Genomic DNA, 144,179 nt, shown 5'->3' on the forward strand with positions numbered 1-144,179 from the left:
GCGCACCTCGCGGTTTTGTCATAAAAGGACAAGAGGACAAAGTGTGCAGATGTAAGAAGGCTTTGTATGGGTTGAAGCAATCTCCTCGTGCTTGGTATGAGAAATCTGACACTCATTTGGTTGAACGAGGCTTTCGTAACAGTCCAACAGAAAGCACATTGTATGTAAAGCGTGAGGATGATGTAATTCTCATTGTGGTTCTTTATGTCGATGATTTGCTGATCACTGGACCAAATGAGAGACATATTGCTGAATTTAAGGCTGATTTGAATGCTACTTTCAAGATGAAAGATTTGAGGCTGTTGCATCATTACTTGGGGATACAGTTAAAGCAGTGTGATGGTGGTATTGCCTTTGTGAGAAAAGTTACATAGAGACATTGCTATGTAAGTTTGGACTTGAGGATTGCAAACTTATTGCCACTCCCATGGAAACAGGTTTGAAGTTGAGTCTACATGATGCTGGCAATCCTGCTGATGTCGCTCTTTACCAAATTGTTGTTGGTTGCCTCATTTATGTATGCAACACGGGCCAGATATTCAGTTTGTAGTCTCACAGGTCAGCAGATTTATGCATAGCCCAGGGTCTAAGCATTGACAGGCTGTCAAAAGGATTTTCCGCTACCTTAGTGGCACTTTACATCTTGGCTTGTTTTATCCCAAGGGGGGATCATTGCCGCCAGACTTACATGCTTTTTCGGACTAAGATTGGGCTGGTTGTTTTGACACGTGAGTGTCCACAAGTGGTTTTTGTTTCATGCTTGGAAATTCATGTATATCATGGTTGAGCAAGAAGCAACCTACTGTGGCCACTTCGAGTTGTGAGGCTGAGTACAGGGCAGTCTTCACAGCTATGGTTGAGTGTGTATGGCTCAGACGCCTTATGGATGATTTGGGTGTTGGACAGGACACTGCCAACACTATCTACACTGACAGTCAGAGCGCATTGGCAGTTGCGAGGAACCCAGTTTTTCATGCTCGTACAAAGCACATTGAGGTGCATTACCACTATGTCAGGGAGAGGCTCTCAGCAGGAGAGATCAGCTTGGCTTATGTGCCAACACAGGACAACCTTGCAGATCTTTTCACAAAGGCATTGTCTCGTGAGAATCTTGAAGCTTTCCGCAAAGCTTTGGGCTTACTCCCCTTTGTGGACCGATCATGTCCTCAGGGCATGGCTTTTCTCTTTACTCATGTGCCAGCTCTTGTTCACCGCATCACTCCAGGGGGGGATTTGTTACCATATACATGTGGTAGTGATGTGTGTGAACACAATGGGACCGCCGGGGCATTTTTTCCCTCTTTAGGAGGTTTTTCCCCCCGAGCATTGTATATACGCCCATCACTCTAGGGCTATTGATCTTTCCATTTCACACTAAGTACACACTCTCTGTTATGTGCCTTGAGCTTTCTTCATCTTCTCCAAGCTGTGTGCGTTTCTCTGCAACCCTAATTCCAACATCCTTAATGACCATAGCACATGTAGATTCCCAAATACCAATCCCTATTACACCATGATTGATTGAGAAATCATCCCTATATCAATTGCTAGCTGGAAGGGTGTCTTACAAAAACAAGGATGGAATCCTGCTCTTGTGCATTAATCCAAAGGAACAAGAAGCCTACTTGAATCAAGGTCATATCACAGTAGTAGGTCTACATTTTGCACGAGATCAAACCTTACGATTGTTAACTTGGTTGGGAGTTTACTAGCCTAACATGAAGAGAGATTCTCATCATTATGTGATTGATTTCTCTCAATGTAAAGATAGAGCCTCCATACCCCATGCCACGTTATTTTCAGATTTTAGTGACACCGCAATGGTCACTTCTCCCATGAAACCACAACCAAAGCTATATTGATGGCAGTCTTTCGGTTGCCAATTTTGTTTGCAGATGTGAAAGAATCTGTTTGACAATGGGATGCATGTCAACGAGCAAAAATGCCAACAAGAATTAATAGTATGCCATTGCAACCTAAAATGGCAGCACACACATTTTCTAAATGGGGTATAGACTTTGTGGGTCCAATACAACCACCGGAATACATAACTCAGATGCAATATATTATTGTGGACATAGATTACTTATCCAAATGGGACAAAGCACAAGGCACCAGGAAGAATATGCTAGAACTACTGCCGCGTTCGTGCACAAATGCATGTTTACTCAGTATGAACTTCCTATTGAGCTTGTAAGTGATCGTGGATCTTTAGTAGATACAGGAGCATGTGTCAATGCAGTCATCTATTCTACATATCACAAAGCAACTACTCAACAACTTGAGTATTGTCGATTCATTGTCAAGGGTTGCAACAAAAGAGACACTCGGAAAATCAACTTGAATGTTATGGTTCATGAATTCTCTTGCCCGCATACTTTCATATGGGATGAATATATGAACAAAGACCTAATATTGGGCATTCCTTGGATCAGAACCTACAAAGCAATCCAAGGTTGGGATGCCAAAATTTTGGAACTTACACTTAAAAGAGGACAGCTAAAGATACCATTTGCATACAACAAAGAAGAATGGAAAGAAGCTCTTGGTGATTTCCTATCAAAGAAGAATGAGTGTTCAACCACAATTACAACTACTGCTTCACTAAGGACTTCTTCTCACCAACCTATCATGCAGGGAACCAAGAAAATTTGGATACCCAAAAGTGTAATATAAATGGCCTTTGAACTTTGAGAGTAGAGGAATTAGGAAATTAAATAAAGCACTTTTGTGAAGTTACTTTGTGAGCATAGTGGGTGAAATTAATTGATGGTAGCAACATAAACATGGTACTTAGTTAACTTGGCATGAACAATACTTTTGCAAGAGAGAGAGTTTAGAGAACATGACAACAGTTGAGGACCGGATTCATACGGAGCCGGTCCCCCCCTCCAATAGGCATTTGTATTATAGTTTCTCCCATCAAGAGAGACTTGGTACAATAAAATCTTTGTGTTCCTTGTGACTTGGGTGATGCAATGAAGATGGAAAACTTCATGCAGCACAAGCATAACATAAAATTTGTAGAAAGCATTAACTATCCCAAGCCTCAGTCCCAAGGCCTCAAACACCTTCGAAGGTGGAGAGAGTTAGCAGGGAATGAGGGTAGGGAAGAGGAAGAAGAAACATTTCATAGGAGAAAGAAATAGTCCCTCACTTATCATCACTCTTCTTGCTAGCATACATAAGAGCATAGTAATGAAGATGGAGAAAATGGCAAGTTTAAGCATTGAAGCATGGCTCTTCGTTGGATTTGCATTCCATAGCCAAGAGTGTTGGTGTAGGCTCTCACTTCTCACAAGCTTGGAGAAGGAGGTGGAGTTTCTCTTCTTTCAGCAAGTGAGAATGAATCCACAAAATGAGTGTGTGTGTGTGTGTGTGTGTGTGTGTGTGTGTGTGTGTGTGTGTGTGGTCTATATCCCCCCAACACACCCCTTGCTTGCTTGGGGTGAGTTCTACCTTTTTTTCATATCTCAACCTCATTAGACCCCTCTCCCCCTAGCCAATCACATGCAGCATGAATTTCAAGTACATGGGCAGTCCTTGGACAAGTGTCCTCCTTACCCCTTAGAGAGAGAGAGAGAGAGAGAGCTTGAAAACATCTAGATATTTGTTGGATGGAACTCGAAGCTCATTGGACCCCTCTTTAGCCCAACCAATAGCATTCAAGCACACCATGTGGCTAAGCATAGTGAGAGTCTGACATGTGTCCCATGTGCCCCTTGAGAAAAGGGGTGCCCTTTGGGTGAGTGGGAGGTTAAGTCAAAGATTCCCCTAACTTTGGGACTTTTCCCCTCCTTTGTAGGGTCTCTTTTTTACTCAAGCACCTTACCCCTCATGCATAAGAAGCTTCTCAAGCACCTTCCTCATCAAGCACGACAAGCACCTCAATCACCTTAGTCATGAAGCATGACAAGCACCTCAAGCATAGGTCGGGTTCCCACCTCAAGCTCAGCCCTAGCTTGCCTAAGGTCAAAGGACTTTTAACACTAACCATTGGAGGTCTTTAATGAAGCTAACGCTAAGGTCTTTTAAGCTCCATTAGTTAGCTTTTCTCTTTGAAATACCATCTCTCATTTGGACCCATTTACCATTGGCCCCATGTTGAGATAGATCCGTAAGCACATGTCTATATTCTTACCCTTGTTCCCATTTATTATCCTACATTAAATGATCAGTTTAATATGAGAAAATCATTTGGGTTGGTTAGATATTAGATTTTATGACATTACGGGTATAGGATCCCTTTTTACCTACGACATCATTCCAAGATGGATGACTATCCATTTGGTGCTTGGGAGACATAGCTACCGCAAGCATGTCTGCTCTTTAGTCCATTTCATCCTCCCAAGTAGAGTGACAAATTCTACATGGTGTTTTAGAGATGTCGTCATCACAAACATGATTCTTAGTATGGATACTACTTAAATTTGCGCACAATAAATAGAGAATTAGTCTTATAAGACAAAAAAACTGATCATTCAAAAGAAACATGTACATTTGCTTACTCTAATGTAGCATTGTATGCGTTGACAAGGTTCATACTAGCCTTAAGCTGGATTCCTTGCATCCATTTAGCATCTTCAAAAGGATAATTTTTGAACTTAATAAGATACCGTCGGATAATCTTACCATGTTGTAGTACCTTGTCTTCATGCCAAAGGATAGCATCGGGTTGTAGAACCTCTTCTTGGTCTTCAATTTTGGGAGGGTCTTCAATAATTGGTTCATTTGGAGTCTCTCCTTTGTAGGGCTTAAGTAGGCTCACATAAAAAGCATTGTGTATGAGCCTATGTTTAGGAAACTTGAGTTGATAAGCCACCTCATTGATTGGCTTCAAAATTTGAAAAGGACCATAGTATCTTTTTGCTAGTTTAGCATAATACTTTTGATGGCCCGGAGGATTTTTGCCCGTCGTTTGCCTCAATCGAGCCTTAGGAAACTTAAGTTAGACCCAATCATTTTCTTTGAATGTTAAGGCCCTTCTGTGCTTGCCAGCAGCGGCTTTTTGCCTTACACTACAAGAGGTACTTCATATTAGCGACGCTCGCAGTGTGACGCTCAAAAGTTAAAATCCACGGCATCGCTATGAGCTCGCTATTTTCTTTGTTGCATAGCGACGCTCATAGCGACACTGACAGGGATAAAAAGTAAACCGAGAGCGCCAAAAACTCAGATCTCAGATCTGAGTTTCGGTGCTCTAGTGAGACATGTAAACCCGTGCCTCTCCCTCACTCTCTCTCTCTCTCTTCCCTCTCCCCCCCCCCGCCCCCCACACACACACACACAAACACACAGACAAGGAGAAAAAGGAGAGCTAGGTATGCTCCTTCCCTCTCCTCCCTCTCATGTTCCATTTCCCTCTTTCTCTCTCTCCCTCTCAATCACACACACACACACACATTGTGTCTTTGAGTGTGTGTGTGTGTGTGTGTGTATAAGAGAGAGAGAGAGAGAGAGAGAGAGAGAGAGAGTAAAGAGAGAGAATTTATGAGAGAGAGAGAGAGAGAGAGAGAGAGAGAGAGAGAGAAGACAGATAAGAGGAGAAAACAAAGAGAAAGAGGGGGAGAGAGAGAGAGAGAGAGAGAGAGAGAGAGAGAGAGAGAGAGAGAGAGAGAACAAAGAGAGAGATAAGGGAGAAAACAAACAAGGAGAGAGATAAATAAAACAGGTAGGGAAAATATGAATTGATGAAATGCTATATTAAGATTTAGGACTAGGTTAAATTTAAAATTACATTTAAGATTAGGTTAGATTAAGATCAAAGGTTAGAGTTGGATTTTATTTAACTTATATTCAAAATTTATGCTAAATTTAAAATTAGGTTAGATTACATTTAAGTTAGATTACATTTAAGTTAGATTACATTTAGGTTTAGGTTAGATTTAAGATTAGATTAGATTTAGGTTTATGTTGAGTTTAAGATTATATTAGATTATAACTCGAGTTGTTGCCAATTATAACTCGTCGGGACTCTGACGCTGGTCAACAGACAGCAATCTTGCAACCCAATATACGTATTTGCACACGCCATGTTTGTTGGTGATGCAGCGGTTGAGATCGAGGGAGGTTGAGACACGAGAGGGTGATTTGGGGGCTGTGCAGGAGGCAGAGAGGACGGGGCCGTCCCGTTGGCTGATGCTGGAGCAGGAGTGAGAGAACTCACAACGTTTCATGAGCGCATTGAAGGGCCCACCCTTGCAGTTGTGGTAGACGAGCTGGCCTCTGTTGTTGAACACCTTGTCGTTGAGGTAGATGGTACTCTCCTGCATTGCCCCATTGGCGTTTTTATAGTCAGCTCTCCCACACTCCCCACCCACAGACAGCCTTGCCTTCTTACACAACCGGCTGAAGTTGCCACCTTCCAATCGCACTGTGCATTTGCAACTCAATCATGTTAGCACTACTCCAAAACAAAGGCATCTCTCTCTCTCTCTCTCTCTCTCTCTCTCTCTCTCTCAGCACGACTGCACTAGCATAACTCACCTCTGCTGCAGGTTAGAGCTGCACAAAACGCAAGCGACAAACTACATTACCTTCAGGTTTATGTTAGATTTAAGATTAGATTAGATTTAGGTTTATGTTGAGTTTAAGATTGAATTAGATTTAAGATTAGATTAGATTTAGATTTATGTTGAGTTTAAAATTAAATTAGATTTAGATTTATGTTAGATTTAAAATTAGGACAAGATTTAATGTTAGCTAGGTTAGATTTAAGATTAGATTAGATTTAGATTTATGCTAGATTTTAGGGCATGTCAATGAAGGGGGAGTTCCAATTAAGCTCAAGGCTTTGCCCAAAGACCAAATACTAGGTAAACAACAATATGTATATTCCCATCAAAATCTGACACCTATTAAATCACCCACTAACCATGTTCAATTAGCTCAAAATCATCATATGTTCAATTAAGTTAGATTTAAGATTAGATTTTGGATTTAGTTTTTATATTAAAGTCTACCTTTGGGATTACGAAAAAAAATAGAGTTAGGCGAACGGTGATCCCTCGCTTCCTGTCTATGGATGCGACCTTAAGTTGGAAAGCTTTCAACGGCATGATACTCAGATTGGAGGCCAACATGTAATGTGCTAAGTAATCCCTCGAACAAGGATCTGCTATGAAAAGATGTTAAGATGCTGTGAATTGCTATAGCCACAGAAGAGGCAAAGGGGTTTTGTCCACTACATGCACTGCCATGTAGAGGTAGGTGTGTAGATTTCTCGTACCCACAAATATAGGCATTGACCAATAAAGACGAGCTTACAACCCGGTGGTTCTGATCTCCGTGCACCTCTAGGCTGAGGTGTGCGAGGATCGGACATGACAAGAGAATGTGAGGTAGTTTACAGTGTGAACACACACACACACACACACACACACACACACACACACACACACACACACACACACACACACACACAGAGATAAAGATGGAGGATGCCAATAGAAGATTAAATTTATGTGCAGGTTATAAGTTTTTTACATTCATTATGAGTAGTGACGACCATGTGGGGCCGTCCAACCAAAACACCTATCTCTTAACAAACATCTTATGTCCTTGTAATCAATGCAAACATGCTGTGCGACGGACAAGACGCATTTCTTTGCAGCACGTTCGTTAATTTAGTGAGTTTGATCCATCTAATATAGAATGAGTTGTTGCCAATTATAACTCGTCGAACCTTGACACTCGCCAATAGGCAGCAATCTTGCAACCCAATAGACGTGTTCGCAGGCACTTTGGTCAAGCAACATACGCGAGGCCACAAGATGTAGCCTCTGATAGCTTGGAGGATGATCATGCAGACCACATTCCCAACAAGGCTATGTTTGAGCCCGAGATCGATGAAATTATCGAGGCTTATCTATGATGATATACAAAGTGAAGACGATACGCCATTGTATGATGGAGCACGTGTGTTTAAATTGAAAGCGCTCCTGGTTCTTCTCAACATGCAGGCAAAGTTTGAATGGAGTGACACTAGCATCACAGTGATTTTCAGGTGATCTATTACAATGTTTTTATGTCAATAAAAAACTCTAGATGTATAATGATATGATAGATTACTTACACAAGTGTACCGCATTTTTTTCGTTGTGTAGATTGCTCAAAGAGCACATACTACCAGCTGATAATGTGATGCTAGATTCCAGAGAGGAAGCATGAAAGATCTTGCAAAACTTGGGGATGGATTACAATTCGATTAATGCTTGTCCTAACGACTGCATTCTTTTCAGAGGAGAATACATAGCCATGGAGAAGTGTCCGAAATGTGATTCCGAGAGATATCGAGTAGATCTCCATGGACAAAAAATTACACAAAAGGTTTTGCAACATTTTTCTCTGCTTCATCGCATCAAGCATTTCTTTGAATGTAAGTCCATGGCCACCCTAGCATCATGGCACGAGGAGAGTAGATCTTCGGATGGTGTGCTACGGATTCCTGCAGATTGCGCAGCCTGGAAACATATAGATGATACATGGCCCGATTTGTGAGGGAAGCTCAAAATTTGCGCATAGGCTTGGCTTTGGATGGCGTAAATTCATTTGGTCAAAGGTCAACATCTTACACTGTATGGCCCGTTGTCATCAAAACTACAACATTCCCCCGTGGTTGACTACCAAGAAGGGGCACCTGTTTCTAAGCTTGATTGTGTAGGGGCGGTATAAAGTGAAGAATATGGATGTGTATCTTTGTCCACTATTGGAAGAGCTACAACAATTGTGGATTGGCATAGAAGTGGTGGATATGAGCCGACACACAGGTCGATGGAATGCTTTGATCAGAGACATTCTAATGTGGACCATGCATGACTATCCCGAACTAACAAAATACTTGGTTTTTATCAAGCTTATCTATTATCATGTGTATACATGCAGGGCTTCAAACAAGCGGATACAGAGCATGTGTCACATGTGGACCTATTCTTAATGCACGTCGGGCGTCTTCAGTGAAGAAGCAAATCTACGAAGGTCATCAAGTGTATCTTCCAGAGAATCATGAGTTACGCGATGTTTTTTTGGAAAGAGAGCCACCGAGGATGTCTGCACAAGCATGGTTAGAGCAGAAGGAGATGTGTGATGACGGTTTGCCCCCAGGGATGAAGAGACTCTCTCTATGGTACAAGTTACCATATTGGCACAGACTCATGTTCAAGCACTTGCTCGATTCAATGCAGATATTCAAGAATGTGGGTAATTTGCTGTGGACCATCTGACCGGCAAGAAAGATACATTGAGAGCCAGAGTTTACCTTAGAAATGTGGATTGTACGGAGCAATATTGGCCGCAGACAGCACCCGATGGATCGATAAAACTCCCTAAAGTGCCATGGATTTTGACAGGAGCCCAAGAACATAAAGTAAAAGAGACCATTCAATCAGTGCGGACCCCCACTAGCATAATGCACTCACTCCGAACGTGTTTCACTAAAGAAGGGAAGCTTAATCGTTTGAAGTCACACAACTGGCATAAAATGTGTCAAGTATGTTTGAAGTGGAATATATCATAGTGAGAATTGTGTAACAAATTCGTGTGTGGACTTTAATATCATTGCTAGACGTGTTTTGTAGTTTATTTACCGGTGGTCATTGAGGGATGTTTGTCTTTTGGCATCCATAACACAATCTACAAAATTGCAAAGTTGGTGCAATGGATCTACAAAAGGAGATCAATGTAGACTCCATACCATTTGCCAAACTAAACGCTGTGGAGGTTGTGTGCATGTTTGAGAAACACTTTCCTACTACCATGCTAACCATTCAGATGCATCTTCTTGTTCACATAGTCGATGAGGTGGAAATAGCTGGCATAGTACATTCCATATGGATGTTCTTTTTAGAACGTTTCATGAAAACGCTCAAGGGATATGTGCGTCAGAAGGCAAGTCCGGAGGGTAGCATGGCAGAAGGTTGGCTGGTATCAAAGTCCCTAGTTTACATTGGATAGTGGCTAGACGGATCTGATAAAGCCCAAGACACGCTATGGCAAACCATAGATGATGAGCGCATATCTGGGATTGTCATGTGAAATCTTGCTGTTGAGAAGAAGATAACGGAAGATCTAGAGGCTAAAATCAACTGATTTTTCATGCTTCACAATCCAGTGATGCAAAAGTGAATTTCTCAATACGAGGATACAAAGCAAGAGCGGCAAAGGGCACGAATCGAGTAGAGACGGGAAAGACGACCATCGATGCATTATCCGAAAGGTCTAGAGAGCCTATCAACATTCATGAGCTTAAGATAGTTGCACAACCAATTGAAAAGCGCACAACAGTGCGGTAAAGAAGTGACTGAGGAGGAATGGGAGTACTCTCGGGGTTGCGTGACCAAGGTAAGTTTGCAATGTACGACTCACGACTTTCTAGATGTTTGAACGGCCACTCATAATCTTTGGTGTTTATAGTATAGGTCATACATAGCAGCATTGTGTCGACATTTTAAGGTGGAATGGATCGACAAAAAGCGTTTTACACAAGATTGTGGAATTATGGCAACACTCTAGTCGACGATGGTCCTCTGATGTAGATCCTCTGGTGGCGGAACTCACTTACTTCGACACGCTACAAGAGATTTTGAGGATCGATTATAGAGGATTTTTTGAGGACTTGCTCCATGTGCAATGGTTCAAGATAAGCATGGAGGGTCGCAACGCTACTGTGCACAGAGAAGAGTCTGGTTTCCTTGAGGTGGATTTAACTAGAAAATGGACCAACCTAAGAGACACTTTTGTACTACTCGAGTATTGTGAACAAGTAAGTCTGTAAATATTTAACATCCAATTTTAGAAGGTATGTGCCTGGAAGCACTCATGTAAGTTATGTGGCTCTGGCAGGTGATATTTCATCCTACAAAGTCTGCATCAAACTGGTGGTACATCATAGAAGTAGCCCCTCGTAATGCACGGATGTATGAGGGCTACCATGTGCCAATCACAGTGGCATCAATGGAGGAGATCGGAGAGAATGCTCAGTCAGAAGCCGTTGAGGTGGTGCTAGACGGGCATCAAGCTGCTACTCTCTATGGGGTGCATACAGAGGATCTACAAATGAAACATAGGACGTCTGCCTAAACGGAGAGCTCTATATAGACATAGGGAGTTATGCTCAGCCATGCGAGGATGAGAGAGAGACATCTTAAAGCCATAAACATTGTATTTGAACAAATTTGCTCCATTTTATAATATATATTGTATTGACGTGGCCTTTTGTCCATTCTTGTCTATATGCTATACTTCAGAAATTTAAATTGTGTTTAATCATCATTGCTTCCTCTCTCTCGCTCTTGTCCTTAAAACTTGTCCATATGATTGTTTAATCTGTTTAATAGTATAGATTATAACTTGTCCATATTTTCTTCTCCATTCAATATTAAGATTAAATGTTCGTGTGTTTAATGTTGGTATGGATGATGATGAGTTTCTTTTTCTTTGTCACCCCAGTAGAGGTGGTACGAGGAGCGTCATTGCTCTTGAGCACCATCACGTCGTTCCGCTCCTTCACTGTCTCCCTCAGTTTTGGAGCATTTAGCATGCTCCGAAGCTTCGGTGTCGACGAGACTATCTTCACACTCGTCTATGCATCGACGCTCTAGTGGTGGCGACGGTGGTTGCTGTGGGGATGCCGCCGCTGATGCCTAGACACCGCCTCGTGTTTGACGAGGCTTCTTACCTTCCGCTTCTTTGCCCGCCCCCACACCAGCCACGATATCACCATCTACGCCAGGTTTTGTGCGGCTATCGGCCGTTGCTGGCTACATACCACTAGCTACTCCTTCGCGAGTCACCCCAGTCGATACTCCTTGATTTGGGGCCCAGACTCTAGTGGAGACACCTGACGTCCGTACCCCCATCGAGATGCCACTAGAGACACCACTAGACCCCTACCGAGACAACCAGGTTCATGCATCACAGGCGAGAGGGCTTGCCGTACTCGGTCAACATTAGCAATGGCATCATCTTGGATGACGAAGGCAAGAAGGTGATCTCGCGCATGCGTGGTCTTTGCTCTCAAGTGGTTTGACACTACATACTAAACACCTGGAGTGAAGTGCCAAATGAATTAAAAGACAGATTCATCAGCATGCTGCATGACGAGTTTTCCGTGTCAAGTCGGGATGAGCGCTTCAATGAAGACATGATGAAGGTTTGAATTCGCGAATAGTGCAAGCACAAGCGTTTTGAAGTACAAAAAGAAAAAAATCATGGGTGGAATAGACCAGATTGGCTGGCCAAAGAAGATTGGAAGAATGCGAAGTGAGCAGTGTGCGAGAATCCTGACAAGTGGAAGCAACAAAAGGAGGCAGCCAAAGTGCGAGTAGAGGCAGGGAGCTCGCACCACTTGGGGAGCGGCAGGTGGGCATCATTTGAGGCCGATTTTGAAAGTGTTTTTGCATTGCTCTTTAGGTTTGGTATTTACGTCTATTTGTACTTTTAAATTCTAACATAATGTATTCTTTGTATGTTTTGAATAGTGGTCGATGAGACGACATGACCCCACACCGTACGAGCGCGAGTAGGCAGGCAAAAAGGGTTTAAACGCCCTGACGGACATTATCAGTTCTCTCGGCGGCATGGTTAGTATTTTACTTTACTCTTTTACATTTGTTGTATTTTAATGATAAGCTAAGAAAATAGATTGTTTTTTAATTATATGTTTATACTTAAAGAAAGTCTTATTGTTTTTTTTCAAAATACGACAGATACGCCGCTTGGATGCGATGAGATGCCTGATTAAACGATGTCATTCTAGCCGTAGCCAGATAGCATTAGTTTTCTTTTTGTCATAGCATGTATAATGAGTTGACGTGTATACATCTTTTTGTAACTATTGGAAAACCATGTATTTTCTCAATAATGACAATTGTGTTGTAACTATTACATTTGCAAAGCTTAACAATCAAGTGATTTTGCCTATGATGTGTATAATTGTCATTGATTTACTTTCCTCAATTCACTTTCGTCCAATTACTTTTGTCAGTTTTGTATCTTTATTTTGCAAATAATACTATGCATGATGGAGTTAGTCGTTATATTGTCTTGTGGGTGACTACTTTGGGTCGATACCTTGCACTTTCTTTCAAAGGTAAATCTGTGCTTATCTTGGATTCATTTAGGTATACTTTATTCTGGAAACATTCAATATGATTGATGAATACCCTGCCACCCAAAAATTTTACTCTCGGGTGTCGCTATAAGCGTCTCTATATAAGGCTCTCCAACATCGCTATAAGTGTCGCTACAGAAGTGTCGCTACAGAAGGACTATAATTGTTGCTATATGCATCACTATATGCGTCGCTATATAGCGATGCATATAGCGACGGTCTTAGCGACGCCGGGGAGTAAAAAAACCCAATGTATTTTCGTCACTAAAAGCTTCACAAGTGCACATAACCTCTTGTAGTGTTAAGTGAGAGATGGATATATCCTCCTTAATCTTTTGAAAAGATTCTTGTAGGTCACGGCTATACTCATCGGTAGCGAAGATCTTCCCATGTACTTTAAGTAGCAAGGGACTTTTAGGTCTTCCCTCTATGATTTCAAAAGGTGCTTTTCCCGTAGAAGTATGGATAGTATTATTATACGCATACTCTACAAGAGGAAGGAATTTTCACATTGTGAGTGTTGATCTACTTCTGTAACATAGGTCTTTAGTAGATCAAGAATCGTAAGATTGGCTATTTCACTTTGGCCATCTGTTTGTGGGTGATAGACCGAAGATAAATTCAATGTTGTACCCAGATTTTTGAAGAGACCTTTTCAAAAATTACTGGTTGTTCTAAGATCTCTATCTGACACGATGGATGTTGGCAATCCATGGGGTTTGAAAATCTGGGATATGAAGAGAGTTGCCATTTGGTGTGCCTTAATAGTCTTCTTGACAGGGTTAAAGTGTGCTTGCTTGCTAAACCTATCGACTATTGTCCATATTCCCATATTCCCATGGATAGACTTGGGTAATCCAAAGATAAAATCCATGGATATACTCTCCCATGGTGAATTAGGGATTGGCAATGTCTGGAGTAATCCAAGTTGCTTCCCTCTATCATACTTGGTCTTTTGGCATACCACACATTTTGAGACATACTCTTGTATGTCCACTTTGATGGTAGGCCAATAAAAGTACATTTCTACTCCTCGAAGAGTAGGTTAAATGCCTCTATGCCCCGCGTAGGGAGGAGCATGGGATTCATACATGACTTTCTCACGAAGGGAGTGGGTAACACATAGCCTATTGCCATGGAGAAGATAACAATCCGGCAAGGTGAATGGTTCCTCTTTATTTCCCAAATCAGGGGCCGACATTATGTCTTTAAAGTTAGGGTCAGTAGCATACTCATCTATCATAGAAGATAGATCATTGTTAGTTGCTATAGACACAACATTAACTTTTGGTCGTCGTGAAAGTGCATCAGCCACTTGATTGTGCTTACCAGCAATGTGAGCAATGCGGAAATTAAATTTCAAAAGAAAATTTTCCCACCTCATTTGTTTTTCAAAAAGCTTTATTTGTGTCTTGAAGTACTTGAGACTTTGATGGTCTGTTCATAAAATGAACGGAGTCCCCAATAGATAGTGCTTCCATGTGTCTAGGGCATGTAGAACAGCTAACAGCTCTTTCTCATAAATGCATAAGACCCATTCATCCATATTGAGCCTTCGGCTCTCATATGCTATGGCACGCCCTTCTTGAAGCAAGACTTCTCCAAGGCAATCACCACAAGCATCACATTGGACCTCAAATGGCTTTGAGAGATCCGGAAGCATAAGGACTGGTTGAGAGGTAAGATTCTCTTTGAGCTTGTCAAAAGCATTTTTCTCCTTAGCAGTCCATGAATACTTAATGTTTTTCTTTGTTAAGTCATGTAATGGTCCTACTATTTGAGAGAATTTTGCTATGAAGCGTCTATATTATGCACACATACCAATAAATCTTCTTAGCTCATGTAGATTCCTTGGATTAGGCCATGCTTTTATTACCTCCAATTTTGATGGATCCATATGGATACCATCTTGAGAGATAATATGACCTAAGCATTGAATCTCTTGAAGGAAAAATTCGCTTTTCTTTTGATTGAGAAAAAGCTTAATCTCCCTTAATGTTTGAAAAAGCACTTGGAGATGTTGCTTATGTTTCTCCAAGGAATTGGAGTAGATGATGATATCATCAAAGAACACTCCAGTGAATTTGTGGTAGAGTCTAAAAATTTTCTCCATTAGTCGATTGAATGTAGCTGGTGCATTAGTCAAGCCAAAAGGCATGACTAGATATTCATAAAGACCAAACATTGTACGAAACGCGATCTTTAGGATATCTTCATTCACTATCCTTATTTGATGGTAGCCACTTTTAAGGTCAATCCTATTAAAGTAAGTAGATCCTTGTAGCTTATCAAACAGATCTTCTACCTGAGGTACGGAAAATCTGTTTTTGATAGTGATATGGTTTAGTGCGTGATAGTCCACACACATGCGGTATGTACCATCTTTCTTTTGCACTAAAAGGACTAGAGAACAAAAGGGAGAGGAGCTAGGCCTTACCATCCCTTTGTCTACCAATTATTGTACTTGCCTCATGATCTCCTCTTGTTGAGCTTGGGAAACTCGATAAGGAGGTTTGTCAAGCGGTGAGCTTCGTGATAGGAGCTCAATTCGATGGTCATCATCCCCTCGTTTTGGAGGTAAGTCCATAGGAATATCATTGATGAACACATATTGGAATCCGTTAGAAAGTTAGACAAGTCTAACTCTTCTTGATTCCTACCATTCACCTTTGATGAAACATTAGGACCTTTTAGGGTCTCTGACAAAAATCATGTATGTAGAAACCGAGCTCTTCATTGATGTATCAAGGGCAAGAGGATTTACAAGTGGTATAGTACGACCAGACTCATTAGCATCTATATACATATTCTTTCCCCTGTAGGTGAAGTAGACTCTCCTTTCAGGGAACTTCATGTTGGCAGCCATGTGGTTGAACCATGGTGCCCCTAGGATAGCATCCTCATGTTGGAGAGAGAGATAAAGAAGTCTTCTTTATCGATGTAGCTTTGAACATGAAGCCTCAACTTCCCAATCAAGGGAGTAACGGAGTCTTGTTGTCCCTTGAAAGCGGCATCGGCAGTTACAACATCTCCCATCTCAAAAGCTTGAATGCCCAACTTGGTGCCCAACTCCTTTGATATGAAGTTGTGAGTAGAGCCAGGTTCAAACAAGATGAAGGCATCATGCTCCCTTACCTTTCCTCAAGCATAGAACAGAGGTGATCCTTTGCAATGAGCATCCTCTTTTGGAGCTTTGATAGTGGAAGTTCTAGGAGTCTCATTGCAAGCATTTCTTTTGGGGCAAGAACGATAACCATGTCCTTGCTCCCCACACTTAAAACATTTGTGAACCTTGCGAAAAGTTTCAAGCTCTTCAGGAGAGAGTTTATTTTTACCTTTGTAAACTCCTTTCTCCTTGGACCGATTGTTGTTGTTGTTGTTGTTGTTGTTGTTGTTGTTGTTGTTGGAATGGCCTTGGGAAGAAATTTGGGCATTAATTTTTTCTTTTTATCACTTTTATCTTTATTTTCCATGGGCTTGACATTTTGTCTAGCCCCTTGTTGGAAATTGATTCGCGAAGTGACCATGGTCTGGTGGATTACTTCACTGACAGAACCAATCCATTGAGAGTTGACATACTCGGCCATCTCTTCAGGCAATCCCACATAGAATTTTTGCTTTTGCTTGGTGAAGTCTATCTTTTGAAAGACAGTAGCCTTGAGATGTAAATCCCAAAACTTGTCCACATATTTGTGGATAGACTCATGAGAGAGGAGCCTCAAACTCCGCCATCCGGTGAGCACTTTGTCCTTTGCATCACTTGCAAGGAATTGCTTCATGATGGAAACTCGTAGAGTTTTCCATGTCTTTGGGGCTTCGCCCTTGCCACGAAGGCTAGCCCACCATTGACGAGCAGATTTTTGGAAGTGCATAGCTACATGGCGTTGCTTTGGAGGACTCCGTGAAGCCCTCATCTCCAAAGGCCGCATCAAATTGTTGGATGAAGGCCAATACTTTATTGGTAGTACCAAAGGTGCCATCATAGATGAGAAAAGAGATACTCTTTCCTCCCTCTTTGAACTTCTTTAGCTTTTGTGACCTTCGCCATGCGGGGTAAGAATTGCGATGTCCTCCCCTCTTGTATTCTCTAGGAGAATAGCCATAGCTTTCATCGGTAGAGGAGGAGGGTGAAGAAGAAGGAGAAGATGGTGACCTATTTCTTGCCCTTTTCTTCCTTTGTTTCGTCTCTTCCCTTTTGGAGTGACGAGGAGAAGGACTATGGGTTAACCATTTCCACTTGGGAAGAGTTGGCGATCGTTTAGTCTGCCTTCTGTATGGAGCCACATCTTCGGAGGAACTTAGGGATTCATTACTTTCTTGATCTTTGGATTCCTTCTCTTGTATGGGAGAGAGTCTTCTTTTGGGGGTCTCATTAAGAGGCCTCTTAAGCTCTCTCTCTCCTCTTGGAGAGGAAAGGAAATCCCATAAGCACGAATTTCAAAGCGGGGTTGCCCATAGCTTGTTGCAACCTAGTAACAAGATAATTAACAAACATGGGGGCATCATCATTAGCACCTTCATGTGCAAAATCAAAGTTATCAAGGTTTATTCTACTCTCTTTGTTATTGTTCAACCATGTTAATTAAACTTATGTGTTTACTTAGTGTATGCTTTGGCAATTCAAAACATTAGTTTCTACTCCTCTTAGCCTTTGAAAATAAGCACTTAAGTATCTACACCCACAGCTCGAATTGGTTAATTATAGAGAGTACTGGAGTGGGTTTAACATAGCAAAACTGCCGAGGGATAGCTCCTTCCGGACTTCTTATGGCTCAATAATGGTAAAGCCATAGGAAGTCTAAATCAGACTCTATTATTAAGACCAAAGCTCTCAAGGTGTGCACCATATCCCACATAGTGGGCTCAACAAAATCAACCATTAATAGGATACTTAAGGATCTCTCTTCTTAAGCAAGAAAAAAGAAACCAAATGCTCTGATACCAATGTAATGTAAATGGTCTATGAACTTTGAGAGTAGTGGAACTAGGAAATTAGATAAAGCACTTTTGTGAGGTTACTTTGTGAGCATAGCGGGTGAACTTAATTGATGGTAGCAACATAAACATGGTACTTAGTCAACTTGGCATGAACAATACTTTTGCAAGAGAGAGAGTTTAGAGAACATGACAACAGTTGAGGACCGGATTCATATGGAGCCAGTCCCCCCTCCAATAGGCATTTGTATTATAGTTTCTCCCATCAAGAGAGACTTGGTATAATACGGTGATGCATAAAAGATGGAAAGCTTCATGCATCACAAGCATAACATAATCTTTGTAGAAAACATTAACTATCCCAAGCCACAATCCCAAGGTCTCAAACACCTTCAAAGGTGGAGAGAGCTAGCGGGGAATGAGGGTAGGGAAGAGGAAGAAGAAACATTCCATAGGAGAAAGAAATAGTTCCTCACTTATCATCACTCTTCTTGCTAGCATACATAGTAGCATAGTAATGAAGATGGAGAAGATGGCAAGCTTAAGCATTGAAGCATGGATCTTGAAAAAGAACTAAATGTAGGTTCTACAATTTGAGGTTGCTTGGCTTTGCCTTTTGCCTAAATACAAGATGAGTGGACCGATAGTCATACGTGACTTCTAAACTTATGGTGGGTTTACCTTATTTCATGACATCTTCGAAAACTGGGAGCTCAGAGAAGTTTTTGATCTCTTCTTGAATTGAACTGTGGGTGGGATGAACTATAGCAATAAATGTTACCAAGAATTGAAAAAATGTTACTCAAGCTTAGTGCAAGGTAGTCCCCAACAGCGGCGCCAAAAATGTGTGCTTTGCCGCACGTGTCGGAGGTTGAGAACTTGCCAAAACACAGTGTGTGAGCCACGAAGGGCTGCAAGCACACAACTAGACAATCCTAGCAAGCTCAAAGGGGCAATGGTGTGTCACTCACCGCTCAATGCTTTCGTCGTGAAAGAATCCTATGTCGTAAAGAAAAAGGAGCCGTCGTCGATGCCACTGCAATACTCTCTCTCTCTCTCTCTCTCTCAAGCGCGCGCGCACACACACGTGAGCACACGAAGGAGAAGAAGATAGAGAAGGAGCAAGAGCACTTCTTAGCATGCACCTCAAAGAATGAGGATTTTAGGTCAAAATAGACCTTTTATAGGAGTCTGACCTATTCACACATGGGCGCCCACAGTGGTCGGTCATTGCAAAAATACTATAAAAATAAGATAAATGGTGCGTCTCTCATCGGCGATCACCTACACACCTATTGGACCGACAAGCCCGATCCATGACTCAAATAAGTAATAAGGCGTCCGTCGAAGGTGATAGGGTGTCTGTAAGGGTTAACAGACTGAAAATGTCTCTAGATGTATTATGGGCACCCTCCGTTCAAATCGAGGGGGCAAGTATATGTCTCATGAGTTTAATGCATTTTTGGCTAATCGTGGGATAAAACACGAATGTACATTGCATGTACACCTCAGCAAAACGGTGTTACTGAAAGGAAAAACAAATCGTTTATGGAGATGGCATAATGTATGGCCAAGAGTCAAGCTTTGCCACATTTGTTTTGGCTCAAGGCTATCATGTGTTCCACTTATGTACTAACAGGTGTCCTACGAAAGCTTTGCAGACTATGACTCTATATGAAGCATGGCATGATAGAAAGCCATCTATTGATAACATGCGCGTTTTTGGCCGTTTGGCTGGCTTATGCTTTGGTGCCACAAACGCATCTCAAAAAATTGAATGATAAGGAGTGTCAAATGCATTTTTGTTGGTTAAGTGCGGAAGGAAAGGTTACAAATTGTGCCATCCGTAAACAAAGCGTATCTTGGTTTCACGGATGTATTTGTAGAAGATTATGTTTAGCTCTTGTTGTCATGTACTAGAGACAATAATGTAAGCTCACAAGACATTTATAACGGTTTATTGCCTCTTTTTAGTGCTCAAAATTTGAATGTAGATTTGAATGATGCAAATGTACAGATTAGCCTATTACTGATGCAAATGTACATGATGTACTTGATGAGGAAAAGGCTGAGAATGAGCAAGCTAGAGGTACGCCAAAATGGTTGGTGCATACTTTGCGCGATAGTAAATTAGATGCATCTTTGTCTAGTTGTACTCATTCACCACTAGAGGTAAAACCTCAAATCTCCACATCAATTTTTCAACATTAGTTAGTTTTTTTAAAGATTGAGATGACTGAAATTGCAAGGTTCTTGGTTAAATGTTGAATAAAGAATTGCTTCTTTTAAAAGAAAGGCCTCTAAATTTGTTGATGAAAATTTGTCTTTTTAGTGCTAACGGGGAGAGGGACACCCAGTACCTACAACAAGTGAACAACTAGATGCATTCAAAGAGCAAAATTCCACACTTCTAACTAGAAGCCAAGCAGTGGATGTATGAGTAGAAGGCAAAGTTGAAGTATCCAATGAGTCAATTTGAGGCATATCTGTGACATTTTGTTTTTGGTAGCTTTTTTTTCCTTATTTGAGGGGACAACATCTAAAACCTTCAAATTTGATAGATAATCTTGAAGTATTTGATAGCTTTGAAAGCTTGCGTCACGAAAATTCTTGTACTAAACCAATGTGGGAAATTGGGCATTATCCTCAACAAAGGATGTGAGCCACCAAAGAAAAAAGTTACTTGCATTTGCTATTATGTGCATATATTTTGTGAAAAGTCTTCATATGAAAAAAAATTCACGTGACGACCTCCATCTACAACCTTTACTCTATTGGTATGGTTCAATCTTCTTCAAATCCAAGAATCATCATTCCATTCTTTTCCATAAGTCATCTAGATTCCATCTACATGGACGGTTTCATGTCATTCAACTTTGAGAATTATGTCTAATGAGTGTATTTCACGGAAGTTTGCTTGGTGCTAAGATTAGACAAGACCAATCTCATAGCTATAACCATTGCGACACAAGATACAGTAAAATACTTGTTCTCAGGTAGATCATATATAGTAATTAGTGAACACATACACACTAGTAGCAACCGAAAATTCTTTGTATTGATCTATGTACCGAATCAGCTTCTAAAGTGGATGAAGGTGAAACCAGATTGGAAGTCCTCAATTTCTCCTCTTATAAATAGAGGCCCAGTTTTTGCTCAACTTTGCAAGCAGAAAATTGAGGCTCAGTATTGTGCAAAATGGGTTCCTCACGGGTGAACCAACGTCCTCTCATGGACTATCTCAATTTTGCTTCGCATTTGATTCATCGCATATTGCATTAACATTCAAAAGAAGTTTTGTTAATAAGTTTGAAACTAGTGGAATTTTTTTGCTTGCTTAATAATTCGCGAACAGTTTGGAAATGCCAAATTACTTCATAAAAGATGAATTAACAAGAGATCAGATTGCACTCTAGCATAGAACAAGCGTTGATGATGTGTGGTTCGATTGTGTTCTCAAAGAGTATGAAAAATTAGGCCCATTTGCAGGTAGGAAAAATCATAGATGATTTTTGGAGGTCAAACTTTTTTAGATCGCAAACAGACTAGGATCCAATAAGCTAGTTCACTGTTAATTTTAGTCTTATCTACAACGACTCTTTTATGTGATGGACAGACTAGGATCCAATGAACCATCTCACTGTGGAGATTCCCAACTCTTTTACATGATCGATAGACAAGGATCCAATAACTAGTTCACTGTGTGGAGACTACAGCTCTTTTATACGAGAGATGGCTAGAATCTAAAGAGCTAGTTCACATTGTTATTTTTTGCTCTTCTCATGATTGGATATTGGTGACATTTTATGGTAGTCTTGAGCCAGCTCAAAGATGATTAGCTTATTCAAAGAAGGGAGTAATGTCATTAGATGCTAATCTGGTTGTGTTGACATGGTGCTGATATGATACTGTGGCATCATGAGACGAACTGATTGGCATTGATGTGACAGCACTATACAAATGAAGAGAGGTCACAGAAGCAAAAAGATGCAGAGAAGCAAAATCAATGTGGCTGTACTTCTCCAAAACTCACACATACCTTTAGTTTGCAGTGCTGCTTTTGAGCTTAGTGTCATAAAGCATCAGCTGTAACGGAACAACAAGACAGAGCAAAGCATTAGATTTCGTACTTTACATAGCATCTTCTCTCACCATAAGAGAAACATTGTACTACGCTGTGTGCGTCTTATGAAGCAACAAAGAAATAATGCATGGGCCACCTCCAGTGCATCTCTCTCTCTGAGCGGTACTCGGCCGTTTGTTTCTTGAAATGAAAATCATTGCTTTTCAATTTCAGTTTTCACACGTAGGTTTGCAGATCAATATGAGTAAGGAGTTTGTCCCCAAGTTGTCATGGTGATTGACTGCAATGTTATACATGTCCCTCTCGACCCCTGTCTACATGATTTGCATAGCAAGGACTGCACGTGGCATGGCAGGCCTCATTCTCTAGTGCATGTGATGATACTTTGAGTTGCCCGATTACTTTTCTTGATATGCATGACCACGAGAAGATGCCTCCAGCCTTTGGGAAATCTTTTGGTAGAGGGCAATCATCTTATGAGGCCGACTGTGTATGCTCATTTGACGCCTATGGAGACGCAAATAGACTTTAAAGATAGAGGCCAGCATAATTTTTTCCATACGTTTTCCATGCGTATATGGAAAAAGTATGATTGGCCAGCCTGACTGAACTATATGTGACCATAGCCTACCTAAGACAAAAAAGATAAAGTAGCGTCCTACTTTAACCATTCCATAGTGACCTAAACTCATAAACAACCAATGAAACATAAAGTAATGTCCTACTTTAACCATTCCATAGTGACCTAAACTCTTAAACAACCTATCAAACATTTCATATGATGGGCATGGTAAAGCAAATTAAAAAATTACTGTACACAAGCTTGCTCTATGTAGTATCAGTCCTCGACTATCCAAGCAAAAAGAAGATTACTCTGAGCTAGAAGCTACACTAATGTAATGTGCAGCAGAAGTGATTTATGGTGATAACTCACGATGACTGCTCAATACGTACACAAGGTTCCTTTTAGTTCATGAGAGATTGTGCAATAGGCTAAAGACAGAAGAGAGAGATATTGTGAGTGAAGGTTCTACGAGTGTGAGGAAGAGAGAAAGAAAACAAGCACCAGTCCCAAACCCCCCTCCAAGGGCCCCCCTCTCTATTGCTAGAAAGGTATTTGCTTTAGATTGCACAAATGCTAATTCAATGGATCTAGATGCTGATGTGATCTGACTATGGATGCTTGGATCTGCGACGCTAAGGGCTGAAAATGCAAAACGCTACTGGAAGTCTCTGGGATCTGCAACTGACGAGGACGAGGTAATGGGCTGATTTGCTATTGCCGATGTCGAGGGTGCTGATGAGGATGGCTGAAAACTGAAAAACGCTGGAGGGCTGAATCAAAACGCTGGTGCTATGGCTGAGATCTGCAACTTTTGGAAATGCTAGGGCTGAAGTCTGTTGGTGATGCTAATTTGCTACTGTAGGCTGAAAACGCTAGTTGACTGAGTATGCTGATGGAAAAATGCCATGGCTGAAGTGCTGAAGAAGATGGTGAAAAACACTAGAGGATTTGGAATGCTGATGGGATGGCTGCCCCTAGGGTACTGCTCGTACTGGCTAACTATCACAAAGTGATGATGTGGCGTGCCCAATTGGAAGAGAAATGCATAGGGGACAAGAGAAACTCAATCCAAAGGATTTTTAACACCCAACCCACCAACTTATAGAACTTGTGGAGCACTAGCCGAAGGACCTAAAACCCTAAAAACCAAAAGCTTGATCTCTAGCTGAGAATTCCGTAAACCGTGTTGGCATGCTGACGTGGTAGGCTGTACAGATTTCCAAAAATTGCGCTGCTGATATTGACTTGGCAGGCTATATGGATTTCCAGGTTTTGCACTGCTGGCTGATTTGGGCAGATTTCGCAAGCTTTTGAGAGCAGTTCCTTTTGGATTGCAGTGCTTTTGAGGCTCTGCTGTTGGGCATCCCTTGTACTGTTTATAAGTGCCCTAGGGGTCACTTACAAACAATTGTTTTTGGGTTGTAGTGCTTTTGGACTATGTGCTTTTGGGGCTCTGCTATTGGGCATCCCTTGTACTATTTATAAGTGCCCTAGGCGTCACTTCTCTGGAGAGCATATGGGCACAAAGTCTCGGAGCGAGTTGGACCCTTGGGAGTTGTACTTTGCGAGCATAATATTAAATAAATTCCAGAAGGGGCGCCAATCTTTGGGGCTAGTGCGTCTTGGCTCGGAGCTCTGCTGTGCCGAGTCGACTCTCCTTCTCTCTCTCTCTCTCCCTATTTAAGTTCAATGATTTTTGCAGTTTCTGTCCGTGTGTTGCTATTGATTTCTCGCTTGGCGTGTGCAAGCCTGTAATAGTGGTATCAAAGCTCACAACGATTCTTCTTCTACGAGGATCCGATCCTTTCTGTAGCACACATGAAAAGAATCTGAAAAGACGACACCCCTTTGCGAGGAGATGAAGAAAAGTTGAAACCCAACACGGGAATTGAAGAAATCAGCAAAGATTTAAGTGAATTTCTGGCGGGAAATTTCGCCAGAGCGGAGTACAAACGTCAACGGCAGGTTGATACGTGTGTAAAAAGAGCACTCAAGAAACCGGAAATATGTGAAGCATCTAAAGAATTACCTCATTGATGAGATTCACTAGTGATGGCGACAGGCCGTTGATTCTCCTCTTGAAGCGGGAAGGAAGTTGTAAGAAAAGTCGAGTGCAAAAAAGCAAAAATTGTACTCACAAAAAGAGTTTGACAAAGCTCTTGAAGATGAACCTGCCAAGGAAAGGCTTAAAGCACTCTCAAAAGAAGAGGAAATCAATGGATTTCCTCGGTTATTTGGGCCGGAAGTCGACCTTCGAGGTGGTAAACATATCCAAGAAACGAGGATGACTCGGATTTTCTTAGTGTTCAGAGAGTTCTGACAGTTCGTTGTCCTCTAGTTCCAAAGAGGATGAGAAAAGGCGGAAGAAGCGGAGCAAAGGTTAGAAAAGCATATTTTTGGAAAAGTCTAGAGGGCATGGGAGGCTATCTAGCAATTCAAAGGAGAGCTCGTCCTCTTTTGACAGTGAACAAATGGACAAGAAGACCAAGGAGTTCAAGGATGGAGGTCAAGCAGTCAGGTTTAACATATTCAGGCTATCACGACACACATGGAGCCCTTGAGTTTATATAGCAATTTGATGTTGCCTTGTTGGGAGGTAGGTTCTCATAACGCTCTAAGGTGCGAAGGGCAGCATCTTACTTGAAAGGAAATGTGCAGAAATAGTGGTCTACTCCGTTGTTACACAGACGCACCTACAAAGTGGGTAAGTTCAAGAGAATTTTTATTTCAACTTGGATATCAGAAGGAAATGAGGAGAATGTCATCACAGCTTGGCATCATTTGAGAATGACTAAGAAAGACACGTTGAATGACAACTGCCAGAGGTTTTGCGATACATTTTTGCCAGTGTCCTCATTTCGGAGGGTCACTTTGAGCGACCAGATTGAGCGGTTTTGTTGTGGTTTGCCAAAAGAGATTCGACGGTATTGTCTGCAGCAGAAGTCTGATTCCATTCAAAGACTTATGGGACATGCCAGCAAGGCTTTGGAATGCATGCAGGCTCATTGACTTATCCTACGGACAGGTTAGTGTTCACCTCAACATGACAAGAGTCTTTCAGTGAGGAGAACAAACTAAGGGAACCAAATGCAACTTCATCAGAGAATTCCGAAGAAGAAAGAGAATCAGAAGATAGTACATATGAGGGTTCCCACGAAGCTGAGGAATTGGACGATGGTTTATCAGAGAATTCCAACAATAGAGATTGAGGTGCGAAGGACAGGGGAGGACAACAGTGCTGCCAACAGGTCATATGGCACAAAGAAAAAAGAACAAAAAGGTGAGCTCGGTCCACCGGATAATTTGGTCAAGGGTACTTTTTGGCCCTTGATGCAAAGTGGATGGAGGAGACCATCGCAAATTCTCTTCAAAGAGAGTTGTACCTTGAAGCTTTTGGAATATTAGCAGAGTCTATGCCAAAAGTTACTCTTCCGCAGGTTGAATCTGGTGCCGTGCAAACTGCACAAGAGGAAAGCCACTCCACTCCTTTGTCACAGATTGCCTACATTGAATAAAAACACTAATTTCTCTTTGAGATTTTATGGATACTGATAGGTTGACAGTATTTTGCGGGATGACTTTATGAATAGATGTGCACTGAATTGAAAATTTCCTTGATGAACTGAAAACATGTACTCTTTCATGTGTGTATTGTTAGAGACATGTAGAGAAATATGAAATATCTGCAGCATTTTGTCTAATGAATGATTTGAACTTAGTGCATCTCGACATCTGTAAGAGATCAACGAGATTTGGATGTGATGTTTAAGTAAATGAGAACTGAATGTGAATTGAACGAGATTCTAGTACATCAAGATGTCTATCTGGATGAGATGACTGGATGTTGTTGTGAGTGCATCAAGAGTTTTGGAAGGATGAGATGGCTACACAGTGATCTAGGTGCATCAAGAGTTCTGGACGGAATGAGATGGCTAGATTGAATGATTGAAACACGGCGTTCACTGTGAACTATGTGTGTGGATATACTGTATGGTGAGGATGGTCATGGGCATGGTTTCGGTAATTGAAATGTGAAAAGAAACAATATGGATTCGATAATACCAAGATTTAGTAGATCAAGACATCCATGAAAAGACCAACGTTGTATGGACGTGATTACTGAATATATTAAAATGATCATGATTTATATCTGAGACCCTCGACAGAAATGTGATTGATCAGTCACTGAGGTCTTTGTAGAAGTGCTAGATTGGTGGAGTCTGATGCATGAGTACATAGAGTTAGTGTCTACTCAAGAAAATTTCTCTCCTTTAGCCATTTTTACGGGCGTATCGAGGGCGATAACAATTCTTTCAAGAGGGGGAAATGTCACAAAGTGATGACGTGGCATGCCCAACTCGAAGGGAAATGGCCCAATGGACAAGCGAAACTGAATCAAAAAGAACCTTGAAGAAGTTGGGGCCTAAAAAGGGGTTATGATTTTTAAACCTAACCCACCAACTTAAAGAACTCGTGGAGCACAGGTCGAAGAGTCTGAAACCCTAAAAACCAAAAGCTTGATCTTTGGCTGAGAATTCTGCAAATCGCGTTGACATGCTGACGTGGTAGGCTGTACGTATTTCCGTAAATTGCGTTGCTGATACGGATTTTTGCGTTTTGCACTGTTGGCTGATTTGGGCAGATTTCGCAAGCTTTTGAGAGCCGCTGCTTTTGGGTTTCATTGCTTTTGGACTATGTGCTTTTGGGGCTCTGCTATTAGGCATCCCTTGTACTGTTTATAAGCGCCCTAGGGGCCACTTTCTCCAGAGAGCATGTGGACGTTGAAACCGGGCCGTAGGGCAGTAGACTTTGGCTTTCACCCAAAGCTTTACTTTAGACTTTAGAACACACAGAAACTTTGCAAATAAAAACTTGTAACGGGAATTGACACTTCAAACACACACGGCTTGGAAGCTAGAGTGCTACCAAGCAGACGCCAACACCTATTGGCTTCAAAGACTAGCCAACAAAGATTGGCGCCCCTTTCGGTATTTCTTTATTCTTAGTGCAAAGAAACGATCCGATCACTTTCACCTAACTCCCACCAAGCTGTCTAGACCTGTCCATGGCTGTAATCACAGGCTTCTGACCCAATTTTGCCAACATAACGGCGCAAAATCCCTGCAGGTCAAAAGTACACGCCTAGGACGCTTTTCCCTGCATTCCGGAAGCTTCACGGTGAGCTGCAGGTCAATTTCAGTGTGCTGTAATTTTCTGTTTTGCCAGGTGCCTACAGTCGTGTACACGCAATTCCAAGGCCTCTTCGAGGCTCCCCTGGCGATTCCCTGTAGTATAGGTGCAAAACCCTAAACCTGTAGAAAAACACGGCAGACTGTAATTCTCTGTTTTGGACTGTTTTGAGCGGAGCGAACACGTCTACGCGTCTCAGATGCTTCCGCACGCAATGGGACAGTTCCCGCGAGAAACTCTCCTTTTTCGCAATGCTTCGCGATGGAACTGTGCGTACCTGTACGGAATTAGCAATTAGCTAATCATGTTCAGAGGCTCTTGCCTTGGCAAACGCACATAAAATCCCCAGAACTCTACATGGTCATTTGAGGAGCCCAACTAGTTGGGCATTACCATATGTGCAACGGGGAGAGAGATCCACGAGAGCAAATCATCGTGCTACATAGAGCAAGGGAGAAGGCAAGCTTTTCATTGAACCTTCATCACCTGCACCAACTACTCTCACACACACTGTAGCACAATGAGCTGCAAATCAGCCTTCTCTCTCAATTTGGGCGCCCCCTCTAGTTGATGGATCTGGCAAACAGCCCTGGAGGCGACATGTGTCCAGTTTGCCTCTTTTGAGTTAATTCCTAGTACCACCGTCTTATAAGTGTAGTGAGGGGTCTAAATGACTTAAAACTGAGCCTAAACACACTTTTACTGCTCGGATTCCAATGTCGACTGTCCCAACCATCTCGTGGCGACCTGCCCTTCCCGGCTACGGCTGAAACTGTCGGCCGCACACTGGCCATACAATGTCCGGCCATTTGTGACTTCAAAATGAGGGTCCCAAAATTATATAAAATTCAAGGGAAAGAAACCAACAACTAAGGTTAGCAGTTGCTATGTCCTCGTGACATACCCCCCTCTTGAAATCGCAAACGTCCTCGATTGCATGCCATATATACATGCCATTGATGATCTTGTGTTGTTAGCACGCTTTTATCATCGCATGTACCCGCAAGAAAGGTCATAACACATAGATACAAATGACTTAATGAGACCTTCATACTTTCATCATTTCCATCTACGATAGAAGTGAGCATAATACCTTTACCACTTGAAGAGCGATGCACACTTCTATTGCACTGAATCCGTATGTACATTCGATGTGCTAGCTCCATCATTACCCCTCCTTTGCACACGTTGGGTTGGGGCATACGTAGGTTGTAACCTTAAGTCCTCAAGGTAAAGCTACAACACATTTGGTGACTTTGACAGTTCATGCTCTTCCATCCACTTTGCATCCGTAGGTGGATAGTTCTTGAACTTCACCAAATAGCGTCTTGCAAGTTGCAATCTGTCCCTTAACTTTTCTTTCTTTTGGCATGTGCTCCAAAAGGCTTGGCTGAATTTTCAGCTCTCTCTCCTCTTTCAGACTCCTGGGAAGCTTCAAAATCCACTTTTGTAAAAAGGACTTCTTTGCTAATCTTCTCTCTGACGTACCCCCTTTCACGTTGCCCCGAAATCCTTTGTCTTCTCCCTTCAACAAGGTATGACGAGTGTTGGCAACTTCCATAAGTTGAATAAGGGTAGCCACTTTGTTCTTTGTACAATAGTTTATGAGCCCTTCAGGCAGCCCACAACAGTACTTCTCAATCTGCTCCGTCAATGGCACAAACCTGTAGGAGGTTACTGAGAGCAACGCTTTACAAAACCTCCGATTGTACTCCTATAGGCTCTTGCAAGTAGCCGCAGTGAGTTGGTGACAATCCGTCATGACATCGGCTTCAAATTCATTTGACAGCCACGAAGATGCAAACATTTTTTTGAAGTATACCCATGTGGCAGGTGCCTGTCCTTGCATCAACAGTGTCGTCCACCATGTAAGTGAATTGCCTTTCAAGAAAGTGGCAGCTTTCCTAACCTTAGAGGCCTCTGTAAAATTCCCTCCTGCATAAGCTGTATCGAACTACTGGAGGAAAGTAAGAGCCTTTGCCTTATCCTCAACGCTGCTGAAAGTATCAAACTTTATAGTTGCACTATCACGTGTAGCGGAGAGAATAAGGATTTGCTCGGATCTAGTACTCCGCACACAAACACAAGGGACACTTTATTTCGCTTGAAAGAACTAAACTGAACTGAAAGAGAGAGACGAGAGAGAAAAGAGACGACATAGGGATGTCGGGTCCCAACCCTCAAGGTCCCCCTTGCTCTGTTGCCAGAGCAAGTACTTTCTTTATTGTTGCACAACGTTGCTACAATGACCAAATGCTGAGATGCTGATGCTGATGCTAATGGGTATTGATGCTATTGATGCTAGGTATTGAAGTACTGAAGGGGACTACGTCGAAGACGATGATGTCGACGACAGGTACTACGAGTTCAACGTCGAAAACGGAGAGGTCAACGACGAGGTACTAAGGGTCTTTGTTGATGACGATGAGGTCGACAACAGTACTGTGTCGAAGACGGTGAAGTCAACGACGGTTCTGTGTCGAGGACGGTGATGTCGACAACGGGATCTATGTTGAAGACGATGATGTCGACAACGAATACTGTTGTTCTATGTCGATGAAGATGATGTCGACGATGGTGACTGTGACAAGGACAACGATGGTGTCAAAGACGACGGCGTCAAGGCCGAAAACTGAAAACGCTAGGTGTTCTGCGGGGGATCTGCTACTGCGGCAATACTGCGGCCTGGATCTGCAACCGCTTCGCGGGCTAGGACAGAAATGCAAAAACGCTGGCTGATCTGACTGAAATCTGAAACGCTGGCTGATCTGCTGAATTCTGAAAACGCTAGGCTGATCTAGTACTAGATGGGGTATCTGGCGAGGATCTGCAACCTGGTGGGAGCGGGTTCTCCCGAGGCTAAGGCTGAAAACTGAAAACGCCAGGCTGATCTGGGTCTTCTTCTTCTTGAGAAAACGCTAGGCCTCCTGCTGAGGTGCTGCCTGCCTGCTGGGTGCCTGCCTCCTTGTGTCCCTGCTTCTACTGAGTGCCCAATGGTTTCTTTTATAGCTCTTTAGCAATTTTCCCTACCTACTTTTCCAACAAACTCATGATTTTTAAAAAGAATTCCAAAAGTCACTTACAAATAAATGACCTATAAGAGGCGGTTCACATGGTAGAAAATGCTCATGCTGAAATGACTGTACTATGCAAGAAAGGGTATGCAAGTGTGACCGGCCTGGGCATGCACATCCTGCTAGAGGCTCACAAAGTGCCAGGCTCAGTCCTACGCTAAGACTGACGCTAGACTATGGCAGAAGCGTGTCCACGTGGCGCAAGTGAAGTGCGCGCGTGACATGCACCACCTTCTTTGTATGCTTTTGGCTTTTCCAGTGCTCCCAAATTGTCATAGGAAAGCATCTGCAACATGGGCACTGTAATAGGGATCATCGGCATTCCTTGACCATTGACATTTTGCATCGTCAATGCCATATCTGGCTGCTGTCCAAAAAACCAACCATGCAAAAATTGCCTTGTGGCATCCCAACCTGGCTGATTGCTCTTAAAGCCTTACTGCATGCCAATATTACCATACATGGGGTTTGGCATCACGCCCTGCATAACCCCAAAGACTGTTCCTAGCATATATTGCTGGTTTTCAAGCGCATAACTAGCCATACTTTGGAACAAAGATCCACCCCCGAAACACCCATGATGTACTGTGGGTGGTGAAAAAACCTGAAAGGTGGTGGGCTGAACTGGCAAAGCCTGTGGAATAGGCATCATAACCAGCTATTCATGGACATAAAGAACTTGCCTTGGAGCCCCACGTGACTCCGCAACATGTGAGTGTTCCCCGCCCTGCTGAGACGCATAAGGGGCCTGGGCTTGAGCCTCAACAACCTCTAGTGCATGAGACGGTTGCCTTGTCTGCTCTGACATTGGTGGCGCTTGCACATATTTCATAAACCTAGGAATGTACACCAACCGAGAGAACACATTCACAGAAGCAACCAATTGTGTCATGAACACATCCTCTTTCAATTGCCCACTCATAAACCCTTGACCTTGTGGAGCATTCAAATCAACAAAAGGTACAGACAGGGGTGGCCGTGAACTCTCGCCAACCTCGAACACTGGAGGAATAGCCAGTCTGTCCTACGAAGAGGAAACCTCTTCCCTGGCGTCGTTTGTCCTGTCAACCATGGTGTAATTCCAAGTTCCTGTACTCTATGTCTTCACCAAAAACCAACCGAGGCTCACGTCTTGAGGAAAAAGTGATTCTGACCCAGCAACGGAACCATGAAACCGGCCCGTAGGGCGGTAGACTTTGGCTTTCACCCAAAAGTTTACTTTAGACTTTACGACACAAAGAAACTTTGCAAATAAAAACCTGTAATGGGAATTGATGTCACAAGACTGGCACCACGTGCCAATAGAAAAGAACAAGCTGAACAAACTTTTAGTAATTCAAATAACAACTGAATTGAAATAGAGAGAGCACACGCGACACGGAGTGGCATAATTCCACCCTAGAGAGTATTGGCCCCAAACCTTGGCACCCCTCTCAGTATTTCTTTATATTGCATCAACACAGTACAAGCCGGTACTCCAGACTCTACACCTTCTTTAGGAAGCATGCCAAAGAATGAGCCCATGGCCTCATATTTAAAGGCCCAAGGCTCAAAAGCAGTTTACATGAAAGGCCTTCAAATTTCATTAGCATCTAGTCCAAAAGCAATGCCCAAAAATCTGCCAACACATTTTGCGGATATCCATACAACTACCACGTTAGCAATGTCAACGTGTTCTGCGGAAATTCGTACAGTTCTGCCACGTCAACAGTCAGCGGAAAATCCGGGCTGTGTGTGTGTGGGTCCTGCTTTCTTTAGATGCCTTTATGTCACTTGGGCCCCATCGGACGAGGTCCCATAAGTTGGTGGGACTTCTTCTTCTTCTGTTGCTTGTTCTTCTTGGGGTTTAGGCCCCTTGGCCGTGATCTGAAGGTTGGCTCTATTCTTCAGTGACTTGACACGTCAGCAGTTTGTGACATCCCCCCTTCTTAAAAGAAAGTAATCGTCCGCGATTACAGCAGCATATCTGCAAAACAACTCAACTTAGCTCAAAAATTTCTGAGGGACATTCCGAGAGACAACTAGTTTACTCTTTTTGTTAAGGAGTTGGCTTCTCCTTTCGGCTCTTTTGATCAAGGAGTTGGCTTCTCCTTTCGGCTCTTTTGATCAAGGAGTTGGCTTCTCCTTTTGGCTCTTTTGATCAGAGAGTTCGCTTCTCCTTTTGTCCAGATCGAAACTCTTGATATTCCGACGTAGTAAAATTAGCCATCACACCCAGACCGCACTGATCTTCCACAGGTGTCTTGATGCACTAAAATTACATACCCAGGCAATCTCATCCAATTAGGAATATTCAATGGTTGACACAGGCTGTGTGTGTGTGGGTCATGCTTTATTTATATGCCTTTATGTCACTTGGGCCCCATCGGACGGAGTCCCATAAGTTGGTAGGACTTCTTCATCTTCTGTTGCTTTTTCTTCTTAGGGTTTAGGCCCCTGGGCTGTGATCTGAAGGTTGGCTCTATTCTTCAGTGACTTGACACGTTAGCAGTTTGTGACATCCCCCCTTCTTGAAAGAAAGTAATCGTCCGCAATCACAACAGCATATCTGCAAAACAACTCAAGTTAGCTCAAAAATTTCCGAGGGACATTCTGAGAGACGATCAGTTTGCTCTTTTCGTTAAGGAGTTGGCTTCTCCTTTCGGCTCTTTTGTTCAAGGAGTTGGATTCTCCTTTCGGCTCTTTTGATCAGGGAGTTGGCTTCTCCTTTTGTCTAGATCGGAACTCTTGATATTCCGACGTAGTAAAATTAGCCATCACACCCAGACCGCACTAATCTTCCACAGGTGTCTTGATGCAGTAAAATTACATACCCAAGCAATCTTATCCAATTCGGAATATTCAGTGGTTGGCACAGGCTGTGTGTGTGTGTGTGTAGGTCATGCTTTATTTATATGCCTTTATGTCACTTGGGCCCCGTCAGACGGGGTCCCATAAGTTGGTAGGACTTCTTCTTCTTCTGTTGCTTGTTCTTCTTAGGGTTTAGGCCCCTGGCCCGTGATCTGAAGGTTGGCTCTGTTCTTCAGTGACTTGACACGTCAGCAATTTGTGATATCCCCCCTTCTTGAAAGAAAGTAATCGTCCGCGATTACGACAACATATCTGCAAAACAACTCAAGTTAGCTCAAAAATTTCCGAGGGACATTCCGAGAGACAATCAGTTTGCTCTTTTTGTTAAGGAGTTGGCTTCTCCTTTCGGCTCTTTTGATCAAGGAGTTGGCTTCTCCTCTCGGCTCTTTTGATCAGGGAGTTTGCTTCTCCTTTCGTCCAGATCGGAACTCTTGATATTCCGGTGTAATAAAATTAGCCACCACACCCAGACCGCACTGATCTTCCACAGGTGTCTTGATGCACTAAAATCACATACCCAGGCAATCTCATCCAATTAGGAATATTCAGTGGTTGGCACATCACAATGCAGAACAATTGCTCACATATGCATGTTACAGACACAACAAACAGCACCGTTGAGCACTCCCCCGAGACAAACGGTCTGCGGTATGAAGCTACTCAACGACTACCTCGTCACTCCCTCCGCAAATAACCTAAAAAGGTCCGGGCCATGAGCTCAAAGGACTGTACAACCAAACGCTCCCCAGACCGCATCTTGTGTCACTTGGAGGTTCAAGCATACAAACAAACGCTCCCCAGACATCCCATCTGCGTCGTTCGGATGTTCAAACAATACCAAAACAGCATTTCTCACTACTCCACCCGGGAGTTAAATCAGCAATCATTGAAACCAGTATTAAAACCGAAGGCAAACAATTCAAATCGGCACCAAGACAGGTTTAAAACAGATAGCATCCATTTCCAACAAATTTCAAACAATACTTTCTCAAACAATGTTTAAAAGTATCTAACTATAAAACAATTAGAGAGCTCATTCAAGGCTTTGTTCAGACAACCAAACTTTGAGGATGACTGGCTTGCCCTTCTGTGTCACGGTGATGGTTCGGTTCCAAACCTGGAGAGTCGCATCATTCTTGTCGTGCCAAGGCATGCCCAAGAGAACGTTGCAATTGCCCAACTTCATAATGTGGAAATCGGCTTTTCCATGATATTCTTGGATAGTCACTGGAAGAGCACCAATGAGCGGTATCACTTTCTGAGTTTGCCCCGTGGCTAGCTCAGCTTCAATTTCTCCACCCTCTGCATCACAATCAAAGTGCATCTGCTTCAAGAATTCTTGATGGATGAAGTTCTCCGTAGCTCCGGGGTCAAAGAAAATAAGGGCTTTGAAGCCGTTGACTTTGCCATATGCTCGACACAATTCATTTGTACTTTCAAGGCGTATGCCATAGATATCAGGGACTAGTCCAATAGCGGGTCTAGCTCTCTTGGCTGGCGGTGGCCCTGAGGATCGTTCTGTCGTGGGAGCAGAAGGTTGCTCTAAAGACTTCGAGGCTCGCTCAGGACATGTAGTAAATGTATGTCCTGTTTGAAAACATCCAAAGCATCGGTCTTCTTGTAAAAGGGTTTCTCGTTGATGTTGTGTCAGACGAGGCCTTTGAGATTGGGTGTCACGAGACTCCCGAGCATTTGTTCGTTGTTATCGAGAGTTGTGGTTAGTGGCCGGAGGTTCTTCTGTGGTAAACTCCAACTTTCCCTTCATGAGCTTGTAGCCGACAGCGGCATGGTCCATAAGCTCTTGCATGGTAGAGACTTGCTTGGAGAGAATATATTCCTGCAATGAAGATGGTAGTCCAATGGTGTAGCGCTCGCACTGGTCCTCCAAGGAAATGAACTTAAGGGACACGTAGTTACATGACTTCTATGTTTGAAGTCAGGATTTTGGCAAAGTGGGGCAACTTGAAAATGCTTGCCAGGTCCTTGGAGCATGCGGTTGTGTCGCGATTGAACTCCACCATTGCATAGCATTATCTTTAAGAAATCCCGCTGCTTAAGAAATCTTGGATTCTTCTGTATAGTTCCCCAAAGAATAGATGTTGTCGAATTGCTGTTGGAACTACAATGCTTTCTTGCGATCTTTCACCCGGAAAAAGTAAAAAAATTTGATTGTCGTGCCGCCATCTTTGAAATCTTTGGGTTGGTTAGGCGCATATCCCAGGTATGGATAATAAGGGTATCCATATGGGCTCCAACCATTGTAGCCTGTTGGCGGTGGCGGTGGCGGTGGTGGTGGTGGAGGTGGGGGCAACGACGGTGGCAAAGGCAGTTGCACTCGATCAGGGTCAGATGGCTGCACCATATTCCTGAAAACTCCCCCAATTGGAATAGACGACTGTGAAGGTTGCCAATTGGAAGCCCTCGTACTTTCTGGTGTCGGAGGAGGAGGTACCACCTGAGGCATCAGAGGGGGTAACGTGTAATTCAAAAATTGTTGAAAACTTTGCAGCATCGGAAGATTCTGCTGAGGATGCCACGAAAGAATGTCGTGAAGCTCGTTGAGAAGAAGCTGCGAATATTCTGCTGAATCCATGAACGCCATGTCTTGGGTTCTTTATGGCTTATGCCCTGTAAAACAGAGCGATGAAGTAAGGGTGGGAGTGGCTAGTAAGTCCGGGGTCGGGACCCAAAGATACTTTAAATAAAATTCCATTAGTCTCTGGTTTGCTATGTCTGCTCTTTTGTAGGACCGGTATGCTTTCAGAAAAGCACACGCCTGATGCTCTGATACCACTGTCACAAGACGGGCACCACGTGCCAATAGAAAACAACAGATTGAACAGACTTTTAGCACTTCAATAACAACTGAACTGAAAGAGAGAGAGAGAGCACACGCGACACAGAGTGGCGGAATTCCAACCCAGAGAGTATTGGCCCCAACCCTTGGTGCCCCTTTCGGTATTTCTTTATATTGAATCAACACAGTACAAGCCGACACTTCAGACTTTGCACCTTCTCTAGGAAGCATGCCAAAATATGAGCCCATGGCCTCATATTTAAAAACCCTAGGCCCAAAAGCAGTTTACATGAAAAGACTTCAAACTCAAAAGCATCTGGTCCAAAAGCAATGTCCAAAAATCTGTCATTTTGCGGAAATCCATACAATTGCCACGTCAACACTGTCAGCGCGTTTTGCAAAAATCTTCCACATCAGCACTGTCAGTGCGTTTTACGGAAATTCGCAGTTCTGTCATGTCAGCAATCAACGAAAAATCCGGGCTGTGTGTGTGGGCCCTGCTTTATTTATATACCTTTATGTCACTTGGGCCCCATTGGACGGGGTCCCATAAGTTGGTAGGACTTCTTCTTCTTCTATTGCATGTTCTTCTTAGGGTTTAGGCCCTTAGGCCGTGATCTGAAGGTTGGCTCCGTTCTTCAGTGATTTGTGACAATTGACACTTCAAACACACATGGCTTGGAAGCTAGAGCGCCACCAAGTAGATGCCGACACCTATTGGCCCCAAAGATTGGCGCCCCTTTCAATATTTCTTTATTCTTAGTGCAAAGAAACGATCCGATCACTTTCACCTAACTCCCACCAAGCTGTCCGGACCTGTCCATGACTATAAATGCAGGTTTTTGACCCAATTTCGCCAACATAGCGGTGCAAAATCCTTGTAGGTCAAAAGTACACACCTAGGACGCTTTTCCCCGCATTCTAGAAGCTTTACGGTGAGCTGCAGGTCAATTTCAGCGTGCCGTAATTTTCTATTTTGCCATTGTTAGGTGCCTACAGCCCTGTGCATGCATCCCAAGGCCTTTCCGAGGCTCCCCTGGCAATTCCTTGCAGTTTAGGTGCAAAACCCTAAACCTGCAGAAAAACACAGCAGGCTGTAATTCTCTGTTTTGGACCGTTTCGAGCGGAGCGAACATGTCTACGCGTGTCTCAGATGCTTGCGCACGCAATGGAACAGTTCCCCTTTAAAACGGACGAGTTTTCACGCGAGAAAACTCTCCGTTTTCGCAATGCTTCCCGATGGAACTGTGCGTACCTGTGGGGGATTATCAATTAGCTAATCCTTTTCAAAAGGCTCTTGCCTTGGCAAACGCGCATAAAACCCCCAGAACTGTACATGGTCATCTAAGGAGCCCAACGAGTGGGGCATTACCATATGTGCAACCGGGGGAGAGAGATGCACGAGAGAAAATCATCGCGCTACATAGAGCAAGGGAGAAGGCAAGCTTTCCATTAAAGCTTCATCACCTGCACCAACTACTCAAGTCTCACACACACTGTAGCACAATGAGCTGCAAATCAGCCTTCTCGCTCAATTTGGGCGCCCCCTCCAACCGATGGATCTGGCAAACAACCGTGGAGCTGCTATGTGTCCAGTTCGCCTCTATTGAGTTAATTCCTAGTACCCACCAACTTTCAAGTGTAGCGAGGGGTCCAAATGACTTTGAACTAAGCCTAAACACCCTTTTACTTCTCGGATTCCAATGCCGATTGGCCCAACCATCTCATGGCGACCTGGCCTTCCCGACTGCGGGTGAAACTCTAGGCCGTCAGTTGTTTCACACTGGCCATACAATGTCTGACCATTTGTGACTTCAAAAAGAGGGTCCCAAAAATTAAATAAAAATCAAGGGAAAGAAACCAACAACTAAGGTTAGTAGTTTCCACGTCCTCGTAAGAGACGCAGAGTCTCAAAGAAAATTGGTCCCTCAAGACTTGTACTTTGTGACCATCATAATATAGAAGTAGGCCGGTCTTTGCGGCCAGTGCGTCTTGGCTCGGAACTCCTCCGTGCCGTGTCGACTCTCCTTCTCTCTCTCTCTCTCTCCCTATTTATGTTCAGAGGATCTGCAATTTCTATTCGTTTGTTGCTATTGATTTCTCGCTTGGAGAGTCCAAGCCTGTAACACTGACGAATTGATGATCCAAAATGCTAAGCTTGGGGTCTCCTTTATAGCTTTAGGCTGGGTTCAGCTTGTGTAAGAGGATTCTTCAGAGGTCTAAAGAGGCGACAACTCCCTCCACCTCCCCTTTCTCAATTGGAAGCCTTAATACCCGCTGAGAAAGCTGAAGATTCACCATATTCTGGTTCTTGTGTGACAACGGACAAGCACATAACCCCTTCTATGATCGTGATCCAGGCAAAAAAATTTGCCTCGTCACCGCCCTTGCAGAATAAAGTCTTTGTCTCTGAACAAATACCAAATGCAGTGGTGAAGAATAACTTTTTAAACTTGAAGACTCCAATCCTTGCCTTCAACGATGCAAAGAATAAAACAGATACAGACTCTTGCAGCACAACTTTAGTCGCTATAATCAAATCTTTGGACAACTTGTTCTATTGATAAACCTTTACAAATGGATATACCTCCAAACACTATTCTGTCTCAATCTACGACATCCCTTCAGGAGGATTTTACTATTCTAGACAAACCAATGTAATACCTTATATATTTCCAACCAATGGTCATCACTCAACAGAAAACTCAAGTCAGTTTACCAATAGTTTCACTCCAAGCAGATAAAGATTCAATCTTTTCTTGAACAAAGCTCAAAGTTACAAATGACTTTTACAAAAGCACTAATCAAGTTGCAGATGTGATACTCGTACTTTTGACAAAGATGAGACAAGTTACAGATATGATCCATTTTCAGTTTGGCAAAATAGTTATGGCCAATAACAGTGCCATGACGTGGGACTTAACAGAAAGAGCTTTGGATGCAAAAGCACTATAACAATACATTTCCTTCTCCCGGAGTTTCTACAACTACCCTGGGTTTTATTTTAAATGGGAGGGAATGTCATGATTGTGACGTATTCTTTGTTTTTGTTATTACATTATACACTCTTCTTAATTCATTACAGATGCAAATGTGAAGTGTGACTAACCCAGGAGGACCCCTCTTCTCGAATGGTCACAACCCTTCGCTCTATAGTCATGCCTCTTCACCGGAGACTAAAGCAGAGGATTCGAGCCGTAGTATCTCAACATCCAGAGTACAGATGAGGATGGATTCATCACCAATCATATCACCCTCTTGTATTGGGCACCCATTGTATCAGTGGTCACACACACCCCACACAGTTCCAGCTAGCAGCACTTCAGGATTTATTTTAGTATCGCTTCTTTTGTATCTAGACATGGTATTGGATTCACCAGTTTGTAACGGATTGGTCTCATAGGTCATTTTGTGTCACGTGCACATGGCTCGGAGTGCCACGTGGACATACTTCATCAACTTCCAAAGCCAGTTTTTCCCTTCTTCCTAGATAGGGATGTCTAGAATCCTAGGAGGATTAGTACCGGCAATTTTGCGAGCCTGTTCGCAGGACCTGCATGTCCGAACAAGTCCATTAGATTAGGTTTTCCAGTTTAGAACCCTGTCACGAGGACGTGGCAACTGCTAACCTTAGTTGTTGGTTTCTTTCCAATGATTTTTGTTTTATTTTTGACACCCTCTTTTTGTAGTTGCAAATGGTCGGACATTGTATGGCCAAGGTGAACGGTAGTTTCACCCGCAGAAGGGAAGTTGGTCAGCACTGGAATTCGTATAGTAAGAGGATGTCTAGGCTCAGTGCAAGATCATGTAGATCCTCGCGTCGCAGTTAGCAAGTTGGTGAATACTAGGACGTGAACTCAATAAAGGCATAAAGTCAAGGTGGAATCACCAACAGAAAGTATCCGACAGTTGGGCCACATTGCACTTTTGGATGCGGTCTCAATGAGGATCGATGGTCAGATGACCAGTGGGAGCCCACCTGCTTCCTAAACATTAGGGAACTGCTATTTTGGGCCGTGAAATGTGTTCGCGTCATTACCTTCGGAATGACAAGGGGAACATTTTACAACTCTACCGTGAAGTCAATTGGACAACCAATCGGGAGATTTTTAGGCGGTAACCCCGAAACGGGAAAAAGCTTGTAATCACGCCAAGTGGCACAATTCTGTGCACTTGCCTCATACTGAAAAATGGGTGCTGATTTTTAAGCTGGGAGAGGCCTCATTTTGCAGTTTGTCACACGTTAAGAGCTATTGAGTGCTTTCTTTCCACTCTATGTAGAGTGTGGTGCTAGGAGTGATATCCTGCACACTACACACTGCTCTCTCTCCCCCCTACGTGCAGTTATGTGATGCCCCACAAGAGGGCTCTTCATTTGACTGATGTACAGCTGTGTGGTTTCATGCTTTTGTGCTGAGGCAAGAGCCTCCTTGAGCAGGAACAAGAGTAGCTAACTGCTACTCCAAAAGTAGGCACCGGTGAGGGTCATAACCTCACCAAACAGGTGTGTTTTCAGCGTTGTGCATGCGCTGTAAATTGACTGTTTTTCAGCCATACGGACGCTAGAACCATTGGGAACGGTGCCCTACTGGCAGAAGACAGTTCGGGGACTGTTTAGGGCTGAAAACAGAGCAAAAACCAGTAAATACAGCGTGCTGAATTTACTGTTTTTGGGCAGGAATCAGAGGGTTTATGCCAGTGGAAGTGAGTTCCAGCAAGGGAATTGGTTTCGCGCAAGTTTTGGGGCTGTTATGCTCCCGAAATTTGGCCAAAACAGGTGGTATCTAGTTGGATACAGGTAAAGAATTCCCAGGACTCTACTTTGTAATTTACCCTCTCAAAGAATAAAGAAATACCGAAAGAGGCGCCAATTTGGGGCCTACAGGTTGTGGGCGTCTGCTCGGGGCATTCTAGCTTCCGAGCCGTGTGTGTACTTAAGTGTTAATTCCTGTCGCAAGTTCCTTTTGCAAAGAACTCTCTCTCTGTGTGTGTCTAAAGTAAGGTAAAGAATTTCGGGTGAAAGCCAAAGCCTACCGTCCCACGGGCCGGTTTCAAGGTTCCGTTGCCGGGACATCAATCACTTTTTCCTCAGAGAGTGAGCCTAGGTTGTTTTGGGTAAAGACACAAAGTACAGGAACGCGGGATTACACTATGGCCGACAAAGGGAAGGGCATTATGGAAGAGGGTTCCTCTTCGAAGGACAAACAAGAAACTCCTATGGTCTTTGAGATTGGTGAGAGCTCACGGCCACGTCAGACTGTACCTCCTGTTGATGTGAATGTCCCTCCAATAGTACAGGGCTTTATGACTGGGCAACTTGAGGATGATGCGTTCAGGACTTAGTTAGTTGCCGCGGTGAATGTGTTTTCGCAACTGGTGCAAAATCCAAGGTTTATGGAGTTCTTGCAAGCGCCACCAGTGCAACAACAAAATAGGCAACCTACACCGCGAACGGAGCTTGTTGAGGCTCAAGCCCAAGTTCTTCATGCGACTCAGCAGGATAGGGAACACTCGCATGTTGCGGAGTCAAGGGCTCCAAAACAAGTTCCTCCCGTCCTTGAGCAGGTGGCTAGAACGCCTATTCCACAGGTTATGCCAGTTCAGCCCGCCACCTTTCAGAGCCCGCATGCTGTCTTGAATGGATAGGGAACTGGATACCAGACAATGCATCTAGTTTTTCCACCACCCACGGTACATCCTGGGTATTTCGGGGATGGATCTGTGTTCCAAAGTATGGCTGGTTATGCGCCTGGAAGTTAGCCGTACATGCCAGGAACAGTGTTTGGGGGTATGCAAGGCATGATGCCAAACCCCATGTATGGTAGTATCGGCATGCAGCAAGGTTTTCAGTGCAACCAGGGCCAGTTTGGGGTGCCACAGGGTCATTTTGACATGGCTGGTTTTTTTGGACAGCAGCCATATATCGCACCTCTGACGCAAAAATGTTAATGGCCAAGATGTGCCGATCATGCCCACTACAGTGCCCATGTTGCAGACCATTCCTTATGACAACTTCCGGACACTGGAAAAGCCGAAAGCTTACAAAGAAGGTGGTACAGCTGTAAAGTTCAACGCTTTCAGTGGCTTCGAGGATCAAGCAAAGGCCCTCACTTTCCTCCAGCAGTTGGATACAGCCTATGCAGGAGGGAATTTTACAGAGGTCTCTAAGGTCAGGAAAGCTACCACTTTCTTAAAGGACAATGCGCTTACATGGTGGATGACATTGTTAATGCAAGGACAGGCACCTACCACTTGGGTTTACTTCAAGCAAACGTTTGCATCTGCTTGGCTGTAAAATGAATTTGAAGCCGATGTCATGACAGATTGGCACTAACTTACTTCGGCTACATGTAAGAGCTTGCTCGAGTACAATCGAAGGTTTTGTAAAGCGTTACTCTCAGTGCGACCTCCTACAGATTTGTGCCATTGACAAAGCAGATAGAGAAGTACTGTTGTGGGCTGCCTAAAGGGCTTCAAGACTACTGTACCAAGAACAGAGTGGCTACCCTCACTCAGCTTATGGAAGTTGCTAGCATTGGTCTTGCCTTGTTGAAGGGAGAGGACAGTGGGTTTCCGAGAAACGGAAAAGGAGGGTAGCAGAAGAAAAATTCAGCGAAGAAGCCCTTTGTGAAAACGGCTCTTCAAGCGTCACAGGGGTCAGAAAAGGCCACCAAAGACAAGGATTCAGTCGGGACTTCTGGAGCGTAGGCAAAGAAACACAAAAGGAAGCCTTTTGTGCGCAAGTCGCTCGAGGAAAAGAAGGTCCTTATGGCTGAAAATAAATGCTTTATATGCGAGCAGCCTGGTCACTTTGCTACCAATTGTCCACAAAGGAAAAGACCAGCTGACTCACATGATAAAGAGGACCAGAAAGGCAAGAAGCCTAAACGAACGGCAAGTTTGGTGCCAGACATGGTGGGTGACAAGCCCAGTACAGATGCCAGTGAGTTATGCAAGGCATGGGGTAAAGTTAGGGATCAGACGACACTCATCTTCTTTGATCCACGTGCCAAAGCAAACTTTATCTCACTAGAGCTAGCTATAAAGCTGGCATCAGAGTTGAAGAAATGGGGTACACAGCACAGGCAGGCTTGGCATGTCTTGGCCACTCAGAGTGTGTTACTCCCATTATTGGAAAGTTGTGTCTGCATATTCAGTCATATGTGGACACAGAAGAATTTTATATCATGCCATTGGAAGGGTGAGATGCGCTGCTTGGAATTCAGTGGATGTTCAGAGTGCATGGCGTGTTGGATGCCTTCGGCAAGACGATCACCCTCCAACATAGGGGCAAAACTCATGTTTTGGACGTAAAGCTCAAATGGGAGTCTGTCCCTATTGTATCTGCTTCTGCTATCACTTCTGTAATAAAGAGTCATCTTTCTGTGTACTTGATTTTTGCACGTGATGTCTCAGATAATTGTCAGTCAAATTTATTTGTGTCAGATAAAGAAAGGTCAACATTTTTGCGAGAGTTTGGTGACTGTTTCTTTGATTCATTACCGTCGCAATTGCCACCAGAGAGACCTGAGGATCACCGGATAGATTTGGTGCCGGGGTGTACACTGTAGCCCACCAAATAGACCTACCTCCCTACAGGGTTAGCGCGGTGCAGCAGAAAGAGATTATGGGCCAGGTTGAGGAGTTATTAGAGAAGGGGCTGATTCAACATGTTCTTCACCCTTTTGCTCTCCAATGCTCCTAGTGCACAAAAAGGATGGCTCATGGCGCATGTGTATTAATTACCGTGCATTGAACAAGAATAACATCAAGAATAGGTTTCCTATTCCTAGAATTGATGATATTCTCGATCGTTTAGAGGGTGCTACAATTTTCAGCAGAATAGCCCTTAAGAGTGGATACCATCATATTCGTATAAGGCCAGAGGATGTGCACAAGACTGCATTAGAACGACATTTGGTCTTTATGAGTTTCTAGTGATGTCGTTTGGTCTAACAAATGCTCCTGCCACGTTCAACATAATGATGGACCGGCTTTTCCGCTCGCATCAACAGTTTGTTGGGACGTTCTTCGATGACATGACAGTCTGTTCGAAGAATGAAGAGGAGCATAGGCATCACTTGACCATTGTGTTTGAAGAGATGCGCAGTCACAGGCTACTTGTCAATCCTAAGAAAAGTGAATTCTTCTTGGAAGAGATTCACTTTCTTGGCCATATAGTCTCAAAGGATGGTGTCAGAATGGATCCCGCAAAGGTCGAAGCTATTAAGAAATGGCCAGACTTGAAGACTGTGCACGATGTTAGAAGCTTCTTGGGATTGTGTTCCTACTATAGAAGGTTTATCAAGAATTTTGCAGAGATAGCATCACCTCTTCACGCTTTGCAAAAGAAAGAGGTCACCTTCAGATGGACCCAAAAAGAGATTTTAGCTTTTATTCTCTTAAAGGAAAAGTTGGCTTCAGATCCAGTAATTGTTTTGCCAGATCTCAGGAAGTCATTTGTGGTCTAGTGTGACGCGTGTGGCAGTAGCATCGGAGCAGTGCTAATGCAAGATGGACGGGTAGTAACTTATGAAAGCCGAATTTTGCAAGGGCCAGAGAAGACTATGCAAGACTATGAGAAAGAGCTCTTGACCGTGATTCATGCGCTTTTCTAGCTGGAAGCACTACCTCTTAGGTACTGCTTTTGTTGTCCAAACAGATCATTAGACCTTGCGATACTTCTTGACACAGTCAAAGTTTCCGAAAAGCATATGAGATGGGCAAATATTCTTTCTATGTTCCACTTCCAGATTATGCATGTGGAAGGCAAGAAGAATGTTGTGGCTGATGCGTTATCAAGGAAGCCACAAATTTCAGCTGTGTCAATTCCTTATGATCATGAGTAAGATGACATGAAGGAACAATATGCTACTCTTGAAGATTTTGCAAGGATCTTTGAACAATTACAAGAGGGGCAACATCATGAGCACTACCTCCTCAGAGATGGTTTTATGATAATGCATGGCAGACTTTGTGTCATTAGGCCATTGCGACATAAGGTCATGGAAAAGAGTCATGTCCCACCGTATGCAAGGCACAGTGGTATTGATGCGACAATTAAAGCGGTAGAGACATTCTTCTATTGGCCTACCTTGAGGAGAGATGTAGATGCCTTTGTGAGAGCATGCATAATTTGCCAAAAGGTCAAGTTTGACAGGCAAAAGGCACCAGGGTTGTTATGACCACTGCCGATTCCGGATAAGCCATGGGAAAGCATTGCTATGGACTTTATCTTTGATCTTCCAAGAACGCCAACAGGGAATGATGGTATATGGACCATTATCTGCAAGTTCAGCAAGCAGGCCCATTTTATCCCTGTCAGGAAGAAGATAAAATCTGATTAGATGGCACGCTTGTTCATGTACAATGTGGTTTAAGTACCATGGTATGACACAATCGATTATCAGTGATCGTGATCCTTGCATGACAAGTTTGTTTTGGAGAGGATTATTTGAGAACATGTGCACTACGCTCAAGTTCTCATCTTTGTTTTATCCACAAACTGATGGTGGACAGTCAGAAGAGGCTAATTCTATTGTCTTAGATCTGTTGAAATGCTATGTGTCAGATAATAAGAGCAAGTGGGAACAATATTTGCCTATGCTTGAGTATGCGTACAATAATACGGTGCATTCGTCGACTGGCAAGGCACCTTTTGAGATTGTTGAAGGCGGTAAAAAAGTTCCTCCCATTTTGCATACAAAGGACAAGATCTTTGAGGCAGATCGATATATTGAAAACATGGATGAAATGTATAAGAAAATTAAAGTTGCCTTGGACAAGACTCAGGCAAAGCAGAAAAAGGTTGTTGATCGTCACTGTCGTGAATTGTTGTTATCACCTGGTGATTGGGTTCTGTTAAGGTTCGAAAAAAAGACAAGGTTAAAGAAGATGAAGGGCAAGGAATAGCTGTTTCTTAAGCTTAGCATGCGTTACTATGGGCCTTTTCAAGTGCTTGACAAGATCAACGATGTGGCTTACAGGCTGAAATTGCCTGATGTGTGGAAGATTCATAATGCGTGAGTCTTCTAAGACCCTTTGTGGGTGATGTGCCAGAAGATATGCCAGATGAGGATCGGCCAGAAGTTGAGGAACTTGATGAGATCCTGGTACCTAAGCAAGTTTTGGCACATAAGGACAGAAAAGTTCAAGGACAGGTTGCAAGACGCTACTTGGTGAAGTTCAAGAACTATTCGCCTATGGATGCAAAGTGGATGGAAGAGCATGAACTATCAGAGTCACCAAATGTATTGCAGCTTTACCTTGAAGCCTTTGGGTTACAACATACTTATGCCCCAACCCAATGTAAAGTGCAACGGAATGAATGTTTGAACTTTGCTCAAGATGAGTGCTTCAAACTGTGCTCAAGGTTCCTTTTGTTCTTATGGAAGGGAGAGCCTTCCGTTCTTAATGAGAGAGTGCAATGATCACTAACAAAGTGAATGGACACTGTGCGTGCAAGTGTATGAGATTGAGAGATAGAGAGAGAGGAGAATACGACACCAGAGAAGTTGTAAAACCCTCCTCCGAAGGCCCCACTCTCGCCGGCGAGAGTAATCTACTATTGATTGCACAAAATGGTACAAAGTGGATGCATGTGACAGATGCAAGTCTAAGCTAGATCGATGACGACGACGGGATGGCGAGACCGATCTAAGGGCTGAAAACTGAAGCTTTTGTACTGCTGTCCAAAAACGCCACTGGCTGAAAACTGAGGCTGATTTGCTGCTGTCGCCAAAACGCTAATGGCTGAAAATCACCGGAACCAAAAACGCTGATGGGGGCTGATCTCTGATGGCTAAAAACTGCTGGTCTTTAGGTGGTCAAGGCTAAAATTTGTTGGTTCCTTATCTGCTGAAAACGCTATGCCAAAACGGCTGAGTATGCAGGTGTAAAAACGTTAGCATGCTGGATCTTATGGCGATGGTGTTCTTGCTGAAAACCGCCTGTTGCTGAAGGTCTATGGCGATGATGTCTTGCTGATGGAAACGCTAGGTTGGGGTTGTCTTGGCGAGGGGTGCTTGCTGGAAAACGTTAGGGCAAGGGGAGTCTTTGCTTGGACGGAAAACGCCACCAAGGGTTCTTGCTGAGAAGTTGCCTGTTGAGCAATGGTGCTCCTGCTACCTCTTCTGCCAATTAGTGCTAGTCTAGGTTTGCTTATATACAAACTTACTCAATTTGCCCTACCTACTTTCCAACAAAAGTCACTTAAAAATAATAAGTGAAAAATGTCAAAAATAGGGAAAATAGGTTAAACGCACTGGAAAATTCCCTTGAAGTATTTTGATGGGAATGCTTATGATCATGCTGTGTGCAACCAGAGGATATGCATCTACACTAAGTGTCTAGACATCCTGGTCTGCGAACAGACTCACAAAAGTGCCAGAACACTTCCTATTCTAGACTAACTTGACTGAACTGAACTCTTGTCATGTTGTAGCTTGTCCACGAACACATAGGGTTGGATGTGTCACGTGACATCCCCTCCTTTTCAAAGTGAGATACTGGTACCGAACTATATGGTGTCGAGGGAGATTGCCAATAGCATCCGGAATCCTGGAAGGGACTCTTCGCCGGCCCACTCTGAGATGTAGGTCATGCGGTACTTGAACTTCATAAAGGTCTGCAACGCTTGCTTCTTTGGGCCGCGCCGAAAGCGACACAAAGTCTTCAGAGGCTCCTTCAATGCTTCAACTTCGTCGAGAGTCGTGTTTCTTTCTTCTTCAAGAATCTCCATGGCTGAAAATTCTTGAAACCATTTCCAACACAAAACCATGAACATACCTATTCCATGTAAAGTGAGTGGAAAAAATCTTGTCTTCCTAAAAGACTGTGTATGCAATGTAGATGAACAAATAGACGGAGTGCCAAACTGTTCACCACACACACGCAAACAAGGAGATCGAATCTTTCGCAATCAATTGTGGCAATTCACAACGGAAATGCCCATGCTTGGTGCTCATACTTTCATGTGCTCTTTCTACAAATGTGACGTCCTTGAATGCATACTTTTCAGCTTTTCATGAACAATCCGCATACATTCGTGCTCATTCATGAGTGAAACATGCCCAACGTACAATATGTCATGCCTAGTAAAAGGGATCACATAAAGATGTTGACGAAAATACAAGAACCAATCACGAATGAAACACTCGAACAATGCGTGCGTACTAATCATGTCAACACATAATACTTCCTGTGAGGGTTCTGTGGACCTATGCTCGAGAGCCAAGATCGGTTCTTCCTGAGAAGTCGAATCTGCAACGAGGTTAGCTTTGCTAGAAAAAACATCAACTAACTCATCATCCTTGTGAACAATCACGTCATCTTCATGCAAATCATCATGCTTGTGAGAAATCATGTCACAAAGTGATGACGTGGCTACCGAGAGCAGACACCCTAATTTGCAAAAACCTTAATTTCTGGAAACCCTAACCCTAACTGCTGGCTGAAACCCTAATGTGGCTTGAAACCCTAAAACAGACGGCAGAAATGCCACGTGGCAGCAGTACGGGCCTCCGGATTTTTCGGGCTGAAAAAAAGGCCAGCTTGGGCGACGCAATATTTGCTTTTTCTCTACGCTTTGGCAAGGGGGGAGAGAGAGAGAGAGAGAGAGAGAGAGAGAGAGAGAGAGAGAGAGAGAGAGAGAGAGAGAGAGAGATTACTTGCTTTATTTTGAAAGCCCTATAGAGAATTTGAGAGAGAATTTTTGCTTTTGTTCTAGAAGCTTTTGGGGCTCTGCTTTTGGGCATCCCTTGTAAACAAATAAATAAGTGGTTTAGGGCACACTCTGCAGAGCATTTGGACGCAGAGTCTGAGAGTGAAACCCTAACCGCTCTCTTGTACTTTGACATTGATTTAATACATAAAGAAATACCGACAGGGGCGCCAGTCTTTGGGGCCAATATCTCTAGGCACGGAACTCCGCCGGGCCAGTGCAAATCTATTGTGATCTGTGAATTGTTTTGAAGTGGTTATTTGGTGCTATCGCGATTGATTCTTGAAGTGGAGTGTCCAAATCTGTTACAGTGGTATCAGAGCACAGCCCATTTCTCTTCTACGGGAAATCCGATCCCCAAATTTTTTTTCCGCGGCACCTATGGCTTCACACAAGGATCAGTTGACTCTCTCTGCATCTGGAGATGCGGGCACGGATCACAAGGAAGATTCCGACAGAGTATGGCCCGCCTCGGCCTACTCAAGCGGAGCGACGAGAGATGGAGCGTCGTCAATTGATTGGCGATGCAACAAAGATGATGCTCAATTTTGCGAAGGACCCAAAAATTTGCAAAATATATAAGCGAGACTTCTTTTCAGGAAGTGCACGAGCAGTGGCAGAAAACCACTACACCACCCCCGAAACCCGCTCTCAAGAAACCTTCTGCTCATAAGAAATATTCAGAGAAGGAATTAGAAGAGGTGGTTGATGCACGGATTGCTCAGCTTTTTGACGCGCAAACGAAAGCCAAAAAGCACGGCAAAAAGCAAAAGAAAGGCACTGACTTCTCGGGTTATTTGGGTCGTCAGTCGACATTTGACAAAGCAAAGAAACAGAAGAAGCATGTTCACTTTGAAGGAGTACCCAGTTCTTCTTCTTCTTCTTCTTTTGACAGTTCTTCTAGCTCTTCAGATTCGAGCGAAGAAGACAGAGAAGGTAAAAAGCGAAGCAAGAAACAACGCTTCGGAAAGGGCAAGAAAACGGCAAAGAAGGCTAAATCTCGCCCAAAGACCGACAATTCTACTGAGGACTCGTCTACAGACAGTTCACACTCCAATGACGGAAACTTTTATGCAAACGAGAAGAATTTTAATAAAGCCAACCAGTATGACTTTCTGGAAGATAAAAGCAAGAAAGTCCGAGAGTTTAAGGAAGGTGGACACTCGATCAAATTTGATACTTTTTCAGGATACTCAGATGCTTCGAAGGCTTAGTCTTTTATACAGCAGTTTGACATTGCTTTCGCGGGAGGATGCTACTCACAGCACTCCAAGATTCAGAGAGCTGCCTCTTACTTTAAGGGGAATGCTCACACTTGGTGGTCCACGCTTCTTTTAAACAAGACTGCGCCAGTTAAATGGCTGAAATTTAAGAAGGTTTTTATTTCTTCTTGGTTGACGCAAGAGTATTGTCACGTGACACATCCCAACCCTATCTGTCCGTGGACAAGCTACACCATAGCAGGGTTCCCATCAGTTCAGTCAATTTAGATTAGCAGTGATCTGGCACTTTTGTGAGTCTATTCGTAGACCGTGCATGCCCAGTCACTTAGCATAGATGCATATCCTCCGGTTGCACACAGCATGATCATCAATATTCCCTTCAGAATCCATCAGATTCAGTCAGGGGAATTTTCCAGTGCATTTAGCCTATTTTCCTATTTTTGGTTATTTTCACTTATTATCTTTAAGCGACTTTCCAACAAAAGTAGGTAGGGCAATTTTGCTAAGTTAATACATAAGCAAACCCAAGTTAGCACTTTCTGGCAAAAGAGGCAGCAAGAGCTTCCCGCTCAACAGGCAACTTCTCAGTAGTACACCCCCCTCAGCACCCCCTAGCGTTTTTCAAGCATTACCATCGCCATACCTCTCACCCTTCTTGGCATTTTCCCAGAATCAGCCCCATCGCCATCCATGTCCCCACTTGCCTAGCGTTTCCACCCTTTACCGGCAGCAGCACCAAGCTTTTGCTAACGCTAGCTTCCCTTGCAGTTCTTCAGCGATTTCAGCCTCAAAACGCAGCAAGGTTTGAGCACTTTAGCTTGTAGCAAACCCCAGCGTTTTACCTTCAGTTTCAGCCATTGAAAAACGCAGCAAACATCAGCCCCTTCAGCGTTTTTGCAGCATTTTTTCAGCAGGTACAAATCAGCCTAGAACGCAGCCTAGCAGATACCATTCCTCAACGTTTTCATCTTCAGCATGAACCTCGACCTAGCCATCATTTTCAGCCCTTAAGACAGCAGTAAAACAGTCGATTTCAGCCCCGAAACAGTCCATGAAATTCAGCCAATAGAAGATCACAGATTTCAGCCTAAGTCGTCGTCATCGACATAGTCAGTGTTGCATCAGTCCATTGCATACGCATTGTACACCTTTGTGCAATCAAAGTAGACCACTCTCGCCGACGAGAGTGGGGCCTTCGGAGGAGGGTTTTACAACCTGTCGGGTGTCGTATCTCTTCTCTCTCCTCCTCTCAGTCTCATTCACTTGCACGCACAATATCCACTCATTTTGTTCGTGATCATAGCACTCTCCATAACACGGAAGGCTCTCTCCTTCCCTAAGAACTAAAAGGAACCTTGAGCAATAAAGATCACTAATCTTGAGAAAATACAACATTCATTCCGCTGCACCTAACAAGTATGAACGAGATATACGAGTTGCTTGGAACCATCTTCGGATGACCAAGAAAGATACAATGAATGCTTATTGTGAGAGATTTTGGAGCTCTTTTCTACCCGCCTCTTCATTCAAGAAGATCTCGTTCAGAGAACAGATCGAGCGGTTTACCTTGGGTCTACCTACAGAGATCTGAGATCACTGCTTGGAACAGAAGTCAACTTCTATTTAGGAGTTGATGAGTCATGCGAAGCGGGGCTTTGCCATTCACTCTGGCAGTCTGACCTACCACACAAATGAGGCCATGACACAACGAGCCGAACGGACTTCTAGGAATGAAAGTAGAAAGAAAAAGAGCAACCCAAAGAAAAAGGATGCACGACCCAAGCTTACTCCTGAGCAGAGAGCTCGCTTCATCAGAGAGGGGAAGTGCTTTGGATGCAGGGAACATGGACATATCTCCGCGAAGTGCCCTAAAAAGGCACCGAAAGAACAGAATGATAAGGACGACGACAAGCCTGAAAGTTCGAGAGCAGCTGAGGAACGTGGCAGAAAAGGCAGATAGAAAAGCAAAACTGGTACCACATGGCGTGGGACATGCACCGAATCAAATAAATTAAAGTACAAACTTTGCCGCTTTTTGGGGCAAAGTGAAGGATTAGGAAGCTCTTTTAAAGGAGCAAAGGCCAACTTCTTTTCACTCGGAATTGGCGGCTCGATTTGGAATTACGCCCGACAGACTGACGCCACAAGCGGCGGTAGTTCGACTGGCACCCGGACGGGATGTTGCCATTACACCGAGCATTGGCATACTTCGTTTGCAATGACAGGGGCGAGTGACGTTCTACTCGGAATCCCTTGGTACCACAAGAACTACGCCGTGGTTGATTACCGGGCCGAGAAAGTGACTTTGACAAATGAAGGGTTCAGACATTGTACTTGATGAACTTCAGTTTCTTTACTCATTCTTTTGAGAGAGAACTGAACGATGGATAAAGGTTCAATATGTTTTGACCTGAACAAAAGAACGCCAAGAGTTTTCTCCACACTCATGCCGATTGCTTTTTAGAGGGCCTAAAGATCAGACCATTGATCTGATACCTGGAAGCACGCCACCGAACCGGCCACCTTACCGTGTGAGCCGAGTACAGAACGAAAAGATTATGAACCAAGTGAAAGACCTCTTGGAAAAGGGTCTTGTCCAGCCTAGTACTCCACCGTATTGCTCTCCATTGTTGTTGGATTTGAAGAAAGACGGATCTTGGGGAATGTTCATTGATTCTAGAGCTCTCAACAAAATCACCATCAAGAACAGATTTCCGATTCCTAGGATCGATGATATACTCGACAGGTTACAGAGAACCTCGTGCTTTAGCAGGATTGACCTGAAGAGTGGATATCATCAGATGCGAATCGCGCCGGGAGATGTCTACAAGACAGCCTTTCAGACTACTTTTGGGTTATTTGAGTTTTTGGTGATGCCTTTTGGCTTAACCAATGCTCCTGCGACATTTAACCGGATGATGGACACGATTTTTTAAGAGTACGGGCTATTTGTTGGCACTTTCTTTGACGACATCATTGTTTTCTCCAAGAATGAGGCAAAACACAAAGATCATCTGCTTCAGGTCTTTCAGGCATTAAGAGATCACAAGTTAGTGATTAATTCAAAGAAAAGTGAATTTTTACTACTAAAGATACACTTTTTGGGACACATTGTCTTAGCAGCATGAATGCAAATGAATCCGGCCAAGATATAGACTTTACGTGATTCGTACTATAGGCGGTTCATACGAAAGGAGGTTGCTTCCCCTTTGCATATCTTGACACAGAAGGAGTCCCTTTCTCGTGGGGACCCACAGAGGTGACTGCCTTTCAGACATTGAAAGAGAAATTGACTACGGGACCAGTTTTGACTTTGCCGGATTTGCAAAAGTCATTTGAAGTATATTGTGATGCTTGTGGTCGTAGTCTCGCTGCGGTCTTAATGCAAGAAGGCCATGTCATTGCTTACGAGAGCCGGTTGTTCTCTAGGCCGGAGATGACAACACAAATTTATGAGAAAGAGCTTTTGGCAGTTATCCATGCTCTTACTCAATGGCGGCATTACCTACTCGGAGCGGATTTTACTGTCTTTACAGACCATCAGAGTTTGCGCTACTTCTTGTCACAGAAGCAGCTTTCGGAAAAGCAGATGCAATGGGGCGAACATCTTGTCACAGTTTCACTTCCAGATTGTCCATGTGCAGGGACAGAAGAATGTGGTGGCAGATGCGAGGATATGTTCGACCAGCATGCCACAGATACAGATTTTGCAGATATTTTCACACGGATACGGGATGGGGAGACAGTAGCAAGATACTCCATTCGGGAAGGCTACTTGATGAGAAAAACCATGTTGTGCGTTACACAGCCGTTGAGGGAAAAGGTTATGATTGAATGCCACTGCCCACCTTTTACAGGTCACCGCGGCATTGCTACCACCATGAAAGGGGTAGAGAGATACTTCTTTTGGCCGAGACTCAAAAAGGATGTGGAAGAGTTTGTGCGCAGTTGCTTAGTATGCCACAAGGTCAAAGTTTGACAGGCATAAGGCACAGGGATTGTTACAGCCTTTACCCATACCCACCCACACTTGGGAAAGTATTGCAATGGATTAATGTCTCTGACAGAGACCCCAGATTTACGAGTTTGTTTTGGAAGGCAATTTGGGAGAACATTGGCACGCGGTTGCAGTTCTCGTCATCATTTCACCTGCAGACTGATGGGCAATCTGAGATTGCAAATTCAGTGGTTCTAGATTTATTGAAGTCTTATATCTCATATCAGAAGACTCAATGGGAAAAGTACTTACATTTGGTGGAATTTGCCTACAATAACACGATACACTCTTCGACGGGGAAGGCGCCATTTGAGATTGTTGAAGGTGCTGCGAAGGTTCCACCCTTCCTAAGCACGAAAGATAAGATTTTTGAAGCGGATGAGTATACGCGAGACTTAGATACGGCTTTTGCCAAGGTTCGCGAGACTTTGCAGAAGTCTCAAGAACGACAGAAAAAGGCAACGGATCACCATCGTCGCGACTTGAAATTGAAGGAGGATGGTTGGGTGCTCTTACGTTTTGAGAAGGCACGCCTAAGAAAGAAAAAGGGAAAGGAGAGGCTTTTTCCAAAGCTTAATATGCGATACTACGGACCTTTCCAGATCACTGAAAAGATAAATGATGTCTCCTTCCAATTGAAACTGCCAGATACTTGGGAGAATTCACAATGCATTTCATGTGAGTCTCTTGAAACCTTTTAAGGGTGATGTGCCTGATGATGGGGAGCGTGATGAGCAACCCGAGTGGATGAAAACGAGGAGATCCTTGTTCCAGAACAGATTTTGGCACATAAGGATACGAAGAATAAAGGTAAAGTCCGAAGGCGGTTCTTGGTTAAGTTCAAGAACTATCCTGCATTGGATGCGAAGTGGATGGAGGAGGAGGACCTAGCAGATACTCCTCAAATTGTGAAACTTTACCTCGATGCTTTTGGTTTAGCATAGTCTACTCCAAATGGAACTCAGAATTCAGCTCGGCCGGAGAACTGGTGCAGTGGGATGCACAAGAGGGGAGTTACTCCGCTCCTTTGTCAACAGATGCCTCGATATTGATACTCAAGTCACTGATGTCTCTTTGAGCTTCAGGGATACTGAGAGCTGACAATATTCTGTTGGATGACTTTATGAAATGGAATTCTTGATTATGATACTGATTTGTTCTTGACTTCTTTTGCGTGCAAGAACTGATAGACGAAATGACTGCAGCATTTTGATCTGATTGATCTCGAATAGACATGGTTGCAATAGGGGTTAGTCAATCAAACATTGATGAGGTCCCGATTGGATCTAGATGCGATTGCTAGCTACATTGCCGATAAATCATGGCCTAGATCCGAATGAATGTTGAATGTCATGTAATGTCCTGTGATGTCTAGTGATGTCCTGTGATGTTGTGTGATGTGACTGTCGATTTGGTACATGTGCTAGATGTGTGTTCCTAGTACGTAGGTACTAACAGTTAGTGTCTGCTAAGACGGTTTATGGTTTAGCAGGCGTAATCACGGCTATTACAATGCTTTCAAGCCCGGGGTATGTCACAAAGTGATGACGTGGCTACCGAGAGCAAAAACCCTAATTTCTGCCAGAAACCCTAATTTGCAGAAACCCTAATTTCTGGAAACCCTAACCCTAACTGTTGGCTGAAACCCTAATGTGGCTGGAAACCCTAAAACAGGCGGCAGAAATGCCACGAGGTAGCAGTACGAGCCTCCGGATTTTTCAGGCTGCAAAAAAGGCCAGCTTGGGCGACGCAATATCTGCTTTTTTCTCTACGCTTTGGCAGAGGGGAAGAGAGAGAGAGAGAGAGAGAGAGAGAGAGAGAGAGAGAGAGAGAGAGAGAGAGAGAGATTACTTGCTTTATTTTGAAAGCCCTATAGAGGGTTTGAGAGAGAGAATTTTTGCTTTTGTTCTAGAAGCTTTTGGGGCTCTGCTTTTGGGCATCCCTTGTAAACAAATAAATAAGTGGTTTAGGGCACACTCTGCAGAGCATCTGGACGCAGAGTCTGAGAGTGAAACCCTAACCGCTCTCTTGTACTTTGACATTGATTTAATACATAAAGAAATACCGAAAGGGGCGCCAGTCTTTGGGGCCAATATCTCTAGGCACGGAACTTCGCCGGGCCAGTGCAAATCTATTGTGATTTGTGAATTGTTTTGAAGTGGTTATTTGATACTGTCTTCGCGATTGATTCTTGACTTGGAGTGTCCAAGTCTGCTACATATCACATCTTGATCATGCAAATTATCATGCTTATTATTATCATCCAGATCATCATGCTTATCATTGTCATTCAAATTATCATGCAAATCCTGTGTGTCATGCTTTGGAGAAGAAGAGACTAAGAGAGTCTCCTTTTCCTGATTCTGTGTAAACAGCGCCTGCACAATAGAAAAAAATCGCAAGAACTCTTTCATGTGTTGGTCGCTCTGTTCTTGTCTTGCTTTGGTCTCGCGATCAAATGTTGCTTGTCTTTCGTTTTTCTCGCGATCCAATCTGGCTTGACTTTCTTTGGCTTCCAAGTCGTACTTACGCTCTATGGTTGCCACGCTTTCTTCGTAGTCACGATCTATTGCTGCCATGCTTTCTTCGTAGGCCTTTCTTTATGCTTCTCTTTCTGCTTTTCGTGCTTCGCGTTCTCACTTCATGTCCATCACCATCTTGTCGAAAGCCTCCATAGGAGTTAGTGCAATCCTTGACGTAGATGGGGAAGGAGGAGGGTCGGAAAAACCTCCTGGTGGGGAAAATTCTTCTTCGCCTCTCTCATGCTCATTGCCTGTATGGGAAGTATCGATTCCGCTTCGGGTGATGACCATGCACTACGATCTTGGGTTCTTAAGTTCACGAGGAACTTGGGTTCTTGTGGGTCTTGGGTTCTTGGGTTCTTGAGTTCTTGAGGTTCTTGAGGGTCTTCTTTCGCTTGCAATCTGTGTTTGAGAAGGATCTTCTCTTCAACCAAGTTCTTCTCTTTTCCGCGGGTGCACCCCTAGCGGCCTTGCGCTCACACCAAGGTTGCTTTTTCCCACCTCACATTGATTGGCCGGTCGTTAATTGCATGGTCCGTTCTCAATGAGTGAAAAGAGGCACAAGGGGAGGCTGGACAAGCCCTTCTTTCCTCGGATTCTTGTCACTCTTCAAAAACATGATTAGGTGTAACAGACTTGGACACTCCAAGTCAAGAATCAATCACGACAGCACCAAATAACCACTTCAAACAATTCACAGATCACAACAGATTTGCACTGGCCCGGCGGAGTTCCGTGCCTAGAGATATTGGCCCCAAAGACTGGCGCCCCTTTCGGTATTTCTTTTTGTATTAATCAATTATCAAAGTACAAGAGAGCGGTTAGGGTTTCACTCTCAGACTCTGCGTCCAGATGCTCTGAGAAGTGAAGCCCTCACCACTTATTTAAAGATACAAGGAATGCCCAAAAGCAGAGCCCCAAAAGCTTTTAAAATAAAAAGCATCAGTTCTCTCTCTCTTAGAGAGTCTTTTCTCTTTTTTATGAAAAAAGCATTTTATTTTATTTTTTTGTCTCAGCCTCCGCGATTTCCGAAAATTAGGGTTTCTGTTGTCCGCCACGTCATCACTTTGTGACATACTCCCCTCTTGAAAGCATTGTAATCGACCGCGATTACGCTTGCAAAACCGACAAAAGCCATAAACTGATTAGCAGACACTAACTGTTAGTACCTACGTACTAGGAACACACATCTAGCACATGTACAAAATCGACACTCACATCACACGACATCACCAGACATCACAGGACATCGCATGACATTCAACATTCATTCGGATCTTAGACCATGATTTATCGGCAATGTAGCTAGCAATCACATCTAGGTCCAATCGGGACCTCATCGATGTCCGATTGACTAACCCCTATTGTAACCATGTCTATTCGAGATCAATCAGACCAAAATGCTGCAGTCATTTCGGCTATCAGTTCCTGCACTCACAAGAAGTCAAGAACAAATCAGTATCATAATCAAGAATTCCATTTCATAAAGTCATCCAGTAGAATACTGTCAGCTCTCAGTATCCTTGAAGCTCAAAGAGACATCAGTGACTTTAGTATCAAAATCGAGGCATCTGTTGACAAGGGAGCGGAGTGACTCCCCTCTTGTGCATGCCACTGCACCAGATCTTCGGCCAAGCTGAATTCTAGGTTCCGTTTGGAGTAGACTATGCTAAACCAAAACATCAAAGTAAAGTTTCACAATCTGAGGAGTATCTGCTAGGTCCTCCTCCTCCATCCACTTCGCATCAAATGCAGGAAAGTTCTTGAACTTAACCAAGAACCGCCTTCGGACTTTACCTTTCTTCGTATCATTATGTGCCAAAATCTGTTCAGGAACAAGGATCTCCTCATTTTCTTCCACTTCGGGTTGCTCATCAGGCTCCCCATCATCAGGCACAACACCCTTAACAGGTTTCAAGAGACTCACATGCAATGTATTGTGAATCCTCCTAGTATCTGACAGTTTCAATCGGAAGGAGACATCATTTATCTTGTCAACGATCTGGAAAGGTCTGTAGTATCGCATACTAAGCTTTGGAAAAAGCCTCTCCTTTCCCTTTTTCTTTCGTAGGCGCACCTTCTCAAAACGTAAGAGCACCCAATCATCCTCCCTCAAAATCATGTCGCGACGATGGCGATCCGCTGCCTTTTTTTGTCGTTCTTGAGACTCCTGCAAAGTCTCGCGAACCTTGGCAAAAGCCGTATCCAAATCTTGCGAATATTCATCCGCTTCAAATATCTAATCTTTTGTGCTCAGGAAGGATGGAACCTTCGCAGCACTTTCAACAATCTCACATGGCGTCTTCCCCGTCGAAGAGTGTATCGTGTTATTGTAGGCAAATTCCACCAAAGGTAAGTTCTTTTCCCATTGAGTCTTCTGATCCGAGATACAAGACTTCAATAAATCTAAAATCACTGAATTGGCAATCTCAAATTGCCCGTCAATCTGCAAGTGGAACAATGACGAGAACTGCAACTGCGTGCCAATGTTCTCCCAAATTGCCTTCCAAAACAAACTCATAAATTTGGGGTCTCCGTCGGAGACAATCGTCTCAGACGTGCCATGTAATCGGAAAATCATCGTGATCATTCTGTGTAATCGAGATATCAAAAATTAAATCCATTTCAATACTTTCCTTGGGGCGGGTGGTTATGGGTAAAGGGTGTAACAGTCCATGTGCCTGTCAAACTTGACCTTCTGGCATACTGCGCACAACTCTTCCACGTCCTTTTTGAGTCACGGTCAAAAGAAGTATCTCTCTACCCCTTTCATGGTGGTAGCAATGCCGCGGTGACCCGTAAAAGGTGGACAGTGGCATTCAGTCATAACGTTTTCCCTCAACGGCTGTGTAACGCACAGCATAGTCTTTTTCATCAAGTAGCCTTCCCGAAGGGAGTATCCAGCTACTGTCTCCCCATCCCGTATCCGTGTGAAAATATCTGCAAAATCTGTATGTGTGGCATACTGATCGACCATATCTCCTATGATGTATCGCGGAAATAGCCAGAACCAACGGCTTCCGAGACAAAGCACCTGCCACCACATTCTTCTGTCCCTGCACATGGACAATCTGGAAGTGAAACTGTGACAAGATGTTCGCCCACCGCATCTACTTTTCCGAAAGCTGCTTCTGTGACAAGAAGTAGCGTAAACTCTGATGGTCTGTAAAGACAGTGAAATCCGCTCCGAGTAGGTAATGCCGCCACTGAGTAAGAGCATGGATAACCGCCAAAAGCTCTTTCTCATAAATCTGTGCTGTCATCTCCGGCCTAGAGAACAAACGGCTCTCGTAAGCTATGACATGGCCTTCTTGCATCAAGACCTCACCCAGACTACGACAACAAGCATCACAATATACTTCGAATGACTTCTGCAAGTCCTGCAAAGTCAAAATAGGTCCCGTAGTCAATTTCTCTTTCAAAGTCTGAAAGGCAGTCACCTCTGTGGGTCCCCACGAAAAAGGTACTCCTTTTTATGTCAAGGTATGCAAAGGGGAAGCAACCTCTGCAAACTTTCGTATGAACCGCCTGTAGAACGAACACAGTCCCAAGAAGCTTCTAACTTCATGGAAATTCCTCAAATCGGGCCAATCACGGATAGTCTCTATCTTGGCTGGGTCCATTTGCACTCCTGCTGCTGACACAATGTGTCCCAAAAAGTGTATCTCTGGGAGGAAAAATTCACTTTTCTTTGCATTAATCACTAACGTGTGATCTCGTAATGTATAAAAGACTTGAAGCAGTTTATCTCTGTGTTCTGCCTCATTCTTGGAGAAAACAATGATGTCCTCAAAGAAAGTGCCAACAAATAGCCTGTACCCTCGAAAAATCCTGTCCATCATCCGGTTAAATGTCACAGGAGCATTGGGTAAGCCAAAAGGCATCACCAAAAACTCAAATAACCCAAAAGTCGTCCGAAAAGAGTCTTGTAGACATCTCTCGGCGCTATCCTGATCTGATGATATCCACTCTTCAAGTCAATCCTGCTAAAGCACGAGGATCCCTGTAACCTGTCGAGTATATCATCGATCCTAGGAATCGGAAATCTGTTCTTGATGGTGATTTCGTTGAGAGTGCTATAATTGATGCACATTCTTCAAGATCCGTCTTTCTTCAAAATCAACAACACTGGAGAGCAATACGGTGAAGTACTAGGCTGGACAAGACCCTTTTCCAAGAGGTCTTTAACTTGGTTCATAATCTCTTCATTCTGTGCGCGGCTCACACGGTAGGATCGCCAGTTCGGTGACATCCTTCCAGGTATCAGATCAATGGTATGATCTTCAGGCCCTCTGAAAAGCAATCGACATGAGTGTGGAGAAAAATCTTGGCGTTCTGTAGATCAGGTCAAAACATATTCAACCTTTATCCATCGTTCAGTTCTCTCCCAAAAGAATGAGTAAGAAACTAAAGTTCATCAAGTACCATCTGTCACGAGGACGTGGCAACTGCTAACCTTAGTTGTTGGTTTCTTTCCAATGATTTTTGTTTAATTTTCGAGACCCTCTTTTTGAAGTTGCAAATTGTTGGACATTGTATGGCCAATGTGAACGGTAGTTTCACCCGCAGACGGGAAGTTGGTCGGCACTGGAATTCGTAAAGTAAGAGGATGTCTAGGCTCAGAGCAAGATCATGTAGGTCCCTCCGTCGCACTTAGCAAGTTGGTGGATACTAGGAAGTGAACTCAATAAAGGCATAAAGTCAAGGTGGGATCACCATCAAAAAGTATCCGACAGTTGGGCCACATTGTACTTTTGGATGCGGTCCCAATGAGGATAAATGGTCAGATGACCAGTGGGAGCCCAACGGAAACATCTCCTAAAAATTAGGGAACTGCTATTTTGGGCCGTGAAATGTGTTCGCGTCATTATCTTCGGTATGACCAAGGGAACATTTTATTACTCTGCTGTAAAGCCAACTGATGCATCAGTCGAGAGATTTTTAAGCAGGAAGCCCAATGCGGGGAAATTGCATGTATGAGTGCCAAGTGGCACTTTTTGGTCAATTTACCAAGTCTGGGAGTACAGAACTCGTAACTGACTTTTGGGAGCAGTTTTGGAGGCTGTTAACTTTGATTTTCAGCCATTTCTCTCCATTTTTTAGCTTCCCATGACTTTCCCTAGGTCCAAGGAGCTCATTTTCAGCATTGGAAGGCATCAGATGCGTGTTTAAAGGGCTGTTTTGCTGTGTTTTCAGCGATACGCAGATTATGGCAGCCATGGAAATCTTCTCCTTTTTGCATCTATTTGTTCACAGATGCATTACAGGTCAAGGGCAGAAGAGGGGACGCTTGATTTATGCTGGGGGGATGCTTCATTGAGAACCTGTCACAGGTTAAGAGCTATGGAGTGCTTTCTTTCCCTCCACGTAAAGTGTGGTGCTAGGAGTGATGCCCTGCACACTACACACTGCTCTCTCTCTCTCCCCTACGTGCAGTTATGTGATGCCCCACAAGAGGGCTCCTCATTTGACTGATGTACAGCTGTGTGGGTTCATGCTTTTGTGCTGAGGCAAGAGCCTCCTTGAGCAGGAACAGGGGTAGCTAGCTGCTACTCCAAAGCAGGCACTAGTGAGGGTCATAACCTCACCATACAGGTGCAAAATCAGCGCTGTGTATGCGCTGTAATTTTACTGTTTTTCAGCCATACGGACGCCAGAACCTTTGGGAATCGTGCCCCACTGGCAGAGGATAGTTAGGGGACTGTTTGGGGCTGAAAACAAGGCAAAAACCAGTAAATACAGCGTGCTGAATTTACTACTTTTGGGTAGGAACCAGAGGGTATACGCCAGTAGAAGCGAGTTCCAGCAGGGGAATTGGTTTCGCACAAGTTTAGGGGCTGTTATGCTACCGAAATTTGGCCAAACAGGCGGTATCTAGTGGGATACAGTCAAAGGATTCCCAGGACTCTTCTTTGTACTTTACCCTCCTAAAGAGTAAAGAAATACCGAAAGGGGCGCCAATTTTGGGGCCTACAGGTTGTCGGCGTCTGCTCGGAGCATTCTAGCTTCCGAGCCGTGTGTGTGATTAAGTGTTAATTCCCGTTACAGGTCTCCTTTGCAAAGTGCTCTGTGTGTGTGTCTAAAGTAAAGAATTTCGGGTGAAAGCCAACGCCTACCGCCCTACGGGCCGGTTTCACAATCTCTAAGCCCTTCATTTATCAAAGTCGCTTTCTCGGCCCGGTAGTCAACCACAACATAGTTCTTGTGGTACCAAGGGATCCTGAGTAGAACGTCACCCGCATGCCCTGAACACCCCTGTCATTGCAAACAAAGTTTGCCAATGCTTGGTGTAATGGCAACATCCGGGTGCCAGTCGAACTACCTCCGCCTGTGGCGTCAGTCTGTCGGGCGTAATTCCAAATCGAGCCGCCAATTCCAAGTGAAAAGAAGTTGGCCTTGGCTCCTTCAAAAGAGCTTCCTGATCCTTCACTTTGCCCCAAAAGCGGCAAAGTTTGTACTTTCATTCATTAGATTCGGTGCAGGTCCCACGCCATGTGGTACCAGTTCTGCTTTTCTATCTGCCTTTTCTGCCACATTCCTCAGCTGCTCTTGAACTCTCAGGCCTGTCGTCATCTTTATCATTCTGTTCTTTCTGTGACTTTTTAGGGCACTTCGCGGAGATATGTCCATGTTCCCCGCATCCAAAGCACTTCCCCTCTTTGATGAAGCGAGCTCTCTCCTCAGGAGTAAACTTGGGTCGTGCATCCTTTTTCTCTGGGTTGCTCTTTTTCTTTCTACTTTCATTCCCAGAAGTCTGTTCGGCTCGTTGTGTCATGGCCTTATCTGTGGGGTAGGTCAAACTGCCAGAGTGAATGGCAAAGCCCCGCTTCGCATGACTCATCAACTCCTAAATAGAAGCTGACTTCTGTTCCAAGCAGTGATCTCGGATCTCTGTAGGTAGACCCAAGGTAAACCGCTCAATCTGTTCTCTGAACGACATCTTCTTGAATGAAGAGGCGGGTAGAAAAGAGCTCCAGAATCTTTCACAATAAGCATCGATTGTATCTTTCTTGGTCATCCGAAGATGGTTCCAAGCAGCTCGTACATCTCGTTCATATTCTTGCGAAGCGTGGACCACCAAGTACGAGCATTCCCCTTAAAGTAAAAGGAAGCTCTCCGAATCTTGGAGTGCTCTAAATAGCGTCCTCCCGCGAAAGCGATGTCAAACTGCTGTATAAAAGACAAAGCCTTCGAAGCATCTGAGTATCCTGAAAAAGTATCAAAGTTGATCGAGTGGCCACCTTCCTTAAACTCTCGGACTTTCTTGCTTTTATCTTCGAGAAAGTCATATTGGTTAGCTTTGCAAAAATTCTTCTTGTTCGCATAAAAGTTTTCGTTGGCAGAGTCTGAACTGTCCATAGACGAGTCCTCTGTAGAAGTGTCACTCACTGGGCGAGACTTAGACTTCCTTGCCTTTTTCTTGCCTTTCCGAAGCGTTGTTTCTTGCTTCGCTTTTTGCTTTTCCTGTCTTCTTCGCTCGAGTCTGAAGAGCTAGAAGAACTGTCAGAAGAAGAAGAAGAAGAATTGGGTAGGTCTTCAAACTTGACGCGCTTCTTCTGTTTCTTTGCCTTGTCAAATGTCGACCGACGACCCAAATATCCCGGGAAGTTAGTGCCTTTTTTTTGCTTTTTTCCTTTCTTTTGCACGTCGAAAAGCTAAGCAATCCGTGCATCAACCACGTTCTCCAGTTCCATCTCCGTATATTTCTTGGAGGCAGAAGGTTTCTTGAGAGTGGGTTTCGGGAGTGGTGTTGTGGTTCTTTGCCACTCCATCTGTACCTCTTCCAAAGAGGTCTGGTTCATATATTTTGCCATCTTCGGGTCCTTGGCAAAATTGAGCATCATCTTTGTTGCATCGCCAATCAATTGACCACGCTCCATCTCTCTTTGCTCCGCCTGAGTAGGCCGAGGCGGGCCATACTCTCTGTCTGAATCTTCGTTGTGATCCCAACCCGCATCTCCAGATGCAGAGGGAGTCGACTGATCATTGCCTGAAGCCATAGGTGCCACGGAAAAAAAAATTCGGGGATCGGATTTCTCGTAGAAGAGAAGTCGGCCGTGCTCTGATACCACTGTAACAGATTTGGACACTCCAAGTCAAGAATCAATCACGACAGCACCAAATAACCACTTCAAACAATTCACAGATCACAATAGATTTGCACTGGCCTGGCGGAGTTCCGTGCCTAGAGATATTGGCCCCAAAGACTGACGCCCCTTTCGGTATTTCTTTTTGTATTAATCAATCATCAAAGTACAAGAGAGCGGTTAGGGTTTCACTCTCAGACTCTACGTCTAGATGCTCTAAGAAGTGAAGCCCTCACCACTTATTTAAAGATACAAGGGATGCCCAAAAGCAGAGCCCCAAAAGCTTTTAAAATAAAAAGCATCAGTTCTCTCTCTTTTCTCTTTTTTATAAAAAACGCAAATTTTTTTATTTTTTTATTTTTTGTCTCAGCCTGCGCGATTTCTGGAAATTAGGGTTTCTTGCAAAAATTAGGGTTTCTGTTGTCCGCCACGTCATCACTTTGTGACATTAGGACTCGACACGCCCAAGTTAACTTGGGTTCGTGCGACCGCAACAAGCAAAAAAATTCTTGAGATTCTTGTGGTTCTTTCCTTGAGTGATACAGAACACTGCCAAAGCTGTGATACCAATGTAAGGTGCAGCAGAATGAATGTTTGAGCTTTGCTCAAGATGAGTGCTCCGAATTGTGCTCAAGGTTCCTTTTGTTCTTATGGAAGGGAGAGCCTTCCGTTCTTACTATGAGAGTGCAATGATCACTAACAAAGTGAATGGACACTGTGCGTGTAACTGTATGAGACTGAGAGATAGAGAGAGAAAAGAATACGACACCAGAGACGACGTAAAACCCTCCTCCGAAGGCCCCACTCTCGTCGGCAAGAGTGGTCTACTATTGATTGCACAAACTAGTACAAAGTGGATGCATGTGACTGATGTAAGTCTAGGCTAGATCGATGACAACGATGGGGATGGCGAGACCGATCTAAGGGCTGAAAACTGAAGCTTTTGTATTGCTGTCCAAAAACGCTACTGGCTGAAAGCTGAGGCTGATTTGCTGCTGTCCCCAAAACGCTAATGGCTGAAAATCACGGAAACCAAAAACGCTGATGGGGGCTGATCTCTGATGGCTGAAAACTGCGTATATTTATGGTATGCAATCGAGGACGTTTGCGATTTCAAGAGGGGGGTATGTCACGAGGACGTGGCAACTATTAACTATGTCACAAGAACGTGGCAACTGCTAACCTTAGTTGTTGATTTCTTTCCAATGATTTTTGTTTTATTTTTTAGACCCTCTTTTTGAAGTTGCAAATGGTTGGACATTGTATGGCCAATGTGAACGGTAGTTTCACCCGCAAACGGGAAGTTGGTCGGTACTGGAATTCGTATAGTAAGAAGATGTCTAGGCTCAATGCAAGATCATGTAGTTCCCCCCGTCGCACTTAGCAAGTTGGTGGATACTAGGAAGTGAACTCCATAAAGGCATAAAGTCAAGGTGGGATCACCAACAGAAAGTATCTGACAGTTGGGCCACATTGCACTTTTGGATGCGGTTCCAATGAGGATAGATGGTCAGATGACCAGTGGGAGCCCAACGGAAGCATCTCCTAAAAATTAGAAAACTGCTATTTTGGGCCGTAAAATGTGTTCGCGTCATTACCTTCGGAATGACAGATCTGATGATATCCACTTTTCAAGTCAATCCTGCTAAAGCACGAGGATCCCTGAAGTTGGTCAAGTATATCATCGACTCTAGGACTCGGAAAACTGTTCTTGATGGTGATTTGTTTGAGAGCTCTATAATCGATGCACATTCTCCAAGATTCGTCTTTCTTCAAAACCAACAACACTGGAGAGCAGTATGGTGAAGTACTAGGCTGGACAAGACCCTTTTCCAAGAGGTCTTTCACTTGGTTCATAATTTCTTCGTTCTGGGCTCGGGTCACACGATAAGGTGGCCAGTTCGGTGGTGTGCTTCCAGGCATCAGATCAATGGTATGATCTTCAGGACGAGCAGGTGGCAACTCGCCTGGCGGGCCCTCTGAGAAGCAATCGGCATGGGTGTGGAGAAAATCTTGGCATTCTTTATCAAGTTCAGACATATTTGTCCTATTCTCATCATTCATCTCTCTCAAAAAGATCGAGTAAACAAACACACTGGATTTTATTAATTTTGAAATGGCCGAAGCCGATACAATAGGGACAGACTCGCCCTTAAGTTTTACATCAAGTACAATGGTTCTGCCCTTCTCTGTGGTCAACATCGCTTTCCTCGCCCAATAGTCGACCACGACGTTGTTTGTGGTACCAAGGAATTCCCAAGAGAACATCACAACCTTCCAAAGGCATTATGTAGAAGTCCTCATGCCCCAAATACCCCTGACAATGCAACCGAAGTTTGCCAATGACAAGAGCAATGGCTACGTCCCTGTCGGGTGCCGCTAGAACTGTCCCTGCTAGTGGTCCATTCCGATCGGGTGTGATCTCGAGCTGTGCCGCCAATTCAGGTGAAATGAAGTTGGCCTTGGCTCCTCCATCAAAGAAGATCAGGGCTTCTTGGTCTTTCACTTTGCCCCAAGCTCGGCAAAGTTCTATACTCTCGTCCATCATGCTGGGATCAGTACCCATGCAATCTGGAACCAGTCCTGTTTTTATCTTGCCTTTTCGTCCACGTTCCTCAGTTGCTCTCGAACTCTCAGGCCTTTTGTCGTCCTTGTCGTTCTGTCCTTTCTGTGCCTTTTTAGGGCACTTCGCGGAGATATGCCCAGTTTCCCCGCATCCAAAGCACTTCCCCTCCTTGATGTAGAGAGCTCTCTCTTGAGGAGAGAGTTTGGGTCGTGCATCTTTTTCTTTCCTTTCTGGGTTGCTCTTCCTCTTTCTACTTCCATTTTTCGAAGTCTGTTCGGCCCGTTGCGTCATGATTTCATCCATGGGGTAGGTCAAACTGCCAGAGTGAATGGCAAAACCCCGTTTCGCATGACTCATCAACTCCTGAATGGAAGCTGACTCTTGTTCTAAGCAGTGATCTCGGATCTTTGTAGGAAGACCCAAAGTAAACCGCTCAATCTATTCTTTGAACGAGATCTTCTTAAATGAAGAGGCGGGTAGAAAAGAGCTCCAGAATCTCTCGCAATAAGAGTCCAATGTATCCTTCTTGGTCATCCGAAGATGGTTCCAAGCAGTTCGTACGTCGCGTTCATACTCTCGAGTCAGCCAAGAAGAAATAAAAAGCCTTTTGAATTTCAGCCATTTAACTGGCGCTGTCTTGTTTAATAGAAGCGTGGACCACCAAGTTCGAGCATTCCCCTTGAAGTAAGAGGCAGCTCTCCGAATCTTGAAGTGCTCTGAGTAACGCTCTCCTGAGAAAGCTATGTCAAACTGCTGTATAAAAGACAAAGCCTTCGAAGCATATCTATAACCAGAAAATGTGTCAAATTTAATTGACTGTCCACCTTCCTCAAACTCTCGGACTTTCTTGCTTTTATCTTCCAGAAAGTCATACTAGTTGGCTTTATAAAAATTCTTCTTCTTTGGGTAAAAGCTGCTGTCATCAGAGTCCGAACTATCTCACGACGAGTCCTTTGTAGAATTGTCAACCACGGGGCAAGATTTAGGCTTCTTTGCCTTTTTCTTGCCCTTTCTGAAGCTTTGCTTTTTGCTTTTTTTTTTGCCTTTTCTGTCTTCTTCGCTCGAGTCAGAGGAGCTAGAAGAACTGGCAGAAGAAGAAGAAGAAGGAGAAGAACTGGGTACTCCTTCAAATCAAACACGCTTCTTCTGTTTTCTTGCCGACTCAAATGTAGACTGACAACCCAAATAATCCGGGGTGTACAGCACCTTTCTTCTGCTTTTTGTCGTGCTTTTTAGTTTTGTTCTGCGTGTCAAAAAGCTGAGCAATTCGTGCATCAACCACCTCTTCTAATTCTTGCTCTGTGTACATCCTCAGAGTAGGAGGTTTCTTCAGGGCCGGTTTGAGGGGTGGTCCTGTGGTCTGCCCCCACTATAGTGCACCTCGTCAAAGGAGGTTTGGCTCATAAATTTAGCATCATCTTTGTTGCATCGCCGATCAATCGTCGACGCTCCATCTCTTCGAGCTTCGCCTGAGTAGGCCGAGGGGGGCCGTACTCCTACCGTGAATCTTCGTATCTCCGGATGTCACGTGACACATCCCAACCCTATGTGTCCGTGGACAAGCTACACCACAACAGGGTTCAGTCAAGTCAAGTCAAGTCTAGATTAGCAGTGATCTGGCACTTTTGTGAGTCTATCCGTAGACCGTGCATGCCTAGTCACTTAGCATAGATGCATATCCTCCGGTTGCACACAGCATGATCATCGGAATTCCCATTAGAATCCATTAACATCAGTTAGGGGAATTTTCCAGTGCATTTAGCCTACTATTTATTGGGATTTTCACTTATCATTTTTAAGTGACTTTCCAACAAAAGTAGGTAGGGCAATTTTGCTAAGTTAATATATAAGCAAACCAGAGTTCACACATTCTCGCATAAGAGGCAGCAGGAGCACCTTGCTCAACAGGCAACTTCTCAGCAAGACCAACCCCCGCGACTACTCTAGCGTTTTCTCCACAGAAGACCTAGCGTTTTTGCATCAGATCAGCCCTAGCGTTTTGTGCACAGCAGATCAGCCCCGGCGTCATCACGACACAGCAGATCAACCTAGCCTTTTTGCATTTGTAGAACCCCGGCGACAGAAGGACCAATTTCAGCCCCTGGCGTTTTTGGATTTTAGCAGTAAATTAAGACCGGCATTATTCACCTAAAGTGTAGCAGATTCAGCCCGTAAAGACCATCAGTTTTCAGCCCTAAGAAACCTCATTTTTCAGCCAAGAAAACGCAGCCAAAACAGTCATTTTCAGCCACCGAAACAGTCCCGAAATTCAGCGATTAGAAGATCTCAGATTTCACCCATCGTCATCGTCGTCGTCGTCGTCGGCATAGACCAAGTTGCGTAGTCCATTGCATACGCATTGTACACCTTTGTGCAATCAAAGAATAGACCACTCTCGCCGGCGAGAGTGGGGCCTTCGGAGGAGGGTTTTACAACCTCTTGGGTGTCGTATCTCTTCTCTCTCCTTCTCTCAATCTCATTCACTTGCACGCACAATCCACTCACTTTGTTCGTGACCACAGCACTCTACAAGACGGAAAGCTCTCTCTTTCCCTAAGAACTAAAAGGAACCTTGAGCAATAAAGATCACTAATCTTGAGAAAATACAACATTTATTCCGCTGCACCTAACATTGGTATCAGAGCTTTGGAGGTGTTCTGCATTACTCAAGGAAAGAACCACAAGAATTTTATTTTGCTTGTTGCGATCGCATGAACCCAAGTTTACTTGGGCGTGGCGATTCCTAATCGTGTTTTGTTGAAGAGTGACAAGAATCCCAAGAAAGAAGGGCTTGTCCAGCTTCCCCTTGTGTCTCTTCTCACTCATTGAGAGCGGACCGTGCACTTAGCGGCCGGCCAATCGACGTGAGGTGGGAAAAAGCAACCTTGGTGTGAGCGCAAGGCCGCCAAGGGGTGCGCCCGCAGAAAAGGGTAGAACTAGGGTGAAGAGAAGATCCTTCTCCAACGCGATTTGCAAGCGAAAGAAAACCCCAAGACCCCCAAGAACTCAAGAACCTCAAGAACCCTAGATTCTCACGAATCAAGGACCCCAAGAACTCAAGAACCTCAAGAACCCCAAGATTCTCACGAATCAAGGACCCCTAAGAACCCAAGTTCCTCGTGAACTTAAGAACCCACAAGAACCCACGATTGCAAAATGGTCATCACTCGAAGCGGAATGGATACTTCGCTCGGAGGTGATGAGCATGAGAGAGGTGAAGAAGGATTTTCCCCACCAGGAGGTTTTTCCGACCCTCCCCCATCTACGACAAGGATTGCACTAACTCATATGGAGGAGTTGAACCAAGTGTTTCTGAAAAGGAAGTTAGAACGCGAAGCAAGAAATGCAAAAAGAATGGCAGAATTTGATCGTGAATGCAAAGAAAGAAAAACAGAAATGGAACGCAGACACGCAGAAAGAAAAGCAGAAATGGATCGCAAACACGCAGAAGACAAAGCAGAAAGAAAAGCAATATAAGAACAGAGCGACCGACAAAACAAAGAGTTCAGGCAACTCTATTCGCAAGTTCAGGCACAGATGCAAGAGATTTGGGGAAAGGAGACTGTCTCAGTCTCTTCTTCCAAAGCATGATACACAGGATTTGCATGATTGTGTGAAGCATGATGATGATTTGAAAGATAAGCATGATGATTTGAATGATATTGATAAGCATGATGATTTGGATGCCAATGATTTGCATGATGATTTGTATGTTAATGATTTGCATGATCAAGATGTGATTTCTCACAAGCATGATGATTTGCATGATCAAGATGTGATTTCTCACAAGCATGATGAGTTGCATGAAGAAGATGTGATTGTTCAACAGGATGATCTATTAGTGGATGCTTTTTCTAGCGAAGCTAACCTCGTTGTAGATTCAATCAATCACCAAGAATCGATCTTGGCTTTCGAGTCGAGGTCCACAGATCCCCCACAAGACGATTCGATCGACCCCGAAGAAGCGATCTTGGCTCTCGAGCCTTGGTCCAAAGAACCATCACAAGAAGTATTATGTGTTCACATGATTGATATGCACGCATTGTTCGAGTGTTTCATTCGTGACGGTTTCCTGTATTTTAGTCAACATCGTTATGTGATCCCTTTTCCTAGGCATGACATATTGTATGTTGAGCACGTTTCTCTCATGGATGAGCACGAATGTATGCGGAATTGTTCATAAAAAGTTGAAAAGTTTGTATGTTAGGAAGTCACGCTCCATGTTTCTCCCTTGGCATGACACAGTTTCCGAAAGAGCACATGATAGTATGAGCACCAAGCATGGGCATTTCCATTGTGATTTGCCACAATTGATTGATTTCGATCAAATAGAAAAGATTCGACCGCATTGTTTGCATGTGTTTGATGAACGGGCTGCCACTCCGTCTCTATGTTCATCGACATTGCATACACAGTCTTTCGAGAAGACAAGATTTTTTTCCTTCACTTTACATGGAATGGGTATGTTCATGGTTTTGTGTTGGAGATGGTTTCAGGAATTTTCAGCCATGGAGATTCTTGAAGACGAAAGAAGCAGGACTCTAGACGAAGTTGAAGCAAGGAAGGAGCCACAGAAGACTTTGTGTCGCTTTCGGCGCGGCCCAAAGAAGCAAGCGTTGCAGACCTTTATGAAGTTCAAGTACCGCACGACCCACACCTCAAAGTGGGCCGGCGAAGAGTCCCTTCCAGGATTCCGGATGCTATTGGCGATCTCCCTCGACGCCATATAATTCGGTACCAGTACCTCACTTTGAAAAGGAGGGGATGTCACGTGACACATCCCAACCCTATGTGTCCGTGGACAAGCTACACCACAACAGGGTTCAATCAAGTCAAGTCAAGTCTAGATTAGCAGTGATCTGGCACTTTTGTGAGTCTATCCGTAGACCGTGCATGCCCAGTCACTTAGCATAGATGCATATCCTCCGGTTGCACACAGCATGATCATCGGAATTCCCATCAGAATCCATTAGCATCAGTTAGGGGAATTTTCCAGTGCATTTAGCCTATTTTCCTATTTATTGGGATTTTCACTTATCATATTTAAGCGACTTTCCAACAAAAGTAGGTAGGGCAATTTCGCTAAGTTAATATATAAGAAAACCAAAGTTCACACTTTCTGGCAGAAGAGGCAGCAGGAGCACCTTGCTCAACAGGCAACTTTTCAGCAAGACCAACCCCCGCGACTACTCTGGCGTTTCCTCCACAGAAGACCTAGCGTTTTTGCATCAGATCAGCCCTGGCGTTTTGTGCACAGCAGATCAGCCCCGGTGCCATCACGACACAGCAGATCAGCCTAGCGTTTTTGCATTTGCAGAACCCTGACGACAGATGGACCAATTTCAGCCCCTGGCGTTTTTGGATTTCAGCAGCAAATTAAGACCGGCATTATTCACCTAAACTGTAGCAAATTCAGCCCGTAAAGACCATCAGTTTTCAGCCCTAAGAAACCTCATTTTTCAGCCAAGAAAACGCAGCCAAAACAGTCATTTTCAGCCACCGAAACAGTCCCGAAATTCAGCAATTAGAAGATCTCAGATTTCAGCCATCGTCGTCGTCGTCGTCATCGGCATAGACCAAGTTGCATAGTCCATTGCATACGCATTGTACACCTTTGTGCAATCAAAGAATAGACCACTCTTGCCGACGAGAGTGGGGCCTTCGGAGGAGGGTTTTACAACCTCTTGGGTGTCGTATCTCTTCTCTCTCCTTCTCTCAGTCTCATTCACTTGAACGCACAATCCACTCACTTTGTTCGTGACCACAGCACTCTACAAGACGGAAAGCTCTCTCTTTCCCTAAGAACTAAAAGGAACCTTGAGCAATAAAGATCACTAATCTTGAGAAAATACAACATTCATTCCGCTGCACCTAACACCGGATGCATAGGAAGTCGACTGATCTCTGTCTGAAGCCATTAGTGCCGCGTAAAAAGGATCGGATTTCCCGTAGAAGAGAAATCGGTCCTGCTCTGATACCACTGTAACAGACTTGGACACTCCAAGTGGAGATTCTACCGCGACACCACAAGATTACACTTCAAACAGTTCACAATTCACAATAGATTCAACACTGGCCCTGGTGGAGTTCCGTGCCTCGAGACATTGGACTCTACGTCCAGATGCTCTGAGAAGTGAGAGCCCAAACCACTAATTTAAAGATTTACAAGGGATGCCAAAAGCAAAGCCCCAAAAGCTGAAAACCAAAAGCCTTGCCAAATAAAGAAAAAGCTCTCGGTCTCTCACAAGCTCTCTCTCTCTCTCTCTCTCTCTCTCTCTCTCTCTCTCTCTCTCTCGAGAAAATAAAGCAAGAGCTCTCTCTCACACAAAATTGCGTAGCCAGGAGCTTTTCCCAGCAGCCATAAAACCTGCTGCAAAAAGCGTCCGCCAGCTATACGGACGTCTGTGATATGCGCCGCAAAAAGTGGGCCTGTCTGTACGATGCCTGCCACGTCATCTTTTCAGCAGAAAATCAGGGAGCTGCCCCTGCAAGAGGGTGTGTGTGTGTGTCACTGGGTCGGTCTGTGACCCTAGACTTATGCCACGTCACTGATTTGTGACAAGTCCTACCTCGTTCCCCCCTCAATTGGGAGGAGTTCGCGGAGGATCTCAAGACTCGCTTCCTCCCTCCACAGTACTTGAAGCATTTGAAGGAGGATTTTCGGGCTTTGTCTCAACAAGGTAAACCGGTGATGTCGTATGCTAACCGTGTGTCATAGCTAGGTGGACAATTGCAAAAATTGGATGATGAGAGGTTAGAGGCTTTTCTCTTTGAATTGGACCACTCGATCAAGTTCGACGTGGAGGCCGACGATCCAAAGACATTGCAAGAAGCGATACGCTTGGCTCAACTCCAAGAAATGAAGCACAATAAGGGTAAGCTTAAGCCGGCCTCGGGTAATGATACTTCTTCCTCTCCTAACTCGTCCAAGGAAAAGGACAAGAATTCTAATGGGAATGGCAACAATAAAAAGAACTCTCCAAATTCTTCTCAATTTACTTCTACCTCTCAATCTCAATCTAAGGGCGATAAATGTAAGGATAAGGGTAAAGTAAAATCTGATAAGCCTCAACTCACACCTGATGAAAAGATTGCCCAAGGGGTTTTAGGTGGTTCATTAAGTAGAGAGGAACAAGCATTGTATGCAAATGAAACAAGAGTGTCCTAAGAAAGAGTCTAAAAAGGAAATCTCTACTGCGTCCACTTCTGATACCCCTCAGGTGAATGCCATGAGTATGGTAGAGAAAGAAGCTAAGCAGGAGGGGACTTTCGAAGAGGATGAACTCATAAAATGTTATGGACATGTTAATGGTCAAAGGGTCATTGTATTGTTTGATTCTGGAAGTTCTCAAGATGTCATAAGTGAATCTCTTGCGAAATGTGCACGTCTTCAGACTTCTCCCGTCCCCACCCTCCCGGTGCAGGGGTTCTCTGAAGGCATGGACGCTTCGATTTTTCAAGAATGTGATGATGTCAAGTTGATCATTCAACAAACCCAATTTACTCGTCGTTTTGTAGTCTCTAAACTTGCAAGATGTGATATCATTTTGGGCATTAAGTGGTTTCGCATGTTCAAACCCCCTATCGATTGAGAGAAGCTCACACTTCTCATCAAGGATAATGTGTCGTAGCACATCCTCATTCGAGGCAAGAGCGGTATTCCCTCTCTCCCTCTCATCTCTCATGTCGAGGCAAACAGAGAGCTACGTCGAGGAGCCCAAGCAGCGGTCATCTATGTCAACCCCACGTCAAGGAACTTGGGTATTCCTGACAGGTATAGTGAAGGTTTTATTAAGGTCAATTCGGTGTTTTCCCAGGATCATCATTTCCCTACACACCCTCCCCATCGACCTATGGACATTGTCTCCAACCAACTGCATGACGACGAACATTTAGGTTAAAAAAAATTCTCCATCAGATAAAGTGAAGCCAAAACCAGGTGATTTCTCATTTAGGAGGCTTTGCCCTCCCAAGGTACGGTCTTTTGGTTTACCAGTTCTCTTTGTTTGTAAGAAAACAAAATCATTTCAGTTTTGTGTAGATTTCAGGACACTCAAGTCAAGGATGGTCAAATTCCGGAAGCCGAGACCTCACATGGCTGTTCCTTTGGAGCGTCCACAAGAGGCACAGCGTGTTTCCAAAGTGGACCCGTCGAGTTGCCACCAGAAGGGTGGCCTTCCAAGGAGCAATCTAAAAGAAGAACCATCGGAGATCGTTGTCTCCAAGTCGAAGCGTTTTCGAATGCTTCCATTTTAGTTTGGTAAAAAGAGGAAAGCAAAGTAACATTTCCTCAAATTCAAGGATCGAGGGACCCATGAAGATGCTTGGGTGGAAGAAGGCTTTTTCATCCACTATCCAGATTTGCTAGCCTCATACAAGGAGGCCATGCAGATCGGTACCCGTACCTCACCTTAAGCAGGAGGGGATGGCACGTGCACATGGCTCTGTGTGCCACGTGGACATACTTCATCGACTTCCAGAGCCAGTTTTCCCCTTCTTCCTAGATAGGGATGTCTAGAATCCTAGGAGGATTAGTACCGACAATTTTGTGAGCCTGTTCGCAGGACCTGCATGTCCGGACAAGTCCATTAGATTAGGTTTTCCAGTTTGGAACCCTCTTGCATAAATGGTTTGTATACGCGTTTTGACAGATGTTATTACACTACGGTGGGCATCTGGCATGACGAGCATGTAGTTCTAGGTTAGAGGAATCCGACGTGCCAGACCGCGCATCGATCGGATTCCCAGGTGGGCAGATGAGCGATAGTTTCACCTAGTTTTGGATCCCCTGGACCAATTTTTAAATAAAGCATTTTATGATTTATTTGTTGGGAAAACTGGTGGACAGTTGCCCTACCTAGGCCTTAATAACTACCTATAAAGGGAACTCAAGAGCTAGCGCTTTCTCTCATTCTCGAAGGACTCGAGATCAACCCAATGTTTTTAGAGAGGAGCAGCCAGCATTTTTCAGCAGCCCTTGGCGTTTTCTATAGAATGATGCCGCATCAGCCTAGCGCCAGAAAAGTGCAGCAGATCCAACCAACGTTTTCAGTTTTCAGCCCTTTGCTGTCGCCGTGCGGGTGAGATTTGCGAACGCTAACCTTCACGGCTGCGGTCCGGTACTTCAGCAACCCATCGAGCCTCCCCTCGACCATTCCCTCGCCGGCATCGAGTGCTCCATTGCTATCCATCATCGGCCTCGTCGAGATCTGCGTTTTCAGCCCATCATTCTTGTCACAAAACGGGAGCGTACACGAGCACTTAGAAATCTGAGAAAATAAAAATACTTTGCAAAGGTGAGAGAAGGGAGAAGATCGACACAGTATTGGGAACCAGAAGATGGGTTGGTCCCCCCCCCCGTTAAGAGTATTCTTTTATTCAGGGAGAATTCTTATACAAGCACGAGAACCCGAGGAAACCCTCCGTTCTGTAATCTTAGACCCAAAGGTCGTGCTTTCCCGTAAAGGGCTGGGGCACAAGGCGTTCCTTCCCGTAAGGGACTTAGGCGCGAAGCCGTACTTTCCCGTAAGGGACTTAGGTGTGAAGCCGTACTTCCCGTGAAGGGCCTTCCCGTAAGACGGGAGATTCCTGCAAAACAAACCACACAAAGCAACAATTCTCAATGCGTATCAACACCTTATACCTGTCGCTCCTTGCTCGAAGAATCGACCTTCGTACTCAGTCGTCACGCGAACACTTGCAATTTCCGTCGCCAACACGTGCTCTAGAATCCCAGCGCTAGCACTCTCTGCTGCTTCCGGCTTCTGAAAACTGGAACGCTGGCTACCCTTTTATAGGGTCTGGCACCCGGCGGGAATAGAGCCGAAAAAGCAGGGCCCTGGCGCCCTAAAGAGAGAAGAGAGAGAGAGATCGCTGGTGCTGGCGCTTTTTAGAGAGAGGAGAGAGAGAGAGAGAGAGAGAGAGAGAGAGAGATCGCAGATTTCAGCCTACGTGATCTATTAGCGCTGGCCTTTTTTGAGGGACTTGCTTTATTTTATTAATAAAGGGCTGGTCACTTAAAAGTGACCGGCCACTTAATGAAATAAAGTGTGAACCTGTTCAAACTTTAAAAACTCACTTAGTTAATGAAAACAATGCTACACAAACACATTCCAGGCGTCCCCGGGTGCAGGACACGGCACAGATGCAATGCAGACACAGACTCCTCGCGGGAAAGCATCTGCCTTCCCGCGAATGTTCCTGCTTTTCGTAAAAAGCTTCATTGAACCCATCTTTATTCTTGTGCTTGCTTTCTTACGCGTATTTTTCTTACTCAGTTCGGATTTCCTCCTTAGCCTACGGGATGCCCTCTTACTAATGCACCCGTCACCCATCATGTGACGCATCAGGGGCACTCGTAACCCGGCCCTTTCCACCGAACTTACGGAAACTCCTTCGCGATGTTTACCGTCACCCATCAAATGACACATCAGACTTGTCCGTTCTTGATGGCAGTTCCTGTAGCTACAATCTTTTAACAATTCTTAATGCACATAATAAAACATCCTAAAAAAGAGATTAATCATTAAAAATAAGAAAATAGTCCAATTAGAAACATCCCTCTGGCTTCTAAACAGTTGACCTCAACTATAGTGCTTGGACATATACCTCCAGTATCTCGGGATAAGCTGCTAATTCCTCCTGCGTCATCCACTGAGCATCTAGATTCGAATAGTTCTTAAACTTAACCAAATACTTCCGTGTTATCTTTCCGGATTTGAAAGACCGCTCCTGATGACTTACTATCTGCTCCGGTTGGAGTATTCCTTCTGTTTCCTCAACCTCAGGAGGTTCCTCAGCACTAGGCTCGCTCGGAGGCGGTCCCACATACGACCGGAGTAAACTGACATGGAAAGCATTATGGATCCTCCAATTAGGCGGTAGCTCTAATCGGAAGGTGACATCATTCACTCGCTCAGTGATCTTATACGGCCCATAGTAACAGGTAGAAAGTTTTACCACCTTCCCCTTATGAGACGCTTGTTTCTTAAGTCTTGCCTTCTCAAACTTGAGTAAGACTAACTGTCCGACTGTTAAGTCGAGATTCCTCTTGTGCTTGTCTGCAGCTTTCTTATGCTTTTCCTGAGATCGTAGAATAGCTCTCCTAACTTGCCCGTAGGCTGTGTCCAAGTCCCGGACAAATTCATCTGCTGCAAAGATCTTATTCTTAGTTAAAAGGATGGGTGGAAGCAAAGGCTTACCATAGAGAATCTCAAAAGGTGCTTTCCCCGTCGATGAGTGTATGGTATTGTTATACGCATACTCGACAAGGGGCAAATATTTCTCTCAGTCAGATTGCCAGTCTGACACATAAGCTTTTAACATATCCAATACTGTGGAGTTTGCTATCTCACTTTGCCCGTCCGTTTTAGGATGGTAGGCAAATGAAAATTTCAGCTTTGTACCAAGATTATCCATCAAGGCACGCCAAAAATTTCCTGTCATGCGAGGATCTCGATCACTCACAATAGACTTAGGCATTCCATGATGCTTAAAGATCTGTGCTAGAAAGACCCTAGCCATATGATCTGCTTTGATCGATTTCTTGACTGGTATAAAGTGTTCTTGCTTGCTAAACCTGTCCACAATGGTCCAGATCGCGTCATTTCGAGTCTGAGTTCGAGGGAGGTCCATGATGAAGTCCATGGCAATACTTTCCCAAGGTTCATTAGGCACAGGCAAAGGTTGTAGCAACCCAGGCGTCTGATGCCGATCATACTTCACTTTTTGGCAAACCAAGCATTCCCTGACGTACTTATCAATGTCTGCTTTAAGGCTAGGCCAAAAGAAATATCTTTCCATTGCTAAGGTCGTAGAGAGATTCCATGATCTTCTTTCTAATGGTTCCGCCACACATATGGCCTGATGGTGGTAGAGATAACCGTCCCGAATGGAATAGGGAAATTCATTCTCTCCACGATGTAGCTTTCCCCAAATGGTGGAGAAGTCTGGGTCATTCAAATACAAATCCGGTAGTGCTTCCAATTCTTGGTGATATACCGACATGATAGCATTCACCCTGGGCCGCCGAGACAATGCGTCTGCGACCACATTCTTACTCCCAGCCGTGTGAAGGATCTGGAAGTGAAACATAGACAAAAAGTTTGCCCATCTCATCTGCTTCTCAGATAGTTTCCTTTGCGTAAGAAAATACCGCAAACTCTGGTGATCAGTCTTGATCACAAAATCCGCTCCTAGAAGATAGTGCTTCCAGTTGGATAAAGTGTGAATCACAGGTGTGAGTTCCTTTTCGTAGATTGATGCATGCAACTCTGCATCCTTAAGCTGTCTGCTTTCGTAGGCCACTGCATGGCCTTCTTGGTTCAACACTGCTCCGATGCAATCGCCTGAAGCATCGCAGTGAACCTCAAATGGTTTCCTTAAGTCAAGCACTATCAAAATAGGTCCATGGCTTAGCAAGTACTTGAGCCGATCAAAAGCTCCTTGTTGTCTCAATCCCCATCTGAAAGGAATCTTCTTCTTTGTCAAATCATGAAGTGGTCCTGCTATATGAGCAAATCCTCGGACAAACCTTCGATAATATGAACATAATCCCAGAAAGCTACGTACATCATGTACCGTAGTGGGAATAGGCCAATCTTCTACCACTCGGATCTTGGCAGGATCCATACTCACTTGATTGTGAGAGACTATATGGCCGAGATAGTGTATCTCTGAGAGAAAGAACTCGCTCTTCTTTGCATTCACATGCAACTCATGCTTTCGCAATTCTTGAAACACTAAGTCCAAGTGCTTCCGATGTTCCTCTTCTGACTTAGAGAAGATGAGTATGTCGTCAAAGAATACTCCCGTAAAAGCTCGATACGGGCTGAAAATGCGGTCCATCATGCGATTGAACGTCGCAGGAGCATTGGTCAAGCCGAAGGGCATTGCCAAAAATTCATATAGTCCAAAGGTTGTGCGGAAAGCAGTCTTATGGACATCCTCAGGGACGATCCGTATCTGATGATACCCACTCTTTAAGTCTATGCGACTAAAGACACTTGCACCCTGCAACTTATCAAGTATATCAGTCAAAAGTTTTGGGTTCTTGCACGTGTGTTCGAAGGGGTTCTCAAATCATAGTAGCTTGGGTAGCCATGGCTTTCTCTTATCTAGAATTTCATGGAAGAAGTGGTGAAGATGCGGAAGACTTTCTGGAGCAAGTCGAGGTGGCATGCATAAGCAACAATATGTGTGATGAGGAGAAGATTTTGAGGCTATTTGGTTTGCTTTTGAAAGATGAGGAGCGATTCTTGATCGTGATCTTGTTTAAAGACCTATAGTCTATGCACATTCGAAACGTGCCATCTTTCTTCTGCACCAGTAGAGCTGGAGAGCAGTAGGGTGAAGCACTTGGCCGTACTAACCCTTTCTCTAGAAGCTCGTTGACTTGCTTCAAAATTTCCTCTTGCTGAGCAAGACTTACCCGAAAAGGGGGTTGATTGGGAGGCGAGCTACCCGGTATGAGATCTATGCAGTGATCTTCCAGGCGTACCGGAGGGAGTTCATCAGGAAGTGTTTCTGTGAAACAATCTTTGTACTTTTCAATAAATTGAAGACGCTTAATTTCCAGACTAGAGAGAGAGTCCCTACTAGTTTTATCCTTTTCACGTGCAAAAATCAAGTAAGCAAAAACACACTTCTTCATTTCTTTCTTAATGGAGATATGGCTTACAATTGGGAACTGCCAATCTCCTACATCAGCTTGAATCTTTATTTTCTTACCCCCATGATCAAAAGTGAGGGTCTTTTCCACATAATCGGGAATAGGTGTCATGTGGAAGTGCCATGGCATACCCAAGATGATATCGCATCCCTCGATGGGTGCCATCAAAAATGATTCGCGGTCCTTGTACTCGCCAATCCGAAGATTGAGCTGTCCTTGCACGGGAGTTGCATCGGTTGTCAACCCCTCGAATGCCGATCCGGATGTAACCGGTGTGCCAAGCTGAGCCGGTGTGAGGCACAAACGTTCCGCAATATCCAGGGAGATGAAGTTATCCGTGGATCCTGGATCATAAAGAATCAGTACTCGCTAGTTGTTCAAAGACCCCTAGCCCTTCAGAAGTTGACGCTTCCCTTTCTCCGTTTCTGTGTTTCTTGAACATCTGGAATTGAGTTCGAGCTTGGGGGTGCCGGTTCCTTCCTTGCTTTCTCTTGCCTCGTAGAGGCTTGTTCTTGTCGTTGCTGCTTTAGCAGGCAATCCGGTTTCATATGTCCTTTCTCGCCACAGTAGAAGCATCTTCCTTCCTCTGTGAAAGTTTGAAGTTGAGTAGGAGAAAGATACTTAGTTCGCTTGCTAGTGCCCTCTGGCTTCTTAGAATGATCATCGTCCCTAGATGGAGGACGTTTTCTTCCTTGGCCCCCTTGGTCATCGTAGACCTCTCTTTGTCTTGCACGGTAAGTGCTATGCTCCATTTTTCTGGGCGTCCAAGTTGAGTGCAAATCCTCAGCAATGATTGTTGACTTAATCATCCTCTGAAGAGTATCATGCGGATACACCTTCATACTCTTTCGAAGCTGCGGTTGGAGACCCGCTTCGAACTTTCGTTTCTTTTCCTCATCGGCAATCTTCATGAAGGGAGTGACCTTCAGAAGAACCGACCAATACTTGTCCACATAAGTCGTTACTCTTTCATGTTCCTTCTCGGCAAGCCAGTCCCATTCCTTCCATATGTCCTACTCGAAGTCAGGTGGAAGAAATTGTTCATAAAATTCAGATTTGAAGCTCTCCCAAGTTCTGGCCTGAGAACCTTCCAGAATCTTGGCTAACCACCAATTACTTTCCGTTTCCTTGAGGTGCATCCCCACATGGCGTAATTTGGATCTTTCTGTGAAGTGCCCATTGGTAAATGGCGACTTCAAACTGTCTGATGAAGGACAGTGCTTTGGAGATGTCTCTCCGTCCGTTGTAGGTTTCGAACTTGATGTCCTTGTTGCCCAATTTGAAGACTCATGCGATGTTGAGACTTGCGACAATGCTTCTTGAATCGAGGCTTATCTTTAGGTTGATGTAGGGTAGTGGCAGTAGTAGCGGCTTCCTTCTTCTGACGAGATGATCGAGAAGTAGAAGTATAATCAGGAGAGTAAGATGGAGATGAGATAGAGATGTCCTTACTCTCGTCTAGCAGAGAGAGCGCTTTTTCCTGGCCTTTCCTTGAAGTAGGCCGTACATTCCGATCCGAAGATCCTTTGTGCACCTCGGCACGTTCTTCTTCTCTTTCCTCCTGTGGTCTCACGTCAACAATGTTGTCTGGATGCTTGGCTGTATCAGTTCCATTCGTTTTCTTCATTCCGCTCAAAAGCTTTTGGGACGTCTGGCAACAGTAAGATTTGTTGCAAATCCGCAAGCTGAGCTTGCACTTGTTGAAGCTCCTCTTCAACGCTTCTCCCTTGGCCCGACATGGTTCTTCCCGTTCTTCCCGGAATCGTCCTTCTTTGCAGAGAGAGAGAGGAGTCCGAGCTCTGATACCACTGTCACAAAACGGGAGCGTACACGAGCACTTAGAAATCTGAGAAAATAAAAATACTTTGTAAAGGTGAGAGAAGGGAGAAGATCAACACAGTATTGGGGACCAGAAGATGGGCTGGTGGAGAATTCTTATACAAGCACGAGAACCCGAGGAAACCCCTCCGTTCTGTAATCTTAGACCCGAAGGTCGTGCTTTCCCGTAAAGGGCTGGGGCACAAGGCCGTTCCTTCCCGTAAGGGACTTAGGCACGAAGCCGTACTTTCGTGTAAGGGACTTAGGCGTGAAGCCGTACTTCCCGTGAAGGGCCTTCTCGTAAGACGCGAGATTCCAATTTCCTGCAAAACAAACCACACAAAGCAACAATTCTCAATGTGTATCAACACCTTATACCTGTCGCTCCTTGCTCGAAGAATCGACCTTCGTACTCAGTCGTCACGCAAACACTTGCAATTTCCGTTGCCAGCACGTGCTCCAGAATCCCAGCGCTAGCACTCTCTGCTGCTTCCGGCTTCTAAAAACTGGAACGTTGGCTACCCTTTTATAGGGTCTGGCACCCGGCAGGAATAGAGCCGAAAAAGCAGGGCCCTGGCGCCCTAGAGAGAGGAGAGAGAGAGAGATCGCTGGTGCTGGCGCTTTTTAGAGAGAGGAGAGAGAGAGATCGCAGATTTCAGCCTGCGTAATCTATTAGCGCTGGCCTTTTTTGAGGGACTTGCTTTATTTTATTAATAAAGGGCTGGTCAGTTAAAAGTGACCGGCCACTTAATGAAATAAAGTGTGAACCTATTCAAACTTTAAAAACTCACTTAGTTAATGAAAACAATGCTACACAAACACATTCCAGGCGTCCCCGGGTGCAAACACGGCACAGATGCAATGCAGACACAGACTCCTCACACGAAAGCATCTGCCTTCCCGCGAATGTTCCTGCTTTTCGTAAAAAGCTTCATTGAACCCATCTTTATTCTTGTGCTTGCTTTCTTACGCGTATTTTCTTACTCAGTTCGGATTTCCTCCTTAGCCTACGGGATGCCCCCTTACTGATGCACCCGTCACCCATCATGTGACGCATCAGGGGCACTCGTAACCCGGCCCTTTCCACCGAACTTACGAAAACTCTTTCGCGATCTTTACCATCACCCATCAAATGACACATCAGAGTTGTCCGTGTTTGATGGCAATTCCTGTAGCTACAATCTTTTAACAGTTCTTAGTGCACATAATAAAATATCCTAAAAAAGAGATTAATCATTAAAAATAAGAAAATAGTCCAATTAGCAACAATTCTTCTCACATCAAAAGTGCAAATCAGCCTGTGGTGGTCATCCACAATTCCTACATCGAGAAGGATCCAAGGTGCATCAAATCAGCCCCGGAGGTGCCTCTTCCCGAGGAGTTACCGTGGTGATTTGTCGTCGTCAAGTCAGTAGAGTCTGCATTGAGGTATTGCATTGTGTATACATTCCATTTACACAATCTAAAGCAAATACCACATCGGTAACAGTGTGGGGGACCCTTGAGAGGGTTGGTTGGGACCCCATCGGGTGTCGCTCTCTTCTTCTCTCTCTCTCTCTCTCTCTTTCTACACATCTCTATTGCACTCTCTCAACCCCTCTCTTCAAGGGAACATAAAAGGAACATTCATTGAAGCACAAAGTACTCAATAACGCAAGGAAAAAAGAAAAGGATTTTGTGGAAGTGTAAAACTAGATCTTCACCATTTTAATTCTGCTGCACCTTACATTTTGGCCTTTTGAAGACGTTAATATATCATTTCATCTCTCTCTCTCTCCTACAGATGCTTACACTTACCTTGGAGTGGTTTTTAGTGGGCCAGCATTTTCATTGAGGAGGGCAGCATAGACTAGATTGACCAGAGCCCATGCAGCATTGGGTAGATTGGAAAGGATGTGTTCACAGGTTCAGTTTCAGGAGCCTCGGACGAAGCTCTGGCTCTTTGACACTTTGGTGGCTTCCGCATTGCTTTATGGAGCTGAGATTTGGGGACCTTCACTGGATCATCACGGGAGGACAGGCCGCAGTGATGGATGGGGGGACATGGAGAAGCCTCTGGTCTCTATGATCTCGCGGCTCATTAGAGCCAAGGCTTCAGTACCACGTGCTATTGTACGAGCAGAGCTAGCTGCCCCCCCACTAGTGGTTGAGGCGCTCACCAGATCTGTCTCCTTCATACACCGCATGTGGGAACTTCCCTGAGACAGATATGCACGCCTTGCACTTGAGTCCTCTCGACAGTTAGCCATGCAGGGAGATACAGCATGCTGGTATGGGGAGATAACATCAAGGTTTCAGGCGCATGGGTTCAGCATAGACAGATTGCCTCCCTTCCAATACTCACTGGATGCACCCTCTCTGACTCTTACACACTGCGAGATCACCAGGCTTATTCGCCAGGACTTGACTCAGCTAGACACCAAGAGGACATGGATACAGCCAGCACAGGAGCTGGGCACAAAGATGGCTTTCTATAGAGAGCATCTCCTCCAACTTACGGAGGATGGTTTTGTGACGAGGCCCAGATACATAGACACCCACTTGTCTCATGGGATACCATGTGCTATTGGCCAGATATGCACATCTTCACACCACCTGTGGATCGAGACTAGGAGATACAGCGGAGTACCAGCAAAGGCCAGGACATGCCCCCTGTGTGACATCGAGCATGAGACAGAGTTGCACTACACATGCCACTGCCCCGTCTACTACGAGATACGAGGCCGCTTCCATTGCTTGTTCAGAGAGTGCGGTACGAGGATCAGAGATGCCTAGGTTTGTTTTTGCTCGAGCTGCGCAGACACAGAGAGAGCCTGATGAGAGGAGAGACTAGCCAGTCTCAAAGACAGATCACAGACTTCTTTAGAGCTGCCACTCGACACCCGGAGGAGTTACTACCACAGCAGAGCTCGTCGCCTTACACCAGAGGCACACTGATCGACCGAGCGATTGAGCTAGGGAGATCTAGACGCCCACGACTGCGGAGGACTACACAGCATCAACAGAGGCTGCATCAGAGGATTCGGATCACTTTGGCTCGACATGCACGACGCCCGGTCAGACTACCGACCATGGAGGAGATTGATGAGATCCGCCAATGACCGATGCTGGATCTCCTGTGATCTAGCTATCCCAGCTAGCTGTTTAGCTGCTTAGCTTAGTTCACACCTAGCAGTTTAGGATTCCACAGTATTTTATTTTGTCATTTTGTCATTCTGTCATCTTGTTACTCTGACTTTGTATCAGATCCACCACATTGTAACTTTCTGGTCTCATAGGTCAATTTGGCCTTTTGAAGACGTTAATATAACATTTCATTTCATTTCATCTCTCTCTCTCTCTCTCTCTCTCTCTCTCTCTCTCTCTCTCTCTCTCTCTCTCTCTCTCTCTCTCTCTCTCTCTCTCTCTCTCTCTCTCTCTCTCTCTCTCTCTCTCTCTCTCTCTCTCTCTCTCTCTCTCTCTCTCTCTCTCTCTCTCTCTCTCTCTCTCTCTCTCTCTCTCTCTCTCTCTCTCTCTCTCTCTCTCTCTCTCTCTCTCTCTCTCTCTCTCTCTCTCTCTCTCTCTCTCTCTCTCTCTCTCTCTCTCTCTCTCTCTCTCTCTCTCTCTCTCTCTCTCTCTCTCTCTCTCTCTCTCTCTCTCTCTCTCTCTCTCTCTCTCTCTCTCTCACGCACAAATGTAGGGCTTCTACCCTTTGCTATTACAAAAGAGGCAGACTCTGCCAATTCACAAAACAACTAAACCCCACATAATGAGATACAACCATCGGTGAGAAAACCCCTCAAGATCGTGACTTGAAGAAAACCACCATTAAAACTTGCATAGAAATCTTCAAAGTTGAAGGACAAGTGAATGACGAGGAAGCTCGCACACAAATCTTCAACTAAGCAGGACAAGACTCCCTTGAGGAGAGACCTCTCAACCACCAGCCACACACCACACTTGTCGACCAACAGAGAACTCCAAAAACAGGAGACAAACACAGCAAACCAGGCAGATAACAGGCATGCAAGCACAGCACACACCCTCACCCCCGCCGCAACACATGCACGCTTGGAACACACACACCAAACAGATTCCCCTAGGCTTTCCTATCCTAGTCTATGAGCTGGCTTTGAGTGGAACCATGTGCATGCTGCACATGAGCCACGTGCATGAGACATTAAAAGTTTGTCATCTCTTGTCTCTACCACTGTTAGCCAGGTATCTGTAGCACTTTCATGCCCGGCCATGCATGAGCTCTTGTTTGTGCCTTGGTATGCCAGCTAGGTTGCTATAGCTTATGCACCTGCCACTTCTTTGTATTTCAGTGTGACCAGGTGTGAGGCTGGAGTAGTCAAATTGTGTTTTTTTTTGCTTTTCACTCAATTTTATATGTTGTGGGTGAACGATATGGGGGTAAGCAAATGTAGGAAAGCATAAATAAAATATGTGACCTGTCTACATGGCACAGAGCAAGCCATGGACATGACCCCCCCACAATGTATTAATAATGATTGTTGCAGGCAGCCAGTGCTCTGCCTCTCTCCTCTTAAGATCTCGCTCTATATCATTGCTCTTCCTCTTGAGATCCCTCCTCTCCTCCTTCGCGGAGCGCCGGAGACCACCCCTTGAGGTCACTAGGCTGGTGTGTGTGCACTGTGCAGGGTTTTAGGATTGCCCACCTTGAGAGTTATCACCCACATTCTTCATGGCTGCCCACATGTGTGTGTGTGTGTGTGTGTGTGTGTGTGTTGGGTAGAGGGTTAGCTGCTTTCAATTGAAAGAGGTATATCACCTTGCTTGCCACACACAGTGTCATTCCCGTGCATCTTCCACTGCCATGCTGGACAGAAACACGAAAGTACATTGAAATGCACTTATGAGGAAGCTCTCCCAGATCATCGATACTCTCAATAAAAACATTCTGAACTAGAGAGAAGGGCCTGTAAATCACATTTCAAATGATGTTGAAGTTACAGAAATCTCAGCTAAGGAAAAAACCACAATAATAGGCACAATGTCATCAAAACAAGAAAAAACGAATAAATAGCTTCACCAGTAATAACTGACCATTTGGAGCCAGAATTGATGGAACCTCTTCATTGTAAGGATAAAGAAATGGAGGAGGAAAGCAGCATGCCTTCTCCCTCAGTGAGCATCAATTTCTTGATGGCAATTCATGCTTTAATGAAACACCTTTAAATTGCTGTTATATAGAAGTAAAGTTGAAGATCATGCCATACCTAGAGGTCTTTGAAACCACCATACATTGCAAACAAACTCACTACCGGACGGCTCACAAATAAGAAAAGAAGAAACAAAGATGGAAATAAGAAAAGAGCCAGAAAAACGGCTGTAGATCATGGACAAAAAGCTATCATCCATACAAATTCAAGAAAGCATATAAAGCCAGTATCCACCCCATGAATTAAGTTTATTTTAGCCACATGGATCTTTACTGTAACCACACCAGATTCGCCTTATTAGTACTAAAATTTTCGTTGTATAGAATTCCTTGCCTTGTTTATGTTTTATGCGCGAGGTAAAATCTATATAGAAGCTCGAATGAACAAGAGACCAAGTAAGAAACACTTACACTATGTTACAAAATTGGTGCAACAAGTCAAACCAGCATGTTGCTTGATACCTGTAAGACAAACGCAAAAAAAGTTAGCATTCAGTAGTGCTAGCATAAACACAATCAAGTCAAAAATCAATGACTCCTAACATGTGCCTCTCCTTCCCGTGGCTCACCTGTGTACCTTCTGCTCTTTGCCTTTTCTGCATCGGCTCCATATCTGCTAGGATCCTACCATCCCATTCACATGGCGCTTGCTCCTCACCTCATTACCATCAAAAGGCCTCCCTTGCACACTATGAGCCACCTAGAGCCAACTTGGTTCCTGCTTCATTGCTGGCAGCCATGATTTTGGCATGTAGCTGCTTCTGGGACAGCATCCTCTGCATTATCTGAACTGTGAATGTTGTCCTCGTTGAAGACACGTCCAAAAGAGCATCCTCTAGGTGTCTGAACATGTGGATTTCCTTGTATATGTTGCGATTGGATGCCATTGTATCCTGTGTAGGTTTTCTTCATCCTAAGGAATCAACGAGATCCTTGTGATGTTGCTACTACCTGTGCCAGTCCTCAAATGTGCAACCTTTGTTTTGAACAGCTTAGGCAACTCACGGTCTTTTTTGCACCAGTCCCTCCTGGTGTAAAAATTTCTTGTTGGTTTTCCTCAGGCTCAGTTCAGACAGAAGTGCTCGCAGTAAAGCATGGCTCATCGCCTCCATCCTGCCCAGGAAGGGGCCAAGAAAAAGGGGGAAAGAGGGAACGGGGGCATCTCTCTGTGACTAGGCAACTTTTGCTTCATGTTTCAGATAATGAGTGATTGCCACTCTGGATTCACGCCCTGCCACCACCCTCTGCTGCAATGCCATCTGAATCCAGCCTCTGTAACTACTAGAACAACTTTCCCTGGTTTTCTCACGCACATTCCACAGGATCCATGAATTGCTTTCAAAAGACTCATCATATATGCACCTAATCATACTGTACTTTTACAGTCTCTGATTCTTGCATGAAGTCACTGGCAATGCCACTCTGATGGTGGACACCACTGGCATCCTGGCAGAGAATAATTCTACCAAACTCAAACTCGTTGAAGTCCCCTTGGATGTGAACAGCCCCATAGATCTTAGTCATGCAAGAATATGCAAAAGCCGAATTTTTTTCCAACTCAACAGCACGTTTGAAGGCCAGTTTTCCAAGATTCACATTTCCCCTTTGTTGACAAGCACCAAGTAACGCAACCCATGCCGGAAAAGAATCAGAAAAGGGCCACTGCTCTATATCTGCCATAGCCTTCTCAAAGTTTCCAGCAAGACCATCAAGATACACCATGCAGGTCCAATGCTCTATGGTTGGGATGATCCCGTATAACCTCATAATCTCAAAGTACAGCTGGCCCTTTTCAGGCGCACCTGTGCTGCCACAGGCTTTCAGAACGGAAGCAAAAGTTGCTGCATCAGGAGAGAGACCCTCATGTTCCATGTGATGAAAACAGTTGAGTGCCACCTCCCCAAACCCATTTCGACAATAGCCCATAATCAGTGCATTCCATGATACTACATCCCGAAAAGGGAGCTCGTCAAACACTTGTTGTGCCTTTGTCAACGATCCACTTTTGGAATACATATCCACTACTGCATTTCCAAGCACACTACCAGTTCCTAGCAATCCCTTTCTCATTATCTCAGTATGTATTTCAGTTCCTTTCTCCACTGCTCCAATGCTACTACAAGCTTTTAAGACACAGGCAAACGTTACCAGATCAGGGGTCAGTCCCTTCACTTTAATGCGTTCAAAACAGTTGATCGCTTCCTCACAATTTCCATTATCACAGTATCCTGTGATCAGGGCATTCCAAGAGACTACATCCTGAACATGAAGCTCATCAAATACTGCTTGTGCTTCTGCAAGCACACCACATTTGGCATACATATTCACTAATGCACTCCCTAACATTGTACTTTTCCACAACCATCCCATTCTTGCTATCTCCCCGTGTATTTCTCTGCCCTTTTCAGCTCTTTCAATGTTGCCACAGGCCTTCAAAATGCAAACAAAGGTTGCTTCCTGAGGGGACAGGCCCTCTTGTGTCATCTGCTCAAAACACCGTAATGCCTCTTCACAGTTCTCTTGTTCGCAAAATCCTGATATTAAAACATTCCAAGAAACCACATCTTGGCATGGAAGGTCGTAGAATACTTGTTGTGCTTTTCCAAGTTCACCACATTTTGAGTACATATCCACCAATGCATTCCCAGCCATTGATCTACATTCAAGAACTCCATGTCTCACAATCTCAGCATGTAGTTCTTTGCCCTTCTGAAGAGCTTTTATGCTGCCACAGGCTTTCAGAATGCAAGCAAAGGTCACAGTACTCGGAGCAGGCCCCCATAGCCGCATCCATGCATAGCAGTCAAGAGCTTTCCCACCATGCCCATAATGAGCATAACCTGCAATTAGTGTGTTCCAAGAAACAACATCCCGCACCAAAAGCTCATCAAACACTTCTTGTGCCCTTACAAGCTCAGCACATTTGACATACATATCCACCAATGCATTCCCAAGTGAAATGTTGCTTCCTAGCAGCCCCTTTCTCACAATTTCAGCATGTACATCCTTGCCCATGTCACCTGCTCCAATACTACCACAGGCTTTCAGAATGCAAATGAAAGTCACTTGGTTGGGAGATGGACCCTTAAACTGCATCCATGCAAAGCACTTAAGTGCCTCTTCACCGTAACCATGCTGGGAATATCCAGCAATGAGTGAATTCCAGGCAACTAAATCTCGAGGCGAAAGCTCATTAAAAATTTGCTGTGCCTTTGAAAGTGCACCACATTTGGCATACATGTCCAATGATGCACACTCCAGTACAATATCCTTCCCATGCAACCCCACCTTAACTATCTCAGAACGTAGCCTTTCACCCTGGTCGATTGCTCCTCTGCTACCATACAACTTCAAAATGCAAGCAAAGGTTACGGTGTCAGGAAAGAGACCGCCAGTTTTCATCAACTCAAAATACTTTAGAGCTCTCTCATCATATCCATTTTCGCAATAGCCTTTTATTAAAGCAGTCCAAGAAACTATATCTGGAAGTTCCAACTCATCAAATACCTCTTGTGCTTTCGTAACAGCACCACATTTAGCATACATATTCAACAATGCACTTCCAAGCACGCCACTGATTCCCACAGACCCCTGTGTTTCTTTCTCTGTTGTTCCCCTGCTACCACATGCTTTCAAGATGCAAGAATGTATCGCTTTACCCTGCTTCAGTGCTCCTGCATTGCTGCATGCCTTCAAAATGCAAGTAAAAGTCGTTGCATTAGAAAGATGCCCTTCCTGTTGCATTTGGACATAACAAATAATTGCCTTCTCACCCTGCCCATGTTGAGAGTAACCAGCAATCAGAGCATTCCAAGAAACCGTATCCTGCAAAGGAAGATCATCAAAAGCTTGATGTGCCATTGCCAGTGCACCACATTTGGCATACATGCTGACTAAGGTGCTTCCTATAAACATGTTGTTCCTGAGCAAGCCCTTTTCAAGAATAAGGCCATGTAATTTACTGCCTTTCTCTATATCTTTCTGTATGCCACATTTCTTCAATAAAGCCACAAAAGCAATGTCTGTTTCAGGTCCCTCAGGACCAATGCGGTCATACTCTTCCTCCTTTCCTTTGGCATTTCCCCCCTCCTTTACTCGCACAAGGGAGACTTCCCCGTGTTCAGCTTCTTTAAACTTATCGACTAGCTGCAATCGCGCTTTACTAAGCCTCATGAAACTGAAGTTGCCATGGATGGGCAGAGGCGCAGGTCTAATAAGGTTCAGAAAGGTGGAATTGGCAAATGGTTTTACTGAGAGCGCTACCTATGTCATTCCCAAAGCCTTTCCTGAGGGATGGGCAACCATGAAACCTTCCCGCAAGGGGGCCAAATAAAATACCCCTCAAATTTTAGAAATTCCCAAAATACCCTTGTATCTATTTTAGTTGGATTGTTCACGATTTCCTAATCTTTATTCTTTTTTGACAATGGAGATCCGTTTTCTAGTGCTTAGCATGTCACAAATTACCTCCCCAAAAAAAAGACAATTATGACTAAAAATAATGAAGCAATTCATCTCCAAAGCCTACATAACTAGCTCAAATTCTAGTTTCAGTATCTTGTATTGATAGACAATCAGTCTTCTTATGAAAAGCTACAAAAAATTTTATCTTTGGATAAATTTACTCTTACAACCAGGGGTATTTTAGGAATTTTGGAAAATTTGAAGGGCATTTTGGTAATTTATGACAGAATATGAGGGGTATAGTGGGAATTTTTGAAATTTGAAGGGTATTTTAGGAATTTTCACAAATTAGAGGGGTATTTTGGTAATTTTTCCAAAATTTCTTTAGAGCCTCATTTCAAAGTACGAGTGTGTATGTCCCAAAAAGGACTGTCCTTTCGCCAAAACGTCCAAACACTCTTTGGTCTAGAGCGTTAGAACTAAATCAAACATAAAACGAGTGTGAAAGAGATAATCACACTAAACTTCTCATATTATAACTAAAAATCCCATAATTTGAACCGGCTTGAGAACCTTCTTGCCCAAATTTGAGCCGGTCGTTTTTCATTTTGAGCAGGCTTTGGATAAAGCGAACCTGTCTTTTCCCAAGCCCTGTGTGTGACCCCTCGAGAGGGGGAAGAGAGAGAGGGAGAGAGGGGGAGAGAGGGACACGGTGAGCTCTCAACCATTTTTTGGTAGCATACCGTAGTTTAAAACAAAGAAAAGAGCAACACATACAAACAATATTTATCTTTGGAATCTTGTGTACTCAAAAGTTTGGCCATTGTGCATATAAACCTTTTGGCCGATATCATAAGCGCAAATTTATTCTTGTACACCTTGGGACCAATAGCAACCAAGCTATATGAGTATGTTTGTGTAGAGAGAGAGAGAGAGAGAGAGAGAGAGAGAGAGAGAGAGAGAGAGAGAGAGAGAGAGAGAGAGAGCTAAAACACATTTTAGTAAAGATCGATTATCATTTGACTATATATAAAGAGTCAAAAGTTGTGTATATATCATGCTTGCTCATACACATGCATGAGTGTATGTGGATGTGTGCATGTCTATTTGATATATATCACATATATATGTACAGATTTATGTACATATGGGATCATGAAGCAATCCAAGTGAGGCTCATGACTAGGCACACCTACAAAGCCTCACATGTGAAGCATCACATCGTGAGGCTTCGTGAAATTTAAAGAGTCTATGTAAGGCCGATGCATGTGATCTATCATTACCTTCTCTCTTGAACCTTTTTCATGCACAACCTTATGCCATAAGAAGTACCTTCTTTTTTCGAGAATGGATCTTGTGTCTTTTTTATTCATAATCCAAAATACCGTCAACAAATTTTGTAACTCTTTTATATGCATTTACCACACTGGTAGGATCATTAGGGTGCACTATGGATATCTTTTTATTGCATGGACATCCGAATCCCAAAAAAGGGCACAAATGGACATTGTGGTCTAAAATAAATTGATTGTCATTGTTATGTCTCTGCAGCAATGATCTTGAAAAAAACAACTCAAAACATTTTGATTATTGTTGATGTGTCTTTGCAATGGCATCCGCCTCAAATAGAGCAACATCTTTAACTTTAATGAGGCATACACAAGTTTAAGATACAATAGTGTCACACAAAAACAGAAGGTATCATATGGGTAAGAGACGTGCGAGCAAAAGGCGAAAGCGATTCACTGTGTAAGCACTAGATGACATACAGGAGTGCTCGTAGATGGGCTCCCTCTCTCTCTCTCTCTCCCCCCTATTCAAGTGCCAAGTATGTTTGTTCATCAACAAGGCAAGGGGAGGTTGAGGTGGAGAAGAAGACGTGGGGTTCTACGATGAGAGGCTTCATAGCACTAAACAAAGAGGCATGTGAGATGGAGACGATGAATCCATTCTAAGGTTGCCATGTTAGTATTTCTATCTCTAACACTATTCATTGAGCACTATATGGATAGCATGGCATCATGGTATAACAACTACTACTCAGGATATTGAGACAAGTACCTACTAGTTGTCAATAAAGAAAGGGTGATGGATATGGAGCGAGATTTTTTTATTCACCATTGCCACTCCACCACCAATGGCAAAAGAACTTTTCTTTTAGTCGTTCCAACCCATTTGCTCCTCCACATTAAACCACCAACCGCCGCCAATCCCCCTGCTCTCTCAACCTCTAATCATCTTCTCCATGTCTCTCACTATCTCTCCTTCTCTCTTTCCTCCCCTCCCTTCTCTTTCTCTCCGTGTGTGCCTCTCTCTCTCTCTCTCTCTCTCTCTCTCTCTCTCTCTCTCTCTCTCTCTCTCTCTCTCTCTCTCTCACCCCCTTTTCTAAAATCAAATCTAAGCATATAGACCCATGAATAGGGCCATACCTCCTCATGGACCCCTCCCTAAAAAATTGAAAAGAAACCACCCAAGAAGAACCGTGCACCCTTGGAATCTTGGGGGTTTTCCCACTCTCCCACTCCTCTCTTAAAGTAACTAACTAGAAAAAAGAGAGGTAAACTCAAGAGTCATGGGCCTAGCTATAAAAAGGGAAAAGGTCTTCTCACTTGGGACACATACTACACTCCAAGAAGCTGACACTACCACACATACACACCACCTACCTTTCCATGGAGTCTTCCTCACAGGTCTAAGCTTTTTCATTTGTTTTATTATTAAGTGGACATCTGTAACATGTAAGAGACCTCTATGACACCTGTCTTCCACCATTGGGCTAACTTCTTGTTGTTTTATGGTGATGGTGACAGGTAACATTGGTTTCTTTTACTTATTGGTCTAGCAAGTGGAGGATCAACCCCAAGCTACTCTACACACTTCTATCTCTCTCACTCCTATTTTTAACAATTTTGTAAGTTGCAAAGCATTAATAAATACAAGCATGGATGTGGGTGTTCAAAAAGCATGGGTCTTTTGTCACTTCTTATTATTGTTATTTACTGAGAAAGTTTGAAGGTCTTTGGGGCCAATTTGATAACCTACTCTCTCTCTAGTGGTTTAAGGTGGCTTATTGTTTTTTTATGAAAAGAAAAGGCTTTGTGTCAAGCTTTGGCCTGTAAGCCTTATGGGTCTTAAAGAAAACCCAACAATCTACGACCCATAAGGCTTACAGGCCAAAGCTTACAGGCCCCCCTCTTTTATGAAAAGATTTTTTTTTTTAAAAGATGACCGGTGCTACTTTCTCTGCAGACCACTTGTGGGTGGGACCTTGCACTTGCCAAGTTGGGTACAATGCCCTTTCCCTTGCCTTATCGCCTATCGCTCAGGGGCTCCTCCTCTATATCTTGAATAATGGTTTCCATCAAGGCTTGGTGGAGGCGGATAGCAGAGCCATTAGGGAGGAACAAGACCTGCTAGTCATCACCACGCTGGATATACCGACGTGGTTTCACCTCTACGCAATGGCCCGAGCAGACTCCAGTGCGGCCATCACCCGCCTCAAAGAGTTGCAGCAAAATCTGTCGTCCATAGCCGAGAATGATACGAAGGAGCCAAAGGAATGGCTTGAATCAAGCCCGAGCCTAATGCGCAGCTTCATGGAGGCTCATGGCCACAAATTGAGGAATGACCCCATGGCCAGATAGAGGCGGAAGCATCTGTTAAATGTTTTTACTAAAACCATTATGTCACCTCTGACTACCAGAGAGAGCCTACTATTGCCCACGGACTTGGATGAGGAGGAGCAAGGCATAGCGGACAAAGCATTCTCTATTTCGACACCTTGCAGAAACCTGCACACCAAACACTTTGAGTCCTATAATACGGACCCCTTTGTGCCGAGTCACCTGTTAGAAGTGTAAATGGCTGAGGTGGACCACTGGGCCTAGAGATTTGGTAATTTTACACTACTTACACTCCTTAACAATGTCAACCAAGATGCTGTACAGCGGGGTCTGCAACAGATCCTCGATACCAATTCTTTGAACCTAATTGAGAATATGGTAATAGCTACACCCTTCTTTATGGCGTGCTTTGAAAATCGCAAGTGCAATGCAGCTTACGGGTGCACAATAGTAGTGAAAGGAGTGATTTCAACAGCGGGTTGGGACACCAATTACATGATGCAGATATGGAATGTCATCGGGCATTTATAAAGTGCGGATGCAAGATGGCAGGGCAAGAGGAACATTGTCGAGACAGGAATGTCCTATGGTTCGACCACGCACTATGGCTATTGCTTCATAACCTGCCCACCTTCTTCTTAGCATCCTCTCTCAAACAATCAACAATTGGCCTCCTCATCTGGGTAGCCAAGGCGGCACAAGAGGTAATCAAGGCATTTTTACTACACTTTCCCTACAGAGAAAAACTACAACAGGCGGTCACCCACTTGGTGCTCTTTGGTCAAACCCCGCCCTCTTTTGATTCTTCAGCAGAACTCAAGGCATTCATCTTGGCCGTCGTTCAATTACTAAGGGAGCCCATGATAACCAAGCGCACAAACGGGCACGCCGTGGAGATCATACACCCCCAATCGGGGACGAGGGCGCCATGGCACACCTCAACACTCGCTAGCTTCTACCATGGGATCTCGATGGAGCCGGGCGTCGCCCGTGGACTCATCTGCTAATAGCCAATCCCCACGCCCCCCTCCTTCCTTCCTATCTGTTGTCACCCAACCCTCTCTAAAATCCATCCCCCACACCAAATATGCCTTATCCCTACCTGTGTAAAACGTGACCTACATGGAAACCTTTGTCTCACCCCCTGAAACAGGAAAATCGGCCTTTTTAGTTGATTCATTTTGTAAACCCCTTTTTGGATTTAAGGAATGTAGCAAGCTTTTTTAAGCTCTTCTTCTTTGGTCTTGGAATCATAACCACTCCTCTCTGGGACGAGTGTGTGTTTACCTTGGAGTTTTGATCCTCCCCTAAAAGTAAAACTATGTAATGGCAAAGAGGTATTCACCTCAAAAACTGCTTTTACCTGTAATTGTAAAGAATTCCACTTGGATGAGATGGAACATGTCATCAGTACTAAACTATATGATTTCTTAAGTCGGGCATTAATACATTTATGCCAAAATGGCCTTGGGCATATTCCTACGAAGCCCCCTAACTTCCTTTTGGCCTATCAAGAGTTGCAAAGGGTACTTGTAGCACTCATAGAGAAGGATTGCTTAATTTTACCACCAAACTTGAACACTTCTCTATTAACTTCACTCTTCTTAGCCTATTGTGAGCACCATTTACCAACAAAGAAGGTGCATCAAACACACCTGATAATGGACTCGGAGATAGGGGAATGCGCAAAAACACTTTTATTACATGCATACACAAGGCTTCCAATAACATAGCCCTTGTATGTAAGACCCTTATATCTCAAGAGGCCAACAAACGATTGGAAGGAGATGATTTCTCCCTTTGGCCATAAGACATGGCATAAGTAACCCAGACCATTTCCACTTTTTAGAGAATATAATTCCACCTCTAAACCCAACACTACCTTACCTCATAGCCATCTACAAGCAACATAAGAGAGCATTCCGATGGATCACATGTGGATCTGCTTGTTGCTACTCCGAAGCATCCCTTACTATGGCTTGTTTACTCAAAACAAGAATACCAACTCTCAAGCCAAGAGCTCATAAACTCAATAAGCAGTCCTATGTCACAACATCCACATACAATCATGGTGGATAGTAGAGTCAGTTAATGAATACATCGTTAACCTCCTAGAAAATGCAACACAACTCTACTTTGGTGATGTTAAGAGATGTTATGAAAACATCCCACATAGAGTAGAGCATGGACTTATCTTGTTAATAAGTAAACTCATTAGGTATGTGTTTTCCACAACACAAGGAGATTTCATATCTTTTAGGCGACCACCTTCTCAATGTGTTGAAGGCACATGGTCCTCCTATAGGTATAAAAGTGGGCTTTCCTTCAATATTGATCAAATTATTACTCTCAACACATGGCTAATTAGCAATGTATTTACTCAATTCCAAGGAAAGGTTTACAATTGACTAACGACATCCCTATGGGATTCATGTGCTCTCCCCTCTCGTGCAACCTGTACCTTCACGCCTTGGAATACAAATACATCAACAACGCATTAACTCAACCAAGCCCAAAGAATGTGCTTGCCAAACTTGGCACTCAATACAGATACTTTGATGACATTTGTTTGATTAACTCAAGTGATCCAGCATACTTCAGTGAGCAACATAGGATCTACCCACCTTGCCTAAAAATTGAAGCCTCAACAGGCACAAGCACCAAATTTTTTAATCTCTCCCTTAACATTTGCATTGGTACACTTAGCAAAAGATTGGCACAAAAGGATTCTCTCACAAATCAAGCCCATCGTTTTTTTGTAACACCCTAACCACTGATTCTCTCACAAATCAAGCCCATCCTTTTTTTGTAACACCCTCCTTGTTAATGCTTTTTACCTTAATGGGCTGAAAGGCAAAGCTTTGGAGACACATGAGGAACTCCTTAAAGAGGTTGTCAGCTATACCATCTATGTGCAACCCAATACACGTATTGGACCTGGTAAAAATTGGAGGGCACTAAGACCCCATTGGGGGCCAATAGGGAGATATACCACTCAAGCCTAGTGTGGGTGGAGGAGGGTCTCTCTTTTACCCCCTTTTTTAAAATCAAAGCTAAGCATATAGACCCATGGATAGGGGCCATACCTCATGGACCCCTTCCTTTAAAAATTGAAAAAAAACCACCCAAGAAGAACCATGCACCCTTGGAATATTGGGGGTTTTCCCACTCTCCCACTCCTCTCCTAATGTAACTAATTAGAAAAAAGAGAGGGAAACTCAACTTTGCTCTCAAGTTGGTGATGATGGGGCCAAAAATTTTGGATCAGTAAGTGAAGAAGCCTCATTGGAACAACTCTTTGAGACTTTACATATAATAGGATGGTATAAACATCACCCGAGCATAGAATCCATGGATCACTTCCTCTGAATAGATCATAGAACAATCCCTTGTTATCTTTGAGGAATGACATCCATGCTGCATTTGTTTGCTATGCACAGTTCAAAGTCTACAAGCAGGTTATGAGCATTTTAGAAATCTTAACCAGCATGATGCATGCCAAGCATGGAATCCCTCTGAATAGCTGAATGGTCGAGAATAATGTATCGACCATATACGTCTCAATGGGTGGGTTATTATGTGGTGGTGGGAACCTCGGGTAGTTGAGCCATGTGGGTCTCTTTTGCTAGATGATTGAATGTTGCTGCCAGCTTTTGACTCTCAGTACTAGGCACTGCACAGGATCTTGTTTGATATTTGATGGCGCATTTGTATACAAGATGAGATACTTAGGATACGGGTTTAGCCAGATCTCCCACCATTTTGGATGTGGCATTGTTGGGTTGGCATGGAAGTCCTTGAGAAATCTGTCCTTTATTTGGAGCACTTCAAACTTTATGGATGGGAATCGGAGAGCCTGTTGATGCCATGCTTTATTGATGTAGGCCGGTGTGAGAAGGTTGACATTGATCGAGTGCAGGATCTGCTCTTTCCATTGCATTGCTTCTTTCCAGATGGTATCTGGTTCTTCTTCCACTTACTTCTTTAATGATGCTTCCTCCTTGGTAGTTAGGCTTTTTGGTTGAGCTGAGGGTCCAACTTCTTCGTGAGGAATCTCTAGCTCTAGGAGATTGACCTCTTGAGTGGTATCTACTTTAAAGTCCATGACTTATAGGGCATCTAATTTATCTCCCATTGTGGACTCATCTTGTTCTTCTCACGATGTTGTTACATGTGCCTTAACAGCCTCTTGTACTTTGCTCAACTCATCTTTGAGTTGCTCAATTTCTTTTTGGTATCCCTCCTCCCTCTCCATAAAACTGAGGGAGAGTTCCCTTCTTTGCATTTTCTCTAGCTTTAGCTCCATATCGAGGTCTTGAATTTTTCGTGCCACCGTTTTATACGCCTCATCTATACCCTGTAGTGTGGCCATTGTGGGGTTCTCCTTGAGCTGATTTAGCAATGTGTTTTGCTCTTGGCAACGAGCTTCTGAATGTGCCAGCTGCGTATTTGCAGTAATTAGCGGGATCTCTAGCCATTGTATTATGGAAGCTGACTCTTATAAAGAGGTGTTTGCTTCATTAAATTGTTTCTCTTGTTGCTGATTCTTTGTTTAGAGAGCTTCCAAGTCCGCTGCGGACTTTGCAGTTAATTCGGCCAGTTCCTTTACTTTGAATTTCATGGCTTCTTTGTATGCTTCGTTACAAGTATTTGCCATGTCGAGCATGTCATTAGAGTCCTGCAGTCGTTGATACAAATTGTGGAGCTTTTGGTGGCGAGCATAGATCTCTTCTCTCATTTTGTCCACCACATCATGCGCATACTAGGAATATTCATCTATGTCCTCCAAACTTTCGAGGTTTCTTGAGTGGGTCGCTTCAGGTTGATCCGATGATGTGTCGGGAGCCTCGGTTGTGAGTGGTTCATCTGGCTGAATTGTTTGTGTGTTCGGAGTCTCTGTTGGGAGGGCTTTGTCTGGTTTATCCACTTGCTTCTTTTCAGGCTTCTTGGGTGGTGTCGTGATGCCCCGCATTCATTGGGAGAAAAACATAAAAAGAGAAGGATTTTTTAGGTTTTCTGACAAAAGAACTATCGCTAAGTATGCCAAATGCGGTTCAGGATTTGAGGATTTAATGCCGAGATAGATCTATTTGGAGTATATTGCTTGGGATTTCTTGGTAGATATGTATGAAATTTTTGTGCTTGGCAGTGCCTAATATCTATACCAAATATGGTTCATTTTAAAGATGACTTTAACTGCTTGAACTCGGACCAGTGTCACTTTGATCTTCACAATATAGCTAACCCGTTTAGCAATGCTTTGGCCGATCCTTAGGATAAATGTGGAGCTCTTACGAAATTATCAAAGGTTTGCGATGGACGTTCTTTTGAAAATTCATCATCGTATTGTTTGCAATATAAGCTCACCATATTTGTGGCAAGAAAGCTCGGATAGGGAAGAGAAGGCTAGCTTATGCACCTATACTTGTATTGGAAGGCCATTCATGAGAACGACGGCTTAAATTTGAAGCTAAAAATAAAAATCATAATGAGGCTATTTTAAGGGTTTTCAGGAGCCGATAAGTGGTGGCAATCGCAGGAGTTGGCGTACAAAAGCGGAAAAGCGCCAAGGAGCTGTACAGATGAGCCACTGATGAGCAGATGAAGCCAGGCGCTGTTGAGGAGGACGACGCACTGTGCTGAGGAAGTGGCCAAGTAGGGTAGCCGTGGTCAAGCAGGCACACAACCGAGCAGCATTATTGTAGAGGATAGGAGGAGAGTAGCCACAGTTGGGAAGTCATCGACAAAATTACATCACGCTCGAGGTTGTGTGCAGGTGGAGAGTAACGGTGATGAGCTACAAGGCCAGGGAAGCAATTAGAAGGGATCAGACACGGCGAGCAAAAGAGCAAAGCCGATAGATGAGTTGTTGAGGGCCGAGTTGCAGGCCGTTTACAGAGGGTGCAGAGGGCCGAGATGAGCTGCTTAGGGGCGCCATCGAGATGGGCTGCAAGGCGCCACCGACGAGCGGCGATTAAAGCAAGGAGTTCACAAGTACAAAGGCTAACGTGGCATGTAGCAGCAGACACAAGTTTTTTTAACAAGGTCGTCTAAAGTACTAGACGAGGGCACTGCCCATAGTGGCACAATAAAAAAGTAAAATCCTCCTCAAGACTGAGGAGCTTGGTGACGGAGGAGAAGAACAAGCTCCTCAAGACTGAGGAGCTTGGTGACGGAGGAGAAGAACAAGGAGTTCACAAAAAAAAAGGCTAACGTAGCATGTAGCAGCAGACACAAGTTTTTTTAACAAGGTCGTCTAAAGTACTAGACGAGGGCACTGCCCTTAGTGGCACAATAAAAAAGTAAAATCCTCCTCAAGACCGAGGAGCTTGGTGACGGAGGAGAAGAGCTGTAGAACGCGAGAAGTCACTGTTGTTGGTCGATTATATTTCACACGCCCAAATTCTACCACGTTGACCCCAGAGTTAGTTAATTCCTTGCATGCAAGCCACACAAAAAAAACACCCTCACATGCCAGTTTTTCATTGGCCAAAGCCCCTATGGCCATGAGGACAAATTTCCTCCCCTTAGACCTTGCCTTAACAGCAGTGCCAATAAAAAGACTTCAAAAGTTGCTTTATTTACAGAAGAGATCAGTAGGACAGACACATTTCAAAAACTAAATGGAGAGAAGAATCCAAGTAGATTCTCTCTCTCTCTCTCTCTCTCTCTCTCTCTCTCTCTCTCTCTTTCAAGGGGAAATGGAAGGAAGAGAGAAGTGCTAGCTCTCGTTGTCTCTCTCAATCTCTCTCTCTCTCTCTCTCTCTCTCTCTCTCTCTCTCTCTCTCTCTCTTTGTGTGTGTGTGTGCGCGCGCTTGTTGCATGGCGCAAGCATAGGTGAGTGCATCTTGTAATGGAATTTGCCTATTCAATTTGAGAGTAGCGGAACTTAATGAGAGTACTTTCAAGAAATGATTTTGTGAGCATAGCGGGTTGACATAATTGAAGATAGCAACATAATCATAGCAATTAGTTAACTTGGCATAGACAATACTTTTGCAAGAGAGAGAATTTAGAGAACATGACAACAGTTGAGGACCGGATTTATGTGGAGCCGGTCCCCCCTCCAATAGGCATTTGTATTATGATTTCTCCCATAAAGAGAGACTTGTTACAATACATTCTTTGTGTTCCTTGTGACCTAGGTGAAGCAATGAAGATGGAAAGCTTCATGCATCACCATCATAGCATAACCTAAACTTGAAGAAAGCTTTAACTATACCAAGCCTCAGTCCCAAGACCTCAAACACCTTCGAAGGTGGAGAGAGCTAGCAGGGGATGAGGGTACGGAAGAGGAAGAAGAAACATTTCGTAGGAGAAAGAATTAGTTCCTCACTTATCATACTCTTGTTGCTAGCATACATAATAGCATAGTAATGAAGAAGAAGGAGATGGCAAGCTTAAGCATTGAAGCATGGCTCTGGTTGGATTTGCACTCCATAGCCAAGAGTGTTGGTGTAAGCTCTCAACCTTTACTTGCTTGGAGAGGGAGCTCTTCCACTTTGCATAGCACACAATGAGAGTGCTTGTGAGTGTGTGTGGGTGAGTATACCCCCTAAGCACCCCCCTAGCTTGCTTGGGTCGACCCCCCCTTGTAGCTCATGCTTGAAGCTCATTGGACCCCTCCAGGCCTAGCCAATCACAAGCAGAAGCCATTACAAGCAACAGGGATAGCCTTGGGACAAGTGTCCCCCTTTCCCCTTTGAGAGAGAGGACTTGATAAATGCAAAAACAATTAGATAATTCAAGTAATTTATCATTGGACCCCTTTGAAGCCTAGCCAATAGGCTTCAAGCAACACATGAAGGTAACATGGGTAGGGACATGACATGTGTCCTTGCTGCCTCTTCAAGCTGGGGCTTCCCTTCTGAGTGTGAGAGTGTGTTCTCTCTCTAATCCCTAGGAAAAGGGCTCGCCCCCCCCTCTTGTGGGGATGCTTTTGACTTTAGGAGCTCAAGCACCTTAGTCATCAAGCATGACAAAGCACTTGGACTAAGGGGTATTCCCACAAGCATCTCAGGCAAGCATGTCAAGGCACCTCAAGCGCCTTCATCAAGCGGCAAGTCAAGCACCTCAAGCATGGAGTAAGTCAAGCACCTCAAGCACCTTAATCAAGCACCTCAAGCAGGACAAACACCTCAAGCACGACAAGCACCTCAAGCAGGTCAAGCACCTCGAGCTTGGGCCGGGTTCCCACCTCAAGCTCAGCCCTAGCTTACCTAAGGTCAAAGGACTTTTACACACATTATTGGAGGTCTTCAATGAAGCTAACCCTAAGGTCTTATGCTCCATTGGTTAGCCTTGCTCTTGATAGACCATCTCCCATTTGGGCCCCTTTACTATTGGCCCCGTGTTGAGATAGATCTATAAGCACATATCTATATCTTAACACTTGTTCTCGTTTATTCTCCCACATTAAGTGATCAATTTAATATGAGAAAATCATTTGGGTTGGTTAGATATTAGATTTTATGACATTACCTCTCTCTTGAAATCATAGTCGTCCTCGACTATGAGGTAGAAGAGATAAAGGCTTAGTCATTAGTCAATTGTACTTAGCGGGTAGAGGATCCCTTTTTTACCCTACGACATCTTTCCAAGATGGATGACTAATCCATTTGGTGCTTGGGAGACATAGCTGCCGCAAGCATGTCTGCTCTTTAGTCCTTTTCATTCTCCCAAAGTAGAGTGACAAATTCTACTTGGTGTTTGAGAGACGTCGTCATCACAAACATGATTCTAAGCATGCATATTAGTTAAATTTGTGCACAATTAAAAAGAGGACTAGTCTTATAAGACAAAAACATGAGTCATTTAAAAGAAATTTGTACATTTGCTTACTCTAATGTAGCATTGTAAGCATTGACAAGGTTCATACTATCCTTAAGTTGTACTCCTTGCATCCATCTAACATCTTCAAAAGGATAATTTTTGAACTTAATAAGATACCGTCGGATTATCTTACCATGTCGTAGTACCTTGTCTTCATGCCGAAGGACAGCTTCGGGTTGTAGCACCTCTTCTTGGTCTTCAACTTCGGGAGGGTCTTCAATAATTGGTTCAGTTGGTGGCTCTCCTTTGTAGGACTTAAGTAGACTTACATGAAAGGCATTGTGTATAAGCCAATGGTTGGGCAACTTGAGTTGATAAGCCGTCTCATTGATAGGCTTCAAGATTTCGAAAGGACCATAGTATCTTTTTGCTAGTTTAGCATAATACTTTTGATGGCCCGTAGGATTTTTGCCTGTCATTTGCCTTAATCGAGCCTTAGGAAACTTGAGTAAGACCCAATCATTTTCTTTGAACATTAAGGCTCTTCTGTGCTTATCAGCAGCAGCTTTTTGCCTTTGTTGAGAGATGGCTATAGCCTCCCTAATCTTTTGAAAAGATTCTTGTAGGTCACGGCTATATTCATCGGCGGCGAAGATCTTCCCATGTACTTTGAGTAGCAAGGGACTTTTAGGTCTTCCCTCTATGATCTCGAAAGGTGCTTTCCCGGTAGAAGTATGGACAGTATTATTGTAGGCATACTCTACTAGAGGTAAATACTTTTCCCATTGTGAGCGTTGATCTACTTCGGTAACATAAGTCTTGAGTAGATTGAGTATCGTAAGATTGGCTATCTCACTTTGGCCATCCGTTTGTGGGTGATAGGCCGAAGAGAAATTCAATCTTGTTCTTAGATTTTCAAAGAGACCTTTCCAGAAATTACTGGTCATTCTAGGATCTCTATCTGACACGATGGATGTGGGTAATCCATGGTGCTTGAAAATCTGAGATATGAAGAGAGTTGCCATTTGATGTGCCTTAATAGTCTTTTTGACAGGAATAAAATGTGCTTGCTTGCTAAACCTGTCGACTATTGTCCATATTCCTGTATTCCCATGGATAAACTTGGGTAATCCAAAGATGAAATCCATGGATATACTCTCCCATGGTGAATTTGGAATAGGCAATGGCTGGAGTAATCCAGGTTACTTCCCTCTATCATACTTGGTCTTTTGGCATACTACACATTTTGAAACATACTCTTGTATGTCCACTTTCAGGGTAGGCCAATAGAAATACGTCTCTACTCCTCGAAAAGTAGGTTGAATATCTCTATGCCCTGCATATGGAGGAGCATGGGAGTCATACATAACCTTCTCACGAAGGGAATGGGTAACACATAGCCTATTGCCGTGGAGAAGATAACCATCCTGCAAGGTGAATGGTTCCTCTTTCTTCCCCAAAGCAAGGGCTGACATTATGTCTCTAAAGTCAGTGTCAGTAGCATACTCATCTATCATAGAGGATAGATCATTGTGAGTAGCTATAGACACCGCATTAACTTTTGGTCGTCGTGAAAGTGCATCGGCAACTTGATTGTGCTTACCAGCTATGTGAGCAATATGGAAATTAAATTGTGAAAGAAAATTTTCCCACCTCATTTGTTTGTCGGAAAGCTTGGTTTGCGTCATGAAATACTTGAGACTTTGGTGGTCGGTTCGTAGGATAAATGGAGTCCCCAATAGGTAGTGCTTCCATGTGTCTAGGGCATGTAGAACAGCTAAAAGCTCTTTCTCATAAATACCCAAGACTCGTTCATCACTATTGAGCCTTCGGCTCTCATATGCTATGGCATGCCCTTCTTGAAGCAAAACCGCTCCAAGGCAATCACCACAAGCATCACATTGGACCTCAAATGGCTTTGAGAGATCCGGAAGCACGAGGACTGGTTGGGAAGTAATCTTCTCTTTGAGTTTTTCAAAAGCATTTTGCTCCTTAGCAGTCCATACAAACTTAACGTTCTTCTTTGTTAAGTCGTGTAGTGGTCCTGCTACTTGAGAGAATTTTGCTATGAAGCGTCTATAGTATGCACACATACCAATAAAGCTTCTTAGCTCATGTAGATTCCTTGGGTTAGGCCATGATTTTATTACCTCTAACTTTGATGGATCCATACGAATACCATCGTGAGAGATAATATGACCTAGATATTGAATCTCTTGAAGAAAGAATTCACTTTTCTTTTGGTTGAGAAAAAGTTTGTTCTCCCTCAAGGCGTGAAAAATCACTTGGAGATGTTGCTTATGTTCCTCCAAAGACTTGGAGTAGATGATGATATCATCAAAGAACACTCCAGTGAATTTACGATATGGTCTAAAAATTTTCTCCATGAGACGATTGAAAGTAGCTGGTGCATTAGTCAAGCCAAAAGGCATGACTAGATATTCATAAAGACCAAATGTTGTGCGAAACGCGGTCTTTAGGATATCTTCATCCACTATCCTTATTTGATGATAGCCACTCTTAAGGTCAATCCTACTGAAGTAGGTAGAGCCTTGTAGCTTATCAAACAGATCTTCTACCCGAGGCACGGGAAATCTGTTTTTTATAGTGATATGGTTTAGTGCTCAATAGTCCACACACATACGGTATGTACCATCTTTCTTTTGCACTAAAAGGACTGGAGAACAAAAGGGAGAGGAACTAGGCCTCACCATCCCTTTGTCTACCAATTCCTGTACTTGCCTCATAATCTCCTCTTGTTGAGCTTGTGAGACTCGATAAGGAGGTTTGTTAGGCGGTGAGCTTCCTGGAAGGAGCTCAATACGATGGTCATCATCCCCTCGTTTTGGAGGTAGGTCCATAGGGATATCATCGATGAACACATCTTGGAATCCTTTTAGAAAAGTAGACAAGTCTAACTCTTCTTGATTCCTATCATTTTCATTTGATGAAACATTATTAGCTTTTAGAGACTCTTTGACATAAATCATGTACGCAAAAATTGAGCTCTTCGTTGATTTATCAAAAGAAAGAGGATTTACAAGTGGAATAGTGCGACCACGCTCACTAGCATCTATATACATGTTCTTTCCCCTGTAGGTGAAGTAAATTCTCCTTTCAGGGAACTTCATGTCGGCAGCCATGCGATCAAACCATGGTGCCCCTAGGATAACATCCTGATGTTGGAGAGGAGAGATGAAGAAGTCTTCTTTGTCGACTGTTAACCCTCACGGCTCACGGACACCCATCACCTACGACGGACGTGTATTATGTATTTGGTAGAGTCAGGTACCGGGCTTGTCGGTCCAATAGGGAAAGGTAGAGTGATCGCCGATGAGAGGCGCACTCTAACTGGGACATTCAAGGGATTAGTTGGCTAAGCATGGGCGCCCAAGTGTGAATGGGGTGAGCTCCTATAAAAGCCAACTAAACCTAATATTTACTCATTCTCTCATTTGTGCAATAGAAGAGTGCTCTTGCTCCATCTCCATCTCCATCTTCTTCTTCTTCACCTCCTTGTGTGTGTGTGTGTGTGAGAGAGAGAGAGAGAGAGAGAGAGAGGGAGAGTGTGTGTGCGATCGAGCATTACGAAGGCACGACGGCGGCGAAGTGGTTGAGCGCGGCACGACTGCAGCTTCTTCTTCATCGCGGCGAGGAATCCACCACGAAGGCGAGCGTAGAGCGGTGAGTGACACACCCTTTGCTTTCTTGAGCTTGCTAGTTTAGGCTTGTTGTGTGCTTGGAGCCGTTTGTGGCTCGCACACGGTGTATTGGCAAGTCCCTTGCTTCGACAGTGCGGCAAGAAGCGCACATTTTTGGCGCCGTTGCCGGGGATATGCCCTACACTAAGCTCGGTTAGCACTTTACGCTTTTTTGTGGTGCAATCTCTATCATAGGAAAGGCAGGGAATGAGGGTGTGTAGTTGTGTGGAGATTTCTGTTTTTTGCGTTTTCTACGTTTTCTGGTTTGCACTGCACAGTTAGCATTTCTTGCGTTTTTGCATTTTCTGTATTTTCTGTCAAGTTTCAATTTCTGCAATTTTCTGTGTTAAATTTTCTGTCAAGTTCCAATTTCTGCAATTTCTGCATTTTCTGTGTTTTTTCAATTTTCTGCATTTCTTGCGTTTTTTCAATTTCTGCAATTTCTGCGTTTTCAATTTTCAATTTCTGCAATTTTTGTGCGTTTTCAATTTTCTGCAATTTCTGCGTTTTTTGCATTTCTGCATTATTAAAAAATATATATATATATATTTTTTTTGAAAAAAAAATATGAATTTTTTTTTAAAAAAAACATAATCGAAAAACAAAAACGCGAGTGAGCGGGCGGTGAAATTTTTCGGAAATAAAAAACGTGACTCTTAAAACAGACGGGCTGGTTTGTATAAAAGATAGATCGGGATCATTTCCCCAAGCCCAAGCCCAAGCCCAAGCCCAGGCCTCAGTCCTCAGTCCTATGATATATACTAGACTCACTCTTATATATATACTCTACTCCCTCAAGAGAGAATGAGAGCATGTGGGACAAGTCCTCTACTCTCCTCCTTTCTCTTCCCACTTGCACCCTTAGACCTTCTAGTTTGGGCCTAGTTCCCTACTGGAAATTGACAGTTTTAGGGATTCCGAGGGCATAGAGTGACCAAACGGAGGGCTATAAAGCACGACGCGTCCCTCCTAGCGATACGCTCGTTTCGAGCTATCACACGGCCCATTCCACGACATGCTCTAAAGAATCTAGCAAAAAAACAAACAAAAAACACGCTAAAAACTAGTCACAAGGCCTCCTAGAGCAGCTTTTTGACACCTTAGGGTATCAAAAGCACATGCACTTACGCTCTGGGCGGGTGCTAGAACACGAGCATATTGAGGGTGCCTCTGTTCATACGGACACCCATTACCCATCCACGATAAGCTCTAGACCCTCAGCGGGGACACAAGGTAGCACCACCCAAGACCCTAAAATAGCCGCAAGTGATTCCTCCTCCGACTCAGAAATCATGGAAGCATACCCTACCCAAAACACTGAGAGAGAAGGCCATGCACCTCCCGAAGCTCCACAGCCTAGTACTAGTATGTTTAGCCGTTTCATGGAAACATTAGGTAGAGCTACTCGCTCAGAACCTGATGCAAATGAAGCACACGAAGGGGGTGGGGAAGTGGACTCTCCTTTCACATCGCACGTGGACCCCACACCCCCAAAGAGTGTCCATGTGGATATCCTACCAACTTCTTACCAAGAAGGCCCTGTTGAGCTGCCTCCTTCAGAAGTTCCCTCTAGAGTACCGTTGGTGACAAGTAAAACCACGGGGAGCAACATTGCTTCTACCTCACAAGAAACCGTTAACACGTCGACTCTAGAAGGATTGTTCATTAATGATCATTGGACATACAACCTCCACACTGAGGTGTTGACGGATCTACACTCTGGCCACGCCTACCATGTAGGATGGATAGAGATTGTACAATCCACCTCTAGTGCCACGAGCATCGAAGATCAACAGAAAATGATCTGTAATGTTATCCATGGCATTATTCAATTAAAAAGGCAAAACCGAGGGGTAAATATACTCTCAACTGGCCCCATGAGGTTTCTGGATACGAGCAAGGCTCAACAGCCTACTCTATCACAAATGGAGACTCCTCTAATGAGCCCCATGGACCCATCTTACGTCATTTCACCTGGGGTCTCTATGCAATCTGAGCCTCCGAGCGAAAACTTTAGCTTCCCTAACTTGGCTCAACCCTCTATTAAGGAAAACACAGTGCTCACTCCAGGGATAAGCCTGACAGAGAATGTACCGATGACATCTACGGTTAGCGCAGTGCCACTACCTAGTGTCGTAGTACCTAATATGGGGCCTCGACCATATGTGCCTCTAGCCCCTTATGCACACATGGCCCCCACACCTCCAATTGTACCACTTGCTTATGCTCCTCGAGTGCCGCTCCCTAGCTCTTATCCGAGTGGACCTATGCCCGGTTATGTTCCATATCCTGCATCATCCACACATATGCCAAGACAGGTACCCGTTCCTCTCCCACATATGGTTCCAAGAGTACCTCCACCGGCCCTGCCTCCTCACATAGGTGACTTGGCAGCGTTTGCTCAAACCATAGGTCGATCTATCGCGGAAAATATGCGTCATGCATCTGATAGAGAGCCTGGAAGTAAGGCAGTACAAATTGCCAAACTCACGCAAAAATTCAATTGGGTACGAAGATGCTAGAAAACACATTGAAGTGTTTGAACAAGTATGTGATTCCCTAGGGGAACGCAACGAACTACATAAGTGCAATGCCTTAAGCTTGACATTAAGTGGGAAGGCTGGAGATTGGTATAGGACCCTAAGGGTGGACGAGAAAACAATCTACCCTACCCTTCGAAGGTTGTTTCTAAAGGAGTACATACGAGAAGGTGTGCTTTGGGGTGTAGCATCTCAGCTACAGAAGGCCGAACGTAAGGAAGGAGAGTCAGTAAGGGACTTCATTAGTCGTCTAAAGCACTTAAACTCTCGCTGCCCTGTAAATGAGCGCTTCAACAATAACCAACTGCTTGATCGATTCATTCGAGGGTTGAGGAATGAAGGAATCTATAATGGACTAGTGATTAGAGGTATCAAAACCTGGGAAGATGTCACTGCCAATGCAATCCAATTAGAGGACAACTTGATGATAGCAGGCATGAGGGTGTCTACTGACACGAGATCCACTAGCTCACAAGCCATTGAGTATGAACCCATGACTGCAAAGCCCATTGCCAATGAGCCAAAGGTATTTGAGACATTCTTGACAGACCTCACCAAGGCAATCCAAGAGTCTCTTAAGGATAATCGACCCCCTCAAAATAGTCACATGTATCCAAGAAGGGAGCAACAATGGTGTTCCATTTGCTTAGGTCCACATAGCACTAGTGAGTGCCCTACGTTTAGAGTAAAATTTAATGGAACTTGCAACGCATGTGGTAGGTATGGTCACCAAGCTAAGGATTGTTTAATGATCAAACGTATGATGGCAAATAGACCACCTGTAGCCTGGACGGATGCACCTCGAGCTCCTGTATTGATGCCTGCTCCACCTGTTGAGCAACTACCGCAACACATGGTCCCTAGATCTCAAAATGTTGTACAAGCTACACCGCTACCACCTCCCATGCTAGGACCGCAGCCCCCGCATCCAAGAGTCGCCCCTATGAACCAAGTGGGTTGCGAGCCATCAAATGCTTATCCAGATGGCTGTGAGGAGGAAATAGACACTAGTATTGCCTACGGACTTGATACATTGGAAGAGTGTCCTATATACTACATGGAAGATTGTTGGGGACAAGTCAAGCCGGTTTATCAAGCTGCTGCTCTTGCATCCAGAGGTCAAAATATCAACACCCAGGCTAGGAGGCCACCTCTTCAATGCTACGAGTGTGGTGGACCACATCGAGCAGCGGAGTGCCCTATTAGGCTGCAAAAGAATGCTGCACAGATGCAAATGAATCAAGGGAGCACGTCTGCAATGCCAATACTCACATGTAATCGTTGTGGCATAGATCACTTGATTGCCCAATGCCCCTATAACCCAAATGCGCCTAAAATCACACCCCTGAATTTGGTCGAAATTGCTAGTGTGACATCGCCAATACCACCCGTCGCACCCGCTTATGCGATTACACGGTCCATGCTTTAAGGGCCAGGCCATATCCTCGAAGAGAGAGATACCATTTCAGTTATCCAAGCAAAGAAAAAGAAGACACGAAGGAAGAAGTCGCAGAATACGGAAAATTCAAAGCCAAGTTCCAAAACAAACATAGGAACAGGAGATGACCCCTTGTATATGAATGACCTCGAGGATGATTCAGATTCAGTCGAGACAATGGAGACTAGAACCAATACCACAAAGAGAAAGACCGACAAAGAAAACCGTAACATGGAACCAAATGAAAACCGAATAAGAGAAAACCATAAAGAGCCTCTGAAAACACCACAAGTGTTTCCAAATCCAATCCAAGACCCCCAAGATAAACCGCAGGGGCAAAAAGGGAAGAATCGTAAAAAGAAGATTGGGACGTACCCAAACCCAGTAGACGAGATTGAGCAGGTGAAACATCTAAGAGGTTTAGTGGAGGAGACTCAAAGGAAACTAGAACCAGAACCCATGCAGGTCAAAATTCATGACACAGTGTTTCCCACGCAAGTTCATCCACCCCACATGAACCATAGACCATTAGCCATATCTAGTATCATCCAAGAAGGGAGTGAGGACGGGACATCAGAAAGTGAGCATACACCCTTCTTGTTGGAAAGGATGTTTAACGAAGGAATACCTGATCCCATTGAGGAATATGAGATTCCATCCTCACCAGTTCCTAGTCAAGGACCTACACCCTGCAAAACGCCAATGAATGTTGCCAAACTAGTGGACTTCATGTCTTCTGAGGTCCGAACCACGATCATAGCAAAGCTGTATGGAGATCCTGAGTTATTCCTTGCACTTCAAGCATTCCTTAACGGAGAGCTACGAACGGGATTACCGCAGTTTGCGCAACCAAATAGGCCTGACTCGATTATGATTGATGAGGAAAATCATGTGCAATCACTTGACTTAGATGGACACGAGTCTGTGATAGAGGTACCCATTAACGAATTAGGGCAGTATTTTGAAGGCGACGAGTCTAATGCGACCCTACCCATCACTACCAAGGGATTAACTATAAAGGAAATTCTTGATGGTGGTGCGGGAGTTAGCATCGTTACAAAAGATTGTTGGGAATCCATGGGAAAACCCCGCCTCAGTGTTACTAACATTGTGGTAAAGATGGCAAATGGTACCATAGCCAAACCTATGGGGATGCTTAAGGATCTTAAGATCAAAGTTCTAGGACACAAGGTACGACATACGTTCATTGTAATGGATTTCTCTAAACACCTTATGTCATATGAAATGATTTTAGGACGACCATTCATGAGGGAAGCACAAATGGTTCATGATTGGTCTTAAAATCATGTCTATTTGCAATTCCAAGACTCTGTCCTTAGAGTGGATTTGGTGACTGGTAAGGTACACCCCTTAGGGAGTAAAACCATTATTGATCATCGCTCTGACACCACGGTTCACTCGGCCCCACTACAATATTGTTACACTTGTAAGAAGGATACAGACATTGGCCAAGATTCTCCTTACATGGATGTGTTACCGGGTATGACGGAATCAGACAATGTGGATTGGGTCCACCTAGCATCAACCATAGACACTTGGGGAAATAGGGGGACGACCTGGGTAACACCTGAGGGGGATGAAATGCCTATACCCTTAAATATGCTACAAGCAATGCATATCGCTTCCGACAAGACTCATCCTACTGTAACGAAGAAAACATACAAGTGGGTCCCTAAAGCTTCTTTAGTGACCATAGCTAGTGCTAAAAAACAGAAGCCTTGTAAGAAACGTACCACTCGCTCCAATAAAAGTAAGAAAATGTTGCGATGGATCCCTAAACGACTATTGGAAGCCCAAGGCTACTATCAAGGAAATGATCAAATCTGGGTGCCAAAACGTAGGTTGTGCTCTTACCTATCACCTGACCCAAGTGAGCCCAATCCCGTAACTCCAAAACGAATCAATGATCGTGGAAAGAAAAAAATCACAGAATGCTACACACCCGCTCCCGAGCTAGTTTGGGTACCAAAGAAAGAACGATTTGTTCCACCTAGCTCTGGAAGGGGGGAGTCCCATGAAGATTCTAGCTCCTCATGTAATACATCCATAGAGGTAAAAACTTCCACACAGCCTCCATCTATAGTAGTGGACCTCCATGAAGCTACAAAAGAATCCACACCTCCCAGTGTTCAAGAATCACCTGATGAACCACTTCAAGTTCGATCCTGGGAGAGTACCTTACCACCCTTGCAACTTGACGAGGCACCTAGGGTAATAGAAAACTACTGGCAAAAATCCTCACCTATTACCAACTGGAACAATTGGTTTCAAAGGGTGACAAGCTCATTTCAAACGGTATGATCTACCCAAGGAAGGGGGGAGTGTTTGTGGACATCCATTATTCACTTGCTTCCCTCTCAACCTTTCTCCCTGACCTCTCATTCACCAATCTTAGGGAATGTACATATAAAGCTTTATACTCACAAAAAACAAAAAAATAAAGAGCAAGAGCAATTCGCAAACGAGTATGCACCTTAAAAGTCAAAACATTGACTCAGACCTACACATTTACATCCGGTACACTGAAACAGAAACCTATGTCATGACTGTTTTAGAGTTGAGTGATTAGCAAAGTTCTCTTTTCCCACTGATGTGCCTCCTGGAGGTATTCCTTTTGTTTCCTAGTGTGTACAGGAGCGTGTTGCTATTGATAGGATTTGGACCTTCATGGAACCTTTCTCTCGTTCACACTTCAAATCAAGCGCGACCATCGACACAAACATGTGTTTTATGTCCATTAGCATTTCCCTTCTCTTTTTGCATCCATGTTTGTCTGCCTTGATTGTGATTGGTAGCCTAATATTCAATGCATTTTCTTAGTATCAAACATTTAATTCAATGTAATGTTTTGTCATAATCACTTGTCTAGGTGTAAAAATCAAGCAGTCCGACTAAGCTAGTTTGACCAAGCTAGGTATTAGAAATCTTCTCTTAATACCATGGGGAATGCCTTCCTAATAAGCAATGGTTACTTAGGTTCTTAATCCGATTTAGGCAGCATTGTATGACATGTACTAGGGCTTTCTAGTGGGCTTAACCCTATTGACCTTTAGCTTAAGTATTATAAAGGGAGTTTACTAATGTGATGAGCCTGGGGAGGGTAACAGTGTTATATGACCCCCCAAAGTTACAAAATTTAAATGCTGAAAATGAACAAACAAAAAATCAAAGTGCCACAATGTAAAATTTTAAGCTGGAAGAGAAATCTCAGCTTGATTTGGTACTTCACTCACATGTATTGCCTATGGTACTAGAGCCCTAGAGGTTCCCACTGTGGGTGCTTTTCCTTGAAAAGCAAAAAACCCAAGGCATACAAAATAAGCACACACATCAAATTGAATCACTGTGAAAAGACTTTGGGGGGTCAAAGAAAAAGTAATCAGTCAGGTGATGATTTCATGAGAAATTCCTTTTATGGTAGCTTAACTACAAGGTCTTCTAGGTATAGCCTCTAGTCAGCCCTCGAACATGAATACTTGGCTCTCGCGATTAAACAACTTAATTGACCACTGAAAATTAAGAAGCTTACCCATGGTATTAATATTCGATCTCAAGTGCCTTTCGACCGTCAAATTAGCGACCCCAGACTTGTTTAATTTTCTACCTTTACATCTGTTTATGCATTTGATTACATTGCAATTTAATGTTCATTGCTAACAAATTGTTTGAAATTCTTTTACCAATCAATTTGTCTACCTAAAACTGCATATGCTTTTTAAGAGAATGCAATTACTGTGCCAATGTTGTTTGATTTTGCAGTGACTGAAGAAGGCTAAGGACATTCATCTCAAATGCTCTTCCACCTCGACGAACCAGCTTCAACTCAATAGCTTCCGAGGACGGAATCTACATCAGGAAGGGGGGCATGTTAACCCTCACGGCTCACGGACACCCATCACCTACGACGGACGTGTATTATGTATTTGGTAGAGTCAGGTACCGGGCTTGTCGGTCCAATAGGGAAAGGTAGAGTGATCGCCGATGAGAGGCGCACTCTAACTGGGACATTCAAGGGATTAGTTGGCTAAGCATGGGCGCCCAAGTGTGAATGGGGTGAGCTCCTATAAAAGCCAACTGAACCTAATTTTTACTCATTCTCTCATTTGTGCAATAGAAGAGTGCTCTTGCTCCATCTCCATCTCCATCTTCTTCTTCTTCACCTCCTTGTGTGTGTGTGTGTGTGTGAGAGAGAGAGAGAGAGAGAGAGGGAGAGTGTGTGTGCGATCGAGCATTACGAAGGCACGACGGTGGCGAAGCGGTTGAGCGAGGCACGACTGCAGCTTCTTCTTCATCGCGGCGAGGAATCCACCACGAAGGCGAGCGTAGAGCGGTGAGTGACACACCCTTTGCTTTCTTGAGCTTGCTAGTTTAGGCTTGTTGTGTGCTTGGAGCCGTTTGTGGCTCGCACACGGTGTATTGGCAAGTCCCTTGCTTCGACAGTGCGGCAAGGAGCGCACATCGACATAGCTTTGGACAGGAAGCCTCAACTTCCCAATCAAGGGAGTAACGGAGGCTTGTTGTCCCTTGAAAGCTGCATCGGCTGTTACTATATCTCCCATCTCAAAAGCTTGAATGCCCAACTTGGTGGCCAACTCTATTGATATGAAGTTGAGAGTAGAGCCTGGGTCAAACAAGATGAAGGCATCATGCTCTCTTACCTTTCCCCACGCATAGGAAAGTGATGATTCTTTGCAATGAGCATCCTCTTTTGGAGCTTCGATGGTGGAAGCCCTAGGAGTCTCATTGCGAGTATTCTTCTTGGGGCAAGAACGATAGCCATGTCCTTGCTCCCCACACTTGAAACACTTATGGTCCTTGCGAAAAGCTTCAAGCTCTTCAGGAGAGAGTTTGTTTTTACCTTTGTAAACTCCCTTCTCCTTGGACCGATTGTTGTTGTTGTTATTGTTGTTGTTGGAAGTGCCTTGGGAATTATTTTGAGCATTGGATTTCCCCTTTGCATCATTTTTATCTTTGTTTTCCATGGGCTTGACATTACGTCTAGCCCCTTGAAGGAAATTGATGCGTGAAGCAACCATGGTGTGGTGGATTATTTCGGTAATAGTACCGGGCCGTTGAGAGTTGATGTATTCGGCCATCTCTTCAGGTAATCCCGCACAGAATTGCTGTCTTTGCTCGACAAAGTCTATCTTTTGAAAGACAGTAGCTTTGAGATGTAAATCCCAAAACTTGTCTACATACTTGTTGATAGACTCATGAGAGAGAAGCTTCAAGCCGCGCCATTCGGTAAGAACTTTATCTTTAGTATCACTTGGAAGAAATTGCTTCATGATGGAAACTCGTAGAGTTTTCCATGTCTTTGGGGCTTCTCCATGGCCACGAAGGCTAGCCCACCATTGACGAGCTGATTTTTGGAAGTGCATAGCTACATGGCGTAGCTTGGAGGACTCTGTGAAGCCCTCGTCCCCAAAGGCCGCATCAAATTGCTGGATGAAGGCCAACACTTTGTCGGTAGCACCAAAGGTGCCATCATAGGTGAGAAAAGAGATACTCTTTCCTCCCTCCTTGAACTTCTTTAGATTTTGTGACCTTCGCCATGCAGGAAATGATTTGCGATGTCCTCCCCTCTTGTATTCTCTAGGAGAATAGCCATAACTTTCATCGGAAGAGGAGGAAGGTGAAGAAGAAGGAGAAGAGGGTGACCTCTTCCTAGCCCTTTTCTTACTTTGTTTCCTCTCTTGCCTTTCAGAGTGATGAGGAGAAGGACTATGGGTTGCTCTTTTCCTCTTGGGAGGAGTAGGCGATCGTCTAGACCGCCGTCTTCGTGGAGCCACATCTTCAGAAGAACTTAGACTGTCATTGCTTTCTTTCTCTTTGGATTCCTCCTCTCGAATGGGAGAGAGTCTTCTTTTGGGGGTCTCTTCAAGAGGCCTCCTAAGCTCTCTCTCCTCTGGGAGAGGAAGGGAAATTCCATAAGCACGAAGTTGTTGAGTAACTTCGGCTTGCAAAACAGGGTTGCCCATAGGTTGTTGCAACCTAGTGACGAGATAATTCACAAACATGGGAGCATCATCATTAGCACCTTCATGTGCAAAATCAAAGCTATCAATGTTCATTCTACTCTCTTGATTATTGTCAGCCATGTTAACAAAATTTATGTTTATACTTAGTGTATGCTTTGGCAATACAAAACCTTAGTTGCCACTCCTCTTAGCCTTTGAAAATCGGCTCTTAAGTATCTACACCCACGGCTCAAAGTGGTTAATTATAGAGAGTAGAGGAGTAGGTCTAACATAGCAGAGTTGCCAAGGGTTAGCTCCTTTCGGACTTCTTATGGCTCAATAATGGTAAAGCCGTAGGCAAGTCTAGAAAGACTCCATTATTAAGTCCAAAGCTCCCGAGGTTTGCACCATCCCCCACATAGTGGGCTTAACAAAACCGATAATAGATCCCAATTCCACTTACCCTATTATAATTAACAACATCAACCATTTATAGGCTACTTAAGGACCTCTCTTCTTAAGCAAGAAAAGAGAAAAGAAATGCTTTGATACCAATGTAATGGAATTTGCCTATTCAATTTGAGAGTAGCGGAATTTAATGAGAGTATTTTCAAGAAATGATTTTGTGAGCATAGCGGGTTGACATAATTGAAGATAGCAACATAATCATAGCAATTAGTTAACTTGGCATAGACAATACTTTTGCAAGAGAGAGAATTTAGAGAACATGACAACAGTTGAGGACCGGATTTATGTGGAGCCGGTCCCCCCTCCAATAGGCATTTGTATTATGATTTCTCCCATAAAGAGAGACTTGTTACAATACATTCTTTGTGTTCCTTGTGACCTAGGTGAAGCAATGAAGATGGAAAGCTTCATGCATCACCATCATAGCATAACCTAAACTTGAAGAAAGCTTTAACTATACCAAGCCTCAGTCCCAAGACCTCAAACACCTTCGAAGGTGGAGAGAGCTAGCAGGGGATGAGGGTACGGAAGAGGAAGAAGAAACATTTCGTAGGAGAAAGAATTAGTTCCTCACTTATCATACTCTTGTTGCTAGCATACATAATAGCATAGTAATGAAGAAGAAGGAGATGGCAAGCTTAAGCATTGAAGCATGGCTCTGGTTGGATTTGCACTCCATAGCCAAGAGTGTTGGTGTAAGCTCTCAACCTTTACTTGCTTGGAGAGGGAGCTCTTCCACTTTGCATAGCATACAATGAGAGTGCTTGTGAGTGTGTGTGGGTGAGTATACCCCCTAAGCACCCCCCTAGCTTGCTTGGGTCGACCCCCCCTTGTAGCTCATGCTTGAAGCTCATTGGACCCCTCCAGGCCTAGCCAATCACAAGCAGAAGCCATTACAAGCAACAGGGATAGCCTTGGGACAAGTGTCCCCCTTTCCCCTTTGAGAGAGAGGACTTGATAAATGCAAAAACAATTAGATAATTCAAGTAATTTATCATTGGACCCCTTTGAAGCCTAGCCAATAGGCTTCAAGCAACACATGAAGGTAACATGGGTAGGGACATGACATGTGTCCTTGCTGCCTCTTCAAGCTGGGGCTTCCCTTCTGAGTGTGAGAGTGTGTTCTCTCTCTAATCCCTAGGAAAAGGGCTCGCCCCCCCCTCTTGTGGGGATGCTTTTGACTTTAGGAGCTCAAGCACCTTAGTCATCAAGCATGACAAAGCACTTGGACTAGGGGGTATTCCCACAAGCATCTCAGGCAAGCATGTCAAGGCACCTCAAGCACCTTCATCAAGCGGCAAGTCAAGCACCTCAAGCATGGAGTAAGTCAAGCACCTCAAGCACCTTAATCAAGCACCTCAAGCAGGACAAACACCTCAAGCACGACAAGCACCTCAAGCAGGTCAAGCACCTCGAGCTTGGGCCGGGTTCCCACCTCAAGCTCAGCCCTAGCTTACCTAAGGTCAAAGGACTTTTACACACATTATTGGAGGTCTTCAATGAAGCTAACCCTAAGGTCTTATGCTCCATTGGTTAGCCTTGCTCTTGATAGACCATCTCCCATTTGGGCCCCTTTACTATTGGCCCCGTGTTGAGATAGATCTATAAGCACATATCTATATCTTAACACTTGTTCTCGTTTATTCTCCCACATTAAGTGATCAATTTAATATGAGAAAATCATTTGGGTTGGTTAGATATTAGATTTTATGACACATCTTCTCTCTCTCTCTCTCTCTCTCACTCAGGGCATGTATCACCCTCTCAAGAACAAGTTCTCTGCTGTTTTTACGAGTTTGGAGAATGCCTTTCTACAGATACAATTGTTGAAGGCTATCATGTTTGATGGTGCTTTGGTCGACACGGATTTTGTGGAGGAGAGGACACTTGGCGGCGCTCTCAAGTAAAGCATAGGAGGAAAGAGGGAAGAATATTCGTTACTAATGATTTTTTTCAAGAGGAGTCAGTAGTTGAGCGAGTAGTAGAAGAGATCAATAGTGGGTAGTATAAAGCAAGGATCGAAAGTTGTTCACAAAGAGATGGAGAAGGAGGTTTCTCAAAGGTTCTTTTCAGTTCAAGAAATACTGAAACAAAGGAGGGTTCGTGTTGACAGGAGCCGATAAGTGACGGCAATATCAAGAGTTAGGAGTTGCTACAGACGAGTTGTCTATGAGTAGATGAAGCCAGACGTTGTTGAGGAGGAGGGCAAAACTGGAGCACGCTCGGGGTTGTGTGTAGGTGGAAAGTAATGGTTGATGAGCTGCAAGGCCAAGGAGGCAATCGGACGAGATCAGAGACGGCGAGCAAAAGAGTAAAGCCGATAGATGAGTTGCTAAGGGCCGAGTTGCACGCCGTTACAAGACAAAAAGCAACACCAGAGCATTGTTTGGGGCGGAGCCGTGATCAGACCATAGTCGAAGTGGATATGAAAGGGTGCAGAGGATCGAGATGAGTTGCTTAGGGGCGCCATCGAGATGGGCTACAGGATGCCATCGACGAGTGGTGGTTAAAGAAAGGAGTTGACGAGAACGAAGGCTAACGTGGCCTGTAGTAGCAGACACAAGTTTTTTTAATAAAAAGACTTTATCAAAAGTTGCTTTATTTACAGAAGAGATCGATAGCGGGCAATATAAAGCAAGGACGAGCAGTTGAAGGCCATGAAGTGGTCGGGAAGAGCAAGGGAAGGGAATTGAGACCATGAAGCTTTGGCGTTCACACTTCTGGTGATGATCTCGGCAGAGTTTAGAGCATATGTTGCCTATTGCAGTCAATTTTCTTTTGTATTCATGTTTTAAGTTCATTAAGTATACCAATTGAAGGTTTATAAGGTGTCCTTTGAACCATTCTCTTGTGTTGTATATCTCTCTCTAATCGTTTCCCACAAAGTCCCCTTTAAGCTCAAAAGCTGTTGTCTTAAAGGGGACTTGTGTTGTATATCTCTCTCAAAGTCCCCTTTAAGCTCACAAGCTGTTGTTTCTCTCTCTCTACTCTTGCTGCTTTTTGGGCTGGTTCCTCTACTAGTGTTGTAGGTCTTGGCCACTTTTTGGGCTCTTCATCCTCTACTTTAGATTTTCCTTTTTCTCTCTTCTTCCTTTTGAGAGGAGTGTCCTCCTCCTCCTTTTCTTCTTCCTCTTTTTCGCTTTCAGTGGCCTTTACTGTAATAGCGGTTTCTTGGCTTGGGACATTGACTAATCTTGTCCTCAGTCTTGTGGCCACTGGTGGAGCTTTGGTCTCATCATTCTTCTTGTTTAGTGGCCATAAATTTTGCTCCAGGGCAGGTGGTAGATGCTCTGCCTGGCGGATAGCATGATAGGCTATCTGTGTTAGTACTTTTGGAGCTCCCAAGGAGGTGACGTTCTCAGGCGTTTTCACATGGGTGAGAGTTCTATAAACATATTGGGCATGGTTTACTTCAGTCATTCCCTCTTTCTTTGATGCATGAGTGAATGTGGAAGCCACGACAAGATTCAAAACCGTGTATATGGGAGGTTTCTTTGCAGTGAAATGAAAGTGTTGGTGATAGAGCCTAACTGCCCGCTCTATCTCTTTTTGCTTCGTGTCAGAGAACGAGGTTGATCTACTGGTGAAGATGCCGGTTGTGGGCAACTATCGGTCTCTCATTGGTTTTCCACCTTTCTGTAGCTTTAGTGCATTTGCAACACGATCTTCTGTGATGTTTACTTCTATCGGGGAGTCAATCAAATCTAAAATGGTTACCGTCCCTTCTTCTGTGATGCTGTTCAAGAGCTCATAATCCCTCTTGTAGTCCACACCGCAAGGCTCCAACTCTATGTAGTCTTTGAGGCCAATTTTCTCCCAAAGTGGTCTGACTGCCTCTTCTTTGGCAAGGTCCTGAGCTTCCTTTGGCAACATTTGGACTTCCACTCTGGATCCTTGTGCGCTTTTGAAGGTGCCATGGTAGAAAGTGACATCCTAACTCTCTAGATACTCCTTTGCAAGCCAGGTGACATTTGCTTCTTTTAGTGACTTTTCCTCTATCTGATATGGTGGAAGCTCGGCCAACTTTTCCTTCATGGTCTTCTTCTTTGGATTTCCAGAAGTAGATGAGTAGAAAAGCTAATAAGGCAAAAAAGAGCATTAAAAAGAACAATTTTGGCAAACTTTTCGTAAGGCACGCTTAAGATGCAGACAGGTGTAAGTGCATGCAAATTGGTGTCAGATTGAATGCATAGGAAGTGTATGAGTTGTAGGTGATATGCAAAAAGGTGAATGATGAAGTTATGATATGCCAAACTTGACGAAACTTGTCAAGGTGCTTTATTTGACCCCTATAAACATTTATGTGTCGCTAAATGGCAAGCCACGTCCTCCTTTTATCATTTCTATCTTAGGCGTGCCTAAGATAGACATGGCTGATTTTGGGCCAATTTGTGCTCCTGGCAACTTGATTGGTTGTGGAGTGTTGATTCTTGGTGTCTGATGAAGTTTGGTCTCACTTGACAGGCTAAAAGTCAGTTACACTACGAGAGGTACTTCACATTAGCGACGCTCGCAGTCCGACGCTTAAAAGTGAAAACCCACGGCGTCGCTAGTTTACTTGTAACTTAGCGACGCTCATAGCGACGCCGACAGGGGTAAAAAATAAACCGAGAGCGCCCGAAAACTCAGATCTCAGATCTGAGTTTTTGGTGCTCAAGCAAACAAAGGTAACCTGCGCTCTCCCTCCCTCTCTCTCTTTCTTCTTCACACACACACACATACACGAGGAGAGGAAGGAGAGCCATGTAGGCTCCTTCCCTCTCCTCTCTCTCATGTTTCCTTCCCCTCTTTCTCTCTCCCCCTCTCTCTCTCTCTCACACACACACACACACACACACATTGTGTTTTTGAGAGAGAGAGAGAGAGAGAGAGAGAGAGAGAAGAGAGAAGAAGAAGAAGAAGAAGAAGAGAGTTTTAACGTCGTAGGAAACTATCCCAAGGGACATTAAAGATCTACCCAACAAGGAGTTGAACTCAAGACCTGTTATTCAAGTGGGAAATGGCATAACCAATCTACCACACTTGAGTGTTATAAAGGTTATACAATTTTCCTCTTTTTATTGGCACACACACACACACCCACACACACACACACACACACACCCGAGAAGAAGAGAGTTTTAACGCCGTAGGAAACTATCCCAAGAGACCTTAAAAGATCTAGCAGACGAGGAGTTGAACTCAAGACCTGTTATTCAAGAGGGAAATGGCATAACCAATCTACCACACTTGGGTGATAGAAAGGTTATACCATTTTCCTCTTTTTATTGGCACACGCACACACACACACACACACACACACCCGAGAAGAAGAAAGTTTTAACGTCGTAGGAAACTATCCCAGAGACCTTAAAGATCTAGCCGACGAGGAGTTGAACTCAAGACCTGTTGAACAAAGAGAAAGAGAGAGAGAATCAAAAACCAAAGAGAGAGAGAGAGGGGGGGGGGGGGGGAGAAGACGAAAGAGAGAGGGTAAGGGGAGAAAACAAAGAGAGAAAGAGATTATGCTGAAATTTAAATTAGATTAAGTTAGATTACATTTAGATTTATGTTTATGTTGAGTTTAAGATTATGTTAAATTTAGATTTACACTAGATTATATTTAGGTTTATTTAGGTTAGATTAGATTAGATTTAGGTTTATTTTGAGTTAGATTTATGTTTATTTACGTTAGATTAGATTAAATTTAGGTTTATTTTGAGTTTAAGATTAAATTATATCTAGATTTATGTTCGATGGACCATGCGGACCAGCAATTCCACCTGCATGTTTGACTGCTGTTGCCGAGAGAGAGAGAGCGAGAGCGAGAGCATGTGCGCGAGAGCAAACAATGAATTTGAAATTTAAAACCGTGTTATGAAGTGAGGCCCATTCACATCTACTCAGCTAGTAGCCCCATTGGTATGTCTTTTACCCTTCAATGGAGCGAATCACCATATGTTCAATTATGTTAGATTTAAGATTAGATTTTGGATTGAGTTTTTATATTAGAGTCTACCTTCGAGGTTACAGTAAAAAAATTAGAGTTAGACAAAGGGTGATCCCTCTCTTCCTCTCTACCGATGCGATCTTGAGCTGGAAAGCTTTCAACGGCATGATACTCAGATTGGAGGCCAACATGTAATGTGTTAAGTAATCCCTCGAACAAAGATCTATTGTGAAAAGATGTTAAGATGTTGTGAAATGCTACAGCTAGAGAAGAGGCAAAGGGGTTTTGTCCACTACATGCACTATCATGTAGACGTGGGTGTGTAGATTTCTTGTACCCATAAATACAGGCATTGACCAATAAAGACGAGATTATAACCCCGGTGGTTTTGATCCCCATGCACCTCTAGACCGAGGTGTGAGGGGATTGGACATGACTAGAGAATGTGAGGTAGTTTACAGTGTGAACAAAGAGAGAGAGAGAGAGAAAGAGAGAGAGAAAAGACAAAGAATGCCAATAGAAGATTAAATTTGTTGTCCAAGTTATAAGGTTTTTACCCTCATTATGAGTAGTGACAAGGATGTGGGGCCGTCCAACCGAAACACCTATCTCTCAACGAGGATCTTATGTCCTTGTAATCAATGCAAGCATGTTGTGCGATGGACAAGACGTATTTCTTTGCAGCACGTTCGCGAATTTGGCGAGTTCGATCCATCTATTATAGATCGAGTTGTTGCCAATTATAACTCGTGTTGGCCAACATGCAACAATCTTGCAACCCAATAGACGTATTCGTAGACGCTTTGGTCAAGCAACATATGTGAGGCCACAAGATGTAGCCTCTGACAGCTCGGGGGATGATCATGCAGAGCACATTCCCAATGAGGCAATGTTTCAGCCCGAGATCGATGAAATGATCGAGACGATCATGGATTCAGAAAGGCTTATCTATGATGATACGAAAAGTAAAGTCGATACACCATTGTATGATAGAGCACGTGTGTCTAGATTGAAGGCGCTCTTGGTTCTTCTCAACATGCAGACAAAGTTTGGATGAAGTGACACTAGCGTCACAGCGCTTTTTAGGTGATCTATTACAATGTGTTTACTTTAATAAAAAACTCTAGATGTATAATGATCTGATAGATTTTTACACAATTGTACCGTATTTTTTTCGTTGTGTAGAACGCTCAAAGAGCACATACTCCCAGCTGATAATGTGATGCCAGATTCCAGAGAGGAAGCAAGAAAGATTTTACAAAACTTGGGGATGGATTACAATTCGATCCACGCTTGTCCTAACGACTGCATTCTTTTCAGAGGGGAATACATAGACATGGAGAAGTGTCTGAAATGTGATTCCGAGAGATATCGAGTAGATCTCCACGGAACAAAAATTCCACAAAAGGTTTTGCAACATTTTCCTCTGCTTCCTTGCATCAAGCATTTCTTTGAATGGAAGTCCATGGCCGCCCTAGCATCATGGCATGAGGAGAATAAATCTTCGGATGGTGTGCTACGGATTCCTACAGATTGCGCAGCCTGGAAACATATAGATGAAACATGGTCGGATTTTGCCAAGGAAGCTCGAAATTTGCGCCTAGGCCTGGCTCTGGATGGCATAATTCCATTTGGTCAAAGATAAACATCTTACAATGTATGGCCCGTTGTCATCGTCAACTACAACATTCCCCCGTGGTTGACTACGAAGAAGGGGCACCTATGGCTAAGCTTGATTGTGCCGGGGCGGTATAAAGTGAAGAATATGGATGTGTATCTTCGTCCACTATTGGAAGAGCTACAACAATTGCGGATTGGCATAGAAGTGGTGAATATGAGCCGACACACAGGTCGGCGGGATGCTTTGATCAGAGGCATTTTAATGTGGACCATGCATGACTATCTCGGACTAATAGAATGCTCAGGTGATTTACACTTAAACTCAAACACTGTAAATCTTGGTTTTTCTCAAGCTTATCTATTATCATGTGTATACATGCAGGGCTTCAAACAAGCGGATACAGAGCATGTATCATATCTGGACTTAGACTAAATGCACGTCGGGCGTCCTCATTGAAGAAGCAAATCTACGAAGGTCATCAAGTGTATCTTCCAGAGAATCATGTGTTACGTGATGGATTTTTGGGAAGAGAGCCATTGAGGATGTATGCACAAGCATGGTTAGAGTAGAAAGAGATGTGTGATGACGGTTTGTCCCCAGGGATGAAGAGACTCTCTCTATGGTACAAGTTACCATATTGGCCCCGACTCATGATCAATCACTTGCTCGATCCAATGCACATATTCAAGAATGTGGGTAATCTGCTATGGGACCATCTGACCGGCAAGAAAGATACTTTGGGAGCCCGGATTGACCTTAGAAATGTGGATCGTATGGAGCAATATTGGCCGCAAACAGCATCCGATGGATCGATAAAACTCCCTAAAGCGCCATGGATTTTCACAGGAGCCCAAGAACGCAAAGTAAAAGAAACCATTCGATCTTTGCGGACCCCCACTGGCATGATGCACTCGCTCCGAACGTGTTTTACTAAATAAGGAAAGCTTACCGGTTTGAAGTCACACGACTGGCATAAAATGTGTCAGGTATGTTCATAGTAGAATATATTATAGTGGGAATTGTGTAACAAATTTGTGTGTGGACTTTAATATCATTGATGCACGTGTTTTGCAGTTTATTTTACCGTAGCCATTGAGGGATGTTTGTCTCTTGACGTCCTTAACACAATCTACAAACTTGCAAAGTTGGTGCAATGGATCTCACAAAAGGAGATCAACGTAGACTCCATACCATTTGCCAAACTAAACTCTCCGGAGGTTGTGTGCATGTTTGAGAAACACTTTCCTACTACCATGCTAACCATTCAGGTGCATCTTCTTGTTCACATAGTTGATGAGGTGGAAATAGCTGGCACAACACATTCCAGATGGATGTTCTTTTTAGAACATTTCATGAAAACGCTCAAGGGATATGTGCGTCAGAAGGCACGTCCGGAGGGTAGCATGGCAGAAGGTTGGCTGGTATCAAAGTCCCTAGTGTAGTTGGGACGGATTTGATAAGGCCCGGGACACGCTATAGCGAACCATAGATGATGAGCGCATATCTGGGATTGTCATCTGCAATCAAGGTGTTGAGAAGAAGATGATGGAATATCTAGAGGCTAAAATCAACCGATTTTGCATGCTTCACAATCTAGTGATGCAAAAGTGGATTTCACAATATGAAAATGCAAAGCAAGAGTGACAAACGGCACGAATCGAGTGGAGACGGGGAAGACGACCACCAATGCACTATCCAAAGGGTCTGGAGAGCCTACCAACATTTATGAGCTTAAGACGGTTGCACAACCAATTGAAAAGCGCACAACAGTGCGGTGAAGAAGTGACTGAGGAGGAGTGGGAGTACTCTCGGGGTTGCGCGACCAAGGTAAGTTTGTAATGTACGATTGGTGACTTTCTAGATGTTTGAACGGCCACTCATAATCTTTGTTGGTTGTAGTATAAGTCATACACAACAGCATGGTGTAAAGGTCGACATTTTAGGATGGAACGGATCGACAAAAAGCATTTTACTCAAGATTGTGGAATCATGACAAAATTTGAACAGCTTAGTCGACGATGGTCCTCTGATGCAGATCCTATGGTGGCGGAACTCACTTACTTCGGCACGCTACAAGAGATTTTGAGGATCGATTATAGAGGATTTTTTGTCAACTTGTTCGACGTGCAATGGTTCAAGATAATCATGGAGGATCGCAATGCTACTGTGCGTAGAGGAGAGTCTGATTTTCTTGAGGTGGATTCAACTAAGAAATGGACTGACCTAAGAGACACTTTCGTACTACCCGAGCATTGTGAACAAGTAAGTATGTAAATAGTTAACATCCAATTTTAGAAGTTATGTGCTTGGAAGCTCTCATATAAGTTATGTGGCTCTGGTAGGTGGTATTTCATCCTACAAAGTCTGCATCAAATTGGTGGTACGTTATAGAGGTAGCCCCTCGTAGTGCACGGACGTATGAAGGCTACCATGTGCCAATCACAGCGGCATCAATGGAGGAGATCGGAGAAGGTGCTCAATCAAAAGCCGCTGAGGTGGTGCCAGACGAGCATCAAGCTGCTACTCTCGATGGGGTGCATGCAAAGGATCTACAAAATGAAACGGAGGACATCTGTTTAAACGGAGATCTCTATATAGATATAGAAAGTTATGCTGAGCTTTGCGAGGATGAGAGAGAGACCTCTTAAAGCCATAAATATTGTATTTGAATAATTTAGCTCCGTTTTATAATGTATATTGTATTCACGTGGCTTTTTGTCCATTTTTGTCTATATGCGTCATTGTATTTAATGGTCTTCACGTCCACTCCATGTACGCATGCTCTAGGTATGTTCTCACAAGCAGGGACGACGAGCACTGCGCTCCGAGTGGGATGGAGACTGAAGCTGCAATCGCGAAGTTGGTCTGCTCAATATAGATACTGCTCGTCCCATCGCTAGATCTAGTTGATCTGATGAAAGAGACACTAAGAAGCACTACTACTGCTTCTTAGCGTCTCTTTCACCCGATCAATTAGATTTAGTGGTGGGGTAAGCAACTTCTATGAGCAGACCTTCGCGATGCAGCTTCAGTCTCCATCGCACCCGGAGCATAGTGCTTTTACAAATTCACATAAATTCAACAAAATCTCTCTACACAAGAATCCCTCCCCCTTTATGAGTCCCCTCTCTCTCTCTCTCTCTCTCTCTCTCTCTCTCTCTCTCTCTCTCTCTCTCTCTCTACTTGTCCATGTTTTCTTCTCCATTCATTCAATATTAAGTTTAAATGTTGGTGTGTTTAATGGAGGTATGGATGATGAGGAGTTTCTTTTTTCTTTGTCACCCGAGCAGAGACAGTGATACGTGGAGCGTCATCGCTCTGGAGCACCATCACACGTTCCTACTCCTTTAGCGTCTCCCTCTGTTTCGGAGCATTTAGCGCGCTCCGAAGCTTCGGTGTCGGCAAGACGATCTTCATACTCGTCAGGCACCGGCGCTCTAGTGGTGGCGGCGGCGGTTGTTGTGAGGATGCCGCCACCGATGCCTCGACACCGCCTCGTGTTCGATGAGGCTCTTTACCCTCCCCTTCTTTGCCCGTCCCCACACCAGCCACGGCATCACCATCTACACCAGGTTTTGTGCGACTGGTGGCTGTTCCTAACGGCTACACACCACTAGCTACTCCTCCAGGAGTCACTCCAATCGACACTCCTCGCTTCGAGGCCCAGACTTCGGTGGAGACACCTGACGTTCGTACCCCCGTCGACACGCCGCTAGAGGCCCCTGCCGAGACACCCAGGTTCATGCGTCACTGGCGAGAGGGCTTGCCTTCCTCCGTCGACTTCAACAGCGGCATCATCTTGAATGATGAAGGCAAGAAGGTGATCTCGCGCATGCGTGGTCTTTGCTCTCAGGTGTTTAGACACTACATACTAAACACCTAGAGTGAAGTACCAAGTGATTTAAAAGACAGAGTCATCAGCATGCTGCATGACGAGTTTCCCATTTCAACACGGGATGATCGCTTCAATGAAGACATGATGAAGGTTTGAATGCGTGAATATTGCAAGCACAAGCATTCCGAAGTGCAAAAGTAATTAAGCATGGTGGAACAGACCAGATTGGTTGGCCAAAGAAGATTGGAAGAATGCGAAGAAAGCAGTGTGCGAGAATCCCGACAAGTGGAAGCAACAAAAGGAGGCAGCCAGAGCGCGAGTAGAGGCAGGGAGCTCGCACCACGTGGGGAGCGACGGGTGGGCATCATTTGAGGCCGATTTTGTAAGTGTTTTTGCATTGCTCTTTAGGTTTGATAGTTTAGGGTTTAGGGGTTTTTAAATTCTAACATAATGGAGTTCTTTGTATGTTTTGATAATGGTCGATGACTAGATGTGACCCCACACTGTACGAGCGCGAGTATGCAAGCAAGAAGGGCTTAAACGCCCTGATGGACATTCAGAGTTCTCGAGTGACATGGTTCTCGCTATAAACGTCGCTATAGGTGGCCTGCAAACGTCGCTATGATCTTCGCTATAGGTGTTGCTATATAGCGACGACTATAGCGACGCATATAGCGACCATTATAGCGACGTCCATAGCGATGTTCCCGTAACGACACTGTTAGTGATGGTCTTAGCGACGTCGGGGAGTATAGAACCCCACTGTATTTCCGTCACTAACAGCGTCACAAGTGCACACAACCTCTTGTAGTGTTATGGCCACTTTTAGTCCCTTTGGTGCGGTAAAGTGCATAGTATTTATGCATAAAAGTATAGTATTAGTGTGATGTAGGCTTTGTGATGGGTAAGGGGATCATGCCAATGTGAAAATGTGTACAAAAAATGCTTCCAACCTAGCAGATTATCTTCGGTACACCTAAAGTAAACTTTACAATTTATTGTCACTTAGGCCCTAATCTAGCCCCATCTAGCTTCTTCTACGTTAATTATGAAAATTGAGCCCTTGGTTGTGTTTCTTGCACGATGTTGTCCTCAATGAGGTTCTCAGTCCTCTTTTGAGCCGAGCTTGACTTGGAGTCACTAACCACTAGCTGTATGCCCACTGAAGGTTGGTAAAGTGTTATGGAATTGATATTTTACTTTTTATTGCAGCTGATAGGTGGAAAAGGCTTGACCAATCTAGGCCTATGCGAACGGATATATTTATGTATATTCTATTATTCAAGTGTTCTTTTTTGAGATTTGGCCATTTATGACCAGCCAGCCAACTTGTCCTCACATTGACCATTCAAGTAATCTATAAATCAATTACGTGCAAAAGGGAAATGGTCACTTTTGCATCGGGGGAGATTGCACCCAGTGTTCGTGTCTTTCTTCTCTCCTCTCCTCTCCTCTCTTCTCTCTCGCCGTGCTGACATAGCACTCCTCTCTAGGAGGTACGTTGGCACGGTTTCTTTCTATCTCTCCCGCTCTCTGTCTCTCTCTTATCGCGTATGGCTTGGAGTATGTGTAAGGATGGTTGCCAAGTATACGATTTTGTCAATTTATGGCTTGCAATATACTGTTTTCTCTATTTGGCAGAACCACCTCGCCTTTCGTTTGTAGCAGTGGTATCAGAGCTAAGTGTACGTTCCTACAAAGACATTACAACTATGGAAGGTTCTGAAAATTAGAGCTAAGTACCCATTGCCTTACTTCTTATAATTTTCAATTATTAATCTCTAGCATAGTAGAGTATACCAATAAAAATTGATTAGAATACTGATATTAGTGCTTTTCTCAATCCATTTAGTGGCATTCTTTAAGATGTTTTATTGGCTACAAAATTTAGGTGAGAATAAAACCAAAGGATTGTTATTTTCAATGTAATTTAAGGACTGAACTGGGACCCGTCTAAGGCTAATACAAAGGAAAAATATATTGTCTGGTGACATTAGAGGTAGCTTTGCTAACTCTGAGAAACACGAACTTAGATAAGGATTGAGGGAAAAGCCTTGTGTTATTGACTATAAACATGATGACGCAAAAGATGCACCACAACAGGAACACACACATAACAAGCAAGCATAGTTGCATACAATGGCCAGCAGTGGCACTTGCATGTCGAGCTTGGGAGTGAGTGAGGATGTCAACAAGGACACGTGATTGGAGTTGTCATTATTGGCTTCAAATAATGAGCGCTGGAGAGGGGGAATGGGGGAACACACCCGGCACAAACACAAGGGCTTCTCTATAGCTCAAGGTATTCACAACATCCCTATCCTCTCGGAAAACACCTTCGAACATACAACTCACACCAGCAGACCACCGCCTGCTCGATTACCACTGCTCACACACATCACAAAACCACCACACAAGGTACACCTGCTACCAATGCCTGTCTCCACCCTCACACTCACACACAATCACTCAATCTCACTCTCTCACTCAAAACACCATCGGTCTGGGGGGGCACACACATCCACACAACCGGCACCTAGGAGAACAATGAAAGCAGGATAAAGAGAAGGGGGAAGGGCAAACAACAGCAAGGGAGGCAACTCTGGCTTGATTGCACTTCAAGAAACACTTATACAGACTCACACTGCCATCACCATGGCCATTTACACAAGAGAGATACAAAGGGCTTTGACAGGCACACTCCCTGTCCAAAAGCTCCACTTTGCAGGCTTCAAACAACCTCCAAAAGCCCAGAAAAAAGCCCCTCATTTGATTAATTTTTGACTTTTATAGGGGGGGGGTCTTCAATTTGGAAAAACTGCTCTTTGATTGGTCCATGGGGCACCCATTTTTGGTATCTTTTGGGGGGGGGGGGGGGGGGGGGGGGGGGGACCGCCTTGCTCTATCTCTCTCTTTATTTCTCTTTTGCACTTGGGGGGGCATTAGCGATGTTGCTATTGCCCCTTGTCTTTTCTCATTTTTTTATTTTTTTCACCTTCATTTTTACCCTTTTGGAGCTCAACTTTGCACTGCCCTTTTGGCCACTTTTGGTCCTTGGCCACGGCCACCTTCTACCCGGACGGCCTTTGCAATGGCCCCTTTCCCCTTGTCTTTAGTAGCTTTCGGACTCTTCCTCCTTCTCTCTATGCTCTCTGCCCACGGGAACCCCTCCCTTAGTCTTCAGACCTCGCGGACGCCCTGGCCCTCTCTTCACCTTGGCGGGATTGCTCCCTTAACTATGCACTGGGGAGGGGGGGCATTAGCGATGTCGCTATTGCCTCCTCCCTCTTTCCTTTAAAAAGGAGGGCCTATGGCCTGCGGGAACAACCCCCTCTTGGGCGGCCTTGCCATGTCATCAACGTTGCCACCTCACCCGGACTTCTTCCCACGTGGGCGCGCCACCTGCGTCACCCCGCTCGGCCAAAACCAGTGCGATCCGCCCTACGCAGCGCCGCCAGTGCTCGCCACCATACCCACGAGCTCCAAGCTCTCTACAATTCTCTTGCATACCAAATAGGGGCTCACGGCCCACTATATAAAGGGTGCCTTCCAAGCCGGCCATTGCGCATGTGGGGCATTACTGCTGCCACGTGGCCTCCTTAAGTGAACCGCCCCCAAGGGCTTGAAATTTCAAGCTTTTTTCCTCAACAAAAACTTCCCCCAGCTCACTTTTTTCCTCCTTACTTGCCCTGCCTGCCATATTCCGGTCCCCACATCTTGCCCTCGGGCCGATACTCCGCTATGTTCACTCTCTCAGGGCAACCTTCATTGTCTTGGGTCTCCTTTGAGCCCGCTATCCGAGGCCGCCCAAAACCAAGAAAAGTACATGCATTATCCTCCCTAGCACTTGCTGCCAATTTCAACTTGTTGTAACTTGCTGACCAAGTAGCCGATTGACACGCCGTCGATTTGTGCTGGCTCCACATGATGCACACTATCTTTGAGAACCTCAGCAAGGCCAAAAAGACGCCAGGTGGTGCATCCTACAATGCGGGCAAATGGGCTCAGACCAGGCCCCCGAAAAAATTTCAACTGACCATATCTTGCTATCCAGAGCTCCGATTCGCGATCCGAGAAGACCAACATGCTCCATAACTCGAGCTCTACACATGTATACACTGACATCAACTCGGGCCACCTGTTCCCAGCTGCCCTGTCCGTCGGGGATCTGCTACACACTCTTCCTTTAAATTGAAAAATCTTGAGCACGGGGACTCCGTTCGATGAGCCATCTGGACCGGATTCTAGAGCACACTGAACACTACATTCTAGAGCTTTGACTTGGCATTCTGGACATCTTCATCTGCCATCCCATCTGGGCCATCCCGCAGCACTTTTGGCCTAAAAAACCGCTTCAAGCATACATTCCTGCTACCCTTTGGCTGCCTAGGGCTTCGGTACCTGCCCTAGCCTTCTGCACTGCACCTGCCTACTGTCTCTGCCTTGCATAGACCATATCCTAGCTCGCACCAATTTTGGTTGCACCATCATTGCCCACCCCCTCGTTGAACTTTTATGTTCAACCACATGTGGCCTTTTTGCACTAAGAGACTGCACACAAAAAACAGACTCTCTGTACACTGCAAAACCACCTAGCATATATACATAAATGGCACCTGCTACCCGCTGTCTTTGCTCATGCGGGTTGCCCAACCCCCTGCTTTACCTGTAATCACCCTCCTGGGTCAAACACATTGCATTGGTCTTCTCCATCCAACTGCAACAGCTTTGCATACCGCCACACCAAGGCACATATCCAACCACGTATCCAACCCGCCATTAGCATGCTTCTACAACTGCAAGCATTCCTTGGCAAACTGTCCACTCGCAACAAAGCTCCTCCAAAAACACCAAATAGAGCACCCTCGTGCTCACCATCCAAAGACCTGCTTGTACCATCACTCGCACCAAACAGAGCTAACATATCGGACCCACCCTCCCATCCATGTAAAGCTAGATCCTCATTTAACAGATTCTGTACCTGCTCAACAGCACACTGCACAGCTACCTTTATTAGCATTCCTTTCAGCCACCACTCACAGACCTCCTTAGAAAGCTTGGACACCGCTTTGGAATCCGCATCACTTGTCATAGAGGGCATTGATTGCATAGGAAGCACCTCTAACTTTGACTCTGCTCCCTCCTTCTCACCTGCCATGCACTCAATTCCAACATCGTCGAGCTCCTCCTCGTCAATTGGCCCTTCAAGGTCAATAAGCACCGCCTGCTTGTCCACTGCAATTAACTGCTCTCCTACCACTGCACCGTCACGCTCTGCCAAGGAAGAGAGAAACTCGTTCTCTGTCACATCCTCCTCGTCCTCTTCTATAGGTACAACTGCTCTAACCTTTTTACAAAAATTTTGCACCTGCTCCATCACTATGGCATATTCCATAGCTACCTTCATCAACATGGCCATTAGCATGGCACTACACACGAGATTTACCTGGTCTTCACCACATGTAGGGTTAGACTGCTCCACTTGTTCTTCACTTAGCACTTCGGCTTCCACTTCATGCTATTCCTCGCACATTTTCACTGCCTCTTCACTCACATGTAAAAGGTCAAACTCATTATATCTGGATTGGGATGACTCGGTCTCCCAACTCGTATCTGCATCCATAGAGCTACTATCACTCGATTTAGTCTCCTCTTCAGTTTCAAGCTCAGGAATCTCCTCTAGCTTCACCGCTTCAACCTCGTCTGCAAACCGCACTCCTTGCTCTTTTCCACACTTCAATGGACCTTCAACAGCCGCACTCGAACTCGGCAGCACTTCCTTTGTCCACTTTGGAACCACCTGCACTTCCTCCACAACTGGAACTGCTCTAACCGGCATCTTTGGCATAGGAACCATCCTGTCTCTTTGCAGCCAAAGAACCCTTGGTTCTTCTCGCACTTGAGTTTCTCTTTGCACCACCTTCGGCTCGGCTACCACCACTTGACACTGCCTTAGCATCATCACACTTGGCAAACCCTGCCTAGCCTCACGCTTCTTCAAAATCTTTTTGGTCCGCCATCTCGCTAGAGCTACTGCCTCTTCATACGACATTGGGCCATCTATTTCCACCTTATCTCGTACCTCCTCATGTAGGCAATCCATGAATTTACACAATTTCAAAAAATTGGCATTTTTTGCAACAATTACCTTGATTAACTTCCCCCAAAGGGCTTCGAACTCCCACTCGAACGCTTGAAAATCTCCCTCCAAGCTTTGCTTCAAACCGTCCAGCTTCCGCTTTACTTCACCTAGCTGCGCATCTACAACCAATCTGCTTCGAAAAGCTGCCTCTAGGGCCTCGCAATCTGCTTTTTCTTCTGCACCAAGGCTATCGAACCACAGCTTTGCTTTACCACGAACCAGGAGCAGGAACACATGTACCGCACCATCTTCTCTCGATAAACCACTTTCCAATACAAACAATCCGTAGTCTTGAAGCCAAGTTTTCACGTCTTCAATCCCACTGAAAACAGGAAATCCCGTCCAAGCCATCACTAGCAGCACCTGCTCTTCAAAGGTCACACCTTTGGCATCACCAAAATCACCACTTCGACATCAACTAGGAGCATCAACATACTCCTCAGTGGGGGCACGAGAAGATGGAGAGGGGGAATGGGGGAACACACTCGGCACAAACACAAGGGCCTCTCTATAGCTCAGGGTATTCACAGCACCCTATCCTCTCGGAAAACACCTTCGAACATACAACTCACACCAACAGACCACTGCTTACTCGATTACCACTGCTCACACACTTCACAAAACCACAACACAAGGTACACCTGCTACCACTGCCTGTCTCCACCCTTACACTCACACACACTCACTCAATCTCACTCTCTCACTCAAAACACCATCGGTCTGGGGGGGCACACACATCCACACAACTGGCATCGAGGAGAACCATGAAAGCAGGAGAAAGAGAAGGGGGAAGGGGAATCAACAGCATGGGAGGCAACTGTGGCTTGATTGCACTTCAAAAAACACTTATACAGACTCACACTGCCATCACCATGGCCATTTACACAAGAGAGATACAAAGGGCTTTGACAAGCACACTCCTCTGTCCAAAAGCTCCACTTTGCAGGCTTTAAACGGCCTCCAAAAGCCAAGTAAAAAGCCCCTCATTTGATTAATTTTTGACTTTTATAGGGGGGGGGGGGGTCTTCAATTTGGGGAAACTGCTCTTTAATTGGTCCATGGGGCACCCATTTTTGGTATCTTTTGGGAGGAGGGCACCGCCTTGCTCTATCTCTCTCTTTATTTCTCTTTTGCACTTGGGGAGGGCATTAGCGATGTCGCTATTGCCCCTTGGATTTTCTCATTTTTAATTTTTTTCACCTTCATTTTTACCCTTTTGGAGCTCAACCTTGCACTGCCCTTTTGGCCACTTTTGGTCCTTGGCCACCTTCTACCCGGACGGCCTTTGCAATGGCCCCTTTGCCCTTGTCTTTAGTAGCTTTCAGAATCTTCCTCCTTCTCTCTATGCTCTCTGCCCACGGGAACCCCTCCCTTAGACTTTAGACCTCCCGGCCGCCCTGGCCCTCTCTTCACCTTGGTGGGACTGCTCCCTTAACTATGCATTGGGGAGGGGGGGCATTAGCGATGTTGCTATTGCCTCCTCCCTCTTTCCTTCAAAAAGGAGGGCCTATGGCCTGCGGGAACGATCCCCTCTTGTGTGGCCTTGCCATGTCATCATCGTCGCCACCTCACCCGGCCTTCTTCCCCACGCGGGCACGCGCCACCTGCGCCGCCCCGCTCCGCCAAAACTAGGGCGATCCACCCTGCGCAGCGCCGCCAGTGCTCGCCGCCATACCCACGAGCTCCAAGCTCTCTACAATTCTCTTGAGGGGCTCACGGCCCACTATATAAAGGGTGCCTTCCAAGCCGGCCGTTGCACATGTGGGGCATTAGTGCTGCCACATGGCCTCCTTAAGTGAACCGCCCCCAACGGATTGAAATTTCAAGCTTTTTTTCTCAACAAAAACTTCCCCCAGCTCACTTTTTTCCTCCTTACTTGCCCTGCCTGCCATATTCCAGTCCCCACATCTTGCCCTCGGGCCGATACTCCGTTGTGTTCACTCTCTCCCGGCAACCTTCATTGTCTTGGGTCTCCTTTGAGCCCGCTATCCGAGGCCGCCCAAAACCAAGAAAAGTACCTGCATTATCCTCCCTAGCACCTGCTGCCAATTTCAACTTGCTGTAACTTGCTGACCAAGTACCCGATTGACGCGCCGTCGGATGCACACTATCTTTGAGAACCTCGGCAAGGCCAAAAAGACGCCATGTGGCGCATCCTACAATGCGGGCAAATGGGCTCAGACCAGGCCCCCGAAAAAATTTCAACTGACCATATCTTGCTATCCAGAGCTTCGATTCGCGATCCGAGAAGACCAACATGCTCCATAACTCGAGCTCTGCACATGTATACACTGACATCAGCTCGGGCCACATGTTCCCAGTTGCCCTGTCCGTCGGGGATCTGCTACACACTCTTCCTTTAAATTGCAAAATCTTGAGCACGGGGAATCCGTTCGTCGAGCCGTCTGGACCGGCTTCTAGAGCACACTGAACACTACATTCTAGAGCTTTGACTTGGCATTCTGGACATCTTCATCTGCCATCCCATCTGGGCCATCCCGCAACACTTTTGGCCTAAAAAACCGCTTCAAGCATACATTCCTGCTACCCTTTGGCTACCTAGGGCTTTGGTACCTGCCCTAGCCTTCTGCACTGCACCTGTCTGCTGCCTCTGCCTGGCATAGACCATCTCCTAGCTCGGACCAACTTTGGATGCACCAACGCTATGCAATTTGATATCGATGTTACAGAGGATGCTCCTGTTGCCCACCCTCCCCAGCCACCGCTCATCACAAAGACGACCAACGTTGAGCTACGAAAACCTACCTAGCATATCTTGCAGTCCTCCTTCTCTCTACTGCTTCATGCAGCCTCGCAGTCACACAACTCTCAACCACCATGCCGATAAGCTGTCACTTTGCCAACCAACAACTCAACGAGATGATATTAGCCACTAATACTCACCCACCAACCAAGATTTTGAATGGCCACAATCATCAGCCACCATGCAACCCTTGTCACACTTGCGGCTGTGATCGCATGAACATCCATTGGTAGCCGCCTCCCTGAGTTTCCAATAGGACGACGACTCTCTGCAAGATATTCTCGACCACCATAGCCGTCATCCCACTCTCTACCTTCACCTCTTGCATGGCGGCACCAAATGCATCTCCCTGCCACCTCTTCTCAACCTCACTGCCAGTGAAAACGATCTCTCTCTCTCTCTCTCTCTCAGTTGCTGCCAACCTTTGGGCCTGCATGGATTCAACCCACCCAACAATCAGTGGTGCCCATAGTTCTGAGGTGCAGCCGATCCACCCACAATCTCTCTCTCTCTCCCTCTCTCTCGCCTCGTGGCACCCATAACCACTCACTCAACATGCAGACCCTCACTCGCTCACTAGCAGTCATCCAGATCTTACTCCTTTTATCTCCCTGCCTCTCAGTCTGCAAGTGCCCACACATGCGGATGATCACATGCCGCCACCGAGTGTGTGCCCACCATCTGTGTGTGTGTGTGTGTGTGTGTGCGCGCGTGCGCGCGTGAGTGAGCTAGGTTTAGGGTGGTTGCAACGTACTATTCAACTTCAGAAGCCCTTGCTTGCTACATTCAAATCTTGTACATCATTTGTATGGGCCCCATGTGACATCCGTTTTGTGTCCGTTGGGTAGGAGTGCTCAGAGACTCTTCTCTATATGTATTTGTATCAAGCCAAGCAGAAAATGCTTTCTTCTTCTTTGAGTTGCTTTGTTGCCATGCAAAGCTCGCGTGCCTAGCCTCAACTAGAGGGATACCCCATATCCAGCCCTGAAGCATCAATGAGCCCTAAAACTCCAAATTGAATACATAGTGAGCGTGCAAAACCCCACCTCTGCACATAAAATCATAGTCTTGATTCCAGGAAAAACTCATATCGGTTTTTCATACTTAAGAGCTATGCGAAGAACAAACTCAAATCCCACCCTCTACCGAAATGAAGATTCACACGACCTCCTCAGTTAGCACCATTAATTGGCACGGTTGGCCTCAGTCTTCACAAGCCATGTTGTACGGCAACGAAATGGACCACCTAGTGGTGGCCACCTGCAGCACCAAAGTCGCCGTCGACAGCACCACTGTATACCAATGAAGTCACCCACCCTCAAGCCACGTCGTCAAACAGTGTGCCGTGGCACCTAATGGACGCCAACCATCTACACAACTTCCACAACTGCATGGCGGCACTTGATTCTCCACCTAGGTCTGCTGAAGGCAAGCCCACCGAACAAAAACTCGTTGCCTGAAATGCTTTACATAATTTTTACAGTTTTTGAAGCTGATTGTGTATTTTTGTTTCCATTTGAGCCATACTTGTAGACATATATTTATTAAATATAAAAAAAACCTTGGCATAATGTCTCACGATTGTCATTCATTGCCTGGGAATGTCGTACAGTTCTCTCTTGATCTCAACCATATGGTGAGCAAGCTGAAGAGACATTGCAAGGCATCATCAAAACTAGACCACCATGCCCGTTGTCGAGCATTCTCAAGCATTGACGATGCTCATGATGATTTTTCCAGTCTTTTACTTTACGTCATTTTATTTCTGTACCTAGGCAATAACATTTCATTTCATTTCTTTTTTCTCTTTCCCCCAATCTCCCCCTTCCCTCTTGGTCGATGGTCAATGAAATAGAAGCATCAAACATTGAGAAAGCTCTTTCGCGACCACTGCAATACTTTCTTAGACAAATGCTCGATGTTGGGCATCCACGAGAATTGACAACGACGACAATGATTTTAGTCTTTTTTTAAAATTAGATCCACAAGGATTTTCTCACTTTGTTTTTGTAGATAATTTTGGCATTTTAAAGACGGTTACTCTAGCATTTTATTTCATTTTTCTCTCTCTTCAGAATCCCCCGCCACCCCTATTGTTATGTTTTGGTAATTGATGTGAATCATGTTATATTTTTTTGGACAATTACACAATGCATAATACTCCACTAATTGCATTAAAATAAAAAATTAATATAATAATACATTAGAGAACACGCACATTAGAGAACACGCATCTACCTGGTACTGGACAACGCAAAAGGCATGGCTCATATATACACTAGTGTCATACACTAACCACCCTCACAATTGACGCTTATCCCGAGCACCTTTGCTCATTTTAGTTGAACATGGTCACTGAGTTAACAACAGTTTTTTGATGAAACTTTCAACCAAAATTAGGTGCTTCACAACTGCCTGAGCACAATTTGCCTGTTGGAATTAGGGTTGCAGAGAGACACACAGCTTGGAGAAGAAGAAGGAAGCTCAAGGCACACAATAGAGAGTGTGTTACTTAGTGCGCAATGGAAAGATAGATAGCCCTAGAGTGATGGGCGTATATACAATGCACGGGGGAAAAAACCTCCTAAAGAGGGGAAAAATGCCCCGGCGGTCCTAGTGTTCACACACATCACTACCACATGTAAATGGTAACATTTCCCTGCAACAACTCGCACTTTGTTCTTGTATTTTTGGGTTAGTGGAACTAGTTGATCTATGCTATTTAATTAGAACTGTAGAAATTTCCTTTCCATTCAGTTGTCTCACATTTATCTCAATTGTATACTAATCCCTTCTATAGTTGTCATTGCAAGTTCCTGACCTATTACCCCACGCTAACACATTTTGGATCTATTAGCTATACTTTGGTTTAAGTTTTCTAGTTGGAGCACTTGTACCTCTCCCCATGTGCCAACAATGATATATATATTGTCAAATACAGTATATCCTCCTGGTATGTACATCAAATACGTCATGCCTCCTTTTCTTATTTCATTTCTTTGCATTGTGCTCTCAGCCAAATACTCACACACTGCTAAGGTCATGGCTTCTAAAATATTGAAATGGATTTTCATTGAGATGATGCTTCCAACCTAGCAGATGATCTTCGGTGCACCTAAGATAAACTTTACAATTTATTGTCACTTAGGCCCTAATCTAGCCCCATCTAGCTTCTACTACGTTAATTATGAAAATTGAAGCCCTTGATTGTGTTTCTTGCACTTGGTGTTGTCCCCAATGAGGTTCATATTCCTCTTTTGTGTCGAGCTTGACTTTAACTCACTAACCACTAGCTGTATGCCCAATAAAGGTTGGTAAAGTGTTATGGAATTGATATTTTACTTTTTATTGCAGCTGACAGGTGCAAAAGGCTTGACTGATCTAGGCCTATGCAAACGGATATATATATGTACAGTCTATTATTCAAGTGCTCCTTTATGAGCTTTGGCCATTTATGACCGGCCACCCAGTTTGTACTCACTGTGACCATTCAAGAAATCTGTAAATCAAATGCGTGCAGCAGGGAAATGGTCACTCATGCCAGCGTAGCACTCCGCTCTAGGAGGTGCGTCGGCACGCTTTCTTTCTAGCTCTCTCGCTCTCTATCTCTCTCTTACCGCGTACGGCTTGGAGTATGTGCAAAGATGGTTGCCAGGTATACAGTTTTGTCGATTTATGGCTTGGAATATGCTGTTTTCTCTATTTGGCAGGGCCACCTCACCTTCCGTTTGTGGCATAAAGGTCCAATGTATTGTATAGAGTGCCCACTTTGAGTTTGAGGTCAAATGGATCAATATTTTGCACTATGGTGCAAAATGTTGCTTTGCAGTGAGGTTATGATCATTTTGCCCTATACTGATGATTAGGACTCCAATGCACCCCTAATTCTCCACAATACCCCAACATGATGGCCCCAACCTATATGTAAAATATGGTCCAGATTTGACCCCTTCATCTTTGACGCACCGAAGATACTAGGCCATATTTTCTGGCATATTTTGCATCTTTGAGCTTAGCAATGTGTTCCCCCACTAGTGATGAGCGCATGGTTCATTTTTGGTGCAATTTGGATGTCTGGTGTCGCCAATGTTAGTGTTTTTGATCTTGAAAGTTTCCAGATTGTCCTGTGTTGCCATGTCCCCTATAGCTCTTGTGGTCAACAATGCGATAATAAAAATGCTTCTAGACACAGTCAGGAACTTATCCTTCATGGTTGGAGTGAGTAAGAGCTGGCAGACGGTGTGTAGGAGAACATGGAAGGTTGCCGAAATCCACAACCCACAGCTCTCTCTCTAAAGGATAGAATGCAATGAGAGGGAAAATGGCCTAAGGGACTATACATACCTGGAATTTTTGCTCCCCCGTCCAATACCTACCCAATGAGCTCCTTAGGCCTCACAATATACTCTCGGATCAGAAATTTCTAAAAACTAACATCCATAGCTTTCTATTGCATTTTGTTCGAGATGATTAGTGAGTCGAAGTAGCCTAGACTTTTTTGATCAGAATTACCCCAAAATTTTTATGGCCTTTCCATTGAACTTCGAGATTTGGCGTTCAAAGTCGGAATCCAATCTAACATTTTTGCTTA

General features: G+C 44.3%; 2 protein-coding genes across 2 annotated transcripts; both read right to left on the minus strand.

Annotated features, from left to right (window-relative positions):
* Window positions 1–21,507: 21,507 nt before the first annotated feature.
* LOC147464160 (uncharacterized) lies at window positions 21,508–89,260 on the minus strand. The gene is made up of 4 exons (XM_086493133.1): window positions 89,071–89,260; window positions 88,940–88,983; window positions 88,782–88,832; window positions 21,508–22,129 (listed from the first exon to the last, which is right to left on the minus strand). The coding sequence occupies exons 1-3, from the start codon at window positions 89,255–89,257 to the stop codon at window positions 88,809–88,811; spliced, it is 255 nt and encodes an 84-aa protein (XP_086349259.1). The 5' UTR covers window positions 89,258–89,260; the 3' UTR covers window positions 21,508–22,129; window positions 88,782–88,808.
* Window positions 89,261–89,729: 469 nt separating this feature from the next.
* LOC147464161 (pentatricopeptide repeat-containing protein At1g03540-like) lies at window positions 89,730–92,722 on the minus strand. Its single transcript, XM_086493122.1, has one exon. The coding sequence runs from the start codon at window positions 92,541–92,543 to the stop codon at window positions 89,733–89,735; it is 2,811 nt and encodes a 936-aa protein (XP_086349248.1). The 5' UTR covers window positions 92,544–92,722; the 3' UTR covers window positions 89,730–89,732.
* Window positions 92,723–144,179: the final 51,457 nt, after the last annotated feature.

This window comes from Adiantum capillus-veneris, chromosome 2, assembly GCF_014529385.1.
Source record: "Adiantum capillus-veneris isolate H3 chromosome 2, ASM1452938v2, whole genome shotgun sequence".
NCBI classification, from domain to species: domain Eukaryota; kingdom Viridiplantae; phylum Streptophyta; class Polypodiopsida; order Polypodiales; family Pteridaceae; genus Adiantum; species Adiantum capillus-veneris.

Bases quoted from the DNA above. Each gene is read 5' to 3' on its own strand.
- LOC147464160 (XM_086493133.1), bottom strand. From the start codon at position 89,257: ATGGCATCCAATCGCAACATATACAAGGAAATCCACATGTTCAGACAC. The intron at 88,984-89,070 runs GTGGCTCATAGT...GGATCCTAGCAG, and splicing joins AGGAACCAAGTTGGCTCTAG to ATATGGAGCCGATGCAGAAA. The intron at 88,833-88,939 runs GTGAGCCACGGG...TTTGTCTTACAG, and splicing joins AAAGAGCAGAAGGTACACAG to GTATCAAGCAACATGCTGGT.
- LOC147464161 (XM_086493122.1), bottom strand. From the start codon at position 92,543: ATGAGGCTTAGTAAAGCGCGATTGCAGCTAGTCGATAAGTTTAAAGAA.